The sequence below is a fragment of the Equus przewalskii genome, chromosome 21 (genome assembly GCF_037783145.1).
Source record: "Equus przewalskii isolate Varuska chromosome 21, EquPr2, whole genome shotgun sequence".
Taxonomy (NCBI): domain Eukaryota; kingdom Metazoa; phylum Chordata; class Mammalia; order Perissodactyla; family Equidae; genus Equus; species Equus przewalskii.
This window is the reverse complement of record NC_091851.1, coordinates 21833785-21975752: the sequence shown is the minus strand read 5'-3', so window position 1 is coordinate 21975752 and position 141968 is coordinate 21833785. Positions and strand designations below refer to the sequence as shown.

Sequence of the window (141968 nt, the reverse complement as noted above, 5' to 3'; positions counted from 1 at the left end):
CCTTCCTGACATTTATAGGGCGCTCTTCCCAACAACAGCAGGAGACACAGGCCGTGGGCCTTGTTGGCTCCTGGAGACCTGAGGGGCACCGCGGGATTAAATAGACACAGAGCCGTCGCTGCCTCCGGGTGCCCTCTGTGTCCTTCAAAGCGGTGGCAGCTCAGCAGTCTGACAGCTCCCCGCCCCTCAGAGGGAAGCTGTGTGTTCCCTCTCCGCTCTGAGGTGGGGAGCCCTGGGGTGGGGAGGGCAGCTGGGGGGTGGGGTCAACTTCTGCTCCACCCTTTTTATCCCAGAGCCTGAGCACCCAACCCCACACACCGCAGATGCTGCCCCTCTCCCCTGCCGAGTCTGGCATGCCCTCCCTCAATCCTGCTGACCCGGGGACGAGGTTATCTCTCAAGTCCACCTCCCCCCTCACCTGGGCCAAAGAAGGGGTGATCTGCAGCTACCTCCTGGTGTCTGGGGGCGCTGTGCCAGGGCAGGGAGCTGGCATGCCCCAGGGTGAGAAAGAGGAACAAGGGGATATTCACACAGGTGGGGCGGGTGTTGGTGGGAGGTGGAGGGAGAGGGGCCAGCTGTGAGGAGTCCAAGAGGCGGACGGTCAATGACATTCGTGCCCCAGGCTTTTCACCCCAAATCTTATGTCGAGAGTGGGCTGAGAGTGAGGCAGTCTGCCAGGGTTCAAGTCACTGTGTGAGCCGGGGCAACTGCTGAACCTCTCTGAGTCTCAGTTTCTTTCTCTAAAATAGGAACAATAAGGATACCAATCTCTTGAGATGGTTTGATGGCCTAATGAGCTTAGCACAGTGCCGGGCACACAGACGCCCCGGTGAATGCCAGCTGTTGTTACGAAAGAGGAGAAACCTGAGGCTCAGAACTAGTAGGCAATGCGCGGGTTCTAATTATGGGTGACAGACATGGTCCCGCCCTCCAGGAAATTGCAGTCTAGTGGAAAGGACAGTCCTGTAGACAGACAATGGCCGCATAGTGGAATAAGTACTATAAGTGAAGGAAATGTCATATCACAGAGGCCAGACGCCGGGAGACTCAGAGAGCAACACACAGAGCTCGTGTCTGCGCCGGGCTCTGTCCCAGCACTTCACACGAGCCAACTCTTCCGGAAGGTGCTTACCGTGATCTCCACTTCACAGAAAAGGACACAAAGCACAGTGTGCTTGAGCATCCTGCCCAAGGTTGCACAGGTGAGATCTGAACCCAAACACTCCAGGTCCAGAAAGCACCGTAAGTCTGGCATCATAGCTGCAGAAATGGCCAATCCCCACAGAGTCTACCGGCTCAGCACCCTGCTGAGGGTGGGGTGGTATTCATAACCCCGCACAGGGCCACACGGACAAGCATGGGCATGTCCACCCCGATAAACACCAGTTCCTGCCCATGACGAGTGCTCAAGAAGTCCTCTGGAAAACCACCCCAAGAAGGGTGTGCATTCCTGGAAAAAAATAATCAGCTCGAACGACCTCATAGACATGTGCTCCCATATGTAAATGCATGGAGCCAGACTCAAGCTCTTGAGTGAGCATGTTACATACGTGGGTGCGCACACCAACAGGTATGTAAATTATGATGATATGTCTGTAGATATACCGACACACTCAGGGCGTATTTGCACTTACTCTGCTATTGATTTTTTTAGCAGTCACATCTATGGAGCATCTAGTATGCGTAAGTAAGTAAAGATAAGGCTCAGAGAAGTGAAGTGGCTCGCCCAAGGTCACACAGCTAGTAAACAGCTGGGATTCAAACCTTGGTCCGGTTGTAGGAAGCGGAGTCGATCTCTACTGCTGTGCTGTTGTGTTCAGGAGTGAATAGATGTGCACAGCTGGATCCCCACATTGACCTTCCCTGTGACCTTGGACACAGCACATCCTGTTCCACATCCTCACGTGTCTGTTCACAGGTGTGCTCCGTGGGTGTGTGTGGTGACAGGACCAGTGACTCTGGCCCCGCTCTGAGTCTCAGCCTGGGCTGACGTCACCAAGGGCTGTAAGCTTCCTGTCCCAGCCTCGCCAAGCCCCAGAGCACATGAGTCAAAGCCAAGTCCCGGGCACCAGGCCATCAGTGATGGCCTTCCTTCCTGCCAGTGATGGAAGAATTCTTAGAATTTCATAAGCATCTGGCCCGGGACGTGTGGTCAAGGCTGGGAGAAGGAGGAAGGAAGACAGGATGTCCACCGGGGTGTGGACCGGGCAGGGTCCTCGGACTGGATTTGGCAGGGGAAGAGCTGCCAGGACTTGGCATCTGATGGGCACTCAGCAGCTGCAGGCTGGGGGCGGGGCAGGGAGCAGGACTGTGACATTGCCTGATCCTGGAGGCCTTGAGTGAGTAAGTGAAGGAAGGAAGGGGTAATAAACTAATGATGGAGAGAGGAAGGGAGTGAATTTGTCTTCTCCACCGATCTTGAGGGCCTGCTCTGGGCTGGGCACTGTGGACGCTACGTGGATGGGGGGACGCAGCCCTGCCGTTGCAAAGCTGCGAGCTTGAATGACAGCAGCCAGGCTGGGGAACCGGGAGGACCCTTCACCTGCAGAATCACTCAGGCAGAGTGAGCCGTCATCAGTGTGTCTGGGAGAGCAAGAGTGTGCAAGAGAGGGGTGTGTGTGCCCATGTGCATGAGCACCCACACAGTCCAGTGTCTGCCAACGCGCGTGTCCCGTGAGCACAGGCACAGCCTCCTTCTCCCCTCTCCCAGGCCAGCACCTGCCCCTGTCCTGCCCTACGCCAAAGCTGCTCCTTCCAATTGCAGGACGAAGCCCTCCTCAGTCTGGACCTTGGACCCCAGGGGTAAAGACCTCTCAGCAGAGAGACCCCCACCGTGGCCCTCAGCATCGACTTCTCCGCCAGGACCCCAGAGCTGTGGGGAACACACGTGACCCCAAAGCTACCTCCCCGGTGCCCGTGTGCGTGGGGTGTGCCCAGGCAGGTGCCCCGCATTCCAGGCACCGGCAGGGCCCCAGGGAGGTCCAGATAGATGTGCGAATGACACCTTGGCCACTGAATCCCACTCAGGCCAGGTGCGGGGCTAAGTGCTTTGGAGACACACTGCCCAGCTGGGAGACCTTGGGCGTGTCCACCTTTCTGAGCCTCAATTTCTAATCTGAAAAGCGAGGTGCTAATACCCACTTCCAGTCTTGCCGCGAGGGTAGCTTGGTGTGTCGTGATCCCCGTGCCTCGTGATTCTGTCCCACAGGCCTGTCTTCCAGCTGTTCTGTCTGCTCTTCAACAGCATCCACTGGCTCGCGTATCCCTGTCTCTCCCACGACACTTCATCACACAGGCCTTAAATAAATACTGACTAGAAGAATTGCTGAGCCAAGTTGTTTATTCCTCATAAATAATCATGATGTGACTTATGTAAGAACAATAACCAGCAGTTTCAAGCTTTTATTGTGTCTTAGGCGTTGTGGGGAGCACCTCACATTCCTTCACTCAGCCATTGTTCACTGAACACCTGTAGACGCCAGGCTCTGTGCCAACAGGAGGATGCAATATCCCTGCCCTCAGGGCTCGGACCTTCTAGTGGGGCAGGAGGACCGACAATAGGCAATTTAACAAATAAATGAGATCATTTCAAGTGATCATTGACAAGTGAACAAAATAAGACAGAGTTATGGATTAGAGACAGGCTGCAGGGCCTGGGGTGGGGCACAAGGCCTTCCGAGTGGGCAGGGAGGGCTTCTCAGAGAAGGTGATATTTCACCTGAGACCTGGAGGAAGAAGAGGAGCCTGGAAAGATGTGGGGAAAGTTCCAGGCAGGTGGAACAGCAAGGGCAAAGGCCCTGCGGCGGGAAGAATTTGGTTTGTTCAAGGACTAGCAAAAAGGGAAAGTGGCTGGAGCAGAGGGAGCAAGGTGCGAGTGGGGGGAGGTGACTCAGCCAGGCTGGCAGGGATCGGCTCTGTGACTGTCATTCCAACTTCATAGACTGGAGAACTGATGCTCACAGACGGTGAGGAACTAGCCCAACATCACTCCACTGGCCAGAGGCAAGGCAGGGGTTCAAGCCCAGGTCTGTCCTGGCCCCAGAAGCAGGCAGTTTTTCCTTTACTCTGGCCTGCCACAGAGACACACAGCCATGCAATACACACCAATATATGCACATTGGCACACACACACACACACACACCCTCTCTGCACGCTGACCCACAATGAGCGGGTGTGGGCTGGACTGTCACTAAATGCTAGACCAGCTGAGATGGTTTAAGACTCTAACCTTTTCCCTGGTGTCTTGTGGAGCCAACTAGGGGGGACGGATGTCACTTTAGCCCAGCCTTCCCGAAACTCTGGGCCAAGGAAAGGCTAAATGGCAAGAAGAAGGAAATGGGGGCGGGAACTCTGGGGTGGCCTGTCAGGGTGCAGAGATGCAGGGAGATGATAGAGACGTGACAGCCCACACATCTGGAAGTGACACCTCTGGATGTGACAGCACATCTAGGAAGAGAGGAAGAGCCAAGAAGACAGGACACGGAGGGAGTCGAGATGGTTCTCAAAAGCACAGCCCCTGCCGGGCCAACTGGCTGCTGGCCTCCTCACACCTCCGCTGGGTCACCTCCCAAGATGGGATGCTCACATGGAGGCAGCCTGTGCCGTGCGGACCTTGAGAAGCGCCTCTGCCTCAGCTGCTTTGTGGCTGTACAATGTGAAAAGATTCATCTGGCGGAACGAAAGACACCTATGAAAGCTGCAGGAAGACACGCTCATCCTTCTGGATCCCATTGGCAGAGATCAAAACTTCAACACCACCCCGTGCTGTGGAGGTTGTGGGAAACAGGCGCTCACCAGTTCTGCCAGCAGGAGTGGATGGCAGCATCTCGATGGAGGACCATCCAGAAATTTCCATTAAAAGTGCAAATGCACAAACTTTCGACCTAGCAATTTGGCTTCTAGGAAATTGTCTTGGAGTTTCTCTCCGCTCCCTCATGTCCAAAGACTGTAGCATTGTTTGTTACAGCAAAAGACTGGAAATAATGAAATGTTCATTGACAAGGGATGGTTTCCATAAACCGGTACATCCCTACGATGGAATACTGCAAAAAAAAAAAAAAAAAAAAAAAAATCAGGAAGATCTTTCTGAGCTGGTTGGAATAATCCCCAAGACAAATTGTTGAATAAGGAAGAAAGAAAGCAATGTGAAGGACTGTGTGTTTGCTCCCATCTGTGTGAAAATGGGAAAACAAATAGTCATAATTTAGGTCTCAAAGGAAACACAAGAAAATTGGTTGCCATATTCCCACACACTCCCTGCCCCCAGCTAAATTCTGCCCCCTGGACAGAACAGCCTGGAATGGAAAAGACCTGTCTGCCTCGCGTGGGAGTTGGTCCCTGCGGGAGCTCCGGACAGCCTTCTTGGCTAATGGATGAGGATGAGGAACGGATGGTTCCTCTATGGGCAGACGCGTGGTGAATGGTGGTGGGACAGGTAGATGGTAGACGGTAGTTGAATAGACGCATGGATGGATGGAAGATGGATGGATCTTTAAGACGACAGTCTTCCCTTGATCCCACAGCCCTCCCCACAGCTACCACCCGTTTTTTGTGCTCCCCTTTGCAGCAAAGGTCTTTGAAAAAATTGTCTATACTCACTGTCTCTAATTCCTCTTCTTTCTTAAATCCATTCCAATGATACCTGCCCACCCAACTCAATCCCCACTGAAACTGCTCTTGTCAAGGTCACCAAGTTGCTAAATCCAATACTTAATTCTCAGTCTTCATCTTCTTGACTGATCAACAGCTTTTGACACAGTTGACTACACTCTGCTCCCTGATATACCTTCTCACGTCACTTGGCGTCCAGGGTCACGCCTTCACTTTTCCTCGCCCATCCCATTGAAATGGTCCAACACTTGGTTCCTGGTGCTCTCCTCCAGCCTCATGCCCACGACTCCGGATCTGTATCTTCAGCCCAGGCCTCTCCCCTGAACTCGAGAACATACATCCAACTGCCTACCTGCTGTCTCCTCCAGGAAGTCTGAAAGACATCTCAAACCCGCCACAACTGAAGCTGGACCTCTGGGCTGCCTCAAGACAGCTCGCCCATCTCACTTGATGGCCGCTCCCTACTTGTAGTGGTTCAGGCCAAGAAACCTTGGCAGCATCCTTGACACCTCCCCTTCCCTCACAGTCCACATCTGCAACATCAGCAATCCTATGGGTTCTGCCTTCAAAATACCCAGAATCCAATCAGATCTCCCCACCTGCACAGCCATTGCCCTGCTCTGAGCCACTGGCATTTCTCAACAGAATTATTGCAACATCTGCTCTCTTCTCCCCAGAGTCCTTTCAAAGGCCTATGAAGTTCCAGAAGGTCTGAATCCCCATTACCTCTCTGACCTCATCTCTGCTCCCCGCTCTCACTTGCTCCACTCCAGCCACACTGACCTCCTATGTTGGTACACCAGTCAAGCATCCCCTTGGCCTTGCATAAGCCAGTCCCTCTGCCTGAACAATTTGCCCTCCAGAGAGTCTCATGGCATCCACTGGACACCCTTACCCACAGCCTGCCCCCACCTCCCCTTGTTGTCTTTACCAGCTCTTCTATGTTTCCACTCTTTTCCTCCAGCACCCTCTAACATACCCTATAATTTAAGCACTTATTATGCTAATTATTTCTTGCATATTTTCTTTCTGCTGGGATGTAAGCACTGTTTTTGTCTGTTATTTTCATTGCAGTATCCCCAGCCTTTAGAATAGTGCCTGGCAAGTAGGAAGTACTCAATAAATACTTACTGAATGAGTGTATAAATGCTTTGCTGCTGGAAAGATGTATAGGTGGGTGGGTGGGTGGGTGGATGGATGGATGGATAGATGGACGAATGATGGTTGAATGGAGGGTAGACGGAAGAACAGAGAGAAGGTAGGAGAAAGTTGAATGGATAGATGGTGGGGAATGGACTACGGGTGAATGGTAAATGGATGGACAAGGGGTGAATAAATAGGTGGGGAGATTTAATCCATTCAGCTACTATTTAGTGAGCATTTGTCTTGTGCCCAGCACTATTCCAGGTGCTGGAGACACACTGGGAGCCAAACTGGCAGGTGCTTACAGTGTAGGGAGGGAGACACACACTAAATAATTAAAAAAAAAAAATGCATTCATAATTCTAAATTATAGTATGTGCTATGAAGGAAAAGAATAGGCTGCTCTGAGAGAGAATAATACGGCTGAGTGATGGGAACGGGCCATGAGTGGGCTGATGGAGGTGGGTAGGACTCGGGCTGGGCCACTGTGCCTTAACGGTCCGGCCCAGCCGCTTGCAGCATCCGTGTCCAGACCCGGGGCCTCTCCACCCCAACCCTCAGCTCTGACCTCAGCGACCCTGTCCTGCTCTCCCTGCACTGACTCAGCACCTGCCCCAGCCCAGCCCCAAGGGACCTGCTGGCTCTACCTCCCTCCCCGCATCCTGCTGAGTCACAGTCTTATGCTAGTCAGGAGGCAGAGCCATGGGGTCACCCGGTCAACCCAGCCCCTGGGTCATCCTCGACCTGGGAGAAGCTAAGAGGACCAGAAGGGAGGCCATCTGGTGCCAAGCTCTTGATGCCTGTGCCTGAGCACTGCTCTCTTGGTTCTCGAGAGAGTGCCTCTGACCAGGCCTGGGGCTAGAGCTGGCTTTATCTGAGGCCTGGGGTGAGGGGTAATAGATTAGAGCTAAGTCTGTCTGCAGGGCTATAACTCAGTCAGGAGCAGGAGCTGGAATTCAAGTCAGGGGTCAGGACAGGAAAAGGTGGGTGCCAGTCTGTGACCAAGTCAGCACTCAGTTTGGGGCCAGGGTCAGGACTGAGCCCTGGCTAGGGGTAGTGATCAGGGCTCAGACGATGTCCAAGGCTTCAGGTCAGAGTTCAGTCAGAGTCCAAAGTCAGGGAATAGGGCTCAGTCTACGACCAGAGTCAAGGATCGGGACTCAGTCAGGGTCAGGGAGGGACTAAGTGGGTGGCTGGGCTCTGGACTCCTTGAGGAGCACCTTCCAGCCTGAAGTTCCACCGTCCAGGCAGAGGAGCAGCATCCGCCCCAAACCCTCCCCTCCATCCTCTCACCCTCCCCAAGTCATTCCCGCGGGGCCAGGCCTGGCTGAGTGTCCCCTACAAGGCCTAAGGTTTTCACTCTGGCACCCCAGGGGGCCGGGGGGTGGTGGGGGTAGGGGCCAGGGCAAGGCTCTGTGCTTGACCCAGGAGGGCCCCTTGCGCAAGGCTTTCTGATGCAACTGGCTGCTAGCTGAACACCTCGGCACCTCCCCACCCTGCACCCTGCAAGCTGTTCTCAGAAAGGGAAGGGCTGGACAGTGCCCTGGATTGAACACACATAATCCCCTTCCTTCCCTGGCCCTGGTGGCTTCAGGGCCTCAGGGAGCAGGCAGGAAGGAAGGCAGGCAGGGCCGGGCTCAGATGACTCAGCAGCTCAGCTGCAACTCCAGTTGGAGGGGGCGGATCCGGGCTCCCTCCGCCTCCCAGCTGGAAGGTAAGGGACGGAGTCAGGATCCCGGGAAGTTCTGGGAGCCCTATCCGACACATACAAAGCAGCAATTATGTGGTTGAGCCCAGAGAGGGACTCGAGAGCCCAAGGTGACCCGACTGTCAGAGGCAAGGTCACAACTGAAACCCAGCGGTCCTCCTGCCATCTCTAGCTCCTTCCACCTCAGGTTGGGGTGAGGACCCCTCCCCCTTGAGGAGGGCGTAGGACTTCCCCAGAACTTTCACCCAAAATGGGCTTTGGAACCACACAGACCTGGGTTCAAACCCCAGACTTGCTGTGTGACCCTGCGTGGGCTACTTCTGCCGTCTGACACCTGGTTTTCTCACCTGTGAAAAGAGCGTAAATTCATCGTCAGCCCACAGGGTTGTGGTCAGGATTACATGAGAAAGAAGATGGACAGCCCAGGTTGCCACATGGGGCACGCTCAGAAGATGTGTCCCCACCTCTCCCTTCACCCTTAGCTCTCAAGAGGAGAGTGTTGGGGGGTAGGGAACAGGGGAGGTAGGGGTCGGGGTAGAGGCGGCAGCCTGGGCTCCGTGGATGTACTGGCCACTTGTCACCGAGTGCTTACTATTGCCAGGAACTCTTGTAAGCGCCTTACCTGTATTAACTCATTTAACGCTCCATTTAATCCAAATAACAGTTCCCAATAACAACAAGCAGTTTGATAACCCCATCAGGAGGATACCACTATCAATTCTACTTCATAGATAAGGGCCCTGGCTCTCGGGGCAGCTACTGACTTGCCCAGTGTCATACAATTAGGACAGGCCAAGGAGGTCCTGTAAGGCAGTGGACAAAGACCACCTGGACTTCGAGCCAGTTAGACAGGCTCCTAATCCTACTGCTCGCCTCACTCCTTAGCCAGTGATGTCGCCTCTCTGAGCCCCAGTTTCCTCATCTGTCTCCAGGGACGAGAACAGCAACTTCGTGGGAGGGGTGAGGATGGAGCGGGATGATGTGAGGAAGCACCCACAAGGGCCACGCTGGATCCACGGGCCCGAGAATCACATTCTTCGTGAAGAAAACCCAGGCCCGCAGGGCCGACCTGGTTCACCCAGCAGGGCCGTGGCTGCCCCTGGGCCACCTCTGGGCTGATGCTGTGCCCAGGCACAGGGCTTCCTGCCTTTCCTGCATGAGCCAGATTCAGATGCTGAGGGAGTTCTGCAAAGCCCCTGGGAATCGCTGGTGAACGGGGGGTGCCTGGTGTCCTGATGAGGGCTCCCCAAGAGGAGCCTAGGCCTGCAACTCCTGAATCGCCCACTGCCTTTCCCAAATTGCTTGGCCCAAATCCATTTACGCATCTGTATTATTAGTTTCTCAGTGTTTTTCTCTCAATCAGCTCATTTTAAAAAACTTAGGTAAATAAAATTAAAATGGAAAATTTAGATACTGACCTCAAATGGGAAACCACTATCATTTCCCATAAGGAGGAAGTCACCATAAAATGAAATACAAGGAAAGCCAAATAAGATTCTTTGAGCCTAATAAAATCCTGTTTCTTGCTGAAGGCTCTGAGTTGCTCTTTATTCCTGAACAAGTAAGCCGTTAAAGGTGGAGAGGCTGTAAAATGACACTTCCTCCCCTCGGGACTGGAGGAGCTGGAAGAAAATCAGAAGGAGATACGGGTGTCACCGTATGATTCAAAGTTTAATAGAGCCTTGAGATGCTCCAACCCCCTGGCATCCTCCCTCTGCTGGACATGTCATCTCAGAAAACACTGACTCGTCCAACTCTCTCTTCCTACTGTACAGAGAAGAAACTAAGGCCCCAGGAGGGGAAGTGACTTGCCCACCATCTCACAGTGTCAGTGGATTCAGCCAGACCTGGATCTAACCAGAACTCTTTCCAAGGTGTCGTTCTACCTTCGTGGGGAGAATTTACGAAGTCGAAGGTTCTAAGGACACCAGTGGTGGAATTTCAGGCGTTAGGCAGGCACCGGCGAGGGGCTGGAAAGGAAGGAGGCAGGCGTGGCCGCTCACATGGCAGTCCACGGACTCCCACCGCCTCTCCTCCCGTGGAGCTCAGCCCTCCGAGTTCCTCCTCTCAGTGCTGAGGGTCAGCAGAGCTACAGCAAATAGAAACACAGCCTGCTGGGCTCAGGCAGCCTGGTAGAGGGGCTTTCTCAGCCTGGACAGAAGGGAATTCATGAAAGCCAGACTCTCGACCCAGGAAAGTGCACATTTTTGCATTTAGTTTGGAGGAGTTGGTCACCATTTATTTATTTTCTCTCCCTTTAACAAGTGCTTATGTATGCCAGGCTCTTCCCAAATATTAAGTCATTTAATCCTCATGACAAACCAACGAAGGGGGGTGCTATTATCATTCCCATTTTACAGATGAGGAAACTGAGGCACGGAGAGTTTAAGTAAGTTACCCAAAATCTTGCTACTCAGAAATGGTAAGATTTGAATCCACGAAATGTGGTTTAACTGTAACAAGAGGCTGCCTCCATGCATTTAATCCTTAGGACTACAACGCAAAGAGGGTATAATCAATCCCATTCTATAGATGTGGAAACTGAGGCTCAAGGCTCTGTGGCACTTATGTTGTAGACCCCTCAGACTCTCCGCTTCCTTGCTCTGCTCCCTAGACCGTGTGCCAGGAATTCTCACTCTAGGGCTGTGCTACTCGATATGGTAGCCATTTGCTACCTGTGGCTCCTGAGCATTTAAAATGCGGCTGGTTGTGACCGAGGAACTGAACTTTCCATTTTATTGAATTTTAATTGTAAAACAGGTAGCATATTTTTTCCATTAAACCCAACGGAATTGTTTTGGTAAGACAAGAGTTCACTTTAACCACTGACAATTTAGCTTCCACGCTGATTTTGTCCAAATCAAGTGTAAAACACACGTGAGATTTTGAAGACATTAGTATGAAAAAAAATTTAGATTATCTCGTTTATAATTTTTTATCTGTTGAAATGATAATATACTAGATACATTGGACTAAATAGAATATATTGTTAAAATTAACTTCACCTGTTCCTTTTTGTTTTTTAAAGATTGTCCCTGAGCTAACATCTATTGCCAGTCTCTTCTGTTTTTCTTCTTCTCAAAGTGCCCTGCCTCCCCCTGCTACATAGTTGTAAATTCTAGTTGTAGGTCCTTCTGGTTGTGCTGTGTGAGACACCGCCTCAGCATGGTCTGACATTCGGTGCCATGTCGGCGCCCGGGATCCGAACCGGTGAAACCCTGGGCCTCTGAAGGGGAGCACATGGACTTAACCACTCGGCCACGGGACTGGGCTGGCACCCTCACCTATTTCTTTTTATTCTCCTTTAATGCATGACTGGAAAATTTAAACCACATATGCGGCTTACCTTATGTTCTATTGGAAAGTGTTGGTCTAGAGAATTGGGATTTGACACCCCTATTTGTAACAAGGCTCCCAAACCTGGAGTCTAAGCCTAGGATGCGGTTCCAGTGATGATCCCCACAAGTCTAGGGGGAGGCCACCAGCTTGCAAAAATTGTGAACTGTCCCTGAACAACGTGAGCACTAGAGGTAGCTGCCCCAGGTTTGAATCTCAAATCTGCCTCTTACAACAAGCTGGGTAAGCCCCTCCTCTTGACTTATCTGTAGAATGAAGGTGACAGTGCCCATCTCATGGTTCCTTAAGTGCCTCAGGGCCTTTGCACTTCCTTTTTCTCTGTCTCCCCTCATATCTTTGCACTCCTTCTCTTCCTTAGGATCTTGGTTTAAACATCCCCTTTCCCATTTATTCAAGAAAATACATGACACTTAGGGGCTGGCCCGGTGGCGCAGTGGTTAAGTTCGCATGTTCCGCTTCTCAGCGGCCCCGGGTTCGCTGGTTCAGATCCCGGGTGTGGACATGGCACTGCTTGGCATACCATGCTGTGGTAGGCGTCCCATGTATAAAAGTAGAGGAAGATGGGCACGATGTTAGCTCAGGGCCAGGCTTCCTCAGCAAAAAAGAGGAGGACTGGCAGTAGTTAGTTCCGGGCTAATCTTCCTCAAAAAAAAAAAAAAAAAGGAAAAGAAAATACATGATGCTTACAATCTATTTTAAATGATCTCGGTTATTGATTTTATTTTCTTGATAACGATGTGTCTACCCACTGATTTATAAGACCCCCAAGGGCAGGGATGGGTCTGACTTGTCACTGCAGAGTCCCCAGCATTTAGAACAGGGCCTGGCACAGCATGAAACAAAGTTAGGAACGTGGGAGCAAACCCAGGCAGTGCTGGCTTCACAGAGGTGCACAGAAGACAACCCTACGCCTGGGCTGCGCGGCCTCCCGGTGTGGAAGGTGAGTTCATTCATCCCTCCTGGCAGGAGGGTCACCGGGTTAGATGAGATCCCAGAAGCCCCTGGGGTGCCCTGAGGGCTCTGAGATGCAGGCGAGCTGGTGTCTGGCGCCCTGGAGCCAGGGGAACAAAACCCCACCCGCCTCCCTCCAACCTCTGCCTGGAGGAGTTATTTTTTGACAGCGGTGAATTCAGACATCAAGATCTAAAAGGAATTTCCAAGAAAGGTGCTGGACCCCTGGGGCTGCACAGGGATGTTCCACCAGACAGCAAGTGGCACCAGGGCCTCCGAGGCCTGGGCTGTGAGTCCTGTGACAGGCACCTTCTCCTCTCTGAGCCTCCCTTGTCTCCGCTCTGTTTACTGAGCACCTATGATGCGCTACACAGTTTTAAGCGTTTTACATGTATTGACTTATTAATCCAAGCAACAACGTATGAAGTGAGGACTATCATAAGCCCATTTTGCGGAGGAGGAAACTGAGACAGGGTTTTAAGTAGCTTTTCCGAGGTAGCTCAGTGGGTCAGGGCAGAGGTGGGGTGCACTCTTAGGCAGGCTGGTTGCAGGATGCTTGCTCTTCACCACCAGGCTGCACGGCCTCTGTCAAATGAGTGCTGTGAAGCCCACGGGACCTCCAGCCTCCCCAGGGCGCAGCGCTGGTTCTTTTGAGCCCACAGCCGGCTCCTAAGCCTGTGTTCTTTGCAAAACCCCAGGGCTGCTTTCGCATAGCGGGGCCCCTGAGTAGAATGGGGGGAGATGGAGCTTCCTGCCCGCCCTGCGTTCTTCTAAAGGTTTAATAAAGCCACGGTGGGTGGGAAAGTGCTTGACAAACGGGGAAGCACCTGCGAAACTGTCCCGGTTTGCTCTCTCCCCTCAGCATCCTCCTGAGGAGGATGTTCTTCCCATTTCACAGATGGGGAAACTGAGGCTCAGGAAAGCAAAATGCTTTTTCCGAGGTGATAGGAAGGGTCAGAAGCTGGCGTCTGCGCTCAAACTTCGGGCGCGGGGCGGGAGGGGCGGGGGTGGAGACCAGACACCCCTAGAGGGCGCGAAAGGCTAGGGGTGGCGGGCGGCGCGCGGAGCGAGCGAGCGGGCGGGGCCGGGCCGGGGCGCGCTCGGCGGTGACCCCGAGGGGTGGGGCGCGGCGGCTGGTGCAATCTCGGGCCCGAGGGCGTCAGGAGGCGGCTGATTAGCTCAGGTTTACATCACCCGGGCCGGGGCCGGAGCCGGGCGCCCGGCGTCCCCGCGACACTCGCAGCGGAAGCGCCGGCGGCTCCGCACGCGTCCGGCTGCCGCGCAGGGGCTGAGCTCCACCGGATCCCGAGCTCCGGCGCGGCGGACCGGCCCCCGGCCGCCTGGGGGGACCCCGGCGACTCCGAGCTTGGGCGGCGGCAGGACCCCCGCGCACGCGGGAGCGAGGTACCCGGCGGGGGACCGGAGAGAGGACGGAGAGCGGGCGCAGGGGAGCCGGGAGCCGCGGGGCGGCTGCGGGTTGGTGCGTGGGAGACACACACACACACACCTTTTAACAAATCCCGCCGTCCAAGGGCCGACCTGGGCTGAGTGTTCCCATTGGGTCTCAGGTGACACGGCCCTGCAGGGCTTGGAGTCGCCCGAGGGTGGCCGACTCGGGCTGGGGCGAGAGTGCGCCCCCTCGGAGAGTGGCATTTGTGTCCCCGGGGCAGAGGGGGCCGGAGACTGAAGTGTCCGGGTGTCGCCCCGATACGGGTGTGCGATTGTCTGTTTTGTGTGAGTGTGAGGAGGAGGAGTTGTGTGGTTTGGTGCGGGAGGTCTGTGTGCGGGGGGCCTGGTTGGGAGCACTGGGCGACTGCGTGTAGGATCTGTGTCACTGTGGGGGGTGTGTCTGTAGGGATCTGCGGGGGTCCGCGTGAGCCTGTGGGGTCCGAGTGGGGATGGGTTTCGGGGGTCTGTGTCTCCGTGGACCAAGCGAGCTGTGGGAAGGGCTGGACACCTGGTGGCAGGTGTTGGCTGTGCGGGGACACGGTCGGGGCAGGGCTGGGGTGCCCGGGGTGGGGGCTGGGACGGGTGCACGGCAAGTGGGAGCCAGGATGCAGCGCGCCGGATGCGCGACGCCGGCGCGGTGCAGCTCCGGTTTTGCGGGTTGGACGGGGCGCGCGTGCATTCTGTTCCTGCTGACAGTGTGTACCGTACCTGCAGACTCCGGTGCAGGGGGCGAGGGCCCAGGTCCGCCCCTTCTCCCAGCCTGGGGCCCAGCCTCCTGCCCTTTGCCTCACCCCCTCCCAGGCCCCCCTCCCAGCACCCCTCGGTTTCCGCTGAACCTTCTTTCCATGACACGACACCGACACCGCTGCTTCAGCTCGCACCAGAGGAGCCAGGCTGCCGGGGGCGGGGCGAGGCCGCCAACTGCCTTCCGCGGGGTGGGGGGGGGGGGGGCGTGTCAGACTGTGCGTGTGGCCTCGTTGGTATCAGTCGTGCAGTCGTGAGTGTGATGGAGGGCTGTGTGGTGTGTGCCTGGGCGCTTGCCCTGGAGGGTGAAGTGTATGTCGCTTAATGTGTGTGTCCCTCTCTGCCCGGGATGCTTGGACAAAGTGAGTTTTTGGGGGGGCGTGTGTACACCTGTCTGCCCTGGGTTGTGTGTGTGTTTGGTATGACTCGCTCTCATTCCGTGCTGGGGGGTGTCAGGAAGCAGCAAGAGGTAGATGTTAGGGGCCACCTCCAGCCTGCAGCAGAGATTCCAGTCCTGCAGTGTGGCCTTGCTCATCTCCAGACTCAGTTACCCCATCTGTCCCATGGAGCTTATCCCAGACCAAGCAGGCTCTGCGGCATGGATGGGGCCAAGCAGCCTGAGTGCTGATGTGGGTCCCCCCACCCCCAGAGCCTCTCCAGGGAGTCCCGTGCTACTCAGGGCACAGAGTAGCCACACAGCCAGGGATCATCCTGTGTGACTCTCAGAACAGCCCTGGAGGTGAGGGGCGTCATCCTAGCCTCGCCCCTGGGGAGATTTCTGAGCCTCTCAAGGGTAGCACTTAAGCATCTTCAGCCATGAATGACAATAATAACAGTAACGGACCGCGGTAGTGACCATTTGCTGACGCCTGCCCTGCACCAGGGCCACTCGAATTTATTAGTGTTTTCATTTCATCATCACCAAAATCCTATGGGCTTTGCATCCTGCTCCCACTTTACAGATGAGGGAACTGAGGCTCAGGAAGGTTGAAGAACTTGCCCAGGGCTCCCCAGCCAGGATGGTTCCAGCCAGGATCAGAACCCAGGAGTATCTGACTACAGCTACGCCCACTACATTCTTACCATCAAGGCACATGGGCTTGCCCTCGGGTGGGGGCTCCCTCCTCCCAGGGCAGCCGGGGCAGCTGGGAGCAGCGTGACTGGAGAGGCGGTCCTTGGTGTGCGAAGCGACTCTGAGTGGGTTTCCCTGTTGATCCTGCCTGGGACTGTGGGAAGGTCTCTACCTGGGCGGAAGTCCATCTCCCTCGAACCCCGTCACCTGAGCACCTTGTCCCCCATCTGGAGCCTGAATGGGCAGATGGGTGCTGGAGAGAATTTTTCTACGCTGACTGCCGCTGCCCTCTCCTCCACCCACCACACACGCAGTGATACAGCTGCACCGGGGGTCCCTCCTCCACAGTTGAGTGAAGGAACTTGGGGGCCAGTGACCGACCCCCTGCTCCCCGGGAGAAACTGAGCCGCCTGTGGGACTGACTTCACCGTGGACTCTGATTCAGGTAGCTCCTGGGCCATCCGGCAGTAGTAGATAAAGAAGACATACCCTCTGTCTGTTTTGAAATACTCAAACAATAAATGAAGGCAGAATCCTCATTTTAAAATACTGAAATTGAAAATTCCCTTGCCTCCCTACCAGATCCCTTCCTGCCCTCGCAGCCTCCAGGAAGCCAGGAGCTCCTGTGGCCAGTGTCGTCTGGATCCTTCCAGACCTTTTCCTGTGCATTTACACACCTACATATACACCAATATGGAGATACCTCATTTTATAAGCTGGTGGGGTTTTGTTTTTTGAGGAAGATTGGCCCTGAGCTAACATCCGTGCCCAACTTCCTCTATGTTTTATATGTGAGATGCCGCCACAGCACGGCTTGACAAGCGGTTCATAGGTTTGCACCCGGGATCCAGGCCGGCGAAGCTGGGGCCACCAAGGCAGAACATGCGAACTTAACTGAACTTAACCGCTGCGCCACCAGACTGGCCCCGATGGTGGGGGTTTTACATAAATGAGATCATCTTGGGTGTGTTGTTCAGCAGCCTGATTTGTTCCCTTGATAATATATCCATTCCAGAGCGTTCATTCATATGTACATTCAGGGCTTACCTCATTCATTCATCATCCCTCATTACCCTTCCCTTCCTCCTTGCCTCCCTCCCCCTCATAGCTAATAGCTGCCTACACTACAACACTCAACAGACTGAGTGCAAAGTCTCTCTTCCTCCCTCTCACAACCACCAAGCCCCTCTCTCCACTGTACCTTTTTTTTCTGTTTTCACGTAACGGTTCACTCTGGAGATCTTTCCAACTAGCACATAAAGAGTTTCCTCAGTCTTTTGAATGGCTGCAATTGTTTCACGTGTGGATGAAGAATAATTTATTCAACCAGTTCCCTAAGGACGGATGTTAAGTTCTTTCTGTCACATGGGCTGCAGGAATAATTTTGTACTTGCATCATTACATCAGCATGTAGAGAGCATCCTGGCCCTTTTTCAGAGCTGTATAGTATTCCACTGTGTGGCCATACCATGATGTTTAACCAGCTTTCTACTTCTGGACATTTGTGGGTATTTCCTGCCTTTTGCTATTAGATACAGGGTTCTTATGATGAACAACCTTTCACGTATTTAATTTTTTGGCAAGCATTTTAGTTGGAGGATAAATTTCCAGAAGTGGGACATGCAGTCAAGGCTATGTGCGTTTGTTAGTTTAACACACACTGCAAATCACCCTCTGTAACGGCTGGCCAATGTACCCTCCCGCCAGCAGGGGAAGAGAGGACCACCAAACAGCCTCACTTAGTGCCTTTCTCTCCTTCTTTCTAGATGCAAGCTACCCCTCTGGCTGCTCCTGCGGGTGCCCCCTCCAGGAAGAAGCGGTTGGAGTTGGACGATGACCTAGACACCGAGGGTCCCACCCGGAAACAAGCTCAAAGTGGGCCCCAGCCCAGGCTGCCCCCCTGTCCACTGGCCCTGAGCCCACCCCCTGCTCCAGTCCGTGCCCCTGTGGGGACCACTGCCTCCCGGCTTGGGCCCTATGTCCTCTTGGAGCCTGAGGAGGATGGCCGGGCCTACCGGGCCCTGCACTGCCCCACAGGAACCGAGTACACCTGCAAGGTACCTGCCCTCGGGGCCACTCTCCCCTAGTGTCACAGGGGGCCTGGGAGGGGTCTTGGCTCCAGAGGATTGCCAGGGGCAATATAATATAATATATGAGATATAATATAAGGGGTCTTATATTAATTTATTCTTGTGTTTATTGGGGAAGCAGCCCGTGAGCCCCCAGCTCTCGGTCAAGCTCTGGGCTGGGCTGAGACCAGAGAGGTAAAGCACACAGTCCCAGCCCTGGAGTAACTCAGAGCATAGGCCCCACAGTGTGGTAACTGTTGCAGGGGTGGAGCTTAGGGGCCCTGAGAGCACAGTGGCTTCTCCTCTGTTGTATTTGGGGGGCGAGGGGCGGGGGGAGTCAGACAAAGCTGAGTAGGAGTTAGCGGGAGAAGCGGGAGAAGCGAGGTCCGGGCAGCGCCCAGAGGAGAGAGCATGGCGCTCAGAGATGGAGAGGCCTTCCCTCTGGCCAGAGTGGAGAGGGTGTGCAGACGGGCAGGAGAGGAGGCTGGCAGCCGCCGGCGTGAGCGCGTTAGGAAGAAGCTCCCACGGGGCTGTGGGGAACCTTGGAAGACATGTGCACAAGGGAAGGGTGAGATGTGGTGGAGTCAGGTGTCCTGGGCCCCGCAGATCATTGGGCCTACCCTGTGGCCTTTTTACGGATGAGAAGACTGAGGTCAAGAGGGAAGAAGGGCCGTGCAGGAAGCCTGGCTCCCAGGGCAAGGTTCAGGGTTCTTTGTAGAAATCAGGAGATGGGAAGGGTCAAGGTCCCCTGAGCGTCCAGCCACACAGGACACTGGCAGGTCGCAGCCCAAAAGCACAGAGATGAGAGATGAGAAAGGATGATAGGTGTTAACTGTGCGCCAGGTACTGCGTTGATTGCTTAGTGTGCATAATCTTTTCTAATCATCACACAATCTATGAGGCGGTTACTATTATTGGGCCTGATTTATAGATAGAGGACACTGAGGCTCTGAAAGCTGAGGTTACTTGCCACATCACAGAGCCAGGAGGTGTCAGAGCTGAGATTGGGCCCGGGCGGACTGAGCCCAGAGCCGTGCACCTCTTGCTGGAACAAGGGCAGGGGTGAGAAGATAGGGGAGACCCAGGTGCACAAGCGCAGGGGCAGGACGGGGGCTGGGTCCCCTTGGATGCACAGAGAGGCAGGAGGACTTAAGCCTCCGACTGGGGGCAGCAGCTGCTTTCTCAGCTCCTGCTGAGGGGGGGCAGGGGGACAGATGTGGGCATATGGTCCAGCCACCAGCCTTACCTGGGCTCTGGGCTGCCTGAGGCAGGTCCCCAGGGCTTGACCCCAAGTGCTCTCAAGAACCCCTGGCCTCTGGGTCCCCTTCCTGCAGCCTCACAGGTTCTTTCCTGTTCCCACTGGGGAGGGAAGTCCACGCTGAGAGGAATGACAAAGCATGCTTTCACGTGGCCCCAGTTACTCCGCAGCATTTCAGGGAGTCTGCTGGGATGTGCTGGTCCCCACACCAGCGTGAACCGCAAGGGTGACCTGCCAATTCCACATCGCCCAGGGTTTTCTGGTCAGTGTGTAGAGAGAGCAACATCGTGTCTTTGTAGATTATCGCCTTATTCATTAATTCCACCAGCCTTCAGAGAGCACCTGCGTGTGCCATGCCCCGCGCCGTGGTTCAGAAATAGATAAACTTCTGCTCTCATCAAGCTGACGTTCTAGTGGGGGACACGGACAATAAACAAGTGAAGAAGTAAAACATAGCAGGTGATCATAAAGCGGCTGTGCAGAACGAGCTAGAAGCTGGGAGAGAAGGGAAGGGGTTAGGGGTTCAGGCGATTTTAGCTGGGGAGGTCCGGGACCTCTCTGAGGAGGTGACGCTGGAGCAGTGACTCGCATGAATTGAGGGAGCCAGCCCTGTGGCTATCCAGGCAGCAGGAACAGCCAGCGCAAATGCACAGAGGCAGGGATGTGCTTGACCTAACTTTTAAAAAAGTCTCTGTTTTTGAATTATTTCCTCCATGCCACCGCAACTGTTTTTTTTTTTTAAGACATATGCTGACATTTTTTCCCCCATGGATTAAATGTGTCTATGCTTTGTTTATTTTTGTTTTCTTTGTGGCATAGCCAAAATAACATGCAAAAGGTTTAGAGTCAGACTAACCGAAGTGGGTATACGAGCCCTGCCGCTGTGTGGCTTGCAACAAGTCGCTTTCCTTCTCTGAGCATCCTCTCAGGGCTATGGCGAGGTGTCTGTCTAATGACCATAAAGCCTCTAGCACATTTCTCCAGACACCCCTCTAACCACTGCCCCTCTTCCCACCCGACCCAATTCCAGCCATACTGGTATTTGGCTGGGTTTCTAGAGCAGCTCAAGCTCTTTCTTGCCTCAGGGCCTTTGCACTGCCTGTGCCCCCCACCTGAAGGCTTATCCCATGAGGAGCATCTCTGATTCATTCAGCTCACTTCCTCAGAGTCCCTTCTGGACACACTTTCTGAAATAGGTGCCCCCTTCCAAAATATTCTCTATTCTAGCATCTTTCTAAAGGGTTGGTGTGACTTTCTAAGGCCAGCCCCAGGCTCCACGCGGTCCCCACCTCTGCTCACCGCTGTGCTCCACCCACAGGTGTACCCGGTTTGCGATGCCCTGGCGGTGCTGGAGCCCTACTCACGGCTGCCCCGCCACGGGCACGTGGCCCGGCCCACCGAGGTCTTGGCGGGCACGCGCCACCTCTACGCCTTTTTTCCACGGCCCCACGGGGACATGCACAGCCTGGTGCGCCGCCGCCGCCGCCTCCCGGAGCCCGAGGCCGCCGCGCTCTTCCGCCAGATGGCGGCCACCGTGGCGCACTGCCACCAGCACGGTCTAGTCCTGAGAGATCTCCAGCTGCGTCGCTTTGTCTTCACCGACCGTGAGAGGTAAGTGTGGCCACAGAGACCTCACCCACAGGCACACCGGAGAGTGGGCCATCATGGGGAAACTGAGGTTCGGGAAGGCGGAGGACCTCATGCAAGTTCTGGGAAAAGGTTGACACTCTCCTATTGGAGCTCCTTGCGGATGGAGGCTTGCCTATGGGGATGAAGAGCAGGGCTACACTGGGCGACATGGCCTGGATCCCTACAAATAGGAGCCGGGCACTTTGTCCCCATGTGGCAGGGGAGGAAACTGAGGCCCAGGGAGGTCAAGTAATGCCCAAGACCCCACAGCTAAACAAAGAGTAGAGCTGGGATTTGACCCCAGATGTGACTCCAGAGCCAAGTCCTAATGCGCTCTGGGAGGCAGGAGGCCGGGGTGGGCTCACTCCTGCTTCCGGGTGCCCGGTGTCTCTGGACCTCAGCTTCCCCATTGGTAGGGGAGAGGGCTGGATTGTCACAATGTCTCCAGGATTTCAAGGTCACAGACAGCAGCCAAAACAGGCCCTGAAGTTCACCGCATTGGAACTTTTTCTGTGAAACTGAGAATCAGTGATTTTTGGAACCCGGGGACAGACAGAGACCCTGCGTCCTGTCCCCTCCCTAGACTCCTGGGATATGCACGATGTGTCGGGGACGCCCCCAGCCACCAGGTCCACATGAACACCCAGCAGGAGCATCGATTTCATTTCAGGACTTTTGAGGACGGGGAGGAAGGCGACCCCATTGCACTTTTTAAAACTTTTTATTTTGAAATACTTTCAGACTTTCAGGAAAGTTGCAAAAATAGTCCAAAGAATTCCTGTATCTCTTTCACCCAGTTTCCCCAAATGTTAACATCCCACATCACCATGGTACAACCATCCACGCTCAGCAGTTAACCTTGATCTAGTACTGCTAATTAAACCCCAGACTGATTCAGCGTTCACTAGTCTCCCACCAAGGTCCTTCTTCTGGCCAGGATCCCATCCGGCCCCCCGCATCCGACGTCCTGTCTCCGGTCCCAGACAGTTCCTCTGTCTCCCCTCGTCTTCCTTGACCTCGATACTTTTGAAGAGGGCCAGTTGCTTAGTTTGTAGAATGCCCTCTACTGGGTGTTGCCTGATATTTTTCTCACGGTTAGACTGAGGTTGTACATTTTTGGCAACAACACCCCAGAAATGAGAGGCCCTGTTGGTACATCACAGCAGGAGACCCCTGATGTTGACACCTGTTGCTGTGATGTCAACCTGGATGGATGGTGTGGCTGCCAACGTTCTCCACTGTAAGCTTTCTAATTTACCCTTTGTAATTAACAAGTACCTGGGGTAATACCTTGTAATTAACAAGTCCCTCGAGCTACTTTGAAGTTACGCATATAAATCCTCTGGTTATCCTCAGACTTTCGCCCACTGATTTTAGCAGCCATCCATCTTGCCTGGAGCCGTTATTGCTCTCACGTTTGCCTAAGGGTGATTTTCTATCTACTTCTCTTTCCTTCTACATTTTATACCAAAATGAACATGCCTTTAGGAAGAAGTAGAATGTAAAGTTTATAATGATTTTTAAGCTAATCACAACTTCAAATCATTTTGAGCTTAGGGTGAGGACGAAACCCCAGGCCTCCCCGAGGTGAGAGAACGCTTCCTTCTCTTTTCAAGGCAATAGTTTGAGAAACACTGTGGGTAGAAGGACAGTGGGGTCAGACGGACCTGGGTTCAGATCTTGGCTCTACTTGTTACCTACTCTTTGGCCTTGAACAACTGCTTCACCTGCCTGAGCCTTGACTTCTCCATCTGTAAAATGGGCCGAGAATGCTGACACCTGTCCCCAGACACACACGCCTTTGCTGCGATTCACAGGATCGGTCAGTGTTTGGGAAATGCCAGTAGGCACCCAGGAAGTAGGAATAAGATGAATAGCAGTGGGAAGAGGATGTTTCTTATCAAAGTACCCTGGAGGGCTCCAGGGAGTTGTTTATAGCAGAAGCTGCAAATGGGCTACACACCCTTTTTGTTTTGCTCCACATACATGTTCATTTGTTGTTTTTTTTTTTTTTTTTGAGGAAGATTTGCTCTGAGCTGACTACTGCCAATCCTCCCCTTTTTGCTGAGGAAGACTGGCCCTGAGCTAACATCCATGCCCATCTTCCTCTACTTTATATGTGGGACGCCTGCCACAGCACGGCTTGACAAGCGGTGCCATGTCTGCACCCGGGATCTGAACCAGTGAACCCCGGGCTGCAGAGAAGTGGAACGTGCGCACTTAACTGCTGCGCCACTGGGCCGGTCCCAAGTTCATTTGTTTTTAATTGAAATTGGTTGCCAACATTTCCAACACTGGGACTTTTTCATTAAAATATGATTTCTGGCTTCTCTTGGGAAAAAATGGGACCATGGAGCCAGCTCGGGGACCAGGTGAGGGGCTCACAGGGCTGGCTCTGAGCAGGTGAGAGCCAGGGTTCCTGTCCCGTCCCCGCGCCCTGTGGCTGTAGCATGGCTACATGGCTGTAGCCTTCCCCCAGGTTGTGGGAGGGTGGGATGACATGTGTCAGGTAGCGGACCTCACTCGGGTCAGGTACACAGTGGACGGACGCTCCACGAAGGCTGACGGGAATGTTGTCAGTGGTGCCTTGTCAGGCAGGGTTTGTGCTGCGATGTTTGGCACAGTCTCCACTTCCTACTTCTCTTGTTTTATTACCTGCCTGCAGTGTAAGTTCTCATCTGCTTTAAGAGAGGCTTCATGCCCTCAGCGCCCTCGGCCCTCTCCTTGAGGGACTGCTGGGAAATGTGTTCCTCCCAGAGGCCAAGTTCAAATTCAGTGCCTCTGTGACCTTGAGAAATCACTTACCCTCTCTGAGCCTGGGCTTCCTCATCTGTAAAACAGGATCAATCGCCCAGCCTCACAGGACTGGCTCATGTTTGCCCAGTGCGAGCAGGCCCTTGGGAAGTGGGTGCCATTCAGAGGTACAGTGTGGGGTGGTGGCAGGGGTGGTCCTCCTGGAGCTGACCCCTCTGTCTCTCTCCCACCACAGGACGAAGCTGGTGCTGGAGAACCTGGAGGACGCCTGTGTGCTGAGCGGGCCAGACGACTCCTTGTGCGACAAGCACGCGTGCCCGGCTTATGTGGGACCGGAGATCCTCAGCTCGCGGCCATCCTACTCGGGCAAGGCGGCAGATGTCTGGAGCCTGGGTGTGGTGCTCTTCACCATGCTGGCCGGCCACTACCCCTTCCAGGACTCAGAGCCCATCCTGCTCTTTGGCAAGATCCGCCGCGGGGTCTTTGTCCTGCCTGCGGGCCTCTCAGCCCCGGCCTGCTGCCTGATCCGCTGCCTCCTTCGACGGGAGCCAGCTGAGCGGCTCACAGCTGCGGGCATCCTGCTGCACCCCTGGCTGCGGGAGAACCCGACGCCCTCGGTCCCATCCGGATCCCACCTCTGGAGGACTGACCAGGTGGTCCCCAGTGGACCGGGGCTGGAGGAGGGAGAAAGGGAAGCGGGTCTGTATGGTTAGTGCTACCCGACGAGACTCTGAGCTGCACACAGTGGCTTGAGTGTGGGGCGTCTCCAAGCTCTCTCCTGCCGCTTTGAACTGAGCCAAACCTTAAGTGCCTTCTAGGAGGGAGAAAGGAGGAGGCATGTGCAGAGTGTGCACACGCGCTTGTGCATTCAGCAAGTCCTTCTTGGGAGCTCGCTGAGGGCCAGGCCCTGTTTTGGGGGCTGGGAACACAGCTGTGAATACAAGAGACGAAACTCCTGCTCACAGAGCTGACAGCACTTTTCCATGCCCACAGGGCAGTGTCCACCCTGGGCACACTTAGTGCAGGTGTCCACATCCACTCGTGCTGGCGCCCAGGCACCTCTGTCATGGGACGGTCCCTTTTGCAAACAAACCAGCTGCCTTTGTATCTTGCACCTTTCAGAGAAAGGGAAGCATCTCTGTGCCAAAGGCTCCAGGCCTCTCCCCTGCCACTTAGGGCTCCAGAGCCCAGGTCGTGCTGGGAGTGGTGCCCCCAGCAGCTCTGTCCGCTTGGCCAAAGGATTCTCCATCCAGGCCTTAGCCAAGGATTTGAGCTGGAAGATCAAGAGTGTAAACTGAGGCTGTTGCTCACCTAACTCTAGGAATGGTCTGGAATGAGGAGCCAGACCTATCTACTTCTGTGAGCCCTGACCTGAGCACCAGAGTTGGGCAACAGGATTAGGCAGTGTGCACCCTGGCCTCCCGGAAAGTCCCAAGCCCTGTTCTGGGGATCCTTGGGGTGCAGGACCCCACATCGTTACTACGGGTTTTTGATGCCATGAGTCTATATTTCTACCTTGTGTCTAATAAAGGAGTTGTGAAATACTTTTATTCCTCCTGGACAGTTCTGTCCTCTCCTCCCCATCTCTTAGCAGTTTTCCTGCCTCCGAGACCAGCCCCAGTGCAAGGCAGGAGGCCTGTGTGCCAGCCTCAGCTGAGTGGTCGTGAGAACAGAAGCCCCAGCAGCTCCTCCCACACTCTCGCTGCTCCTTCTGGAAGCAGTGGTGTCTCAGGGTACTTTTTGGCTGCAAGTGACTGAAACTCCAAGTCAAAGTGGCTTGAAAAAGAAAGAAATGTATTGCACACAAAGCAAGAAGTCAGCAGGTGGGGTGGGTTCCAGGGCTCACCGATTCAGCTCTCAGAGCTGTTAGCAAGGACCCAGGCTCCCTGCGCTCATCCTGTCTCTCTGCTCTGTTGTCCCAGGTGACTGCTGGTGCAATGGCCACAGCAGTCCCCGGTGTCACATTAGAGAGATCGAGGACCAGAGGAAGAAGGAGGGTGGCGTTGTGCTGCTCAAGAACTCGGGACTCTGGAGTCAGGCTGCCTGGAATTGGATCCTGGCTCCAGCACTCGCTAGATGTTTGACGTTCAGCAAGTTTCTTAACCACTCCATGCCTCAGATTCTTCCTCTGTAAAATGAGGGATAATAGTACCTAACTCGTGAGAATTCAATGAGTTATTTTATGTAAAGCACTTAGAATAAATGCCTGGCATCAGAAGCCCTCAGTAAGAGTTAGTTATTGTTCTGGTCCCCATAGCTCTTTCTTGGGATGAGGAAAGCTTTCCTGGAAGCACTCCTAACTTCCTATTGGCCAGAACTGGGTCACGTGCCCTTTCTTGCCCAATCGCCACTGAGGGAAATGCAGTGGCTAATTAATCATGCCCATCCTCCAGCTGTAGGTGGGGGCAGCCTCCCTGAGGCTCATGTCACCTGTGTCAGGAGAGGGGAGTGACACTTGAACAAAATCAGATTCAGAGAGGGAGGAGAGAGTGGGAGAAAGCACGAGGAGGAGAACTGAGATGCTCCGGTCAGTGGCCTGCCAACTGCAGACATGTGAGAGAGGCCATCCCAGATCATCCAGGCACCAGGCGACCCTCCAGCTGACGGCAAATGCAGAGGTCAGTCAGGCTGGCCCAGACCAGAAGAACTGCCCCACTGACCCACAGAAGGATGAGCTCAATAAAATGATTGTTGTTTTAAGGCGCTAAGTTTTGGGTGTTTTGTTATGCAGCAAACGCTAACTGACATAGACAGGAACAAGTCAGCCTCATCGCTATGCACCCAGCATTGCCTGAAACAGGGCCCAGCTGTGTGTAGGGTCACATGGGGCAGCCCCCAACCTTTCTCCTTCCTCCTTCCAGCTTCCAACAGACCCTGCCCCAGCTCCCTCACAAGCTAGGTCCTTCCCGGCACCTGTAGACCAAGGGAAGCAAACTCATAGAAGATAGGGGCTGCCAAGCGGCATGAACTGTGCCCACCCTGGACCTACATTACACAGAGACTCACTTACTCCTCACAGCAACCCTGTGAGGTAGACGCTCTTGTCGTCTTACAGACAAGAGCAATGAAGTTCGGGGAGAGGAGAAGACTCGCCCAAGACCACCAACAGAGAAAATGACTCACCTGGTTTTGCCTTGAAGCAGGAACTCTTGACAAGCCACTTGGATGCAGCCACGTGAAAACTGCCACGTAAAAATGCAAAATCCACTCTCGCCCAGCCGTGTAGGTAGCCACACACCTGACTGCAACTGGTGGGGACTTTCCTGTTCTATTTATGTTCATTCAGTGGTCATTGTAGGGAAGTTTCACAATGTCAAGTGTAATACGTACATATTACCAGAGGGAGGGACCGTTAGAGATTTAATTGGGGATTTTCTCTGCAACTGGGAGCTAAACACAAAAGCTCGCATCGTGGCTGGCCCGATGACTCCTTCACTTAGCAATTGGACAACTATACTGAATGCCGACTGTAGGCCAGGCACCGTGCGAGAGGGACACAGATGCGGTCCCTGCCCCCAAGGACTCAGTCTAACAGAGGAGACAGGTTAAACAGATAACCACACAAATTAAGACGTTACTTACACCTTGTGGCAAAGGTGGGCATCACCAAATATGTCACGTGCTCCCCCATGTGCCCTGGCCTCCCTTACAGTCACATGACTAGCTCCAAGCAATGGTGTGTGCATAGAAGTGACAAATACGGCAGTCACTTCCAGGCTGAAGCAATTGAGAGTGGGTGGGCCTCCATCCCTGTCTCTCCCTTCCACGACCACCTTGAGGCCAGGCCTTCCCTCAGCTACAAGACAGAGGAGGGCCACCAGCCCCACACTGGATTTTCCTAAGCAAGAAATGCAGCTTCGTGTGCTAAGTCTGCAGTTTGGAGTTAATCTGTCGGACAGGTAGTGTTAATTACCATGACAAAGGGAAATTTGCCAGGAAAATTCTCTCTCCTAGTAACTAGGCTGGATCAGCCTTGGCCACAGTACAAACCCCAGCGCTCAGCAGTTCACGATTCACTGGTCAGCAGTTCAGGCTGAGCTCAGCCGGGTCCCTCGGGCGGTTGCAGGCAGTGGCTGCCTGGGAGGGGCTGCTGCAGCCCCGCTTCCAGTAGGCAGGCCCTCGGACCCCCGGCTGCCATGGCTCAGCTCTGCTCTGCTCCATGTGGCCTCAGCTTCCAACAGGCTCAGCGCCAACTCCGCGGGGTGGTCTTGGCGTTTCAAAAAGCAACAAGAGAGGACAGATCCCAACGTGCAAGCTGTGTTTGGACCACATCAGCAAACGTCCCTTCAACCAAAGCGTGTCACTAAGCCAGATTCAGGGGGTGGAGAAATAAATGCTCCCTCTTGATGGGAGGAGCTGAAAATAATTTGTGGCCTTTTTTTCTTCAATAGACGACATGAGATACACTTGATCTAATAAGTTGACCAGTGTGTCCCTAAAACCCACCCTGCAGGTCAGGCTGTGCGCTACCCCCCTCACCCCCGCAAATGGCTTGGTGTCTGGGGCCTCAGCCTGTTCCCCTCCTCTCCGTGTGGCTAAGCCCTGCCCATCACTTGAGGCTGGACCTGGAGCCTCTTCTGACCCTTGTCAGAGCAGGGGCTCTCAGCTGCGTTTGCTCATCCCTGCATCAGTCCCCTGCATCAGTCCCCTGGGGTGTGCGTTTAAGACGCAGATCCCCGGCCTCTTCCCACACCTAGTGAGTCACAACGTTCTGCACCTTAACGAGCTCCCTGGATGCTGCTGCTGAGCATCCGACTTGGAGAACCTCTGTATTTGGAGAAATCCTGACTCCTTGGGGCCTCAGAGCTCATTTCAGCTCTTCTCTGGGCCTGTTCAACCCCAGCTCAGGTGTAAATGGGTATAACTTCTACCTGCCTGGGGTGCTAGGATGGGCTCACAGGTGTGAGAGGGCTTTATCCGAGGTCAGAATCTGCGCCACCACGACATTTGTACCAGCTTCCTGGGGAAAGACATGCAGCCCCCCTCCTTCATCACCCTCTCTCCCCTTACCCGGCTTTGTGGTTCTTTACAGCACGCAGCACCGCCTGGCAGGACGTTCTGGATCTGTTTGTGTATGTGAGTTTCCTAAGGCCAGGGACTATGTTTTGTTTACAACTGTCTCCCCAGCTCCCAGAACAGTGCCTAGTACACAGAGGTCCCCAATATTTGTTGAATGACTGAATGACAGTGGTTGCTATGCAGATCCTACAGGTCGAGGGCAGAGCCGGGACACTCATTAAGGTTAATGTTTACTGAGCACAGACTACGTGCCAGGCACGGCTCTAAGAGCTTCACACGCATTATCTCATTTGACACATGATAGCCAGCCTCTAAGATGGCCCTCGATGATCCTCAGCGCCTGGTATCCATGCCCTGGCGTAGTTCCCTCCCACTCTGAGCTGTGCCGACCAGTGTCACTAATTAGGATATCATGAAAATGATGCAGTATGACCTTTAAGGCTAAGTCAAAATATATTATAGTTCCTGCCTTGCTCTCCTGGATTACGTGCTTTGGGGAATGCCAGCTGCCATGTCACTAGGACGCTCAAGCAGCCCTCTGGAGAGGTACAGGGGGCGAGGAGATGGGCATCCCGCAACAAACCACCACCAGCCAGGTATACGAGTAGGGTTTCATGAAAGTCTATCCTCCAGCCCCAGTCAAGCCTTCAGATGACTGACGTCCCAGGCAACATCTTAACCGCAGCTCATGAGAGACCTTGAGCCAGAGCCACCTAAGACACTGTTCCTGAATTCCTAACCCACAGAAACTCTGTGAGATCTAGATGTTGATTATTGTTTAAGCTGCTAAGTTTTGGGGCAATCTGTTACGTATCAATAACCAATAGCTGGTAGAGATGCTCACAACAGTCCTATGAGGGAGGGACCATCATGATCACCATTGTACAGAGGGGGAAACTGAGGCCCAGAGAGGGGGAATCTCTTGTCCAGGGTCACACAGAGAGCAAACGGTGGGACTGAACACAGGTTTGAATGACTACAGAGTCTACCCACTGGGATGAAGGATGTCCAAAGTGAATGACAGCTCTGCCCTCGAAGGGCCAAGGCTAAGATTAGAACACTTGGAAGAATATATCTGCCCCAAGTACAGACTTGTGCGGGTGACCTCAGGGCTGAAGGGAACACGACCATCGTGAACCGGCAGGGTCAGCAGGAGAAAGCAAGGCAACAGGAGTGAGAACCAGCAGAAAGAGACACCCAGAGTTCAGATAGTGATATCATCCAACACAGATTATGAAACAGAAATGTTTACTGTGCTTAAATAAATAAATACCAACCTGAAACTATGGCCGAAGTATAGGAAATTATATCACGTGACAAAACTGATTTGGACACTCAGTAGAACTTCTAAAATGAAAAATATCATAACTAAAATAAAAGATTCAAAAGATTTAGATTAGATGCGGCTAAAGAGGGAATTAGTGAGAGAGAGGTCCAACATCAATCACAGATCCAAGAGACTCCATACATTTTCAGACATAGACACATCCTGGTAAAAACGCAAAAGACAGAGACAATGAAAAAAATCTTAAAAAGCACTCAGAGGAAAAAAATCAGAGAGATTACTTTCGAAAGAACAGTGGTGTAACATGGATGAACTTCAAAAACATTATGCTAAGTGAAAGAAGCCAGTCACAAAGGACCACATATTGAAATAATATAAAATGTCCAGAACAGGAAAATCTGTCGAGACTGAAAGTAGATTAGCGCTGGGGTCACGGAGGGTGGGAGATGGGGAGTGTCTGCTAACAGGTCCAGCGTTTCTTTAGGGGTGATAAAAATGTTCCAGAATTAGATTGTGGTCATGGCTGCTCAACTCTGCAAGTGTCCTAAAAACCATTAAACTGCACACTTTAAGTGGGAGGATCTTACGGTATACAAATTTTCTCTCAGTAAAGCTGCTGAAAGGGAGAACAGGAGTTTGACTGACAGACAATGTCTTGACTGCAAGCATGGAAGCTGGAAGGCAAGGAACGCCATCTTCAAAGGGCCGAAATGCCGGCTGGAATTCTATACCCAGCAAAAATGGATATCAACAATGAGGCCTCAATAAAGCCTTTTCAAACAAAAACCGAGAAAGTTTGTCACCAGAAGTCTCTCCCCGTGGGGAGTTCTAAAATAGCCGTTCTTAAACTTGGCTTCTCATTACAAACACCAGAAAGCGTTAAAAACTCCTGACACCTGGTCCCACCCCCAGAGACGCTCGATCAATTGGTCTGAGAGTGGCTCGGGCACCAGGAGTTTTAAAAAACCCCCAGGTGATTCAAATGTACAGGCCAGGCTGAGAACCTCTGTCTTAAGGGATGCCTTTCAGGCTAAAAGCAAGTGAGGGCAGATGAAAATCTGAGATTTCTTCACTCATTTAACACACAATCCTTGACCACCTGCTATGGGTTAGGAACTGCTGTCGACACCAGAACACAGTGGTGAGCAAAACAGACAAGTCCCTGCCTCTGGAAGAGGGAAACAGACAAACAACAAACACAAAAACAAGATAAGTAAGTAAAATGTGCTGTTGGATAATAATATATGCTTTGGAGAAAACATGAAGTCAGGGGGCCAACTGGTGGCGCAGCTCCACGACCCGCTTCGGCAGCCGGGGTTCACCAGCCAGAATCCCGGGTGTGAAGCTATGCACCGCTTGTCCAGCCATGCTGTGGCAGGCGTCCCACATAAAGTAGAGGGAGATGGGCACAGACGTTAGCTCAGGGCCAGTCTTCCTCAGCAAAAGGAGGAGGATAGGCAGCAGATGTTAGCTCAGGGCTAATCTTCCTCAAAAAAAAAAAAAAAAAAAACCAAAAAAACATGAAGTCAGGAAGTTGGATACGAAATGCTGGATAGATGTGTGTGCGTGAAATTCCAGATCGGATGGCCAGGGAAGATTTTTGAGTAAAGACCAAAATAAAGGGAGAGAGCAAGCCATGAAGATATTTGATGACAAGTGTAAAGGCCCCAAAGCAGGAGTTTGTTTGCCTTGTTCCAGGACCCAGGAGGCCTGCGGGGCTTGAGGGGAGCCAGCTAAGGAGAGAGTAGTCAGAGAGGCAGATGAGGCAGTCGGCAGGCCTTGGGGAGGACCTCGGCTTTGAATGCGATGGGAGCTTTTGGGGGTGTTTTGAGTGGGGGAGTAACATGGTTTGATTTACGGTCTAACAGGACCCTGCGGCAGCTGGGTGGAAAGTGGACTCTAGGGGCCAAAAGGAGAAGCAAGGAGCCCAATGCGGAGGCTGTGCAGGACACCAGAGCAGAAATGGAGGAGGAGCGGGATGCGGCGTGGAGGAGACGAGAGGGGACAGATGCTGGATCTGTTCTGCAGGGGGTGCCTACAGGACCTGCTCATCTCCAGGATGAGGGCGGGAGAAAAATGAAGGCAGGGGGAGCCTGGCGGAGGCGAAGAGCTTCCAGCCTGTGCCGGGCAGGGGGACAGTGACGCCGAGGGGTAGCGCCGGCTGGCTAAGGGCGGTTCCTGAGCCCGCCAGGCCTGGATGCAAACCCAGATTGCTTGGCCTCGGGTAGCACAGAAACACAGCCTCCGTTTCCTCTTCTGCGAAGAGCCGGCCCGCCCACCCGCGTGGCGGCGGCCCAAGCCCCGCCCCGCCCCCGCCCCCGCCCCTCCCCCTGCGCCGCGCTGCAGCCGCGGCCCGGCGGGTGAGTGCGGCCCGGAGGGGGTCACTCCCGGGGGTCACCCGGGACCCCGGGCCCGGAGGCGGGGCGGGGGCGGCAGGGACTGCCTGGGGTCTGCCGCCTCCGGGCGGGGGTCTGGACCCCGCGACATCCTCCGCCCCACTTCCGGGGCCGCCACTTTCACTTTCTCTTCCGCCGGCGCCGCTCTCCTGCCCGCCCCCCGACGGCCGGGCCCAGCGAGCGGGGAGCTGAGCTGGGATCCCCGGCGCCGGGGCGCCCCGGGCTCTCCACCTCCCGGCCAGGCCTGTCCTGTTCCCTCTGTGGCGCGTTGCGGGCTTGCTCGGTCCCGCTGCCCTCGCACCTCCCACGCGGCGTCCCGGCCCGTGCCCCAGCCCAGGCCCGATCCCCGGTCCCCGGGTGGTGGGATGCTGCCCGACTGCCGCCGGGGACGCCGAGGTGCAGGGAGGGCTGAGTTGCTCCTGGTCGCCCGCCCTCTCCCAGGTGACCGGCGGTAGCATTTCCCCGGAGCTGCAGCCCCGCCTGGGGGGATGGGCGCAGCCGCGCCAGATGGACGAGAAGACCAAGAAAGGTGGGCACGTCCTGGTGGCGACTGGAAACTTCGGTGGGGAGGTGGGCCCGGGCAGGACCCGGCCTCCCCTGCCCAGCAGGGCCTGGGAAAGGGGCCTTTGATCTTGTCCTCCCGCTGCCCACTTGCCCCTCACTTTCCTCCCTTGGGGCCTGGTCGCTTCCACAGACATCTTGTCCTTCATTTATTTGAGACCCCTGAGGCCTTCGGTGCTGAGATGGGGTGGGGGACGCCCAGAGGAAACAGGGCAGTTGAACTTGGAGACCTCCCAGGCCGGTGGGGGTGACAGACCTCAGCTGACCTGCATACCGGGGTCATTGCCTCCCCTCTTGCCTCGCCTACGCAGCACTGCAGAACACAGGTCAGGTCATGTGCCACCCGCCGCAGACCCTCCTGTGCCCATAAGTTCTTAGATCAAAGCCGGGAGCCCTTGGCTAGCACCCAGGCCCTGGGCTTCCGGCCTCACGGTCTCGCCCCTGTTAGCCCCCCCACGCCCTCTGCCTGAGCCCCTCTGGCTTCTTTCTGTTCTCATCCAACAAGTTCTTGCCCAAGGCCTTCCCCTTGCTCTTCCCTCCGCCTGGAACACTCTTCCCCACCTGGGTCCTGACCTGTCCAGCTGCTCCTTCAGGTCTCAGCTTCAGTGTCACCTCCTTCTCCGGGCCTTCCCTGATCTCCTTATCCTGGCCGGCATGGATCACAATCTGAATTTTTTTCTCTCTTGTTAAGTTTGTTAATTATCTGTCTCCTAAATCAGCTGGGAGGTCCATGAGGAAAGGGACCCTGTTTATCTTATTCACTGCCAAATCCTAGTTTCTGGGACAGTGGCTGGCACACAGTAGGAGCTTAATAAATGCTTGTTAGATAAATGAATGGAAGTATGGAGGACCCTGGGAGTGGGAAGGGAAAATGAGCCCCAGGGGGTGTGGAATATCAGAGAAGGCCTCCCAGAGAAAGGGACTTTTAAGCTGGGTGCTGAAGGATATGTAGGAGTTCACCAGGAAGACGGAGAGGAAGCAGCATGTAAAATGGGTCACCTTGTCCCTCACCTCCTAACCCTGTGCTAACCTGCTTCCACTGTGCTGGATTTCAGCCGAGGAGATGGCCCTGAGACTCGCCCGGGCAGTTGCGGGCGGGGATGAACAGGTGGCTATGCAGTGTGCCACCTGGCTGGCAGAGGAACGGGTGCCCCTGATTGTGCAGCTGAAGCCTGAAGTCTCCCCAACACAGGACATCAGGTGAGGAGTGCATGGCTGGCCAGAGACTTAGGGCTTCCTGAACTCCAGTGGGCTGCAATGTATTCTTGCCTATAGAACAGTTATTCTTTTTTTCTTTTCTTTTTTTTTTTTTTGGTGAGGAAGATTGGCCCTGAGCTAACATCTGTTGCCACTATGCCACTGGGCTGGCCCTGGAACAGTTACTCTTAATGACAGGTTCTGGTGTCAGGAGACTTAGCTTTTAAAGCCCAGCTCTGTCACTAATTAACTGTGACATCTAGGGCACGTCACTTCACCTCTCAAGTTTCCGTTGTTTTCCTTTTAAAAATGGGGCAATAATAGCAGCTACCTATCTCCTAGGATTGTTAGGAGGTATATTAGGATGTTAGGCCTCATACAACAGAAAAAAACATGACAACAGTGGCATAAACAAGTTTGATGGCAGGCAGTCCAGATGTGGGGCTCTGCTCCCTGTAGTCCTCAGAGACTCATGCTTCCTCTGTCTTGTTATTCTGCTATTCAAGGCTTCCATTCTGAGGTTCACCTCATGGTCCAAAATGGCTGTTCCCGCTCCAGCCATCATATCCCCATTCTTGTCAGCAGGAAGGAGGAAGGGAAGAAGGGCACCCCCTCCCATACTCCCCTTAAGAGCACAGCTCAAAAAGTTGCACACACTTCTTCCACTTAATTCCTGTGGACCAGAACTTACTCTCACAGCCACACTCAGCCTGAAGGGAGGCTGCGAAATACAGCCAGGAATCCAGATAGAATTCCGGAGGATGGAGAGTGGATACTGTTAGTCCTTGCCCAGGAGAGTAAACTGGATGCTGAACACAGCCCAGTGCCCGGGTCATGTTAGTCACTCAGTGAACATGAGTATTTATCTTTTGTTCCCCTGCTTCTTTCCTGCTGCATGGTAAGACAATAGTCGTAGAGTTTCTGATTTTCAGTTATCCTGGTAGCCCCCATTTGATTTTTTTTACCAGCTTTATGGAGATATAATTGACAGGCCATACAGTTCAACAATTTAAAGTGTAGTCTTTAATTTAACTGTAATTTAAAGTGTAGCCTTTGGTACAGTCAGAGCTGTGCAGCCGTCACCACAGTCAAATTTAGATCATTTTCATCACCCCATAAAGAAAGCCTGAACCCGTTAGCAGTCACGTCTCATGTCCCTACCTTTCCCCAACCCCCCACCTTAGGCAGCAACTAATTTACTTTCTGTCTCTAGGGATTTGCCTAATCTGGGAATTTCATGCGAATGGAATCATACAATAGGTGGCCTTTTGTGTCTGGCTTCTTCCACTGAGCATCATGTTTTCTAGATTCATCCATGTTGCAGCCTGTATCAGAACTTCTTTCCTTTTTATTGCCAAATAATCCATTGTATGGATATACACATTTTCTTTTTTCTTTCTCTTTTTTTTTTTTTTTTGAGGAAGATTAGCCCTGAGCTAATAGCTGCTGCCAATCCTCCTCTTTTTTGCCGAGGAAGACTGGCCCTGAGCTAACATCCGTGTCCATCTTCCTCCACTTTATAAGTGGGACACCTGCCACAGCATGGCTTGATGAGTGGTGTCTTGGTCCACACCCAGGATCCGAACTGGTGAACACCGGGCCACCAAAGCAAAACATGCGAACTTAACCACTATGCCACCAGGCCAGCCCATGTTTTCTTTATCTTTTAGTCAGCTGATGGACATTTGGGTTGTTTGTCCTTTTTGGTTAATATGAATAATGCTGTTATGAACATTTGTGTCTGAGTTTTTGTACGGACATGTCTTTTTTTCCAGTTTTATTGAGATATAATTAACATATAACGTTGTATTAGTTTCGAGAGTACAACAGAATGATTTGATGTGTGTATGCATTTTGAAATGATTACCACAGTAAGTTTAGTTGACATCTCTTGCCTCACATGGTTACAGATTTTTCCTTGGGATAAGAACTTTTGAGATCTGCTCTTTTAGCAACTTTCAGATATACAGTACAGCATTGTTAACTGTGTCACCGTGCTGTACGTCGCATCCCCAGAACTTATTTCTCTTATAACTGGAAGTTTGTACCTGTTGACCACCTTCACCCATTTTCCCCACTCCCTTGCTCCCCACTTCTGGCAACCACCAATCTGTTCTGTTTCTCTGGATTTGGCTTTTTTAGATTCCACATACAAGTGGGATCATACGGTATTTGTCTTTGTCTGTCTGACTTCTTTCACTCAGCATAACACCCTCCAGGCCCATCTGTGTTGTTGCAAATGGCAGGATTTCCTTCTTTTTTGTGGTTGAATAATATTCCATTATAGATTTCATTTCTCATTCTGTGGGTTGTCTTTTTACTTTATTGATGGTGTCATTTGAAGCACAAAAGTGTTTAATTTTGATGAAGTCCAGTTGATCTGTATTTTCTTTTGTTGCCTGTGCTTTTGGTGTCATATCTAAGAAACCACTGCTTCATCCAAGGTCATGAAGATTTATCCCTGCGTTTTCTTCTAAGAGTTCTGTAGCTTTAGCTCTTACATTCAGGTCTTTGGTCCATTTTGAGTTATTTTTTGTATATGGTGTGAGGTAGGGGTCCAGCTTCATTCTTTTGCATGTTGGTATCTAGTTGTCAGCACCATTTGTTGAAAAGGCTATTCTTTCCCCGTTTAATCATCTTGGGACCTTTGTTGAAAATTAATTGACCATAAATAGGAAGTTTATTTCTGGACTCTAATTTCTACCCCATTTATGTATAAGTCTGTCCTGATGCTGGTACCACACAATTTTGATTACTGTAGCTTTGTAGTAAGTTTTGAAATCAGGAAATGTGAGTCCTGCAGCTTTCTTTTTTAAGATTGTTTTGCCTCTTCTGGGTCCCTTGAAGCTCTGGTTGAATTTTAGTATCAGCTGGTCAATTTCTACAAAAAAAAGTCATTTGGGATTTTGATAGGGATTGTGTTGAACCTGTAGATCGATTGGCCATTTGATTTTAAATAAAATACTTACATATCCACTTCTTGATATATTGACTTGAGACAGTACCTGTGCTGTCTCTTTGTTGTGAAAAATGAGGAATTTAAGGTACTCATCTCCCACCTCTCTTCTTCCTGACTTCCTGGTTTTAACTGAGGTGTTAGAGGAGAAGCTGTCCAGGTTGACTCCACTTGATCCCCAGAATTAAATAGCGCTGTAGTTTCTGCTGTGTGTAAAACATACAGCAGACAGCTTGTTTATAGCAGCTGTATTTGTTAATGTCATAACATAATTTAATGAGCTGTTAGATCAATCGATGAAACAGGAGTTCGAAAAGAGAATGTTTCTATGAAAACTAAGTTGATTGCTTTAGAAAGACAAATAGAAACGAGTCACCAAAAAGAATTATCACTTTAGGGTGAGACGGTTCTAAAAATATGGTAAAAATCCAGAAGGGTTCTGTACTCAGATGCTTTGCGAGTGTCTGAGTCCTTGCTCCACCCTAAAGAAGAGATTCTGGAAATCATAGACCGTGTATTATGGATATGACTCATACAAAAAAAAATACGGAAACTCCGGTCGCAGATTCACACTCAAAGAAAAGCCATTGGCCCTCCACCTAGAGCTCAGCCAGTGAGTGTGCACTTGTGACTTCTCAGTTAAATTTAAGCGTCCCAGGTTCGCAGCTGTTTTCGCAGTTCTCTGCTTGCGTGAGTTTCCTGATTAACTGAACACCGCTGATCCTGCTGACATTGGATACGTGGGCTCCAGCTGTATTTTCTTGTTGTTAAGGTTAGAGCTTTTAGGTTTCATTTTCTAACTATAATTAAGGCTTCTATTTTTGCCTCTAGGTCGATTCTAAAAACATAAACCCACTAAAATAGCATTTCTAGTATTTTGATCGTGGAAATGCTCTTCGCCGCAGAATCGGTGTGGGGAGTCACTGGTGTTCCCCAACCCCTGTGGCTGGGAGGAGGATGTTTTGAAGGTTGTGATCTAGTCCTTGGTTTAATTTCTTTTTGGTTTTCTTCCATCCTCCTGCCTCAGACTCAGCTAGTCTTGTTTCTTGTCTTTCAAAAACTTTTCCTAAGGAAAAATAGATGGTGGATTTGTACGAGAGTCTTCACGTGTCTAAACATTTCTGTATTTTGTCCTCTCGCTTCATTGATAGTTGGCTGGGCGTTGAAAATCATTATTCTGAGGAATCGTGAAGGTATTTTCCAGAGTATCTTAAAGCAAATCTCAGATATTATTTCATTCATAAATACTTTGACATGATTTCTAAAAAATATGGACTTAAAATAACCTCCATACCATTATCACACCTAAAACATTAACATTAATTCTTTAATATCCCCTAATATTGTTTATATTCAGAGTTCCCTAATTATCTTGTTAATGCTTTTTTTTTTTTAAGATTGGCACCTGAGCTGAGGTCTGTTGCCAATCTTTTGGGGGTTTTTTTCCTCTTTTTCCCCAAAGCCCCCCAGTACATAGCTGTGTATTCTAGTTGTGGGTCCTTCTGGCTCTGCTATGTGGCACGCTGCCTCAGCATGGCTTGATGAGTGGTGCTAGGTCTGTGCCCAGAATCTGAACCAGCAAAACCCTAGGTCCCTGAAACGGAGTGCATGAACTTAACCTCTCGGCCATGGGGCCGGCTCCTCGTTAATGCTTTTGATAGTTGGTTTGTTCCAATCAGGAGCCAAATGAGGTCTACACATAGCTTTTCTTAATGTTGTCTAAGTCTCCTTTATTCTCCTTCTCTATTTTTTTTTTTTTTGGTGAGAAAGATTAGCCCTGAGCTAATGTCCATTGCCAATCTTCCTCTTTTTGCTTGAGGAAGATTGGCCTTGAGGCAACATCTGTTGCAAATCTTCTTCTTTTTGCTTGAGGAAGATTGTCCCTAAGCTAACATCTGTGCCAGTCTTCATCTATTTTGTATGTGGGACGCCACCACAGCATGGCTTGATGAGCAGTGTGTAGGTCTGCACCCAGGATCTGAGTCCCAGGCCACTGAAGCAGAGTACACAAACTTAACCACTATGCCACCAGCTGGCCCCTCTCCTCTCTTTTTATGTCCTTAATTTTTTTAAGAAACCTGGTCTTTCACCTCCAGAATTTTCCCACCTTCTGGATTTCTTAATTGCCTCCTCATGGTGTCATTTACTCTCTCTCACTTTCCTCGTGAACTAAAGGTTAGGTTAGTCAGTAGTCACTTTTAAATGTCCAGGAGCTGTTCCTCATTTTCTGGTTGCTTCTCGCTGGTCTTGCCTACTGGATGCAGTGTTTTCCCAGATCTCTCTGACGGTGCCGAGTAGACTTCACTGTTACTGATCTGCACCCCACTTTATCTCTGTTTCCTCTGGGATCACTTGTGTTTTTTCATCTTTGCCCTTCCTTTTCATTGTTTGGTCTTCCGAAAACATTTGAGGATCCTTGAGAAGGTTGGTGTTGAAATCCACTTTCTCTGGAATCACACCGTTCAGATTGCACTCCTGCCTCTAACGATTAGTGCTTATTTGGCAGAGTCATGGGACTGTCTGTGCCTCATGTTTGTATCTGTAAAATGAGGATGATAACAGTACCTGCCTCGTGGGTTTGTTGAGAGGATTGGGTGAGTTAATACGTGTTAGGTGCTTCGAAGGGCCCTGGCGTAGAGTAAGTAGTAACTGCCGGTGGTTTGGCTAGGGAGCAAGGGAGAGGAGGATAGAAGAGGCTGGCGGGGAGGGGCCGGATCAGGAGGCCCTTGTATGCCTCAGTGAGTGTGCATTTTATGCTCAGAGCAGGGTGGAGCCGCTGGAGGGGCTTAAGCAGTGGCTCCTGATCAAGGAGGAAGCCCAGGGGTGTGGGAATCCAGGAGAGGCCCCAAACCCAGTTGGGGGGTCGTGTGTGTGCACACACGTGCAGGTGCGTGCACAGGTGTGCAAAGATGTCCCTGCCTATAGCTGGTGGCTGAGGTCGGACCTGCGGCCAGAGCCCTTGCCCCACCCCCGCTCCTCTCCGCAGGCTGTGGGTGAGCGTGGAGGATGCTCAGATGCACGTGGACACCATCTGGCTCACGGTGCGCGCTGACATGACCGTGGCTTCCCTCAAGGACATGGTGAGTAAAAGGGCTAGAGGGAGACCCGGGGGCGGGCGCTTCTCATTTGCTCCGCCTCTGTCTACCCTGGTGTCCCTTTGTCCCTTCCCGCTCTCCGTCTCTTGGGGACCCCTCAGGTCTTCCTGGACTACGGCTTCCCGCCCACCCTGCAGCAGTGGGTGATTGGGCAGCGGCTGGCCCGGGACCAGGAGACCCTGCACTCCCATGGGGTGCGGCGGAGCGGGGACAGCGCCTACCTCTACCTGCTGTCGGCCCGCAACACCTCGCTCAACCCGCAGGAGCTGCAGCGCGAGCGGCAATTGCGCATGCTGGAGGGTGAGGCTCTGCTCCTGGGCCGCGCGGCCTGGACTCCGGGGCGGGGGGGCGGTGGGGGGCGGTGTGTGTGTGCAGAGCCCTGGACTCCGGGGCGGGGGCGGGGGCGGGGGGGAGAGTGTGTGTGTGTGTGTGCAGAGCCCTGGACTCCGGGGCGGGGGGGGGGGGGGGGAGAGTGTGTGTGTGTGTGTGCAGAGCCCTGGACTCCGGGGCGGGGGCGGGGGGGCGGGGAGTGTGTGTGTGTGTGTGTGTGTGCAGAGCCCAGGGGCTCTGGGTCGGGGACTTGCTGCGGGGGGCGGGGGGGGGGGGGGCCCTCATCCCTAGTGAAGAAGACAGGTCCAAGGACACCCCAGGAGGGAGCCCCTTCAGGAACCATTCTGAGTCCAGTCTTGGCTCTCAGGAAAGTCCCTTCCGGTCTCTGCTCCTGTTTTCTAAGTCTGTAAACCAGATACGATGATAATAATAGCTAGCGTTTATTCTAAATTTTTTACTTCTTAAATTTTGAAATTTCAGACCTACAGAAAAGTTGCAAAATTGTACAAAGAATTGTACAACAAATTCCCATGTACCTTTCACATGGAGCCCCCAAATATTACCATTTACTTTGGCTCTATCATTCTCTCTCTAAAATTATTTATGAAAGTTATTTGTATATGCATAAATACTTTTTTTTCTGAGCTGTTTTGAGAGTAAGTTGCAGGCATAGTGTCCTCCCCTAAATAATTGTGTGTATTTCCTTTAAAAAACAAAGGTCATGTTGTACTTTACCACATACAACTATCAAATTTAGGAAATGAACGCTGATACAGCGCTATTTTCTAATCCGTAGATGGACTTCACTTTGACCAGCTGTCTCACTCGTGTCCTTAGGGCACAAGGCATGGCGTCTGCCGCCTCCCTCAGTCTCTGTCAGTGTCTGTCTTCCTCTCCCCTTGACTCTCCCTGTGCTGAAGCTTGAAGAGTCCAGGCCACTTTGGTTTTTTGTCCCATGTGTCCTCATGCATGGATTCAGATTCAGTATTTTGGCAGAACGCTTCAGAAGTCTCTTTGTCCCTCCGGGTGCATCACTTCAGGAGCACAGGTGTCGGTTTTTAGGCAGGATCTTTAAGCCGGACGACACAGGGGCCTTCACGGTGGAGGAGGGACTCCGACCCTGTGCGAGGTCTGGGCCCCCTGGCAGACCCGAGGTGCAGACTCCTCCAGGGAGGCGGGAGAGGGTAGGAGGAGGGGTCAGTGCAGGGTCCAGGGTTCCTGGCTCGCTTAGGGTGTGGATGAAATGGGCTGCGCGGATCTGCCACCCCCTGAACCCTCCTCCCCAGATCTGGGCTTCAAGGACCTCACGCTGCAGCCGCGGGGCCCCCTGGAGCTGGCCCCCCCGAAGCCCGGGGCGCCGCAGGAGCCAGGGCCAGGGCAGCCGGCCGCCGCGCCCGAGCCCCCGCCGGTAAGCTGCCGCCGCGCGCTCCCCGCCCCCGCTGCCCCGCGCGCGCGCGCTCACGGCCGCTCTGCCCCCAGGTGGGCTGGCAGTGCCCCGGCTGCACCTTCATCAACAAGCCCACGCGGCCCGGCTGCGAGATGTGCTGCCGCGCGCGGCCCGAGGCCTACCAGGTGCCCGCCTCGTACCAGCCCGACGAGGAGGAGCGCGCGCGCCTGGCCGGCGAGGAGGAGGCGCTGCGCCAGTACCAGCAGGTGGGCGCGGAAGTCCCCGGCCAGACACCTGCACACTGGACGGGGGAGGCGTAGGCCAGGAAGGGAGGCACCTCCGCATTGCCGCTCCTCTCCCGTTGCTGCCTTGCCCCTCATGACCACACCACTGGCGGTGACTTTGTACTTGACTGTGACCCGCTCTGTCCTGGAGGTCATCCTGTCGCTGAGACCCTGCTCCCTGGCTGTGACCATATGTCCTGCCCCCACGTGGGCTGTGGCTCCGCCCCTAGCTTTGACATACACAGCAAAATTTTGCACACAAGTGTTCTGGCTGTGACTCCAACACCCAAGCTGTGGTCCTGACCACATCCCCATCTGCCACCCCTCATCTGCCTGTGACCTGGCTCCTGCTCCACTCAGCCATGACCTCACCCTGGACCCTACTACTCCTGACCCCCATCCCTCTGCACCTGTGGCCCACCCTGACTTCCTATGACCCTGGACCTGGCCCCCCCCACTCCCCCGCTCCCTGGGGGGTTAACCCTGTCCTCTGCCCCGCCCCATCCCATAGCCCCACCCCCTATCAATGACTCACACACTAGTTACACAGATACCTGACCCCGAGTGTTCCCCCATTCTGATCAGATGCCCTCCATGCCACACCTGTATTCCCCTGGGACCCAGTGCTGTCCTTGCCCCACCCAGACCATGACCTCACTCCTGGTCTCATCTACAGTCTTGGCCGGGACCCTGTCCTCTGTACCCTAGCTTTATAACCCCCCACCCCCCATACCCCTGACCTCCTGTGTGACCTTGGCCTGCCTCCACCCATGCCCCCTGGCCCCCGGGATAACCCTGCTACCCCAGTCTCCTGGATCAGACCCTGGCCCTCTGACTTTCCCTGCCGCCGTCGCTCCCTCGCCTGGCTGGACCCCCGTTGCAGGCCCCACTCGGCCCTGCCTGGCCCGCCCCCTGCCCCTGGCTTCCGGCCTGGCTCCCTGGCCACCCCACCCCGACCCGGGATCCTGAGTCCCCCAGCTTCACCCGCCCCCTTCCTGGTCTGACCCGCCCCGCGGCCCCGCCCCGTGTGCCCAGCGGAAGCAGCAGCAGCAGGAGGGGAACTACCTGCAGCACGTGCAGCTGGATCAGCGGAGCCTGGTGCTGAACACCGAGCCCACCGAGTGCCCCGTGTGCTACTCGGTGCTGGCGCCCGGCGAGGCCGTGGTGCTGCGGGAGTGTCTGCACACCTTCTGCAGGTGCGGCCCCCGCCCCCGCGGCGTGGCTCTAGGGCTCTACCACCAGGTCAGAGGGCTGGAAGGGGGTGGGCCTGTGCTCTTCCATCTTAGTGGACGCCCGAGGAACTTGCGAGGTAGGCGCTCTGTCCCGGTTTTGCAGAGGAGGAATGAGAGGCACATAGAGGCCAGCACCTTGCTCAAGACCACACAGCTCAGGCGTTCTGGCTGTAGAGGCTACGCCCTTCACCGCAACTGGCCCAGGCCGTCGCCCTGGCAGCCTATGCCACCCCGGCCTGCGCCTCGGCGGGGCGGTCTTCCCTCTCTGAGGCTCCTCTGCTGGCCCGTTGGCCCCTGGGCTGTGGAGAGCAGGGCCTCCTCCACAGCAGCAGCGGCAGCCGTGGGGTCTGTGCTGGGCCTGGGGTTCCAGAAGTGGACAAAAGGGCTCAGTGCCTGCTTTCTGCAGCTTACAGCCAGTGGGGAGGCAGAGTAATCAAGTACTCACTGATCTAATTGTAAATTGTGTCAAATGCTAATACCAGTGGCTTTAAGGCAACAGGGGCCCTGGTCCCAGAGGGGTCAGGGAAGCCTGTAGGTGGGTGGCAGTTGAGCAGAGACCAGAGGGTCTGGTGTGGGTGTGTGCCTGGCCTGTTTGTGGCAGCAGAGGGTCAGGGTGACCAGAGCAGAGGGTGGACAGAGAGGGGTTAGGGAGGGCGAGGCACCGGGGCTCTTGGGAGCTGCACTGAGGGGTCGGGTTTGCATTTCGTGGGACAGGCAGGGATGGGAGGCTGCTGGGGAGGATGCGGCCACTGTGTGGAGAGTACGCTCTAGGGGCGAGGAATGAGGAGGCCCCTGCAGTCCTCCAGGCGAGGGGTGTCAGAGACCCGGACCCGAGCAGTGGGGCGGCAGTGGGGTGGACAGAAGTGGAGGCCATGGTGATGGGTTGGCAGGAGGGACAGGGAGGAGGGAGGTATTGAGGAGAAGCCCACCTGGGGTCAGACGTCGCCATGGGAGGGGTGGAGTCCTGGGGGATGGGGCCCAGATGATGCTAACTTCCACCCACCCCCTCCCCCAGGGAGTGTCTGCAGGGCACCATCCTCAACAGCCAGGAGGCTGAGGTCGCCTGCCCCTTCATTGACAACACCTACTCGTGCTCGGGCAAGCTGCTGGAGAGGGAGATCCGGGCGGTAAGGGCCGGGGGCAGGCACACCCTGAGCTGGCCGTGGGGACTGGCTCAGAGAGCCCGTCTCAGACAGGAGACACTAGAGAGCTCTCCCTCCTTATGTGGAATGCTTGGGCCCAAGCAGGAACAGAGCGGGAACTGGAGGAAGCAGCTAGTAAAGAAACCACCTCTACGAAGGGAAGACAGCAGAGGGGTTAAGAGTAGGAGAACTCTGGGCCCAGATGGCCTGGGTGACCTCAAGCCAGAGACTCAGGCTCTCTGTGCCTTGGTTTCTCTTCTTGGTCAGTTAGGGTTGAAGTTAGAGTTGGTTTCTATTTCCAGGGTCGTGAAGATGACAGTAGAGGATCTGTGTAAAGAACTTAGAGTAGTGCCCGACACACGGTAAGCCCTTGTGTCAGTTAGCTTTTGCTGTGTAACAGGTCACTCCAGACTTAGTAGCTTGAAACAGTCACTATTTATTTAGCTCATGAATCTGCCAGTCAGTCCTTTGAGTCGTTTGAGCTGAGCTGAGCCGGATGATTGTTCTGGTCCACACTGGGCCTGGCTGATCTCGTCTGGGCTTCGCTGGTGGCTCAGCCATCGTGGACTCGTTTATCTGCCACAGCTGGGGTGATTGGGCCTCTCTCCACTTTGGTCTCTCGTCCACCAGCAGGCTGGCCAGGGCCTGCGCACGTGGTGGGGGTCTCAAGGGTCCAGAGCAGCCAGAGGGGAGCCCCAGCGCAAGAGTGCTTTCCCATCTCGTGCTTTTCTCACTTGCTGTTGTCCCATTGGCCAAAGCGGGTCATATGCTCAAGCCCAGAGTCCGTGTGGGGAGGGGACCACCCAAGGGTGTGGCATCAGGGAGACATGAATAAATCCAGCAGTCTGTCACAGTGCTGTGACGTCTGCATGTGTGCGTTTGCTGTTGTTACTATTATTAATGTTGTTGTTATCAAGTCTCTCCCTGGCTGCTGTTGATCTTGAGCAAGTCCTCTTCCTTCTCTGGGCCTCTGTTTCCCCACCTGTAAAGTGGACTGCCGGGCCTGATTCATGGTGTTTAAACTGCTGGGGAATGGCCTTCCCAGAATTGGGCATCGGGCAGACCGCCCCAGGCCCGTACACAGAGCCCTGGTCCTCCCCGTCCCTCCTGCCTCTCTCCCGTGACCGGCTTCTCCTGAGAACGCCCCTGACTTCACTGAGTGTTTCCTGGAGCCCAGAGGGTTCTGCCTTAGGGGAGACAGAAGAGGCGGACGGGCCTGGACCCCGTCACCCCCACCCCTGCACCGAGAGCAGCCTGCATTTACCTGTTGTCTGAGGGGCATCTGAGAAGGGGGGCTCCGGGTGGTCGCCAACGCCTCCTTGCTCAGGCCTGGAGAGGCCCCAAGACAAGGATCATTCCTTATGGCCCGGCACCCACAGCCATTGCCCAGAGGTTTTCCCTGTGGGGTCCACCCGTGCCAAGGGGCATTGTGGTGGGGCCAGAGTTCATGCCAAGGGGCTGCAGGCCCATGCTTTCCTAGAGGCCCTGGGAGTTGACCTGAGCTCAGAGTGACCTCAGAACGGTCAAGTGTAGCAGAGGAAAGGGCAGGGAGCAGCAGAGTAATGCACTGGAGGTTGTTTTTACCAGAGCAGAAATCAAAGAGAAAAATCACCCATCACCCCCATCCCAGCAAATCCCCAATTGCACTTTCCCGTTTCCTTTGGTGTCTCTGGGCGGATGTGATTTTTTTCTGTTTTAAATCAGCCCTATTAAGGTGTACTTTGCACACGGTAAAGTGCACCCATTGTACGTGTGCAGTTGGATGAGTTTGGACAAATGTAACTAATGTAACTGCCACCTAATCAAGATACAGAACAGAGGCATGATTCCTCCCTCATTGTAACCAGCATAGATGTAATAACTTTTGCTATTTTGCTACAAAATCTTTCTAAAGATTATTATAAATCTCTATGTCATAAATCCTATTCATCCCTCTTATTAATCCGGTTTCTCAGTTTGCAAAGAACGCTTCAAGGAACATCTCTTCCTTCTTATATATTATTTTCTTAGGATAAACTTGTAGAAGTGGAGTAAGTCCCAAAGAGTCAGAAAGGTTTGGGACGGGTGAAACAGTGTTGCCACACCGCTAACGCAGAGTGCACCGTGCCAGGGTACTAGTTCAACCACATCCGCGCCAGCATTGCTGGTTATTGTGTTTGTCCCTTTTTTCTTTCTTTTTTTTATCATGGGAAGGTACACCTAACACCTTACCATTTTTAAGCATACGCTTCTGTGGCATTAAGCACATTCACATTGTTGTGCAGCCGTCACCATCATCCATCTCCAGAACTTTTATCCAGTTTTGAGTGAAGCTTTTAAACACTGAGGGTGACGTGAAGAAAAGCGCATAGGGTTGGACTTGATGGGTTGGGGCTTCCTGGAGGGTGTTTGGTGGCGGGAGGGCCACATAGCAGGTGTTCCGAACCCTGAGCACCAGGGTGCGGTCTGTTGGCAGCTGCTGAGCCCTGAGGATTACCAGCGATTTCTGGACCTGGGCGTCTCCATCGCTGAGAACCGCAGTGCCTTCAGCTACCACTGCAAGACCCCCGACTGCAAGGGCTGGTGCTTCTTTGAGGATGATGTCAACGAGTTTGAGTGCCCCGTGTGCAAGCAAGTCAACTGCCTGCTCTGCAAGGTGGGGAGGGGACCCACACTGTCTAGTGCCCCTAGTCCTGCCAGGAGCTCACTGCCGTGCAGCTGTGATGCTGGCTTGGTTAGAGCTGCATGTCAGTGACAGGGCCTGGCCTGGGCCCTAAACTGAGCCTCAGCCTGGGACCAAGCCCTGACCCTAGACTGAGCCCCAACCCTGAGTCCCAGACCTGGCACCAGATGGAACCTCAGCCTCGACTGAGCCCTGACCCACTACTAGTACTAACCCTGGCCTCCGACTGAGCCCTGATCCCAGTCACAGACCAGCCCCAACCCTGGCCCCAGACGGAGTCTCCAGCCCTGTCCTGAACTGAGCCCTGCCCTCATCATCTCAGTGGTTGACCACTAAAGAGACTGGTCGCAGCCTGAGCAGCTCAGTCTGCAGCATTGGGCCCACACCCGCGACACAAGCTAGCCAGGGACGAGGGGCTGCAGCCTAGAGGGGAGACTGTAGGGTTTTCTCTGCCCATCGGGACTTAAAATAATTACATATGTGTTGTTATTATCATATGTGGCGATCCTGGCTTCACCCCCTGGTCTCGGTGTCTTCTTCTGTAAGATGGGTGTGTGGTTTACAAAGCAAGGCCCTGTCCGTGACGTTTAGAGGCCTTAAGTGCTTGTGTGGATGCCTGCTCTGCCCCCCAGCTCTCAGCTTTTTAACGCCCTGGGGAACCCCTCACCTCGCGGCCCTCACCCCACTGCAGGCCATCCATAAGGATATGAACTGCAAGGAGTACCAGGATGACCTGGCCCTGCGGGCTCAGGATGATGTGGCTGCCCGGCAGACAACAGAGATGCTAAGGGTGAGGCTGGGTCAGAGCCGAGGTCCTGGGGATTTGAGTTCTGGGAGCTGTTGGGGCAGGGGCTTCTCGGAAAGGACTGTTGTTCATACAGTCCTGGAGGCTCTGACCTCCTGGTTGTCATCCCATCCAGAGATGGGATTTAGGATGAGTGGTCAGATGGGAGCAGCAGGAAGAGCGTCTGGGTGGACAGAGGAAGCAGCAGAAAGAGAGGAGACGAGGCTGGACACAGCCCGGCCTGGGCGGGGCAGCGGAGGAGAATGACTCCACAGCTCCAGAGGGGAGACAGTTTCCCTCCGCGGTGGGGAGGGGGGCCCAGGAGCGGGGCTGGCCACGCAGCTGCCCCAGCCTGGCCCCAAGGTCAGCCCCTGCTCTGCTCCAGTTGATGCTGCAGCAGGGCGAGGCCATGCACTGCCCACAGTGCCAGATCGTGGTGCAGAAGAAGGATGGCTGCGACTGGATCCGCTGCACGGTCTGCCACACCGAGATCTGCTGGGTCACCAAGGGCCCACGCTGGGGCCCCCGGGTGAGTCTTCCGGGAGTCATATGGGGGCTCCCTCGTGGGCCTTGCCTGAGAGAGGGATTGGAGAGCTGTAGCCCCTGGGGCAAACCCAACCTGCCTGTATTGGTACAGCTTGTGAGGGAAGAATGGTGTTACATTTTAAATGGTTGGGAAGGATCAAAAGAAGATGATTTCATGACGTGAAAATTATACGGAATCCAAATTTCGGTGTCCATAAGTAAAGCCTTATGGGAGCGCAGCCAGGCTCACTCAGTTCCATATGGTCCAGGGCTGCTTTTGCGCTACAAAGGCAGAGCCCTGTGGCCCACAAAGCCTGCAAGGTCTGGCTCTTTACAGAAGCAGGTGGCCACTCCGACCCTAGAGAACAGCGATTAAGGGTTCAGTCTGAAGCCAGAGCTGGAGTGGCTGGGTGATGAGGCGGTCACTCCCTTCTCTGAGCCTCGGTTCCTTCATCTGTAAAATGGAGATGACAGCAGGGCCTATCTCAGGCTTGCCGTCAGAATCAAATGAAAAAACGCAAGAGAAGCGCCTAGTAGGGTGCTTGTCACATGTGAGCCCTCCGTGTGTGGCAGCTGTCATCTTTCGGGGTGTGTTCCTGGAATTAGGGTCTCCTTGTTAAAACGGATGGAGGCAGAGAGAGCTGCCCTTTTTTCTGCTGCCAGTGTGCTGACCTCCCAGGATATGCAAAGACCCATCAGATCCTTTCCTTGCCCAGGGTCCAGGGGTGGGCAGACTGAGACCACGTAATGGGGCTGCTGTGGGAGCCCAGAAAGGCCCTAATGGCTGCCTGTCAGGTCACTGAGGCTGAGAAGGCCATTCTCAGCAGGGGGACCTGTGTGAGCAAAGCCCACAGTGGCAGTGTGCAGAGGGAGTAGCGCAGGGGGGCATGGTCTTCACTGCCCTGACCTCCTCTTCTCTCCCCCATCCTCTAGGGCCCAGGAGACACCAGTGGGGGCTGCCGCTGCCGGGTGAATGGGGTCCCTTGCCATCCCAGCTGTCAGAACTGCCACTGAGCTGAGGATGGCCCGGTCCCCACGCTGATCCAGCACCACATTCGCAAGCTGCTGTGGGACAGGGCAGGTGCTTTGGCTCTGATTTACGGCCTGGGAGATGCTTCTGTGTTTGGTGGAGACGGGCCCTGGAGAGGCCAAGGCCCCTGATATGCGTGGACAGGTGTTTGCTGTGGCTGTGGCGGGGCCCCACCTGAGCTGGCTGTTGTCCGGGGCTGCGTCTGCCCCAGTGCATTTGCCCTTCCCCTGGGGCTTGCTGGCTAGACCCCGCATCTTTTCTCTCTGGCACCCACTTCTGCCCGAGCCAGCCTTAAGCACAGCCCTGGCCAGAGACCTTCCTGAATGGAGCCTCGGAGAGCCCCGCGAGTCCACACTCTGCCCGTCCATCGCTGCCGCCTGCTGACCGCTGCGCTCACAGCCTCCCACTTCCTGTCGGCTTCCTGGGGGTGACTTTCCTTTGCCTTTGCTGTTGGAGGCCTGGGGTCTCTGAGAATTGCTGCTAATCGTGTTCAGAGCCAGGAGACCCGGCCGTTTCTAAAGCACAGTCCGTCAGGTGCGGCTTCCGCGTCCCCCTTTGCCGCCAGTGTAAGCTGATTAAAATGTTTTTCCAGGAAGGGCTGAGTGTGATGACCTGAGAGGGAGTGACAGGGCCATGGGCTGGGACTCTGCACACAGGCAGGATCCCACGCTCTCCAGGAATTGCAGCAGGAAGTTGATGTATTGCCTGCTGCCACTGGTGGAACGAGGGTGTGACTGAGCACCAGGATCCTTGCACCAGACTTGGCACCCCTGCGCCCAGTTTGAGGGGCGGGATGCTCTTGGATTAACATTGACCCGAACAGGTGGAGTCTGCAGTGTGTCACAAAGTAGGGTCTGTAGATCAGGGTGGGCTTCAGGGGGAGGGAGGGGCCAAGGCCACAGCTATAGGCTGGCGGCTCCCTTCTGGCTTCTCAGTGGCCATCCTGGTGGAGGAAGAGGCATTTCAGGAACAGGTGAAGCTGCCACAGGTGAGGGGTGAGGCTGTCCATCCTAATTTCAACACCTCAGGCAAGACGGCACAGTATCGGTCCAGCAGTATTTGTTAGTCCCTGCTCTGTGCTGGTCAGAGGTTAATAAAACACGGTTCTGGGTGTTTATCCTGTAAGTTTTTACTGCATTGTCTGACCCACCCCCGTTCCCCTGTTGAGATGTGGTATTTGATGGCCAACACGTCTGAGCCCCGATGTGGATCATCATTACGACAGGTGAAGGGAGTGTCTGCTGTTCAAGGGCCCGGGCTTCAGGCTCCAGAAGTTGGGGCCTCTGGTTTTGCAGGGGAAGGACTTGTTCTAGCCCCTGGAAAGGCACTGCCACCCTGCCCTTGGATACCAAGACTCAAGAGAGTTGAGCCCAGACACTGAGAGCAGAGCTATGAGAGAACACAAGTGCCTTTCTGCTCTGCCAGCATTGGCTCATGGCAGCTGTCACAGCTGATGCAGGGCACGCTCGGCAGCCTCCCTGAAGGGGCCAGGCAGAACCAGACTGGAGGAAACAGAACAAGCCGAGGAGAGCTGGGCTGAGGAGAGTGTGATGGCACCCAGATCTGGCCAGAAGGCTTGCTTTGACCAGCTCCTCCCGCCTCCCTGTCCTGCCAGGGCCCATCTTCGTGTCCCTCAGGAGCCTGGGCACAGGAGGAAAGCAGAGACCATTCTCTTGGTGCAGAAGGTGTAAACTGGTAAGCCACAGGCTGTAACCAGTTCACCCAAAACTGTTTTAGAAATTTGAATTTGTTGCCAGTACTTTTAAATTGACAGACACTAGATTAAAATTAAGATGCCCAGCTTCTCTTGAAAAAGTCGAGGTTGGGTGATCCTGGGTCCTTGTTTCCACGTGGTAGGAATGGTTGAGTCACGTGATTGATGCTGGGTCTTCACAAGGGTTTAGGCTCTCTAGTCATCACAGTCCTTGTCACCCTCAGTACTCACACTGAGGCCTTTCCAGTGCCCTTGCACCGTTCTTTTCCTGATGAGTATTAAGAGGTATTAATGAAGTTTTTTTTTTTAAAAGATTGGCCCTGAGCTAACATCTGTTGCCAATCTTTCTTTTCTTCTCCTTCTCCCCAAAGCCCCCCAGTACATAGTTGTATATTCTAGTCATAGGTCCTTCTTGCTCTTCTGTGTGGGATCCTGCCTAAGCATGGCTTGATGAGTGGTGCTATGTCCACGCCCAAGATCCAAACCTGCGAAACCCTGGGCCGCCAAAGCAGAGTGTGTGAACTTAGCCACTCGGCCACGGGGCCAGCCCCTAATGAGGTATTTCTTTACCCATGGCTGTATCAAAAGAGAGGACAAGGCAGGCCAAGGGGGCTGCGTCGGCTGCATCTTTCGCTGGGCCCACTCCTCTCCGCCAGCCTGGGCAGAGTCTGAGTCTGCAGCAGCCAAGGAGAAGGTCAGGAGCACAAATGAAGGCGGGACTGTCCTGTGTGCCGACCTCTAGCACCACAGTGAATGCACCAGCCGGCAGGGGAGGATCTAAGAGGGCAGGCTCACAAGTGCTCCCTATTGCAGAGTTGAGGGGAGGGGCCTCACCACCTAAGGGTCACCGCATGGCACGCCCCAGACCTTGAGAGCCCGGCACCAGCTCTTCAGGACAGACTTGAAACTCAACCGCATGGGCTTTGGACTCAAACCACCCACCTGAGGAAGCAGCAGGAAGTCCCAAATGTACTTTGGTGACACAGTCTTGCTCCCCCGGAGCAGGGGAAGGCGAGCGGAAGCCCACTGCTCAGATAGAGAGCAGCTGTGGCTGGTGTGGGCTGGAGGTGGAGGACGGGTCCCAGAGCCCGGCCAGAGATGACACTGTCTTCCTGTAGTGTCTGGGCTGCCGTGAAAGCCACTCACTGAAAAAGCAGGAAGCTGGAGGCAAGCCCACACCCTGCCAGCTCACAAAGGCTGCTGGGCCAGTTCCACCCATACGTCAGCCTGGAGAAAAGACTCCTAGCAAGTAGAGGGCCTTTGTGAGGACAGGGAAAAAAGGCGGTGGGAGCCCGCAGCGAAAACACAGAGGGGACAGCAGGGCAGAGGAAAGAAGCGAAAGCCAGGCCTCATCATCTCTGGGTTGGATTTGGCGGAAGCGTCTGGCCTATTCTTCCTTTCAGTCACCGCTAATCCCGGGATGAGCATGGGGGGCCCAAGTGCGGGGCATTTTCACAAACGTCACTTCATTAAACCATCCACATGGGATGGGACTGTCCCTATTTTACTGATGTTGACAGTGAGTCTCAAAGACGTTGAGACTTGCACACAGCCAGGAATAACACACTTGCCATCATGCCACCAAGGATTCTCCCTCCAAACCCAGTCTTGGTCACGGCCCATCCTCCCTGGCAAATCACCTAGAGAGAGAGTCCCAATTCCCTCCCACAGTGCTCAAAGCTGTCCCTGGTTGGAACCCGAGTGCCCTTCCACTGACCTTGGACACTCAATCTCTCTACAAAACACCCACACTTTTTACTCAGCCGTTATTTTTACACTGTTCTTCCCTCAGCCTTCCCTGTTGTGTGGCACTTTCTGACAGCATTTCTACAACTCCAGCTGAGTGTCCAACAAGTCTGTTCAATTATGACGCTAGCTACCTGGAGTCGGCACTGGATCCTACAAGTGGAAGGCTCAGTCTCAGACTGCCCGCTTGCACGTCCAGCCACAATTAGGGTACCCAGGGACCCACCCCTCTGCCTGACCAGCTAGAAATTCGGGGGTTTCCACAACTCCACTCAGGCTCAATAATTTGCTAGAAGGGCTCATATAACTCAGGAAAACACTTTACTTACGTTTACTGATTTATTATTATAAAGGCTATACCACAGGAGCAGCCAAATGGCAGAGCTGAGCAGGGCAGGGGACGGGGCGTGCAGAGCTCCCAAAGTGAGTCATCCTCCCAGCACCTGCTCTGTTCACCAACCCAGAAGCGCTCCATCTCTGAATCAAGTTCCTGCAGAGCTCCGTTCTCCAGCCTCTCCACCCGGGTGGGGTTCAAAGTTCCCTTGCTCGAATCACTTGGTCCATCTGGTGACCAGTCCCATCCTGAGGCTCTCTCGGGGCCCCTCATTAGCATAAACTCAGGTGGGAGCAAAAGGGAATCATGAACAACAAAAGGCACTCCTATCACTCAGGAAATTCCAAGGGTTTTAGGAGAACTTGGGACACAAACCAAATATTTCTTATCACACACACCCTTCCTTCAATTTTCCAGTTATCAAAATTCTGCTCTTTATGTTCAACCATCAACTTCTATGACAAATTGTTCCTTGAATGCAACTCTCTGGTGTGAGCTCCCCGAGGCAGGGCAGTGTCCTGGTTGGCCCTGTGTACTCCATGAGTCAGATCAAAGGGTGGCATGGGCAGCTGGCCTATGGTGTGGGACAGGGTCAAGGAGCAGGTGGGTGATGCCAGCTCAGCCTTGGCCCCTCTGACATCTCCCCTCTGGGCCAGGGAAACATGAATAAACATCCCCAACAACATGGATTCTTGCCTCCGTGATTGGCACACCCTCAGGGTGGAGGCACTTGGCACTGCTCTGGGCTCCCACGACCCAACAGCTGGGCATGTTGAGAGGATGTTGGAAGAGCTTACTTAGCAAGAACAGCTCTCAACAGCTCCTTTGTGGATGGAAATTACACGTGGAAGCAAACTTGCTTTCACATCAGGCTCTGGTTGGGTTCCAAAACTGAACATCAGCCTTTAGAGCTGAAGGCACCCCCAGAACAGTGTGTAGAAATAGTCAAGATCACCCCAATCTAATGTCCCACACCACTCATGCTGCTGAACTGTGACCTGTGGCCCTGGGCAGCAGCTGGACTGTGTAGGTCATACTTGCAGGTGAAATAGAAGCAGGACTGCAGGTATTGCCCAAGCTCGCCAGCAAGTCGAGGCCAACCAGGAGTCCACCGACCACGGCACAGTCCCAGGCAGAGGGGGGAGGCACGGGAGCATCGAGGCCAGATGCCTGAGACCAGAGTCCACTCCCAACGAGAAGTGCATAAGGATGGAATGCCAGAAGAGGTTAGTAACCACAATAGGCTATTTATTTCATACAGGGTTCTGTACAAAATATTTACACATACTCTTTACAGAATAGTAAACCATCTAAAGGTAAAAAGATAATGCTTGCTTCTCATTGGCAGGGAGAATCCTGATGTCAGCAAAACTGTAAAACAAATGAACTTTCTCCTTCCTAGGCCACAACAGAAGCAAATGCTACTTGCTCCCTGGGATCCCAAAAGCTGTGGCTCTGGGACCCTGACAACGTGCACCTGCTTGCCCCTCCCCATCAGTTCCTTGAGTGTTTACAGACAGGCCCGAGTGCTTGCAGCAGGAGGGGCCGATTCTGCCCCACTGTACAGATGACCAGAGGACAAACTTGCTGTGGGACACGACTGGGAATATCTGTCACAGCATCCCCTCTGGGTCCTGGAAGAACTGCCTCTGTCTTGATGAATCCACCACTTTCTAGGTTACTCCACCCACATCACACTCACCCCAGGTGGGACTCCCCATATGGAGAATCACACATCATTTTGAGCTTTTTTTGGTTTTAAAGTGCTTAGTGTAACTCAGTGTAGTCTCCTGTGCTAACTGCTCCGGGCTTGCTGGCTGCCTGCGAGCTCAATGCCCTCCACTCTGCACACAGCGCGCCTGTGGGGAGGACCTGGATGTCTGGGTATGGTGGGGGGTAGAGTGCTTCTGGCATGTTCACTTTAAGAAAACACCTGCCAAGAGAGAACGGTGCCCGAGAGAGACCTGGAAAAGCAAAGTACATGGCTGCTTCATACTATACACCCTAATTCTTTAAAGCAGCAAAAGGCACTTTTTTTTCAAGCCAGAGTTAATTTAAAACAAACCCGGCCTTGCTTACAGGAAAAGCAGCCCCAGAAGGAGTGGCTGAGCCGCCTTGGCCCCGAGGCCTGCAGAGCCCTCAGGAAGCAGGGGGCTGTCCCAGGCTCCTCCCACTCTCTCCAGGCTGCAGTCTGTTCCTTTCTGGTGCTGACAAGTTTCCAATGACGTTTCCAACCAGGAAGGAGAGACCAGCAATTGAGGAGATAAACCAAACCAAAAAAGCGAAGCCAGGGTAGTGAGTGGGGGCCTGTTTGGGAGTGGAAGGAGGATGTAAGGACAACAGGAAGAAGGGAAGCTGGACAAGTGGGCACCGTGGAAGTGTGGGGTTGTTTACGAAGAGCAACTCTGGCTAAGTGAAATGTTAAATAATGGAGTGGAAAGGGAACTTCAGGGTCTTAGAACCTCATCCTTCTGATGAGAACTATTTTTTTTCCATGAAGGAACTATTATTTTTAAAGTGAGGTTACTTTACCTGTTGGGCGTATGTAATTCTAAAAATAGTAATAAAAGTGTCTTTTATAAGCAACGTTGTGTGGCTTGTGGAAGGGAACAGGGAACAGAAAAAGGGCAGGCAAAACCAGTCTTTGGGCCCTAAAACTTAACGTTCCTTCCCATCTGACTGGAAATGCCCCAGTGACTTCTAGGCTGAAAATAGGTAGGATCTACCTAGTAACCTAGTTCACATCTGTCTCTCTGCCTTCTGACCAACTAAGGGAGCTGCTCCTAAGAGGGGCAATCCTGTTCCTGGGCTTGCGGCCTTTGCCCCCGCGACTTCACGCCAAGGTCCCACTTCTTTAGCAGCAGCTCCCTCCTTCTTTGTCTGGATGCAGCAGACAGAACAGGAGGAGGCGCGAGGAGGGCATTCAGTGGTCCAGCTTACTTAGTACTCGGTAGCCAAGAGGTTCCCCAGTAACCAGGCCCAGTGGGTCCCAAAAGCAGCTGGGAGCTAAAGAAATCCATTTCCTCCAACACAAGAGGAGGCAGCGGAGAGCCCACTCAGGAGCCCACTGTGAGGGAGGGGAGAGTTCTGTGCCCAGGCACCCAGGTGCCCGGTGTCAGGCAGGCTCTGCTACTGGCCTCTGAAGCAAAGGCAAACCATAGACGGGGCAGGGGGGGATGGCAGGAATAGAAAACCCTTGACAGAAACCCTTTTAATAAAGGAAATTCCACCCTCCCAACCCTTCCACGGAAGGTGAGACCTTAAAGTAACATAGGAGGAAGGGTCCTCTCTGGCATTCACGGAAACAGCTGCAGTTGAAACTTTGGGGCCCACTCCAAGGCACTTTTCACCACAGCCAGAGCGGCCGCTCCAAGTGCCACCGTCAGCCCCATCACTGCCAGTTTCACAAAGCGGTTGGTCCTTGGTTTGGTCAGGACATCTTTTGTTCGATCCTCAGGCCGTAGAAGTCCCCGAAACCGCTGCCGCAGCACCATATCAGGCCTCTGCTGGGCTGACACCAGCTCAAAGTCTTTGAAGGTAGAGGCTGCCGTTCTGCAGAGGGGAAGGAGACAGAGAGGAGATGGTATGAAAGAAGGAGAGAAAAATAGACAAACTAGATGAAATGGGCTGCGGGCAGAGCCATCCATCGCTCAGAAAACTCTTCTTGATAACGACGCATCAAGTCTCCAGTGGGGATTCCACTGGCATAAGCTTAGGTCTCTGGAAACATCTCCCCAGCCCTGTCCCCACCGGACACAACCTTCCATCACTTCTGCTCACTAGCTAAGACCCCTGCTCGACGAGTGCCTTGGCCTCACTCACTTCTCGGCTTGCTGATGGGCAGCTGCCTTCCGAGCAAGTTCAGACGGGGGAAACTGAACAAAGAGGTCTCCAGCTCTGCTGATCAGTGTCTCATAGGGCAGGTCCTGAGGGATCTGGGACAACAGGTGGTGGACCGAGGCCATGTCACAGTCACAGTCCAGGACTTCCTGCTCTCGATACAACACGATCTGTGGGGAGCAAGGCCTTGCATCAGAGACCAGAACATACAGGGCCTTGGCCACTTGCACTTCATTCTCCTTACAGATAAATTTAAACTGGGAACAGACAGAGTTCACCCTAAATGTCTGGCAAACTCCTGTATCCATGGAGGAAGTAATATTGTACATATCTGAGTGCTTTTCCTACTGGGCTGGCCTTCCTCTTAGTGGCAAACTTCCAGCCCGTCATGTGAAAGGCTGACCAATTGAATGGAGGAGATTCTTTCAGGAAGAAAAGGGGAAGGATCACTGGAGATTCCTGGAGCTCCAGCACAGAAGAAACAGCTCAAAACAGCGGAAAGAACAGTCTTGCCTCCTTTACAGAGTAACGAAGATCGCCTGTGAAGCCCCACCTCCGCCCCAGGTGAATCGGGCCCTTCTAATAACTGGACCCCCACCCCCAGAAATTTCTTTTTTTTTTTGTAATCTCAATTTTGTATTGTAATACCACACCTTTTCTTTTCTTAAACCCGGAGTTGGCAGTTTGTGCTAGTTCCAGGAGATGTCAATAGGAACACATAATTCACAATGCACGTGAGAATTGTAAATGTTCAGAAGACTCACAAAGTAAACAAATCTGTTTAACTTTGTTTAACCAGCATGTCCCAAACTTATTTTCATACGAAATATTTTTCCCCCACAACTCTCTCATTAACAGTGCAGAGAACAGTGTCCAGGGACATCAGCCTGGGAAATGCCATGTTTTGCATCTTTCCACAATCACCAGGTTTGCCTTTAGGGAAAATGATCTGGCTGGAACGAACGATGGTGAGCCTAGTCGCTGGCTCCTGGCCTGTACCTACCACAGCTGCAAAGTAAATGGGCATCAGCGGGTGGCAGGCCAGGAAGAAGTCGTACAACCGCACAACATGCCTGAAGTCAGACAGGACGTGCCCAAACCAGGTGATGAGCCAGCTGAGAGCAAAGATGGTCCCCACCTCGGCACTAGGAGCAAGGAAATCCAGATGTTAGGTTCCCTGCCGAGTCATCCCTTCCTTCTCTCTGGGCCTTCTCTGTCATCAGTGCTGTGAGAAGGAAGCACTTGGGAAATATGCTTTCTGGAAAATTCAGTCACCTAGGAATTCAGCATCTTCTTAGAAAATACCAAGTCCTTAAAATGTACCCACCATTGTGACAGTAATACCACGCTAGGGCCTTGGTTGCCTCATCTCACTGGATGCTCTCCTAACGACCAACAAATGTCAATTACAGGAACAAGAAGAAGCTGTTTCCACAGAACTAGCCCACGATTTTCCTTCTGAGAAAGTCACACCTCTTTTGGGTGCACAGGCACACATTCTCAGGCTTGAAAACATAGCCACATTAAATTTTCAGTGAACGTGAGATGACTGAAACACCTTAAGACATAGCCATTATTTTTTAAAAAAGAGACAGAGAGAGAGAAGCATCAGCCAAGGACACATTTCCAGCTAAAGAGAAGAGAAAAAAAAAAATTATATGAAAGAAATATTTCTTCTTCTTGGTACTTGGTGAATAAAACAACCCACAGATGGCCCTGTCTTTCTCGCCTCTGGATCCTACACAACTTTGTAACTCTCTTGTGGCAAGAACCTTGAAGTCTACCTTGGGACACTTACCTTGTCCACCTCTCCCCACTAAATGTAAACTCCTTAAGAGCATGGGCTGTGACATCTCTTATATCCCCAAAGACCACAGCACCCAAAAAGTGCTCCAAGGCTGTGTACAGAACTGCATTATCCAGATCGCTGGTAACTGGAAAGGACAACTCGGAAGAACTTAACACTAATCAACATAAGACGATGACGCAACTGAGCTAGACCTGTGAGGAAGAAACGAAGGCCAGGAGAAGGCTCAAGGGAGGTGTGAGTGTGTGCACGCAGACACATATGTACCTCTGCATGAAGTCATGGAGTTCTGGATTCACCTGGTCAATGATGGGCATCAGATAGTTTAATATATGCTTGGTGTTGTCCATTGTTGGATCCATGAAATCCCTAGAGGGAGAGAATTCAATGAGCTTGGTCAGACCGAACACTTAGATCAGGGGTAGGGGGGTGGAATGGGGCTCAAACCACTGAACGCACTGACTGGAAAACGGGCTCAGGAGTTATCCCCAGGGGGCTTGAGGAGTGTTACCCAGCCTCTTACGTTCCTCTGCACTGGTACCTGACGTGGTGAGTAGACAATTTTTCTACCAGGGATGTTGCCAGCCTCTTGCCTACCACCAGCAGAAACGTGACCACGATGTCATGGTAGCCCTGGTAGTAGTGCAGCTGAGGGTTGCGCTCCAAGACGAGGAGGATGATGTCAATCAGTTCTTCCTGGAGCCCTTCTCTCTGTCCTTCCGGCATGCCTGTCGGGGGCGGGGGGCAGGGAGAGATGCACTTGAACACGGCAAGCAGCCTAGTAACAAGGAGGTGACAGCAACACATTTTCAGAGAAAGTGTTTAATAAAAGAAAATAAATCACGAACACTTTGGTAACATTTATCAAGATCCGCACATCATTGACACCACCTAACACATTGGAAAGAGCCACAGACTAGCAACCTTACAGTGGGGGGACCCAGGAGACACCGTCTTAACGAAGTCACTACAGTTCACGTTGCCAGCAGTGTGACCATTTGACAGCATGTGCCGCCTGATGAGATGCACTGAGAGCACCTACTAAGAGTGCATAAACCTGAATCTAAAAGCGAGGAAATACCAGACAAACCCAACTCGAGGGAAACTTTATAAAATAACCGGCCTGTCATAAAATGCAAAGGAACTACTCCAGATTAAGGGAAGAAAAGAGAGAGGATGACTGATTGGTAAATGCATGAATTTCTATTTCCTTTTCCTATAAAGGACTTTACTGGGATAAATGGTGAAATCTGAATAAAATCTGTAGATCAGATAACAGTATTTTTCAAAGTTGTTACTGACTTTGATAAGTGTATTGTGATCACGTAACAGTCTTGTTTTGGGGAAATATACCTTGAAACATTTAGGGCTAAAGGGGCATCATGTCTATAATTTATTCTTAAGTAGTTCAGAAACAAATTTGTGTGTATGAAGAAGAACAAAGAGAAAGCAATAATAAAGCAAATACAGTAAAATGTTAACATATAAGGAAATCTGGGTAAAGGTATCTGAGGAATTCTTTATCCTATTTTTGAAACTTTTCTGTAGGTATGAAATTATATAAAAACAAAAAATTTAAGAGTTGCCTGTTTCCCTCTAAATCAAACTAAGTGTCACAGGAATGACTGATCTCCTGGATCGAAAGATGTGGCCTGTCTTGGGAGCTCCTTCCGAGTATGCACTAGTGCCGGCAGTGGTCCGTGCAGCTCCGCAGCTCACCCGGCTTTTAGTACAAAGATGCCAAACCTCAGCCTTGAGCTGCTTTAAAGATTTTCTTGTTCCTTTTTTTCCCAAAGCCCCCCGGTACACAGTTGTATATTTTTAGTTGTGGGTCCTTCTAGTTGTGGCATGTGGGACGGCACCTCAACGTGGCCCGATGAGCAGTACCACGTCCGCACCCAGGATCAAAACAGGCGAAACCCTGGGCCGCCAAAGCGGAGCGCGTGAACTTAACCACTCGGCCACGGGGCCGGCTCCTGAGCTGCTTTAGAAGAACGGCACACAGGACAGCTTTCCTATACCATTAGCTTTTCCAGTTAAAAACAGATATTTTGAGCAATAACAGCCAACGTAAGGGCCCAGACTTAACTGATCAGAGGGTTTAAAATGAAAGTAAAGCTCCTTTCTCATCCATATCTACCCCACCCCTTCTCAAAAAGGCATATTCTAAAAGATAAAACAGAAAATGGTGTAAACCAAGTACTACGGATAGGCAAAGTCATCAAAGTAGTGAGAGAAAAAAATTAAACCCTGCTTGGATTCTCAGTAGAAGAGTGGTCAGCTAAGCCCAGAGGAACATGAATGGAGAAAGAATATGAAACCCATGGAAAGTTCAACCCACAGAAAGAATGTCACAGACTGCTGTTACATAAGTGGAAGAGGAATAAGGGGTCCAGAAGGAAAACAGGCTCCCTAGGGGAAAATGGGAGGCATCTGTCCTGTGCAGTTTCATTCAAACCAGCAGGACAGAGAAAAGGAACCTGACCATGGACATATGTTTTTATCAAAACCAAGATGGCAGGCAACCGGCTACACAGGAATCACAAGAGCCTCTCCTGAGAGCAGGGATGTAGGCAAGGGTGAAAGAAGGCCCTTTAACAGACAAAATCCAAGCCGGAGCACGGGCACTGAGAAGGGGAGCAGTGGGTTTGGAAGCTCTTGTTCCCTTTAACACTTCTCCTCTCCACATGGACCTAAAGGTGGAGCTGTCAAAGGATGAGAGATAGATCATAAACATGAGGTTTGCTGCCCAGTTTCCTTCACTGTGGAAACGGAGACAACGGTCTTTCTTCTCATTCTTCCTGGAATGGGGAGGCAATTTTAGGAACAGGCCTTTTAAACATGCAGGGAATGGCCTTCCTTGCAATCCCAGGGACCTGATATATGTAAATGTAAGATATCACTATTTCTAAGTCTAATCAGAGGAGGATATTAATAGTTTTTGTGGGGCTATCCCAGTGGTGTAGTGGTTAAGTTCGTGCACTCCGCTTCAGCAGCAGAGTTCACCAGTTCAGATCCTGGGCATGGACCTACGCACCACTTATCAAGCCATGCTGTGGCAGGCGGCCCACATATGAAGTGGAGGAAGATGGGCATGGATGTGAGCTCAGGGCCAGTCTTCCTCAGCAAAAAGAGGAGGATTGGCAGCAGATGTTAGCTCAGGGCTAATCTTTCTCAAAAAAAAAAAAAAAATAGAGGAAGATTGGCACGGATGTTAGCTCAGGGCTAATCTTCATCAACAACAAAAAAATAGCTCTTGTTAGTGCCCACTTCCAAACCAATCTGCTTTTTTTTTTTTAAAGCTTTTATTTTTCCTTTTTCTCCCCAAAGCCCCTCAGTACATAGTTGTGTATTTTTTAGTTGTGGGTCCTTCCAGTTGTGGCATGTGGGATGCTGCCTCAGCATAGTTTGATGAGCAGGATGTGAACTGGTGAAACCCTGGGCCGCCAAAGCGGAGCACGAGAACTTAGCCACTCGGCCACGGGACCAGCCCCTCCAATCTGCTCTTTAAGGCCAGACTGATGGGACTAGCAAGCCCGATGAAGTCTCTTCTGCAGCTCTGAAAGGATGGAAAACTCTACTCGCATTCATCACGTCTAGGCCAAGAGAGACTAGTTCTGGCTCAGGCTTTCGCAGTGAGGGTCTGAACACAACCAAGTCAATAAAAGAATGACTCAGCAGACCAGGAATACAAAGGGTCCCTGAGGAGGCCGGGTCCTGCACGTTAGGTCACTGGGGTGGAAACTCCCTGGGACTGGCAAGCACCAATACAAGAAAGTAAGTGCAAGTGGGACAGAAACCCCCAGGTGGCAAGACTGCCAGAGCTCCTCACCAGGAGGGAAGCGCCGTAAGGACCGCCTGACGTCCAGCAGCACCTGTTGGTAGTCCTTGCTCATCTGTCGTAGGTTCTGCTCTGTCAGAGGAAAAGAAACATGTTATTGTAGGAACGTCTGGGAAACCAGGTTAGGAACAAAACATTCTGGTATGACACCAAAGGCATGGAGGACGTACTTCAGCTTTGTCCCGAAGACGACATGACTCATGACTCAACATTTGGAGAGGAATCCCCGATTTAGTTCCAAACATGCTGTTTGATGCAAATCATGATGGCCGTAAGAGGAGGGACACAGACTGCTCAGGGGCAACAGTGAGGTGGAAGTGCAGAGGAGCAGTCTGGAGGCCGGGGCCTGCCGTAGGCTGCCACTGCTCCCCACTGGGCAACTGCTCTGAATTTCAAGGCCACATCTGTAACATGGGACAGTCCCTTCCATATCGACCTCTCAGGTTACTGTTAAGATCAAGTAAGATCATGAGTGTAGAAACCAGAGGCCACTGAAAATACTCTAACATCTGTAAAGTCTAGGGAGCACTGAGCTGTTCAAAAAGGGTACTGAGAAAAATTAATATAAAGAAAAACCTAACTTCTCTTGATGCTGAAATTCTAAAACTAAGATTGCAAATAGGAGATAGTACTTGTGTTCAGTGGATAAGCCCAATACAGTATGAAAGGAGGCAGTCTCTAGCTGTTATATATATATAACAAGTGCATATTTCCTTCACAACCAGAATCAAAGGAAAGCTACCAGAGGAGCCTACGCAACACTCCCCCACATGCAGACTTCATCTTATAAAGATATGAGAAATCTGGAATCTGATAGAAGAGTATCATCTCAGGATTTAGAATGTGAATATGGCAATGGCTTGCGACCGGCCTCATGGTCTAGTGGTTAAGTTTGGCGGGCTCCACTTCGGCAGCCTGGGTTCAGCTCCTGGGTGCAGACCTACACCACCAGTTGGCCACAATGCTGTGGTGGCGACCCACAAAGAAAACAGAAGAAGACTGGCACAGATGGTAGCTCAGGGCGAATCTTCCTCAGTGACTAGCAACAGATGTTAGCTCAAGGTGAATCTTCCTCAGCAAAAAGAGGAAGACTAGCAACAGATACTAGCTTAGGGTGACTCTTCCTCAGCAAAATAATAATAATAATAATAATAATAATAATAATAATAAGGCAATGCTTTTTCCTTCCAACAAAAAGCTGACTGCTGGGCCAGCCCTGGTGACCTAGTGGTTAAAGCTCAGTATGCTCCACTTCGGCAGCCTGGGTTTAGTTCCCTGGCATGGACCTACACCACTCACCTCTCGGGGCCATGCTGTGATGGCAGTTCACATACAAAAAACAGGAAGACTGGCAGCAGACATTAGCTCAGGGCAAATCTTCCACAGCGAAAAAAAAAAAAAAGCTGACTGCTCTGAGGCAGTCAGTTTCAAAGATAATAACAAGCGGCAACTTAACATGTATTCAGCTACACCATGACACTGTGAAGTTTTTATCAGAAAAGGCTGTTTTAATCATCTCCAGTACCCGGCCCACAAGAGGAGCACAACTATAATATCTAGCCAAATAATAAATAATAGCCAAATGAATGAGAGAATCCCCAGCACCTGGACTTCGCCATACAAAGCAGGAAAGTAAGAAATGTTTGTTGTGGGGCTGGCCTGATGGCTGAGTGGTTAAGTTCGCGCACTCTGCTTCAGCGGCCCAGGGTTCACTGGTTCAGATCCTGGGTGCAGACCTACGTATTGCTCATCAAGCCATGCTGTGGTAGCATCTCACGTAGAAGAACTAGAGGGACCTACAACCAGGATATACAACCATGTACTGGGGCTTTGGGGAGAAAAAACAAAAAAGAGTGCATTAAAAAAAAAAAAGTTTGGTGAGTGAATGAATGACAAAGTGCATTCACTGTTCTGCAGTACTTTCTTTTGTATTTTGCACTGTATTCCAAGAAACTCCCTTTACTATATGGTCCTTGCAAACTAGTTACGTAACAGCTTTTCATAGAATTACAGAGAATTTTAGAATTTAAAAGGATCTTAGTATTTCCCAATAAAACGTTTTTTTTTTTTTTTAAGGACCTTAAAGGTATCATCTCTCCCCACAGCCTAATGTCTCTCAAAATGCAGTCCATTTTCATGAGAATTAGGTGGCGAGCTTACTAAAATACAAACTCCTACAACGCACCTCTAAGTGAATACAGACCAGAATATGCATTTTTAATAAACTCCCCAACCTACTCAATAAAAGCTAACTACTTACCTAATAAAAGCTCATTTTATTTTTGAATAAAATTCTCCTTATCAGTTTGGCCTTATTTTCAGAGGGGGCCCAAGCATACCCTAAAATGCTGTAGACTGCCTCATCTACTCTTGGGGTAAAGTGGGCATATAAACCTCAGGTCCCAGAATCCTTGTGTCCGTGCCTGCTAGACGAGCCCCCGAACAGCACTGCCCCTCCCCCTTACCTGGCACAGGAGGCGGCTCACTGCTGTTGACATTGAGGAGCTTGGGCCACACTTTACGCCTGATCTCATCAGTCAGGAGCCCTCCTTCACTGATAGCCAGGCGTCTAAGGGCGGCCACATCAGTGGGATCACTGTTCAGAGCCTGGTGTATCTCTGCCACTTTTTTTTTCCTTTTGGCATCAAAGTCTGCAAAATAAATGGGAAAAAGGCATTAGGCACATATTCGGCATGTGTACATTTTCTATTCAGGGCCCAATCTCATTTGGTTTGAGGTACAAGCAGGTATTTGTTTTTGTTTTTGTTTTGCTGAGGGAGATTGGCCCTGAGCTAACATCTATTGCCAATCTTCCTCTTTTTGCTTGAGGAAGACTCACCCTGAGCTAACATCTGTGCCAACCTTCCTCTATTTTGTATGTGGGACACTGCCACAGCACGGCTGCTGATGAGTGGTATAGGTCCATGTCTTGGAACTGAACCTGGGCTGCCTAAGTGGAGTGTGCTGAACTTAGCCACTAGGCCACAGGGCCGGCACCTAGGCAGGTATTTTTAAAGTCAACCTACAGATATTTAATTACCACATGATGTGCAAAATACCAAGGAGATATACTGTGTAGGTAACGACCAAGGAATTACAATTATAATAAATGCTCAGTAAATTCAGGCATATCTAAGTTACTGTTAATGTTTTCCTCATAGAATGCTTGTTCTTTCTTAATATGAAACCTCACAAAGCATACAGATCTCTTAATACAATATTTTTTTTCCTGTTGTTTATAGAGGAAAAATGTCTATGTAAGTCACCAAAATTCAACACTTTTTTTTTTTTTAAGATTGGCACCTGAGCTAACAACTGTTGCCAATCTTTTCTTTTTTCTTTCTGCTTTTTCTCCCCAAATCCCCCCAGTACATAGTTGTATATTTTAGTTGTGGGTCCTTCTAGTTGTGGCATGTGGGATGCCGCCCCAGCGTGGCCCGATGAGTGGTGCCATGTCCGCACCCAGGATCCGAACCAGTGAAATCCTGGGCCACCACAGTGGAGCATGCAAACTTAACCACTCGGCCACGGGGCCAGCCCCCTCAACACATTTTTTAACAAAACCACACATGGAAAAAGTCTCCAGTTACATGTTAACACAACTGGTGAAACATCAGAGTCACATAGAGACATTTTCAAAAGCAGAATGTCACAGGGCATACCTGGGTCTCCAGTGTGGCTGGTGGTAAGAGAGGCACGACACTGCACACAAAGTAACTCTTCCTTAACATCCACATGAATTCCTCGTGTTCAGGTAGGAATGTTTGAAGCATCTTACATGTTATATGGTAATTTGATATTTATACACAAGCATTTTACTGTGTTTAAATTACTTTTTAGGAAACTGGTTGAGTTTGTGGTTGATGTGTATCATATTATAATTTTTCTATTTATAATAATGGGGTAACACATTCTCAGAGCTTTCTTGAAGAATGTCTAATTTTAGGAATGGCAAACACAAGAAAAGTTTAAAAAGACCTCACCGAAGAGATGTCACAAAGCAGTGCACTCTAACTTCCAAACAAAGGTATGTGCAGACTCCAGGAGCTCAGAGACTGCTGTGGGTCGGGTTGATCTGAGAAGGCATCACTCAAAAGTGCAATTTGAAAAGCAAGGGGAGGATTTCAAGAGACTGGGAGGAGGCAGAGAGAACAGAAGAAAGGCCTGGAGACAGGAAACACACGGCCTTTTCATTTACTAGTACACACACTCATTAAAAACACTCATGTAGCACATACTAGGTGCAAGGCCCTGGGCTAACGTAAAGTGGAAGCTAACACTGGAAGCTGGTCAGGCTTTAGGAGGGACTAACACTGGAAGGCAGATTAGGTTTTTGAGGGACACTAAGGAGCTTTCCTCAGTAATTTTCTATTCTGAGACAAAAGTCTACAAATTGTTTCCATGACAAAGCTGCATAGTATTAACACAAATGAAAACTGGTACTAATGGTCCTGGTTACCTACCTCAGAGAGCTGCGACATATAAATCATATAAACAGAGGCACCAACTGGTTGGGAGTCACATGCAAGTGGAGGTGCAGACAGGAAAATAGCACAGGTGACTTTTCACCCAGGTAAACCTGTTTTCCTGGCTAGACGTTATTTCCCTGGTAATCTAGTAGGGTGACCATCTGTTCCAGTTTGTCTGAGACATTCCTGGTTTACGCCTATAATCTTGGCATAATTGTTCAGAGGAAACTCCTCCTGCTATCCGCGCTCTCAAAAATGTCCCAGTTTGGATGCTACATTGGATGGTAACTCTACCTAGAAATCATGAAAAATCAAGTCCCAATTCCCTCTGGCAGCACAGCACCCAACTAGCCACATGTTTGTTTACAAGGTGCTTCAAGCTCTTGGCTTGGGTGTGTCCTTCCAGCCGTCCATCCACCTGTCCATTAGTCTATCCATCAATTATCAGTCCACCATTTAATGAGCATCTACTTGTATTAAGCACTATACTGGGGACAGAAAGATGAACATGACTCCCTGCCAGCCTTAAGAGGCTTACAGTAGGGAGAGACACAAACAATTATTATATATAATGGAATCACGAACAATTATGAAAATCCAGAGGAACGAATGACTACTTCTGAGGCAATCAGGAAAGGCTTCACTAAGAATATATTCTTTTTTTTTCTTTGCAGGGAAAGATTTGCCTTGAGCTAACACCTGTTGCCAATCTTCCTTTTTTCTTTTTTTTCCCCCCAGCCCCAAAGCCCCAGTACATGGCTGTAAATCCTAGTTGTAAGTCAGTCCTTCCTGTTCTTCTATGGGAGCTGCCACCACAGCATGGCTACTGACAGAGGACTGGTGTGGCTCCGTGACCGGGAAGCAAACCCAGGTCGCCAAAGTGGTGCATGCCAAACTTTAACCACTAGGCCATCAGGGCTGGCTCAAGAATATATTCTAGTAGCTTCTTAAAGAAAACTTTGCACATCAAAGAGTGTATTGAAGGGAGAGCATCCCAGGTGGAGGAAAGAGTATCTGGAAAAGACAGAAAAGAAACATCGTGTCCAGAAATAGGAGAAATTCTGCAAGGCTGAACTGTTGGGTCAAGGGGAGAGAAGAGAGGCAGAAAGGGCTGCAGTAAACGTGGCTCACAGAAGAGTCTGGGCCTGATTTACCCTGTTAAGGAGTCTGGGTTTTATCCTGGACCCAAGGGGAAGACAGGGGGGCAGTTTACTTTGGGTGAAGGGCCTTCCTTTGGAAGAGAAGACTGTATGTCTTCAAAAAGGGATCACAGACTCGCAGGAAACAGAGAAGACTTTTTATGTAACAATACAGGTTGAGACAAAATAGCAGCAGGAATTAAGTTAATTTCCAACAAATTAAAAAATCCACCAGATATTTCATTTATTTATTTATTTTTACTTAGAGTGCCCTTGTACTTTCTACACATCACAAATTAAGACACTCAAATGGGACTACTGAATACCAGGTGAGGCAAGCTGACACTGAGAAATCTTGTTAACCTATTTGCTAAGAATGTGGAAAATTTTCCTCAATTTGTTTAGACATATATCTACCTTGCCCCTCTTTCCAAGTAAGTTATTCAGCAATCTGGGGGAAAGGAAAACCACTGGGGAAAATAACACTGTTTGCAATCAGCTGCATTTCCATGAGGTATTGGCAAATAATCTGCAAGAATTTTAACTAATTCTGAACCTAAACCACAGCTCCAATACTTTTTATCTCTCTTAACACTCTGTTTCGATTCTATTTTTAATCCTGCATTTCAAAATTGACTACTATCTTCTCATTTTTGGTGCTCTGTGGTAACTCAATAAACATGTGCAGAATAGAATAATTAATTTAGCTTAGCTATTGTTCCTTTGGAAAAATTTGGCTTTTGGTAAATGACACTATTTCCCCCATAGCCTTAAGAAGATGCTCACTGCACAACTCTAAATAGGCCCGTAGACGCTTTGGCCTCTTTCTAAAGCTGCTGGTACTTCTCAGGGTAGGACGGTGCTCAGCTCTGGGTCTCAGCTGCTGCCCGTTAAGGCCCCACCATTACCTTCCTCAGTCCCACATCAGAGGGACTAACGTTAGCAGCAGGTGAGAAAGGCTTCCCATGTACACCACTCCCAACACATCAAGTTTTGGGGTTTTTTTGAGGAAGATTAGTCCTGAGCTAATATCTGCTGCCGATCCTCCTCTTTTTGCTGAGGAAGACTGGCCCTGAGCTAACATCCATGCCCATCTTCCTCTACTTTGTACGTAGGACGCCTGCCACAACATGGCTTGCCAAGTGGTGCCATGTCTGCACCTGGGATCCGAACCGGTGAACCCTGGGCCGCCGAAGTGGAACTTGCGCACTTAACCGCTGCCCCACCGGGCCGGGCCCCCAACACATCAATATTTATTGCACCTAATACACATGCTCTCACTGTGACATAAAAAAGGAGGAGAAAACAGAAAACTCCAGTAGCTGGAGATGTATAAATTACAGAGTGATAAGTTACAGTGCTAGAGTACAGAATGAGGGAGAAGGGGTTAGCAGTCTCAACTGAACAACTAATTTACACATACCCTCTTCACCTCAGAAAGAGAAAAATCAGAGTTACTCTTGGGATGGTCAGGAAAAGATTAAAGTGAATGTCTACTGCCTATTTTAAGATAAATTTTATATATGGACTTTGGGGTAGGGCGCACATTTCTGGACTTGAGAATGCTGTATTTGGGCTTGGGATAAAAGCTCACATTTCATTTGAAGGTAGCATATATGTAATCCAAATCCCCCTGAAACGCTTTCTTCTCCAGCTTTTTTTTGCCCCACTTATAAGAGAGATGTATTATATATTCCAAAGCTGATAGCTTTCAAATTCCTTTATAGGAGAGGTCTTGGCTATCACAACCACAACAGAATGAAATGACTACCCTACAGCTGGCTGCAAAATATAAGACACTGCTATAGATAAATCCCTGATGCCTGAAAAGTAATTCATTCAACAAAGGAAAAAGCAATGGTCTGGGCACTACGTGGCCTACTCTCCATTAAAGCAATCACTTTAACAAAGGCACTGAAGTGTAGCTCTGAACAGTTCAGATAAAGACGGCTGAGGGGGTCACTGTCTCAAACCTCTCCCAACTCTGTCTATAGAACCCAGGTAAAGATTTCTGCTTCCCCAGAGCAAAAGGTATCTCCAAAAGCATCTGGCTTGGGGAACATACTATACAGGGAAAGGACAGTGGCTAAGGAGGAGCACTGCTATGCTGCTTCTCAAAGTTTTTCCATATCAGCAAAATATGTATTAGTGACTCACATGAGGTGGATGACCCACATACTTAAAAATGGAATCCTATGTGAGAGTGCAAAACTCCAAACTGATTATTTGGTCTAAGCTTGCATATCAAGAAAGCTTTTGGGGCTGGCCCTGTGGCCGAGTGATTAAGTTTGCGTGTTTCGCTTCAGGGAGCCCAGGGTTTCACTGGGTTGGATCCTGGGCACGGACCTAGCACTGCTCATCAAGCCATGCTGAGGCGGTGTCCCACATAGAAGAGCCAGAAAGACCTACAACTAGAATATACAACTATGTACTGGTGGGCTTTGGGGAAAAGAAGAAGAAAAAAAAAAAGACTGGCAAATGTTAGCTCAAGGCCAATCTTAAAAAAAAAAAGAAAGCTTTATAATCTTTAAATAGAGTTAATCTCAAACCAAGCAATGCTGAGCCTTACTCAAAACAATGGAAGAGTCAGTCAGAGAGAGAGCGAGATCCCCTCAGATAGACAGACACCTCCCTACCCCACCTCTTGAACTGATGTTGACACTGGAAATTAACTTAAAAATTTATGTTTGGTATCTTTTTGAATACTATGTCTACTCAGGCAAGGGAAGCAACAGAAAAAATAAACAAATGGGACTTCATCAGACTAAAAAGCTTCTGCACGGCAAAGGAAACCATGAACAAAATGAAAAGACAACCCACCAACTGGGAGAAAATATTTGCAAATCATACATCCAACAAGGAGTTAATTTCCAAAATATATAAGGAACTCACATAACTCAACAACAAAAAAATGAACAACCCAATCAAAAAATGGGCAGAGGATATGAACAGACATTTTTCCAAAAAAGATGTACAGATGGCCAACAGGCACATGAAAAGATGTTCAACATCGCTAATCACCAGGGAAATGCAAATCAAAACTACAATGAGATATCACCTTACACCTGTTAGAATGGCTATATCACCAAGACAAGAAAAAAATAAACGTTGGAGAGTATGTGGAGAAAAGGGGACCCTCATACACTGCGTGGGAATGCAAACTGGTGCAGCCACTACGGAAAACACTATGGAGCTTTCTCAAAAAATTAAATACAGAAATACCATACGATCCATCTGTCCCATTACTGGGTATTTATCCAAAGAACATTAAATCAGCAATTCAAAGAGATTTATGCACCCCTATGTTCACTGCACTATTCACAATAGCCAAAATGTGGAAGCAACCCAAGTGCCCATCAATGGATGAAGAAATACAGATGTGGTGTACATATATATAGACACACACACACAAAAGACTACTACTCAGCCACAAAAAAGGACAAAATTGTGCCATTTGAGACAACATGGATGGACCTTGAGGGTATTATGCTAAGCAAAAGAAGCCAGAGAAAAAGAAACACTGTACAATTTCACTGACATGTGGAAGATAAACTAACACATGGACAAAGAGAACAGATTAGTGGCTACCAGAGGGGAAGGGGGTGGGAGGGACAGGCGAAAGGGGTAAAGGGGGACATACATACGGTGACGAATACAAATCAGACTATTGGTGAACACGATGCAGTCTAAACAGAAACCGATATATAATAATGTACACCTGAAATTCACACAATGTTATAAGCCAACATAACTTCAATAAAATAATTTAAAATATATATATATGCTTAAAGTTCATATCTGTACCAAAGAAAGACAGTGGAAGAGGAAACCTTACCTTATTCTGAGTAAGGTTCCTATTAAAAACAAAATAAAACAACGCAGACTTCGTTTCTGGAGGTACTAATTAGTCTCACCAAAGATTACTCAAATTAGCAGAGATTCATTAACCCCCTGAAACATGGAGACAAGCATGTATTAAGATAGACTGCTTTACCCCAACACGGAGAACAATATTCTAGAGAGTAAACCAATCTGATCACAAACTCTACACAGGGGAGTTTCTAGCGTTAGTAACTTTGCCAATTCTCCAAGATGATTAAAAACAAAAAGGGAAAACAGAAAAGCTCTCATCTCTAAATTCCTCCCATTCGTCCGGAGAAGCAAAATCAAGGAAACTGGCCTCCCAACCTGGGCACAGCTGCACTACAACAGGTCACAAGGTCCATAGCATTTGGGGCACTGACTACTAAGTCATGAGGACAGATGTCACACCAACACCAGCAAAAGGCTACAAGGCCAAAGGGCCCAGAGCAGTAATAGGAGAAGCGAGCTCCATTTCCACTCAGGACCAGAATAGGAGAAAAAGGGGATAACAGGAATAAGCCGAGAGAAACAAGATGTGGATACCAACCAAAGTACGTGGGTTGAATATGTGGTTGGTTCTACTGTGGGCACCACTCATCAGAGGATGCAAAAGTGGGAAAGCTACCTTAGTCTTCCCCAGGGGGAAAAACATTATTTTACTTGGTACAGAGTAAACATCAATAATTTTAACTGTCCTGTATTAAACGTATGTCAAACGTATTTGAAAACATAGTGACAACGAAACCACGATTTCATAGAAATTACCGCTTAGCACAAAACAGTATAAAAAATAGAATGGCTTTGTACACCATTAAATCACATTAAAAGAGGCGGCACAGGACAGAGAAAGTAGATGACAGTGGCGGCCAGGAGCTGCGGAGACTGGGGAACGGAGAGCGGGGGGCTCGCTTTTTGGAATTAGAAATGTGCTGGAATTAGACAGTGGCGAGGGTGGCACAACTTCGTGAGCGGACTAAGAACCGCTGAACTGTACCCTTCAAAGGGGTGCGTCCTGCGGCAACGGAAAGAAGTCGGTGGTCCACGCCCGCCGCAAAAACGCGGACGGCGAGCGATGAATGAAGTTTGGGAAGCCCGCCGCGCCGCTGGGGAGGAGGCGCCCGGAGCCTGCGGACGTGGCCGGACAGCCGGGCGGGCGGGCGGCTCGGCCTCGGTCGTCAGGGAGAGCCACGGCTTCCCCCGGACTCGACGAGGCCGGACGCGGCCCCGCCCTGCCCTTCCCACTGGGGACAGGACTGCGCCCCGGGGACCCCGCGGCGCCCCGATTCCAGGCTCTCCCGCTGCCGACGCGACCCGGCCCTCCAACCCTTTCCTCTCCCGCCGTCCCGACCCCGGCCGCCCCGCGCGCGGTCGCCCAGGTCCCCCTGCCCGGGGCCCTCTCGGGCGCTCCGGCCCGCTCCTGCGACAGCTGTCCCTGCCCCTCGGGCCGCCGCTGCCCCTCAGGCCGTCGTCCCCGCAGGCCTCTCCTCGGCACCCCGGCCGGCTTCCGTACCTGTCTTCCCTGCGCCGCCGTCCCAGCGGCTGGAGGTGTGGCCGTCGCCCTGCGCACTCCGGAGGGCCATGCCCCGGGGGCCCGGGCCCGAGCCCGGGCCCGAGCCCCGGCTGGCGGCGGGGCAGACACAAGACGCGGCTACAGCCGCGGGACCCAGCGCCCGCTGGCCCCGGCAGGCTCGGCTCGGTCAGCCCGCGGCGCGCAGGCGCGCAGGCGGCCCCGCGCGGCCCCGCCCACACGCCGGCACGTGACCGTCCGCTACGCGGGGGGCGGGGGGTGGGCAGGCGGTCGCCGGGGCACGCGCGCAGGCGCCCTGAACAGTGAGAGGCCGCGCGCAGGGAGCGCGGCAGGAGGGTTAGCTCTTTCTGAAGGCTGGAGCGCGGCGCTTTTGACCATATGTGCTCAGGCAGGACCAGATTTTGTCGTTTTTGCTTTTCTTATCTGTAAAGTGATAGTGATGATAATAAAAATACTGAACTCACAGAGTTATTGGGAAAGTGCTTAGAACACTACAAAGCATATAGTAACTACTCCACAATTATGAGCTATTTTGGCGTACCAAGGATTTGACATCTTGTCTCGCCTTCCCACCTGTACTTCTCTCATCATACTTGGTGACTTCAGGGTTTAGGAGAACCATCGCATAAGGCTGAGCAGGTTGTGCACTGCCCAACGCCAGGAGGAGCCATTCACATAGACGATTACTTGAGCAGTGCCTCCTTTGAGTTATACAAAACTGGACCCATCCAAAATGAGCATGTGTTGTCAGGTTTTTGACCTCCTTCTCATCTCTAATGACAGTTCTTTCTCTCCAAACGGCCACCCATTCCCTGGGTCACATCCATATTGTGGCCAGAAACTGCTCCACCTCCCAAACCTCCAATGTTAGGCCCCCATTCTCTGTTCCCATGACTCTGTTGCTGGGTGACGCCTACCATAACAGTTCCTTATTCTCCCGAGAGGTCCAGCCCATGGGACGCGTTACTACTGGCCCCTCTTGGTTTCATTCTATCCAATCCACGTTCCCTGATCCACCATTACATTCTAAGTCCTTTCCAAAAGGTCCTCTGGGTAGCTTTCATGAGCAGAAAAGATTACTCTCCAGTTAATTTTTAAAACTAATATTCAATTTATTAAAATTAGAAATCCCCAAACCTAGCTCTTCCTTAATTTCAACTGACAAATTTTAAAATTCCATTCATGGGACCGGCCCTCAGGCCGAGTGGTTAAGTCTGCGCGCTGGGCTTCTGAGGCCCAGGGTTTCGCTGGGTCGGATCCTGGGCGCGGACATGGCACTGCTCATCAAGCCACGCTGAGGCAGCGTCCCACATGTCACAACTAGAAGGACCCACAACTAAAAAAATATGCAACTATGTACGGGGGGGAGGGCTTTGGGGAGAAAAAGGAAAAATAAAATCTTAAAAAAAATTCCATTCATTACTCTAGTAAATTTTAACAATCACTGCTTTTGTCCTATTAACTTAGTTAATTAAATTCCTTTGAACATTTGAAACTGCATTTATAAGCTTAGTGATTCACTTTCTTTTTTTAAGTATCAAATCTGGCGTGTGTATGTGCGTGTGAGGAAGATTGGCCCTGAGCTAACATCTGTTGCCAATCTTCCTCTTGTTTTGCTTGAGGAATATTGTTGCTCAGCTAACATCCATGCAGATCTTCCTCTGTTTTATGTGGGATGCTGCCACAGCGTGGCTTGATGAGCAGTGCTAGGTTCGCACCCAGGATCGGAACCTGTGAACCCCAGGCCCACAAGTGGAGGGCGTGAACTTAACCGCTTTGCCACTGGGCCACTCCGTAAGTGTCGCAATGTTTTAACAAAGCCTTTTGAGTTCTTACGTGTTTCTTGTAAATGAAATAAATTAAATTTATAAATACATTGAGTCATGAGTTCTTTTAGATCTGTCAATACAAATGGAGTAAGATTTCAACTTAAAATCACAAGTTTAAATCTATTATTCAATATACATTTGTAATTAGTACAAGAATGTGTTAGAATTCTCAAAATTACTTGAAATATTGTAAGAAATACTGTAAGAATTTAAAGTATCACATTTATATAGATCCCTTAATGCAAAAATATTAACACTGGGAGTTTAAAACATTTCTAGTCTTTATTCTAAACCGCAGTTGAGGTTAAAGACGCTTATTGCCCTGAAGAAGGAATTAAGTCATCCCAATTTGGGAGTAACATCCTCAAGCAATTTAGGGTATTTATTCCCTTCTCAGTTACTGTGCTGGCCAGTGAGCCAGCTGGACTTGCCTGTGGTAGTGATGGGACAGTGACCTGCTCCCCTCCCCACTATCACAACTCTAGGGCTAAATAGTGCATGGTCATTGTGAGGCCTGGGCCAGCTGTCATCTGTAAAACAAGGAAGTGTCTGGCTCTCAGGGAAAAGGGAGAGTGAGTCAAGCTACTGTCAAGCGCTCAGCAAGATGAACAAGGAGTCCCCTGGAGAAAACCAGTTCTGTCTCAGCCTGGTACCTCCATCTTCTGGCCAGCACATTGCCTAATTGCAACTAAATGAGCTCTCAATGACAACATGACCAGGAATGCCAGTCATTTTGCCTCATAACTCCGTAAGTCTACTCTCTTTGAAAGGAGCTCTAGGTGGTAGATGATAATTTTAAAAGTCTTCCTGGGCCAACAGCAACCAGCCTATGATTTGAGCATTTGTCATGGGCATGGTCATGCATTGCCCTGTGGCCAGGGCTTGGAGCCTGTAGGTGAGCCACGGCATGCTGGGCTGGCCTGCCATGGGGCCCAGGACACTAGGAAGCATGCATATCTTGGAAGATCCCAAATCACAAACATGGAGATTACGGAACCCATTTGTTTGCTCAACAAATATTCATGGTCCTTACCCACACCAGGCCTGTGCTGGGACCCAATATAACGAAGCTTTATTCTCTGCTCTCCAGGACAGCTCAGGTTGGTAGGGGAGATGGACTCTTCAACTTACAAGAGGTGACAAGTTCTAGGAAAGGTGAAAGAAGCATAGAAGGTATAGAAGCCCAAAGAGGGGCACCAACCACACACAGGGGCAGGAGAGAGTGATGAAGGAACGTTTCCTGCGGTAGTGATTTCTAAGCTTATATAGAGGGATGGGTAGCCGTAGGTCAGGTGATATAGGCAAGGGCATTCTAGGCTGAGAAAATAGCACAGGTGCTGCCATGAAGCTAAGAGAAAGCCAATCATAGTCTAGAAACTGGAAGTGGTTTAGTGTTCTTACAGCACAGCATGAAAGAGAAAGTGGACTTGGACACTAGTGAAGGCAGAGAAGTGTGCGGGGGCAGGCCAGGCAGCACCTCTTAAACCATTCTCAAGAGTTTGGACTGGATGGAGTCAAGAGTGGGACTAAAGAATTTTAGCACTGAATGTGGTCTTTGCTGTCATCTAGATTAATCCTCATTTCCAATATAAGAATCACCTCCACTTAAACATACAACAGTGTTTATGGAGCAACAAACCTGTGCCAGGCTGGGAACTGGGACATAAAGTGACAAATGTTCACTTGCTCAGCTTCTAATGGGGAAGAGAGACAAGCTACCAGGCAATTGTAAAGCCAAGTGTCAGACAGGGGACAACCTAGAATTGTGGGAGAACATGGAAAAATCGCAGAAACCAAGAGGTTCATGATTGAATGTAGAGCCCAGGGGCATCAGTTAGGGCTCTGCGGTAGGTGTGGGCGGGACTTGTGAACGTGATGGGATTTCACTCTTGTGATTAGGTGATGTTATATGACAAAGAGGAAGGGATGCTGCAGATGTAATGAAGGTCCCAAATCAGTCGACTTTGAAGTAGTCAAAAGGGAGATTGGCCTAGGTGGACCTCATCAGGCAGGTCCTTTAAAACAAGGTGCAGGCCTTCCATGAAGGAGAAATTCAAAGTGGCAGAGAGATTTTCCTGTTGGCCTTTAAGAAGGGAACTTACATGCTGTGGAGAGGGCCACAGGGCAGGGAACGGTGGGCAGCCTCTAAGAGCTGAGGGCCTCAGTCCTACACCATAGGGAACCGAATTGGGCCAACAGTATGCTTGGAGGACCCCGAGTCTCAGTGGAGATCACAGCCTTGGCTGAGAACTTGGCGAGACCCTGAACAAAGGACCCAGCTAACCCACACTTGGATGCCTCAACTGCAGAAAGTGAGATAGTAAGTTTGTGGCTTTTTGTTACAGAGCAAGTGACTAACAATCTCACCCAAAAAAAGCTCAGACAGAAGGATTTATTGGTCACATAACTGAAAAGCCCTTGCCCTCCTGCATCCTCTCCAGCTCTCAGCTGCGCACCTCTTCATGCTGACTGCACTCTCCCACGGGCCTTGGGGTCATGACATGACTGTGGCAGCTCCAGGTCTCACACACTTTCTTCATCTGACCCTGAGAAATACAGCCGAGTCATCCTTGTCCCAGCATTTCCAAGGAAAGACTTGGCGCATCTCACTGGCTCTGACTCTGTCACCTGCCTAGGCCTGAGCCAGTCACTGTGGCCACCGTGTGCTGAGTGGTTAGTCCTGAGTCCCATGCTCTGCCACTGAGACAAGGGTCCAAAACCTTGGGGCTGAGAGTGGGGAAGAGGTGGAAAAGAGTAATTTCAGTGATTGCCCTAGGATTTACAATACGCATCTTTAATTAACCAGTTTGCCTTCAAATAACATCCTGCTTCATGTATAGTATAAAGACCTTACGACAGCGGGCTCCCGGTTCCTCCCTTCCGTTCTTCATGCTCTTGTCACACACTTTACTTTCTTCTTGCAGAAGTCCCTTCTTCTGTTCCACTTCTCCTCCCACACCCCTCATCCCCACCCCACACATGCAGATAACCACTTAACTACATTCTCTCACTATAGTTTGCATTTTCTAGAATTTTATATGAATGCAATCATAAATATGTAGTCTTTTGTGTCTGGTTTTGACTCGGTATATTTTAAGATTATTTTAATAAGATTTTAAGATTAATCCATGTTGTTGATTGTATCAAGTTTATTCCTTTTTATTGCTCAATACTACATCATATCGATATACCACAATTCATTTATCCATATTTTTTATTTTTACATATACTATAAATATACAATTCATTGCTAATATGTTTGCTTTAGTTAAGGGTTAGCAAAGGATGGCCCATCTGCAAGCCAAAACCAGGCCACCACCTGATTTTGTATGGCTCAGGAGCTAAAAATGGCTTTTACAACTTTAAATGATTGCGGAAAAAACAGTAGAATAATTTGTGGCATGTAAAAATCATATGAAATTCAAATCCTAGAGTCCATAAACTTTTATTGAAACACAGCTGTGTTTATTCATCTACCTCCTGTTTAACCGTGCCTTCACGCTACAAAAGTTGAGTGGTTGCAATAGAGATCATATGACCTGCAAAACCTAAAATATTTGCTCCTTTACAGAAAGTCTGCTGACCTCCTACTTTAGATGTCAGTTGTTTTTTTAAGGCAACTAAAAAATAGACTTTTTACTTTCAGTGCTCTCTTTTTCTTTTTGAGGAAGATTAGCCCTGAGCTAACTGCTGCCAATCCTCCTCTTTTTGCTGAGGAAGATGGGCCCTGCCCTGAGCTAACATCTGTGCCCATCTTCCTCTCAGTGCTCTTAATGTCGTTGTGTAGATCCAAGTTTCTGTCTGATGTATTCCTTCTGCCTGAAGAACCTCCTTTAACATTTCCTGCAGAGTCCATCTTCTAGAAGCCAATGTATTCCCTCAATATTTCTGAGAAAGGCTTTATTTCTCCTTCAACATTTTCACTAGGTAGAGGATTCTGGGTTGACAGGTTTTTGTTTTGTTTTTCCTTTTCAGCACTGAAATCACTCCATTGTCTCCTAGCTTGCATGTTTCCTGGCAAATTTTGCATGGTTTCTGAGAATTCTTAGCTTCCCCTGTATATAATGTGTCATTTTTTTCTCTGGGCTGCCCTTAAGATTTTCTCTGTCTTTTGTTTTAGCATTTTGAATATATGCCTAGTTGTGTGTATAAATTTATTCTGCTTGGTGTTCTTTGAGCTTCTTGGATCCGTCTTTTAGTTCTGGAATATTCTCAACCTTTATTTCTTCAAATGTTTCTTTTGCCCTGTTCTCTCTCTTCTCATGGGCATCTAACCACATGTTAGAACACATGATATCATCCCACAACTACTGGATACTGTTTTTTGTTTTTCCCTTCACTCTTTTCCCCCTTCAAGTTTCAGTGTGGGTCCTTTCTGTTGATCTGTCATCAAGTCCACTCCTTCTTTCCTAGGCTGTGTTGAGTCTACTGGTGAGCCCATGGAAGGTATTCTTCACCTCTGTTACTTTCTCATTTTTAGCACTTCCATTAGATTCTCTTATGGTTTCCATCGTTTTGCTGCTATTACACATCTGACCTTGTATGTTGTTCACTTTTTCTGTTAGAGCCTCTACTGTATCATAGTTTTTTTAAAATTTCCTATCAGATAGCCCCAACATCTATGTCATATCTGAGTCTGGTTTTCAAGACTGCTCTGTCTCTTGGGAGTGTGTTGTTCTCTTTTTGGTATGCCTTGTTAAGTTTTGGTGAAAATTGGACATCTTGTGTAGGACAGCAGAGGCCAAGGTAAAGGGTTTTTACACACGGAAATGACCACACCTTTCATCTTTTTTTTTCTTTTGAGGAAGACTGGCCCTGAGCTAACATCCATGCCCATCTTCCTCCACTTTATATGTGGGACACCTGCCTCAACATGGCTTGACAAGTGGTGTGTAGGTCTGCACCTGGGATCCAAACTGGTGAATCCCAGGCCGCCAAAGTGGAATGTGTGAACTTAATCGCTGCGCCACCGGGCTGGCCCTCACGGGCACACTTTCTCTTCTGTGAGGCCTTTAGTGTGGGGGTTTGAGCTAAGCTAGGTTAAGAGTCAGGCTGGGCTTGAGGTTTACTGTTGTTATGGTTACCACCATTGCAAGACAAGTTTTGAATTCCTCTAATGATACCTTGGACTTAGGGTGCAGGCTGGTTTGCCAGAGGGCCCCCCCCCCCCACACAAAGTCTGCTCTGCCCTCAGCTTTAGGTCTTCCCTTCGTGCTGTGCCACAGACAGTCTTTCCATGCCCTTGTCCCTCTCCTAGCAGTATCGTTACTTCTTACTCATTGCTTGTTAGCTTAACTTGGTAGGTGGGGGAGGAGGGCGTTGTCTGTTCTTCTGATTAAGTCTCAGTCTGTCAGGCGCTGTCCCCCTGGGTCTTGGGGGTACGGCCTCCTTAGTGCTTCAGTTCCAGCTGTAGTTCTGGGGGAGTATGTATTCCTGCCCCTGCCCAAGGGTAGTCTTTTTCTTCTGCCCCTATTTTATTCCCGGAGGTGCAAGGGGATTTCACCAGTGCCATCAGGGTGACAGTGTTTGCTGCCTTCCCCTCCGCGGATTACGACTTTTGTTCAGTAGGGGAGACAGGGAAGAAGGGTCTGGTGGAGCATGGTGATCCTTCCACAGCAGCTGCTATTCCCTTTCTACAGATCGTTACCATGACACATTTCATTGAAACTTTCTCCAATCTTTTGTGGGCTCCCAGGTGAAAAACCCTGAAGAGAGTGAAGACTCCTACAATTTGTGGCCCGCTCTCTCACCAGTGCCCACTCTTCTTACTAAAGTGTCCACTTGTGTTTCTGTCAGGTAACCAGTGCTCATCTCTTATCTCTGCCATCTTGTGCCTGTCTCTCTTTAGATTTGGGGCCGTTTGATTGCCCTGTGACCTCAGCTCTCCATAAGACTTCTCCTCATACGCCCATCTCTAAACCAGTGACAATTACCCGAGTCACATTGGGACAGGGTGGACATCCCCCATCCCCCAAATTGGGGCTCTGTCAACAAAGAGGAAAGGGAGGAATGGCTGATGGGACAGAACCAATACTGTCTGCAATCAGGAGTCTTTGAAAAACTTTTAAGCAAGGGACTGAGATGAGAAAATTTACGTTTTTCAAAGACTTCTCTGGCTGCAAGGTATAGGATGAAATCAGTAATCAAAAGAGGGATGGCTAAGAAGGCATTCAGATCAGTTATCTGCTGTGATAACTGAGGCAAGAGGATGGTGGTCTGGATGAGGGATTTGGTAGTTGGATTGGTGGGAACTGGATGCATTCAAGATAAAAATCCATTTATTAAAATTTAGTTTACTTTAAAAAAAACAGAATAATACATAGTTTTAAAAGTAAACAGTGCTATTATGTTAACAATAACAATAAAAAGAGTAGCCTTACCTTTCCAATTTCCCACTCCCAGAACTAACTATGGTAGTTTTACTATTTACCTTCCTATTTGAAAATAACATGCACACAGTACTAACTGTTGATTTTTCCATCTTAGGCACTTTTCACTTTCCATTATAAAAGATGAGCGTTTAGTGCTCTTAAACTACTCATCCCTGTTACTGCACGTCCATACTTCCCATCACTCACCCTTTCACTGCAATTATACTGTAATCTTGGTTAGATCAATAGTGTTTCTATTATGACTATATAAATGCTATTCACAACCGAGCCAGCAGTATATTTAATTTTCCTTCTTTTCACAACTTCTCTTCCCTCTAGAGTTTACAGTTACTTCTTTGGTTTGTTTTAGTTTGCTTAGTTTTTGTTTTACACTTTTAAACATTTGAACTCTAACATACTGAGGAATGCTCCAAACACTAATGTACAGTTTAGCAAACTCTAGAGCAAACACACGTAACCATCACCCAGATAAACAGAACATTATAACATTCTACATTATGTATATATATGTATGTATATAAAGTAGTAACATTATACATACATACACTGCGCCACATAATTCTGCATAGCTCTCTCAACACAGGAGGGTGCACATTCACTGCTCCATTGATGTTGGGCTTGGCTATGTGACTTGCTTTGGCCAAGGGGATGATAGTACATGTGACACAAGCAGAAGCTTGAAAAGTGCTTGTGTGATTTCATTTGGCCTTTTATGCTCCTCCATGAGAAAAGCATGCCCCGCATACCTGTTGCAGCTTTAGCATGGGATCCAGAAGGAACCACGTGGAACAAACCCAAGTCTAATCAGCATAGGAACCCAGCCCAGCGAAACCTCAACCAGAAGAATTGCTTGGCTGAACCCAGTTTAGATCAGTCAAACTAAAGTTGACTTAGAGATTTGTGTGTTTTTTTGTGTGTGACTTAGATGTTTTTGTTGAAAGGACAAGAGAGCAAAGGCAAGAGAGAGCAAAAGTTGATCTGTACTGACCGGCTAGAAAGCTGGTCAGGGATTCCTGGCAGCACAGCTTTGCAAAGGCAGTCCAGGCAGCACTGAAGAACTGAGCCAGGAGTCATGGGTTCTGCTCCCAGTGTGGGCCCTGGGAGCTCAAACTTGCTAAGGCTGGTCTCTCCCTAGCCAGCTCTGGCATCCCCTCCTCTGGGAAGCCTTCTCTGACCAGCCTCCCTTCCCCAAGAGTTCAGGACTCCTTTCTTGCTATGAGTTTTTCTGTGACATTTATCTTAATCTCACCTCCCAGAGGCAACTACAGCTAATATTTTGTTTTCTTCCAATTTTTTTCCCCAGAGGCAGCCTTTTCAAGTGCCAGGGGATTGTTTCAGTTTTCATCTTGAAGGGCCCTGAGATATCTCCTATTTCCCCTGGGGCATTCAAACCCTATCCCCTAGCCTCTGAGGCCCATCGATGTCCAAGCATGGTGTCATGGGGGCCACTGTGACTTCTATACTTACTTACCTTCAGGATGAATTCTGTCTTCCTTTCTGCCACCTGGGAATCTCCATTTCTTTCTTTGAAATTGGCTATTTATTTGAAAGTAAATTGTGTTAAAATCAGCATTCTCACATATTTGGAGCAGGAGATGGGTACTTACCTGAGTTAGCTCAAGCTATCATGTTGCCTGGCAACCTGCTTTTTTTTCCTGGGAAACGTTTTTTTTTAATAGTTCAAATTATCCCATATACACAATTTTGTTTTCCACTTTTCTGTTTGACAGTAACACATATCCCTGTAGCCTTGTGTCTCATCTCTCAATGCCCAGTGTTTAGCAAAGGGGCAGGCTGTTTGTTGAAGGGCATCTAACATAAATAAATGAACTCTGGAAAGACCAGTCAAGAAGGTGAGTGTGTAAGGAACCCCGGGCTGAGGGGAGGGAGCTGAGTGGCTGAGTGGGGACCAGCATGAGGTAAACATTAGGGTGTGGAGAGCTATGGGTATTCAGGCTTCTGCGTAGGAAGCTCCCTGTGGAGTTCCTGGAACTGTCTGACACACAGACACAAGGCCCTCCCTATCTAGATAAGTGTACAAATGTTTATCTATAGCTGAGACTGAGCCACAGGGTGGGCTAAGGGACCCACTTACCAAGCCGCTGCTGCTGCTTTTCCTTTTTCTCCTTAGAGGAGCCAAAAACGCTCTGTCAGAGCAGCTGACGCAAGAACGAAGCTGAGTGAGAAACACCCAGTCCCCTGAGGAACTTCTCTAAGAAACGGACTGCCATCCTATAAACTCCCATCTGGAGGGACCTGGGGAAGAGTTTCTCACATTGAAGCCACTAAAAATCCCTGGTGGTTATGCCACAGGGAGGCCAATCCAGTTTGTAATTTGCTACAAGGGAAAATTATTTGGCTTTCAGTAGAGAAATTACAAATTCAGAGGCGACAGAGTGCTAGAATCTCAGAGGGGAAGCCTGAGAGGGGTCAGAACAGGGCAACGCTGGCCTTCATGCACACTGACTTGCATCTGTTGAATACCTGTCATATTTAACACATGTATTTTTTCTTCTACAACAAAACTTTACTGCCATCTACTGTAAAACTGTAGGAAAAATACACAAATTGATGGCATCCCTATAGAGGTGGCATCTTTTTTCTGCACATAATCTGTACAACTTAATTCAGAGTGTAAACCAGCATTTAGTCCAACTCTACCACATGCCAGATACTGTGCTGAGCACTTTCCATACATTTATCACATCCAATCTGAACCACCACCCTAAGAAATAGGTATTTATACCCCATTTTACAGATGTAGAAAATATTAGGACCTCTGAGGAAGGAAGGAAGAGAAGAAAATATGATTAGGAAAGGGCAAAAGGGGCTTCATCTGTATCGATAATACAGACTTAACTTGGACGGTTCATGGGTGTATTAGAGCTTCCTGATAACTTGGTATATGTCTAAAATGTTTTACAAGAATAATTTAAATCACTGTGAAGATTCAGAGAGGTTAAGTAACTGATCCAACACTGCACAGCCAGACAGAACTCTGATTAGAACCACATTTGCAGTTCTACTAGGTTGCTTCTCTGATTAAATTTACAGAGAATCACAGTAAGGTTATAAAATCTACAAACTACTTGTCTACATTAAGATTGACCCCAGAACCAGATTATCTTATGACACTCTCTATATTATCTGTTCTATTTGGAGAAAAGTCTGAATTTCATATTTTATACATGTGGTAGAAAGCAGGGATATTCCAGCATCTAATTCTATTAAATTGGTCAAGATCATTGCTTAGCCTTCAGTCACTTAGGATTTCACCAAGGGCTCATTAAATAAATATTTTCTTGTCATGTTAATTCAGTCTGGCCTGTGGCTTATAGTTAGAGCAACAAACCTAAGGGCAAGGTTCTTCTGGTCTTGAAATGCTCTTTAGGCAAGAATACTTCCATTAACTTATGTGTGTGGGGGGGTGGTGGAGGAAGTGGCAGTGGAGGATGGGATTACCATTTACTGAGCAACTATTATGAGCCTCGCATGGTGCTAAGCGCTTTCCTTGTGGTACTCCATTCAATCCTCTTGAATCCTGAGGGATATTGGCCCACTTTTTACAAAAGGTTTTTATGAGGATGCATAGATTAGTAAGACAAGGTCATCAGGGAGTTTACATGCAGGTAGGGAGACAATTTAACAAAACAATAATCAAAGTTCAGGTGTTATGAGGAAAAGGGCAAGGGGCTAGTGATGGCAGTGATGGGAGCAGGGAGAGGTGACTTTAGACAGAGTGGGGCACCAGCCTGACCCACTTTTTGAGGAGGGAACCAAGGATTACTCTACTTCAAAGCCTTTTGATTAACTTTTTCCTCATGCAGAGACCGACCCTGGGAAAATAGCCTCTTCAGCATGCATGTCACAGATGGCCAGCCACAGCCCTGAAGCTGAGGCACAAGCGAGGAGGAAATCACCAGCAGGGAAGTAGGCAAGGACTGCCGATTAAATAACTACTCAAACCCAATTCTTCTCTCGGAAGAGAATCTGCTGGTGGGAATCTGTAGGCAGTGGTGACAAAACGATTTTTCAAGAGTTGCTCAAATGGTCAGTTCCATTTATAAAACCAAACTTGACAACAGGTGAAGCAAGAAGAAATTTAAAGACTGAAAGGAAATCAAAACCCCCAAATCTGTCAACCAATCTCCAATCTGCTCTATTTTAGGACTACAATAATTAGCCATATCCTGAAGATCCAATTTTACAAAATACATACCTGTCTCTAATAGGCCTACCCTAACAATTTAATCTTCCTACCTATCTCATGTATAAAATGGGAATAAATGTTAGAAATCAAAGTTCACATAAGTCAGGCATTTTAGATACAAGATATTACACAATGGTTCCTTTTATCTAAACCGCACTTCTCAATTGTAACATTAATAATACGTGGATACCATAAAATAGTATGCAGTGAACATTTAAAGGAAACCTGAAATAGGGGAAAGCAGCATTTCCTCTGGTTCCATTTTTAAAAATTGTGGTTGAGCAAGAAAGAATAAGTGGCAATTCAAGTGTATTCAAGTGGCAATTCCAGAGTGGCAGCTCTTGTAGAATTTACTCATTTGGCATTGATAAGCAAGTAAACCGTTTCACCTTTTACCACCCTTTTCATAGTTTCTAATTAAGCTGCCAAATATGTTCCCATAAGCTCACCAGCACACCTCATTCCAGGCCCCAAGACTTTTGCAAGTTGCCTCCAAGGCTGACCTTCCACAGGGCTTACTGCCATTCACTCAATACTGGTCTTTTCTGCCAATGAACAAGCTATCTCCATGGGCCTTTTCATTTAAGCACCGCTGAAACTTTCTAAAATCAGCGTCAGAGCTGAACAGGAACTCAGAAGACACCTCACCCAGTCTTCCCCTGACCAGAGATCATACTGTGAATTACTTGCAAAGTCAGGACCAAGGACCAATCCTCCATACTCGGGTGGGGGGGGGGGGGGCAGGGGAATTAGGTTTATCAAGGGCATAACAGGTGTCCAGATACCTGACATTTACTCTCATTCAATCCCAAGGAAGCAGTGCCCCATTTTATGGATGATGAAACCGATTCAGAAGTTAAGTAACTTGCCAAGAAGCTAAGTACATGACAAGGGCAGGAATGAAACCAATCCTGTTTAGCAACAACATCATGCTCTCTTCACTGTTACTTCGAGGTCAAAAACTCCCAGACTTCAGTGCTTCTCGACCAATCTTAATCCATCCCACTTCACATCTCCACAACCCAATATGAAATTCAAAGCACGTAAGAACTAAGCCATCTGTCACACACGGTGTCGGTTGGAGAAGCATACTGCTCAGGCTGCAGGGACATTTCATTTGTTTAAATGTTTTTATTTAAAAAAAAATTAAAGACCTTCATGGCACAACTTCTTCCCAGCACAGTTATGTTTTAGTTATACCAATTACAATACAATTACAACCAATAAATCGGGGCGGGGGGAGGGGCACTTCTGACTTCAAACTTAAAAAAAGGAGGGCCACTTCAAACAAAGTTAAAAAAATACTTAAAAAACCTTTCAAAGTAATTGCCAACACACTGTCTTATACTGGCATTCCATTTCCGGCCATCTAATCAATGCAGATACAGGTAGTGCTGAGAAAGTGTCCCAATACAAGGTGTACAGATGAGGTAATTTACAACAACGCAGAAGTTGTTACTCTGTAAACCCTGCCCCCCACCCACCCAACTGGGTCTTTTTTTTTTTTTCCCATGCTTCTGCAGTGACTCCTTAAGTAGCATTTTAAAAACTTCTGTTTATTTTAAAAGGCTCTTGGGTGGCATTTCAGAGTCCTCTGCATTCACCTTCGGTTTCTAGCAAGGTCTGATGCGTATGAGGAGGTCCAGCTGTGTGCAGCCCCCAACATCAGCCTCAGCTACACCTAGATTCTCTGAGCTACAAGGGTGGGATGCGAAGTCCTGATTTACAACCCTCCTCCCCACCTCAAAGGAAAGAATTCATTAGTCATAAGTGTCCTGGTCAATCACAATCCAGTGCAAACGTAATCACAAATTGCATCTCTGGCACATCCGGTGCTTTTAGCTTCTGCACAAATTCAACATGGTAACCCTCACAGCATTCTAGGGCATAAAAGGGTCAAGAACAATAAATATCCACTGTAAGTGGCCACAAGGAAGAAAATCACCCTGCCACACAGTCAGAATGTTTTCCCTACTGTTGAGAAGCATTATAAAAGGAGGCTTTAGCTTCCTCTGGAGTTTACCATTATATTCACTAAAGCCGCCACCTTGATAAAGTTACTAAAGCCAAGATGGGTTACAAAGTTAGGTAAGTTCATTAAATTCAACTCCTCAAACAATTATGTTTATCTATGACGCCCAGGTGAGAAAGGCCTGTGAATCTATAAAGGTAGGAGAATGGGGAACTAAGACTTTAGGCCTTAAAATATGTTGGAAGAATTTCTCCTAGTCCCCACAAGCAGCTACTGTAATGAATAACAGGAAAAAATACAGAGCTGATGGTTTTGCTATTGTGCTTAAAAAACTAGGCTTCCTCAGTGAAGCACCTGATAAACTTAGGTGGTTGGATTACAGTGGAAAATCCACTTTACACACACACAAACACACAAAAACTGGCGACTTTTTCCATCCCCAATCCCTGCACTGCTGAGACACAAAATGAGTTTTATGGCAAAGGATCCTTAATCCCCAGAGATGCTTTGGCTTGTGGTGCTTTTTTAAGGCCTCTCTGCCCTGCCCAGTACCATGGGTCAAACAAGGGGTGTACAAAAATGGCGGCCTTGGGAAGCCTCCACGGTACAGGGCTGCAGGCCCCTCGGATGTGAACGTGAGACACCCACCCAGCGAGACCTTTACACAGGGAACTTAAATCTAACCTTGATAAATAAAACCAAACGTTTATTTACACCAAAGAATTCCAACACTGGATCTTTCACATATGAAGAACAAAGTATTATATATATACACACAGCAAGGGGTGGCAGGGCTGTAACAAGAGAGTTTAGTTTTCCCACAATTACAGGTCTACCATTTCAGTTTCACTGGAGATAGTGGCTCTGCTCCTACCTCTCAGATACATTTACAAGACTGAAGGGCAGGTCTTCTCACTGGATGGCATGAGAGGGAAGGGGAAGGCAGGAGGAAAAGAAGGTAGAAAGCTTAAAATGAAACTCAGTGTGGCCACATCTCCCATTAGCTCTTAAAGACTTGCTAACATGAAACCTATATATAGACAGTATTTTCTTTTGTGAAAAGCAATAAGTTATGCCCAGTAACTAACTGAATTCAAAATGGCCAAGTCAAAGAAAACTGAAAAAGACTTTGCCTTCCCTCTCCTACCAGCTATAGAACGTGTCAGGAAACGAAAAGGGAGAGAATCAAGGAGAAGAGCTCGGGAGGGAAGGAATTAACATTGTAAACTAAACTGAAACTAAAATTCTAAGTGAGCTGGATTTAGGGTTAGGTCAACAAGACATGATTCATACTGAACATGAGTTTTCAGGACCTGTCTGCACTTTGGGTAGATTTTTTAGCATCTCAATGTAACTAGGACATGTTTCCACTAGATTTACCAGGATAAGCCCACTGAAGCACTTTGGGAGTAAAGTGGTATCAGTGACCAGCAGTATGCTCCTCTTAGAGGTTGGGTACCCCCTTCCTCCTTCCTTCCCTCCTCCCTTGAAGAAGCTATATTTTTGTAATCTCTGGAGAAGAGCATGAGATACAAACCCCCCAAAGTGTGGGATGGTGGGGGAGAAACGGTGGGCATGGGAATAAATCTCCACCCGAATGCAGCAGCCGGGATTGAGGCTGGTTTCTTTGTTCTTTAGTGATGAGGAACTGAATTTGGAAGGGGAGAAAAAAATTTGTCCATGAAATATTCCACCTGCAGGTAATTCTTCAGGGAGTCCCCTGAGTTATGAAAAGTTCGAGTTAAAAAAAAAGAAAGAAAAAAAAGAAAAAAAGAAAATCAGCCTATTATAATTTTTTTTTTTTATGACTGAACTACTATAAATCCACAAGCAACGGTTCAGACACGGTGCTTCTGAAGTATTTCACCCCTCCCCGCCAGGCGCAAGCTGCATCAAGGAGAGAGTGGACTCCCCCACCTCTGCTCAGGCATCAGGAGACAGAAGGGGCCATTACTGCTGAGCGCCAGCGGCAGCTGGAACAGGCATCCCAAGGGGGTTGGCAGCAGCAATCACTGGTGAGCCTGCCAGAGGTCCGAGGGGTGAAGGGGTTGGCACTGAAGAAATCCCTGAAAGAAAACAGCCGACAGTGAGCCAGAGACACCAACTGTGGAAATTTTAGTCACTAGTTTTTGATAGCACCCATCTCAAAAGTGACACAATAATAATTCTCTTCTTATTAAAGGCCTTCCTTAGCCAGATCTTTACAAATTAAGTCTAATTTCAAATTAAATCCTCACACATTAAAATAGTAAATTTAAAAGACAGGTAAAGAAATCTAAGCTTGGATAATTTAAGCCGTTTGTCCAAGGCACACTGCTAATAAGCAGCAACTATGCTTGGATTTCAACCCAGGCCTGTCCAGGGCTGCACTGTCCAACCAGACTTTCTGCTCCATAACCTGGGCCAACTTGGTGGCCACTAGCCACACGTGGCTACTGAGAATTTAAAATGGGGCTACTGCAACTAAGGAACTGATTTTAAAAGTGTACTTGATTTTAATTAACTTAAATAGCCCCATGTGGCAGTCACCGCCACACTGAACGGCAGGGCTGGTGCCGAGTTCACGCACTCTTCTCACACCACGCCACCCGCTTGGTTGGCAGCTTTCAAAATTACTAAGTCATTTGCAGTGGGAAAAGGAACATTTTTCACCTCTAAGCTAAAGTAAGTGTTTTAGAATTTATTTCCATTTAGTTTCTTCCACTCATCTGATGACCAGAGTTACTTGTTAGATTGCCCTCAGCCAGCCAGTTCCTTAATTTTCAAAATGTTATATATATATTTTGAACAGGTAATATGTTTACATGCCTCAAAATACAAAAGGTTCAAAAGAGTACTGAAAAAGCTCCCTTGCCCTGTTGCTTGGCCAACTTATGACACCATTTTCGGGGTGTATGCTTCCAGAAATATTTTATGCATATACATGAACATAATTTTATAAGAATATTCATATAAGAATCATATATAAGAATGTGATTATGTATTCTTGCCCACTCCTGGTCTTGGACATGGTTTTGCATCTTGCTTTTTTCATTTCATATTGTGGAGCTAGAAAACAACATGAAACACTCATTCTTTTCTCTGGCTATGTAGCATTCCCATAATGGGTGTCCCATAATTCATTTAACCAGTTCCCTACTGAGAGCTGTTTTCAATGTTTTGCTCTTACAAATAAGACTACAATGGGTAACCTTGGATATACATCATTTTGCACATAGGCAAGATACTCAAGAGGATAAATTCTAAAAAGCAGCTAGTTCTTTAAAAAAGAATTGGGACACCAGCAATTCTCAGAGGGCGTCTGAGTAAATGCCCTCACTACCACCAGTGCACTCACGTGGATGTTGCATACCTATCTAACTCTTAGGGGATGTGCCTATGGTTTCTTTAGAATAATTGTGTAACTCTGTAAAAAAAACTCGCTCTAAATCATGATGACTCAACAATTATGAAAAATAATCTCATATAACCCTTTACAATCTACTAGGCACACTGTAGTTGCTCTGGAAAAAATCAGAGAACCACTGTTCTACACATATATACCTATGTACAAATCCCACCTCTACTCCCCCCACCCAATTTCTTAATCTTGTCTCTGAGGATCACGCAACTACTGTCACTCTAATCTGTGAGAGGAAAGGATCTCTTTTTAGTCTTCACGGCTTGTTGGGACTTTCAAGTACCTGAGAAAAATTTTCAGGATTCTGGCCTAGAAGAAACTGTTGATACACTACTCAAGGCAGTGTCACTAAAGTATACCAGGTGTCAAAAACATCCTGAAAGCTGGTGGGGAGAGCCACACGGGCCAATGTGTTACTAAGGCAATCGTTACAGAGATGAGGAGGTCCACAAGAAATCCCCACAAAGAGGGAGCAAAACTAATGATAATAATTGAGGTCAACCACCCCCCTGTTCCCCGCACTTAAAGGTAATTTACCAGTGAACTGACCTGACATCATATTGGCGCTGCTGACAGGCGTACTGCCCCCTGGCATGCTAGAGGAGCCCATTCGAGCCTGGTCCTTCACAACAGAGTCTAGAAAAGCGACAATAAGGGTAGGTTCTGTTATACTTGAAGGATTAACTAACTGTCTAGGGCCTTAAAGCAGTCATTCTCACTCTTTGCACTTTATTTATAGTCCCTATTATTCCTAGAAGAACGTAAGGTGAAAACTGCCTTCACCATGAATTAGACAAGTTATATAAAATAGAATTATCTTTCCTGTAAGACTGGTAAAGGCCAACTCTTAAACTAAATGGTAGGAAGACGAGGTAATTATCCATAGTAGAGCTAATTTAAAACAAAACTGATTCCGTCAGGGTTTAAAGAGACAATACAATCTAACTGGCCTAGGCAGTAATATATTATCAGAGTGAATTGGTTTTACTGCAGTCCACAGCTCACCTGGTTAAGCATGGTGCCAAACAAGCCACAGCAATAGGTTTGTGCAAGTTAGTGCTATGATCACAGACTTCACTCTCCATCTCAATCGGCCTGTCAGTCTGTGATGGCTTCAAGACAAAACCATCCCACCACGCCCCAAGGAACAATCCAATGTGGCAGCTAACATTACAGTGAGGATGTAGTGGGTCTAAGCGGCATTTTCACCCAGGATAGCACAGTTTGCTAAACTTTCAAACCCAGGTCAAGGTGTTCATAAAATTAAGATTTTCAAGCCTCCTTGACTCTCTCCAATGAATGATTACCAGAGACAGGACAGATATAGGGCTGCTTATTCTAATCCAACCGCTTCAGACTAGCCACTGGGGAGTATCACCCACACAGGAAGAAAAGCAGTTTACTTAGGAATGATCATGTGTCAGGTATTCTGTTAGATCAAAACCTTCCCAACAATTCTGCAAGACAGTTGCCATCACTGTCCCCATATGAGGAAGCTGAGGCTCACTGTCAGTGAAGGCAACCTGGGATTTCAGCTGTTCTGTAGGACTCTGGGCCCAGAGCTTTCCTCAGAGTATATAGTCTCCCTGCCTTGTACAGTCTGCTAGGTGGGTCATGCAGGCTCTGTGGACTGGACAGAAGGACTCACAGAAATAGGGGTGCTCCATGGCCTCTCTTGCGGTGAGCCGTGACTGATGGTCATATCGCAGCAGCTTGTCAAGGAAATCCAAGGCCTCAGGGCTGACAAGGTGCTGGTTTTCACTGTGGACAAAGCGTTCCCATCGCTTACGGGAGTGCCTGCAGAGCCAAAAGGGGGAATGAAAAATGGAATGAGGAACAGAGAAGCCCAACATTTCACTCCTACATTATTCCTGAGTGGCTAGCAGCCCAGCCAATAGCAAAGAGAGATCAAAACTCAAGAGATTACTCCTATGCCACTCTGCCACTGGGGAGACAACAATGGAAATAGCAGTGTTGCAGAAAAATCTGGGTCCTCACAATTTTATGAAACGTAATTCAGGTTAGTTTATAGGACTGAATGCTCCTGTGCAGCAAGGAGGGTCAGGTGGCTGGGCCAACCGCACCTCTCTCCTATGCCCACATACATTCCTGGCATCTCTGCCACTTGGCCAGCAACAGCCTTTGCATCACGAATGGCTACCTCCTCTTGTTAAGTGGTGAATGAATTAGTATCATGTCTAGTCACTATTTTCAGAGTCCGTTGTCAGCACATCAGTACTGAAGCATGTGTTTTCTATTACTATTTCTTTCTCTTAGAGAGGGTTTGTCATTTGGAGAAGTAAGTTTAATCAAGAGATTCTGATTTCTGACAACCGTAATCCTTCTACCAGAATCTATATTTCACAAGAATTCTCTGACCCTAATCTCCACACTCTGATTCCTATAAGTGAATCTGGAAAAACAGCCATTCAATCCAATGCTTTTATCACATGCCCACCCATGCAGCATCCGGCAGCACTGGAGTACCGACACCTCAGCAGTGTTGGCAAAGAGAACGTAACTATTTTGAGGATTCAAAGTGTTAAGCTTACACCCAAAGTGCTTAAGGCACAGATGCATAGATTCTGCTTTATGACTTACCTGCCCAAGATATCATTGAAACGAGGATCTAATTCAATGTTGTATTTGTCAATATAGTCATATAAATCTTCTGTCCCCAGAACCTTGGCTATCCTCACCAACTAGGATTAAAGAAAGATAAAAGCGCACACCACAAGCATATTACAGGGCTGCATTAAAAGAAAGCGATCACCATGGCTATGGGTGTGAATGTTACACTTCGATTTAATTCAGATTTCTGTGCAGGGCAGGAGTGGATTTCCACATAAAATTCACTAAATTATTGCTCAGTGTGAAGGTATCAAAAAGAAAATGCAATTGCTTTGTAACCTGGTTCCTTCCCCTTGAAATGTCACCCTGGTGAAGTCTTATTTTTGTCCCCCCTCACAACCCAGCTGAAGACGTCACATCTTTTGGAAAGCTTCCCTAGTACACTCAGACCACTCACTCCCACAACTGCTGTTTGCACCCTGTCTACATTTCTACCCTGACATTTATGCCTGTGACCTCTGTCATGTTTGGTTCCTGAACTAGATGATTATGAACTATTTGAGAAGAGGGACTATTCTTTTTTTCTGTATTCTTCAATCCTGCGTGGCAGGTGATACAGAGTTGCTGGTTTTAATCGAATTCAGGTGGTATTCTTAGACTCATATTAAAAATGTTCATTGTGGGGCTGGCCCTGTGGCCGAGTGGTTAAGTTTGCACACTCTGCTGCGGCGGCCCAGTGTTTCACGGGTTTGAATCCTGGGCTTGGACATGGCACCGCTCATCAAGCCATGCTGAGGTGGCATCCCACATGCCACAACTAGAAGGACCCACAACTAAGAACATACAACTATGTACCAGGGGGCTTTGGGGAGAAAAAGGAAAAAATAAAATCTTAAAAAGAAAGGGAAAAAAAGGTCATCGTGCTCAAACAAGGCAACAGTACCTTCCACAAGGCCCTAGAATCATTCCAGGTTCTCTTGAATGAAATGGCCCCTTGATCTTCAAGGGGAAGTGGAGCTAGTATAAAAAAAACACCATCTATATTTCTAGTGACATACATCAACTTTAATCCATATAGAGACAAATGGATCATAGAAATACCACATATAAACCAAGAGGTTGGAGAAAACATTCCTAACTCCAATGAAAGCTCACATTAGAAGAGTCTAAGGTAATGTCCTATTTCCTAAACTATTCTTCTTTGAATTGTATATGATGTATTATAAAACATTTTACAGGTATATTTCACAATAAAACAAGCAATGCAAATTAAAAGGACTAGAGGCAAAACTCTGATTTCAAAAGGCTAAACTGGTAGCTCCCAAAACACCAATCTGAGGATCAATGTCAGGTTGGCTGAACAAGGCATGAATTGAACATTATTCTAGGGCCGACTCTCAGAGATTCTGAATAAACAGCTCTCAGGTGGGGGCTGGGCATCTGCATTTTAACAAGATCTACTGCAGTTTCTAACAGGCAGAATCTCGCCATCACTAGGTTAGACCATCAAGTTCCCTAAGGGGAACAACATATATCACCTGATCGTAATTGTCATGTCCGTGGAAAAATGGCTCCTTCCGGAAGATCATACTTGCCAGCATACATCCCAAGCTCCACATATCCAAACTATAATCGTACATCTACATTAAAGTAAAGAAAACATCATTGTTATCATACATGAAATGATAAGAATAAACATCTCGTCATTTCAAAATAAATAACTGCTCTTTATTATTGGGGGGGGGGATCATCCATTGACTCAAAGTCCAAATACCAATAACATCTTCATGTACTTCTTTTCAGTCTTTTTTTCTATGCATTTCCCCCCCAGTTTTAAAACAATCTGTACATATTTTGAATTACTTTTTTCACTTATGTAAGAACACTCCAAATTGTTAACCTAGAGAAACCTAACACGTAGTGTTATTTTATTGCATAAATATTTCAGAATTTAATCTTTAATCTCCCCTATAATAGGACAGTGTTTCATTTTTCACCATTATAAATGTTGTAAAAATATTTTTATGCATAAAATGTTTTTTGAGTGCAGGGTTATAACCCTCAAGATCCCAGAAGAAGAATTTCTAGGACAGAGTTTGACCTCTTAAAGGTGTATCTGATAATAACACCTGGGAGGACTGGACATGAAAGGCACTCGCAGGGATTTTGTTTCTTTGAGGAGAAAAAGGCCTTTTATCTCTTTTGTTAAGGGGAAGGTCTTTATACCTAAAATACAATCTCAGAAAATCATGAGAGAACACTTTTTAGTTTACTCTTAAGGTTGGCCAAACCTAGCTTACAAATTCTCAAACCAGCTCTGGAATTTCTGACCAGGAAAAGTATCTTTAGTGTGCCTTCTCCTCAGTTAGGGTCAAATGCAGATCTGTTCATATTCCACCGACACTATGACAATAGCAACAACTGAAGTCATGGCAGATGAACTGAGGTGATTCATATTTTACGTTCACATAAGAGGGACAGACATGGATGTGCAAAAATGGCCTATTCAAAAGCACGAAATGACATTTTTCTTAAATTATGTGCAAAACAAACACAGGACCAAAATTTTTTCCGCCCTTCTCTTCTCACCTGATAGTCTACAAGTAGCTCAGGACCTTTGAAGTATCGGGAAGCAACTCGAACATTATATTCTTGGCCAGGATGATAAAACTCAGCCAAACCCCAGTCTATTAGCCGTAGCTGAAAGAAAAAAAAAAGGAGAATCAATCATGAGCAATTTTATCTTTCAAGCTCCCCCTCACTGCCATTGGAGTACTCTTTTAAAAACACCAGCCATATCATTCTTTACCGAATCCCCTTCACTGAGTACCTACTGCATTTAGGATGAAAATCAAATCTCTCAGCTTCACATACAGGGTTCTCAAGATCTAGTTCCTGTCTCCACTGAGACTTACACTTCCAGAAAGACACAACTCACTTTGTGCTTCTCCGAATTTCTTAAACTGCTCACCCGACAAGAATGTCTCCACTATCCAACCTAGACTCCTACTGACGAACATCTCTGCATCTTTTGAGATATCTAAGTTAGCCGCTTCTAACTATCCAAGCAGAACCAGTGCCTTTAGCTCCTAACCCTCAGATCTCTTTCTTTAATAGAACTTACAACTCTTCACTGTATGTTTGTTTTCCATCTTTCTTTTTCAATATGGACTTGGAAGCTCCTCGAGGGTAGAGACTGTTTTATTTACTTTTGTAATTTTTAGATTCAACGTAATGCCCAGTACACAGAAGAAAAATAAAAATATTTGCTGAGCAAACAAAATAAAAGAAAGGCCAACAAAATAGCTCTTACCAAAATGTATCCCCAAAGTGGAAAAAGTACTAGCAAGGACAAGAGGCAACCTCATTTGCCCATTGTGCACAGCATGACCATAATCTGAAGTGGGAGCAGCAGGGCCTGGGCAATGCCCGCCTGCTCTGACACTGCCTCTGTAAGTTCACTGTTAATGAGGGACAGTGTCTTCACTGTTTTAGTAGACAAAGTGAAATATAATAAAAGGTATGAAAGAAAGTGTAATTTTTTTATACACACTTGCTCATCAACCCCTTAACATTTGTGCTCCAGAGCTGATCCTGAGCTTCCTTTTTTATCAAGTATTCCCAGATGACCATTTCTTGTCTTGTGGCTTCACATACAGCATCTTAGCCTTTCCCACCTATACTCTCCAGCCCATGCCTCCTACCAGCCGTCTCTCTGTGATCACCTAACAGACATCTCAAAACTAAACCTACTTCCCGAATAGCCTTCTTCTTCTCCTCAGTTAAAGGTAATTCCATTCATCTTGTCATTTAGGCCCCCAATTTTCACCCTGGATTCTTGTTTCCTTTACACCCCACATCTAATCTGTCAACAAATACTGTTGGCTCTACCATCTTCTGACCATTACCATCACCTCCACTGCCACTGCCCTGGGCCATGCCACCACCCTCTCTTGTCTGATTTACTACACCAGCCCCTTCTCCTAACTGGTCTCCCTGCTTTCACTTAAAAAAATTTTTAAAGATTGGCACCTGAGCTAACATCTGTTGCCAATCTTTGTTTTTTGTTTCTTCTTCTCCCCAAAGCCCCCCAGTTAAGTAGTTGTATATTCTAGTTGTAGGTCCTTCTGGTTGTGCTATGTGGGATGCCACCTCAGTGTGGTTTGATGAGCAGTGCCACGTCCACGACTAGGATCCGAATCGGCGAAACCCTGGGCCGCGGAAGTGGAGTGCTCGAACTTAACCACTCGGCCACGGGGTCGCCCCCGCCCCTCACTTTCTAATGCCCTGGCAACCCCTCTGTTAACTCTATGAATTTTTCATTTTGAGAATGTTACATAAATGGAATCATCTGTAACTTTTTGAGACTGCTTTTTTCCACTCAGCATGAAATCCATCCAAGTTGTTGCATTATCAGTAGTTCTTTTTATTTTCTTTCTTTTCCTTTCAGTAATACTACTACATGGTATAGATATACCACAGTTTGATTAACCATTCATGCACTGAAGGACATTAGGTTTTTTCCAATTTTGAACTACTATAAATAAAGCTGCACTCACGTATAGGTTTTTGTGTGGACCTAAGTTTTTGTTTCCCTGGGATGAATGCTACTGTTGGATCATTTGACAAGCACATGTTTAGTTTTTTAATAGTTTGGAACTTTCCAAAATGGCTGTGCTACTTTACATTCCCACCAGCAACATATGAGAGACTGAGTTTCTCTGCATCCTTGCCGGCATTTGGTATGATCACTATTTTTTATTTTAGCTGTTCTAGTAGGTATGTAGTGAACTTTTAAAAATGTGATTGAGAACACACCAACCCTCTGCTCATACCCCGCAAAAGCTCTGCAAATTCAGAGAAAAGGTCTGGCAATCTTTAAGGTTCTACCCGATCTGGTTCTCTTTATCTCTTTGACCTCACCCCCCTCCCCCCTTTCATTCCATCCCTGCTCTATCCTTGCTGCTGTTACAACATGCCAGGCACACTCTTGCCTCAGGGCCTCTGCATCTGCAAGTTCCTCTATCGGGGACATACTTCTTCCCAAGACTGCATGGCTGGTTCCCTTCAAGAATTCTGTAAAATGTCATCTTCTCAATGAAACCTTCCCTTCACCAGCTTGTTTAAAACTGCAACACTTTCCACCATTCCCTACTCCTGATTTATTTTTCTTCCATAATACTTTTACTTTTCTATCCCACCAGCCTCCCCCAAATGCAAGCTCCTTATGGACAAGAATTTTTTGTCTGTTTGTCTCATGCATATATCCCCAGCCTCTTACATACAATTCCTCTTATAATTCCTATTACAAAGTGTGTCTCTAAAAAAATATTAGTTGAATAAACAAATCACCTACATTCCCAAAGCCTACAACAGAGAGCCATCACTGCCTACAAAAGGTGGGCTTGGTCACCTTAAAAAACTGTTATAAAGCATGTGGTAATGCAGCTCTCACTGAAAGCACTTGTAGAGTTCAGGGACCCCATGACACCTGCTAATAAGAAGCACCATTTTCTGAATATTTCGACCATTTCACAACTGTGCACACCTAATTGTCACAATAATCTGTGGCATGCAGGACAAATATTATTATACCTGTTGTACAGGTAAGAAAAAGTAGGCAAATGAGAAGAAAGAAGTTTCCCAAGAAACTGGTTATTTAATAAATAAGACTAGAAGCCAGGTTCCCTGCCCAAAATTAATGTTTTGCCTACTGCACTAATCTGTTTCCTCCTTGATAGTATTCTTAAGAATATGAATGAATAATGGTTTAATCTCTCTGATTTGTTGGTTAATTCATTCACCAAGTATTTATCAAGTTCCTCATAGGTACCAGGCACTGCGACAGATCCTAGGGATAAAATGTTGAAGATGGGCTGTTGACTCTATCACGTTGATAAGACTTATCAGTCTATCACTTTACCTTTCTGTGCTCATGATCAATCATGACATTATGGGGCTTCACATCTCTGTGCATAATTCCCATGCTGTGACAATAATCCAGGGCCTATGGGAGGAACAGGTAAGAAAGGAAAGAGTTAGCTTACATAAGAGTGATTTTTAAAGTCCTTTACTTTTTCCATAGTTTTCCTTCTAGCTGCACAACACCTCTGGGAGTCAGGGTTAGGACAATTACTCCCACAGGTATTCTTCAGAGACTCGTTCAAGATCCCACAACAAGCAAACTCAGGTCTCTGACCTTCAAGTTCTGTTGTTGCACAGCTGTTTCAACAACCTTTCTGTTCAAAAAGACCCAAAGTGTACACTAAATGCATCACTTCCAATTTGTCCCTCTTACCCAAAGCCTGGATTATTTTCACAAACAGATCCCCCTCAAAAGAAAAAATTGGTCTGTACTATAAACCTCTTATTCAAAGAACAACAATTCTTCAGCAGCTAAGAGTCTACAAAAGAGGCTGGCAAACCAGGAGCCGCAGATCAAATATGGCCTACTGCCTGTTTCTGTGAATAAAGTCTTAGAACACAACCATGCCTATTTGTTTGCATACTGTCTGTGGCTGCTTTCTTGCTACAATAACAGAGTTCAGTAGTGTGAGTAAGACCCTATGGCCCACAAAGCCTAAAATTTTACTCTTTGGCGCCTGTAAAGAAGTTTGCCAGCTCCTTATTTATCACAGCAAATCCAATTTGAAAAGTGTGTCTAATCTCAAACTAAGGGGAACTGAGTGGTATAACCTTTGGGGTTATTAATCCAGCCCTTTAAGTCAGCTGATGTCATTGGCCAAGTTCTTGTCCTTCCTGAAGGGCAACTTGGGTTTCCAGGGCTAGGCAACCACGTCCTTAACTTTGTGAAGTCCTGCTCGCCACAAGACCGCATGAGCCAATGGAAAGATCAAATATCTCTGCTGGCATAGTCTCTTCAGTGTACTTCTAAGGTTCAAATGCAGGCTTTGTCAACCCTCATTTAGTAAGAAACTTCAGCCAACTCACAGCAATTTTCTCATCTATAAAACTGATCTTGTGACTACTAGGAGCAAGATATTTGGCGATCCCACTTTAGAAATCAAAGTCCACTCTAAATCAGCAATTTCTAAGCAAATCATTAGGACAAGGACCCTTTGAGGGCTGAGTTAAAGTTTACCGTTTTACTTGTTGAATTTTAAGTGAAATAAAGTACACCAGAGGCCAGCACATCATGAGTTATTTTTACAAGTTTTGAAAATTTAATTGTAACTTTTGTAGGAGCAAGGTGGAGATTACAAATATTTATCAAGGAGTCCCAGCTCTCTTCTAAAATACCCTTTCCGAAGCATTCTAAATTATATTCCTATTAGACCCTATTCCGTAACCCTCACATTAGAATAAGTGTTCTGATGCTATTAACTTATTAAAAACACATGAAGAGGCTGATTCTTTCAACATACTTTACAAAGTTAATTCACTAGTTTTTCTACAGTCAACTGGACTATTTAAGAAAAAGGGAAGATCAATCTACAGATATTTAGTACCCAATATTCCCTTACCTTTAGAATCTCATACATGTAAAATCGAATATCATAGTCTGTTAACGTCTGGTACAATTGCTGTTAAAGACAAATGTAACATTTGAGTCATGAAATAATGCTGATAGGAAGGCAATTTCTCATTCTCATTTGCAGTAATTCAAACCAAGACATGGCTTATTTGCCCTTGTTCCAAGATCTGTCTGTTCACCAGTGTCTACTTCTCCAGTAGATTCACTTTAAAGAGATACTTTGAGTCTTTAACATATTATATATGCAAATGTGAAGATTATTTAAACTCATATTGCTGAAGCTATAATCCACTATTGGAAACATAGCAATTTATATATGCAACATGCACTGATCAACATTTGCAATTTAGTTTGCTTTTCATTTATCTCCAGACCATCTCATAAAAGGCATTTTGGTAAATACACAGCCTCCTTAGCAGGGAACTAACTCATCTCTGGCTCACATAGTTCTAAGTGTTGCAGATCACGAGTAGGTATGCAGACGACTTGCTGCCAAATCTGCTGAGCCAATTTAAAGGAATTATTCCTGTCCCAGTTTGAAAGCAAACTCTGAACAACTGTTAGGTATCCTTTCCAGTTTCCAAAAAGCTGTAGACTTTTGTTTTACATGTACACATCATCAAATGGTTAGTGACGTCCTCTGGCAAAGTTTTCCTTAAAGTTATCATTCTCATACTAAAAGAGTTCTTCCTTGTTTTCCTCCTCTCAGCAAAGAATTCACCTACATTTATTGATACCTAACATTCTTAATATTGGACTGATGCAAAGGCAAGTCAAATACCTTTACAACCTGTAACCCAAGAGAGTGCCCAGTCTTCTGCTGTACTGGAATCAGGAAATGTTTGAAATAAGAAGGCCACTGGACAGGCTGGAAGTCAGAGATATCTGCTGCAGACGTTTGTGTTACAGCAGAATTTACAGCACCTTTCCCCACCCATCCCTTTTCAAGATCCAGAGCCCAGAATTTCTGAGGAATCCTAAGGCATAAGCAGTACTTGCTTTTACATACATAATAACATTCCTTCGTGAACACTGCCATTTTAAAGCGAAATGTCTTAAGGTCAGATCCTGACTGAACATGTGTTGCTGCTGCCTTCATTAGGTTTGAGATCAGTGGAAACTGTCAAATGAACAGTAAAGGTGGTGAGAAGTAAATGTATTGGTCATGAAAAAGAGTACTAAACAAATAAGATAATAAAATACCAAGATGTGGAAAGTGGGCACTGCTTGTACAGATTTTCTATCTTAAAACTTAGACTGCAAGGATAAAAAGCTCTTTTTAAGCAAGCCAGAAGGAAGACAGTTAACATCCCTAAAAGGCTTTCTATGTGGTCTAAAAAACCCAACAGCTTGAATTGGTTGGTTATATATTATACCTTGAAGTCTGTGTTGTTTACGTGTTCAAAAACCAAGGCGGGGGTTCGTGACTAGGGGAAAGAAAAAGAAAACACACATTAGCAACAGCCCTGGCAGCTTTAATGGGCACAATGTTTGTGGATGCTACGTGGTGAATTTGGCAGTCCTCGCCTCAGTTGTAGGAAACCCTCTATTGCTACAAGCCCTCCCCACTCTGATCACCACCACACTTAGGTCATTTCTGGGATGGATTTCAAACAGAAGACATGGAGCTGAAGTCTCACCAGGCTCTAGGCAGCCCGACAATGCGCCCATCGCCCATCGGCATCGGACCTGAGTTTGCAAAATGGATTAACACATTTCAGTTTCCAGTGCTATCAGTCTCTTAGCCTAGAAGAATAAGAAATAGTCTGTGGGTGGAGGTCTCTTTGAAAGAAAGACCCAAGCTAGTTAATTGGTATAACTGATTAAGCACTTTTAAAGCAGGACTTAGGGGAACAGAAAGAGGACAGTTGTGCTCCAGGTCAAACACCACCTCAGCCCTGGTGGGCCTTGCTAGTGCCTAATATACTCACCACAGGATCTTTTACAATGTCTGCCAGTGTGATGATGTTGGGACCGCCTCGCAAATTCTCCAAAATCTTTATTTCACGCTTGATTTTCTTCTTCTTTACTGGCTGAAAAGGTAAAAGATCATCAGTGAAATAAATTATTTCAGAGTACTTCAACAGGTAATATAATACATAAATGGCTTACTTATGAGCTCCTTGAAGAAAGGAAAAGTGTCAAGACTCATCTCTGAATCCCCTTCTCCTAGCCCTATGCCAGGCACTCTGCAGGTAGTTGGTAAATACTGAAGGAAAAAAAGATTTCCACTCCAAAGACCAGACTTCTGCAGAACTAGCATTTAAATCCAATCATCAGCTTTTACTCAGTTTTTTAAAACTATGCAAACTGGGAATATAAATGTTTAGTAACATTAAGGCATATCTTATAAAATCGTTTTATCAAGTAGGATGAAACATGAGCTCTTTCTAATCCTTCCTCTAAGTCCATAAACACTCTACAGAGGTGAAGGAAATCAGGACCAACAGCAAGGGTGGCCAAACCATCTTTGTGCAGCATAACCTTGTGGGTTAAAAGAGGACCTTGGAGACAGACTGCCTAACGGGAATCCTACCTTCATTACCTGCTAACTGTGTGCCTATGGGCAAGTTACATACCTCTCCAAGCCTTTCGTTATGGGTAGAACAATCAACAAGAGTACCTATCTTGTAAGAGTGTTGGTTGTATGAGCCATAAGATATCTGCAAAGATCTCAGTATATGGGTGGGACGTAACACCTAGTATCTGTCTAACGTTATGACCAATATTTCTATAAATGAACTCCTCCCTCTGTTCTAAAAAAGACCACTCTGCCGAGCAGATCTTCCCTATTCCTTTGTCTTCACCTATCAATTTCACATCTGTTTCGGTATAGAAATTCTTTTCGTTTTTCTTAGGAGGGCTTTGGTCCAAATGTTCCTCCTCTACAAAGCCTTCCTTCTAAATAGTCTAAAACAATGCTGGTCCAAAAGAAATATAATGAAAGCCACATGTGTGTATTTTAAATGTTCTAGTACTCACACTAAAAAGTAAAAAACAAAAAACAAAACAAAACCAGACAAAATTAAGTTTAATAATATATTTAACAAAACATCCAAAATCTTGTCACGTCAACATGTAAATCAATATAGAAAATTAGACCATGAGCAATTTTATATTCTTTTTTGAGTAGTAAGCCTTTGAAATCTAGTTATTTTATCCTTACTGCGTATCTTAACCTGGACAACCACATTTCAAATGCTCAATAAGCCATATGCAGCCCATGTCTGCCGAACTGAACCACGCAGGTCTTTCCTAGGGTGTTGGTCACCTCGGACTACTGACCCATGGCACACAATTCTTAGAAATTGTTTTAAGTATGTATATCATCTCTTCATTAACAAGATTGGTAGTTACTAAACTTTGATGATCAACAATCACCTATAATTTTTAATATACAGATTCCCAGGACTCACCTAGACCTGCGGCATCAGAATCTTGAGAATGGAGCCAGAGATCTATTTTTAGATACTTCCCAGGTTGATGGTCCAGGTCTAGAAACTACCAAACAATACTGTACCCTGTCTTAAGTCCTAGAACATGGTACAGCAGAAAGCAAGCAGATCTTGGAAAAAGACCATCCTGGCTTTGTAGCTGTGCAGCTTTGGGAAAAGCACTTACATGTTTCTGAACTTTATTTTTATTCCCTGCTGAAAAGGGACTATAATTGTGTGATGTACATACCACAGTTAGAAGAGGACCCAAGGCAAAGCAGACACTCAATAAATGGAAGCTGTTTTTAGTAACCGTGGCTTCCACATAGTCCACATTTAATTCAATCCACAACTGCTTAGCCTTGCTTCTATTAGAACTCAGTACACTGGCTGGGAAACAAGCTGATCACAAGTCTTCTCTTTTTGCTTCAACTATCAGATCTTTCTAATCTGCTAGAGTATTTGGGAAATCTTTCCACCCTCCAGGGACTAACTCCTCGATATATCTCCTGTTTTCTACTAAATCACGATTTCCCAACTGCTGGTCAATGGCAAAAAGCTACTGGTTTACAAAACTTTTATTCTACAAAATCCTTAAAATCTATCAACTTACAAAGCTGGTTCTTGATAGACCAGGCAGGTGATTTAAACCCTAAATTAATGTGATCAATGCAACTTTTATCTTAATAAATGAGGAGAGATTAAAAATTCTAAATATAGTTTACGAATGAATTTTATACTTGTATCAACCATCTATATAGTAAAATATACAATTAGTACAGTAAGGAAGACTGAGCCGGAAAAAATCTTTCAAACCACCCTTCACTCAAAACCACCAATGGCTCCCAATGACCTAGAGATAAAAATCATGTACCTTTTAAGACTGGAAGGAAATACAGAGATTATCTTTTCCAGGCCATCATCAATTTACTCTCCCTTTCTAAGTTTACTTCCCATGTGTGGTCACACACATCTTCCACAGAAACTTTTCTCTCACTTGTTTCTCTCTCTTCCTCATTTCTTACCTTGCACATTCCAGATTTCTCTCTCTTCCTCATTTCTTACCTTGCACATTCCAGATTTCTCTCTCTTCCTCATTTCTTACCTTGCACATTCCAGATTTCTCTCTCTTCCTCATTTCTTACCTTGCACATTCCAGATGACGTTTCCCTTCCCCACTCCTACCCACACCTATCCAAATCCTCCTTCCATTCAGGGCCTGAAAATAGCTCCAGGGAGCTTTTCCTAACCACCACCCTCTTCTCAACAATAAAAGACCAACCATTTGTGCCTTTCTCTCTCTCTGTCTCTTTTTTTAAAGATTGGCCCTGAGCTAACATCTGTTGCCAATCTTCTTTTTTTCTTCTTCCCACAAAAGCCCCCCAGTACATAGTCGTATATTCTAGTTGCAGGTCCCCATAGCAGGTTCTGCTATGTGGGACGCCGCCTCAGCATGGCTTGATGAGCAGTGCTAGCTCCACGCCCAGGATCCGAATGAGTGAAACCCTGGGCCGCCAAAGCAGAGTACACAAGCTCAGCCACTCGGCCACGGGGATGGCCCTCATTTGTGCCTTTCTTATGACTCTAAATAACATATCACCTCATTCAATCATATACCTTCCCATATGAACATCATCCTACAATTACATAGAACTTCAGTCTCCAAGGTATATTTCTATATACAATTTTGTATTTGATCCTCATAACTCTGACAAAGATAGGTAAAGCAAGATTATCTCATTTCCACAGATGAACAAACAAGTCTTAGTTTAAAAGGACTATGGCTAATTACTTTGAGAGTCTGGATCAGAATCCAAATATTCTGATTTCCAGTTTAGTTCTCTTTCTGTATGTGATAAGACAGAGACAAATACTTAAACTCTCTGGTTCCCAAAAGGTGTGCCAGGAACCACAGCAAATTCACAGGGGTTCTGTGGGATTTTTTAACTTCTGAGAAACACCAATCAGTAGTTGATACCTGCCCGACACTGAGTGCGCTATGAGCCCAATGTAGTTCAGTTTCAATGCTAGACTGCACTACACTCCTTTTGATGGTCTATTTTTGTGAAGCTGGGGTTTTAGCAGTTGCTGTGATAAAAAGCAAGTACTGTGCAAAAATCATTGTGGAAAGGGAAACGAGGCTGCTGGTGTCCAAACTAATCCCAACATTTGAGAAGTTGTGCAGAGACTAATGGGTGTACATATCCCAATAGTAATTAATTATGGTTATATAAGAATAATTTTTTCTTTCAATTTGTGTGTGTAACTTTTCATATGGCTACCAAGTTAGAACAAGTATTTTTTTTAGTTATTTGGACTTAACTTACTTAATATACAGAACCTCTAGGTATTTCTTCTGGCTTAAGGGTACCATGAAAAATTTACTGAGACAATATGTGCGCTATAAATTTAGAAAGTCTGGGAACCTTTGCTTCTCAGTGTCAAATATGGAAAAGTTCCTGTGGAAAGAAATTGTATGCTAAGTTCCTGGTATATGACAGTGCACAGTATACTTGCAACTAAATTACAAGTTGCCTACTGGTAGCCTATTGGCCAAATCTAGCCTGTACAGTGTTTTAAAACACTCTTAACCCAACATTTAAAAATCAGGGGAATTCACATACAAATACAAATTTCTAGTTTCTTTTTGCAAAAGAGTATCAAGCAACACTGGACTTGCACTACTGCAGGGCAATGATCAGCTGGAGCTGGAGCACGTGCTGCAGGGCCAGCACTCACATCCTTTCATCATGGGCACTGACATCAGACTAGCTGCACTGATGCCATCTGCCTGCCCTGTAAAGGTCTGCATTTGTGACGACTCATCCTTACACAGTAAAGGTAACAATTCATTGAAAACAAAAGCAGAGAGTATTACTAAAAATACAGGAAACTGGCATTGCACAAGATCTAGGAGCAGAGGAGACTCCCCTCCTCTGCCACAATCTAGCTGTATGACTTGAGTTAAATCACTTCTCTTGCTTCGGTTCCCTGATCCGTCAAATGAATAAAACCTCTTCTACTGATTTTAGAGGACACAACAAAATCAAGGCATTAAAGCACTCCAATGACCATTTCAAATGCTACTTAAAAAAGGCATCACTATTACTTAAAAAACAAAACAACCATCTAAATTCCAAATAATTCTGAAATTATCATCTCTCTTCTTGCACTCACCTTGAGAATTTTAACAACAACTTTTTCATTATTTGTGATGTTGATGGCTTCAAATACTTCACTGTATTTACCCCGGCCTAATTTTCGAACCAGCTGGTAGTCATCTTGATTTCTGTGAACAAACAAGTCAAAGTCACAATGATTTAAAACGTTCAAATTATTAAGCACCAATGCAACTTACAAAACTCTATAAACAGCAGGAGTAAAAGAAATAAGAGGTATTTCAAATAATTCCTGAATTGGTTTCTTTGTATTTTTTTAATTAGGCCAATTAAAAATGTGTGTTCCAAATCCTAGAATCAGAAAAATTTAAGCCTTTCAATTATTCTTTCAAATCCCAGATGGTTTACATCTCTATTGGCACACCACACATAGCTAGCGTGTATTAGGGTTTGTTATCTACGTTTGTCTCCAACAACAGTTTCCCCTTGGAGAGTAATTTTTATATATTCCTGTGCCCTAGTGCCCGACCCAGTGTTGGCACCTAGTAGGAAGTGAAAACATGTTGTAAGACTATGTCAATTCAGCCACACTTTGGGAGCAGCCAATTTTTAATGGGCCTCTTTGCAGGCAAGTGGTTTTCAAGAACATATGCTTGCCTCCAAAGCAAGCTCTGAGGACAGTCCATGCAATGGAGTTGGCAAACCATGCTACAGATCATGAACCATAGTTTGGGGGCCTTTCCTCTACTTTTATCCATATTCTATGACCGATAAGCAACATCAGAGGTAAAAAAGAGTAAGTGATAGGCCAACATTTTTTCCCTGCCTCTGCTTACAACTTAAGAGGACTTTGCTCTAAATAATGACAAACAAAACATGGTCTTTTAAAATAAGGCCTAAACTCTATCTATTCCTGCTGGAGACAGAGAGAATCCAGTATGTTACAAATCATTCATTTTCCTTAAGCAGCTAAAAAGAACGTGAATGAACAGAGAAAGGCAATGGACAATGTAATAATCACAGCAGGTCAGGGGAGGGAAGCTCTTAGTTCTGGGTGAATTCTCCTCCTGTGGGAGGGCATAGAGAGCAAACGTGAGCAAGCACATGGCACCATGCCAAAAACTTGAAAGGGCTGGTTAGTGCCATTTAAGCAGAACTAAATGCAAAGCATTCAACTTGAAGAGACTGGCTGAAATTTCTGTAGTAAAACACAGGTATTCCTAGAATCCAAAGCCTGTGATATAAGAGGGGAACTGTTACATTATCAATAATGTAACACTTATTGGTGTTATACCACTGGTTCTTGCTGATACCTTTGAAGAACACTTTGCCCCCTTGTGCAGAAGCAATGTACTTACTGTTACGAATCATGGCACAATCAGGATTATAGCACATGGGAGCTGTAGCTTTATGAGTTTTCAAATTGCTTTCTTCTGCATTTGAATGCCAAAATGCTTTTATCATGAAGGTATGACCTGATCAATTAAATACGTACCATGTTGGGACAAGAAATGCAAACGTCCAAACGAGACCATACAAAGAATGAGGATGGCAAACAAAGCCGCTCAAGCGGACTGCAACTGGTCAAGATGGAATTCGGGGTGAATTCCATGTTATACACAGCTGGTCTCAGGATAAGGGCAAGTATTTAAGGGTTTAATTTGGCTTCTCATCAGAAAGAGGACACCTTTCTGGAGAACTGTTTCATCCTTCAGTATCATCATGGGACAACATTCTCTGACCTCAAAAATACTTATGTAAGAGTTTGGTGTTTTCAAAGTCTCTCAAGTATTAATTCTCACCTGCCTGCAAAGCCTTCAGCTGAGGCAATCGGATAGGTAACTCTTTTGTTACCAGCTTTGTATCCAGAATATATAAATCAGAGAAAAGAACAAGAAGAGATTGAAATAATTTTTAAATGGTAAGCACTTCAAAACTGTTAATTTGCCAGAGCGATACCTTGCTGCTTCTTTACTGCAGGAAAAAAAACACAAAATCAGGCTTTGATTTGAGGTTTAGAAATGCAGCTGGGGAGGTTTCATGACATAAATTACTCAACAAATCTCCAAGAATCAGCCCTTTGGGTGAGGGTAGTGAAGCAAACAGAAACAATTACCCCCATTCCACCACATGTGACTCGTAATCCCAGTACTCTCGGGGTCTGTGCGTATTAACATCTGTGTAAACTCTGGCCCTGCTTGGCACGGGTCCCGACATGTCAGACAGGTTGGCGGACAAAGCTGGACTGGATGTTTGGAGATCTGGCAGTCACCGTGTTCACAGGCAGCTGGGGTAAAACCTTGTTTCAGACCTGCTTTCTTCAAACTGCAGAAATAAAATGCACAAAGGTCAAGGAATTCTTTTTTAAAAGTATACAAGAAAAAAAATCACCTTACAATAATGGCCTTAAATATACCTCTGGCTTTCCTACCTATTAACCAAGGAACATATCCCAACTGTGTCAATCACAGTGCTTCCTGTAACGTGGAAAAAACCAAAACCCAAAAAACCCAAGATACATAATTAAACCGCTACTAGTCCTAATTCTGTTCTGCAAAGTAACCTGTTATCTCCTCATGGAAAGTCTGGACACTCTTTATAAGATAGCCTGGAAGGGAAAAATGGCATTGCACATATTTGCATCAGCATCATCACTATTTATAAATGCTACAAGCATTGGCAAGAACAGTACTTTCAGCAGCTTTCTACAGCTCCAGCAGGGATGCTAAAAGGCTCTAGAATGGTGGCAAAGCCGAGAGTACAAACCATCAGTCTGACTCTAATATTTGATGAAACCAGGAAGGGAATAAAGACTTGCTCTCATACATTAAAGTTCAATGTCATTTAATATTAATCCAAATCATTTGGGGAATCTTATGTAATAATCAGTAGACCCCTGATCAGCATTTGAAAGACACACAATTTCATTAAATTTGAATACAGAAAATTAGTAATTTCCTCTTGATTTATTTAATACAGGAACAAGCTTGATAACTGGTAGAAGACAGTACTATATATTGGCTGAACTAATGCAAAATTTGACACTGAGGGAAAATTGGTGAAATTTTAGAAATATGCTTTCTACCCAACAGGTAAACTAAGTCTCCTTTATGATGTCTTCCCTGACCATTCCCAATCTGTTTATCTCAGTTCTCTGAGACTCCCAGAGTATTTGTTCATTTCCTTTACTGTGCATTTAATTACAAATGTATTTAGTCTTCAGATGTCACAATCTGAGGACACATCACCTATGCAGTTTTCCGGTCCAGACTGTGTAACCTCACTCTAATTCCAAGGAAACACTGAACAAACCAAAAACGAAGAAGCTTCTGTTAAAAAAGGAAGGGGGAGGCAATATACTGTGCTCTTCAAAAATGTCAATATTATAAAAGACAAAGAAAGGCTAAAGAGACACGATTACTAAGTACAATGTCCTACCCCAGATTGTATCCTGTACTGGGGCGGGGATGCTGTAAAAAACAATACTATCAGATCAACTGACAAACCTGGAATTTAGATGGTAGACTGGGTGTATGCAAGAGCACACTCACACGTGATAAAGCAAATAGGGTAAAATATTATACTAAGTAAATCTAGGTAAAGGGGATACAAATGTTCTTTAACATTTGTATTTTTTGTTGACACATGTATTTTTTAAAAACATGGTAAAATTTACCAATTTAACTATGTTTAAGTGTACAGTTCAGTGGCATTAAGTACATTCACATTCTTGTGCAACCGTCATCACACCACCCATCACCATCCCAAAGTGAAACTCTGCACCCATTAAACATCAACTCCCTCCTCCCTCCACTTGCTTATAATCACTACTCTATTTCCTTTGTCTCTGAGTTTGACTACTCTCGGTACTTCATAAAACTAGAATCATAGAATATTTGCCCTTTTACATTTGCCTTATTTCACTTAGTAAGTCTTCAAGGTTCATCCATGTTGTAGCATACCAGAACTTCCTTCCTTTTTAAGGCTGAATAATTCCATTGTACGTATGTACCACATTTTGTCCCTTCACTCGTCAATAGACACTTGGGTTATTTCCACCTTTAGGCTATTGTAAATAACGCTGCTATGAACAGTGGTGGACAAAGTTCTTGCTTTCAATTCTTTCAGATATACTCCTCGAAATGGAAGTGCTGGATCATATGGTAACTCTGCGTTTAATTTTTTGAGGAACCATCATACTCTTTTTCCACAGTGGCTGCATCATTTTATATTCCCACCAGCAATGTGCGAAGGTTCTCAACTTCTCTACATCCTTACCAGCATTTATTTTATTTTCTTTAATAGTAGCCATCCTAATGGGTGTAAAGTAGTCCCATTGTGGTTTTCATCTGCATTTCCCTAACGATTAGTGACGTTGACTATTTTTTCATGTGCTTATTGACCTTTTATGTATCTTCTCTGGAGAGAGGACTATTCAAGTCCTCTGTTTTTTCCTTTTTTTTTCTTTGAGGAAGATTAGCCCTGAGCTAACATCTGCCACCAATCGTCCACTTTTTTGCTGAGGAAGACTGGCCCTGAGTTAACATTCATGCCCATCTTCCTCTACTTTATATGTGGGACGCCTGCCACAGCACGGCTTGACAATCGGTGCATAGGTCTGCACCCGGGATCCAAACCAGCAAACCTTGATCTGCCAAAGCAGAACGTGCGAACTTAACTGCTGCACCACCAGGCGGGACCTCTGTCTATTTTTTAATTGGGTATTTTCTGGTTGTTCCACGGCAGGAGTTCTTTATATATTCTAGATATTAATCCCTTATCACATACACGATTTGCAAACACTTTCTCCCATTCTGTGGCTTGCCTTTTTCTTTGATGCACAAAACTTAAATTTTGATGAACTCCAACTTATCTATTTGTCTTTTGTTGTCTGTGCTTTTGTCATCATACTGTACTACTTTTAATTTTTGTCTCACATAAATCTGAAATAACTTTCAAATAAAAAATTTAAAACAATGAGTATAAGATAACTGAGACTCAGAAAGAGGAAAATTTACCCACAATCACATAGCTGCTTAATATCAGAGCAAGACCCAGAAATTAAATTTCTGATTCTTGTGACAGTGATCTCTTTTGCTATGTAATCATAAACTAGTTAGATAAAAACAGCTAACATCTATAAGCATTCACTATGTGCCAAATACGCACATTCATGATGTGCTTTTCTGCGAATTATTTCACTTAATCCTCACCACACAAGGAAGTGCTGAGGAAGTTACCATTGTTCCCATTTTACAGATGAGGAAACAGAAGTAAAGAAAGGTTAATTAACTTGCCAAAGGACACACAGCTAAAAGGAGCTGACATTCAACCTGACCATAAAATAGGGACAACTGTATTTACCTCATAGCCTCGTGGCAAGGATTCAATGAGTTAATAAATGTAAAGTGTTTAGCACTGTGCCTATTTGAGAGCTCTAAGAGACCTGTTCATGTTGCATGTTTTTCCATGTTGTACTTAAGCTGGAGCTCAGCTACCACACCCAATGAAGCCAAGACAGAAGAGAGGTCTCCTTGTGCCCACAGTTTCCATGTCTTAAGGCTTTCAGAGAGAGAGCAAGAGAGACTTGGGATGGGGGTTAATGCTGTACTCAAGAAGTGGGACAGTCACAGCCAGTGATGCTCCCCCAACAAAAGAGGAGACTAAAAGATTCATATGTCTACTTATGAATTCTCCCATCCACAAAACTCCTATAGCTTGACTCTGTTCAACTCTGTTCACGTGGTCCCATGAGTATACAACTTAAGTACCCAGAAAACAACAAAATTGTTTAAAATACTTATTAAACAGTAAATCAAAACTGTCTTTAAAATTATTTCTAAACATTTACTTCTTTCGTTTCCTAAAACACTCTGGGTGATATTAACCTAATTTACCACTACCTAATACTGATTAAGTGTAGAAACACACACCCCCAAAAGAAGCAAAAAAAAAAAAGGAAGAAAGTAGACATTTTTATTGTAACTTTTCTTCTTCCCAAAGAAACAAGGTCTTTTGTGCTGTATGATTACTGACTTGTTACATGACTATTAGGCCTGCACTGACAACAGCAAAAGACACTACGAAGACAGGTAAAGAGAGTGTGTGTGTGTGTGTACGTGTGTGTGCATACGTGTGCACAAATGCAAACAGCCAAAACAGTATAGATAAAAGCAAGAAATCTACAGAATTATTGTCCCCAGGAATTTGTAACTTTTAATGATACTAAACTTTTAAATTCTTAGCTTCCCCTCTGAGACAAACAGTATCTTTCTCTTCAGTCTTATGTTCCTTTATAGGCATTTCATTCTTTTGGTTGATATTTCATACCTATAAGACACCCTTTACTGGTGGATCTCAAAGCCCTTCCCCTACGAACTTAAGAAGTTTGTAAAATCAACATAAATCTAGTAACTGGGACTAGATCAATAGGGTGATGAAACAAGCAGTGGGGTCCTGGGTTCAGATCCCTAATTGGCTACAGGACCTCTACTAGGCTTCTTCCAGCTTTGATTCATGACTTATAACGTCTGCCTAACTGCACTTGCAGACTGAAGGGAAAATCAAGTAAGACGATCTTCCAGAAAGGGCTCAGAAACAGCAAACACACGTAAATTATTATTAAATGATATTATGCCATAGCTCCTTAGTGAAAAGGAGTAAGCGGAAACCTATCTTTAAAAGACAAAAATTATAGAAGCTGTGGTTAACTCTCAGCCTCTGAGGGCCAAATCATGGGTGGACATAATATTGCAAAATCAGACCTCATTTCCCTCTGGAAACCATCTGACTCACATGGAAAATATTCCCCAACTCCCATTTACTAGCCCATGTGTCTATCACACTCTCGTCACCCAGTCTTCCTCTGCTCTTTTAAGGCCTTGGCATTTTCTGTGAAGAGCAGAGCAAGACTATTCACTAACGAAACTCTTGAGATTCTCAAGTACTTGTTTGACTGACCCTTGCAGCCTTGTAGCTCATCAGCTGGGACCTAATTTATGAACTGGTGGATTTGATTCTCCACTGGGAGGACAACTAGCTGTTTTGCAGTACCCCAAAGAGGTGCTTCACTTTACTGTTATGCATACCAAATAATCTGCTTAAGTAAGAGAGTCATTCACACGAATTCCAAATGGTTGGCCTTCATTAATTACATGGAGAGATTAAAACGGGGTTCTTGAACTGTAGCTCAGCAACTTCAGATAAATAAAATAGGGTAAAAAGGGATGAGGGAGGAGGATGGGATGGGGACAAAAAGGGGATGTGAAAAGACAGGAAACAGAAGTTAATCGAAGGAAAGCATTATTTTACTCAGAAATAGTATTTCATTTGCACCTCTGTAAATGTGTATGTATATTCATATGCAGCCTAACAGAAGGACATACATGAACAGTTTAAATTTCTAAATTATTGGTTTGGTTCTTTCATATCGTCTTTCCTTTGATCATCCCTTAAATATATAAGCATCTACTATGAAAAAGTACTATGCTAGGCTGGGAATATAACGAGCAAGGTAGAACAAGGGTGAGAGAAATACGGCTTTAAGATTTTATCTGCAGACTAAGGATACTGGAAATTTACTGAAGAGTTTTAAGCAGAAAACTGACCCATGTGTACATTCTGAAGAAGTTTACTCCAGGTGGGTGTGGGACAAGCAGAGAGATTCAGGGAGATGGAGGGCTGTTAACAGTAGCCTATGTGAGAGAGATGAAAGCTTGACCTACGGGGGTAGCAATGGAGATAAGTGGACTAATTGGAGGAACAAAACTTACGGTGTAAAATTAATAGTTCTGGGTGGAATGAATAATGGGGTAATGAGCGGATGGTGATTTTTAAATTTCTGGCTACATAGATTGTTGATGCCATTCACGGAGAGGGAAAAAATTCTGCAAGAGAACTCACAAGTCAGGTTTTGGACTTAAGGTTAAAATGGCTTTGGGATCTTAAAAAAGATACTGTATAGGGGCTGGCCCCGTGGCCGAGTGGTTAAGTTCGCGTGCTCTGCTGCAGGCGGCCCAGTGTTTCGTTGGTTCGAATCCTGGGCGTGGACATGGCACTGCTCATCAAACCACGCTGAGGCAGCGTCCCACATGCCACAACTAGAAGGACCCACAATGAAGAATATACAACTATGTACTGGGGGGCTTTGGGGAGAAAAAGGAAAAAAATAAAATCTTTAAAAAAAATAAAAATAAAAAAATAAAAAAAAAAAGATACTGTATAGGCAATTAGATATTACAAGTCTGAAGCTAAAAGAGTTTCTCAGCTTTAAATATCTAACCCTCCCAACAATTCTTAGGCAGGCATTTCTTTCCCCAACCTACTAATAAGAAAGCAGCCTAAGTAAATTCAGCTTGACCAAGAATATCCAGGAGAGATGGAGTTGGGATTCAAAGCCAAATTGGCTAGCCTCCAAGGTTCAAGTCTTTTTCATTTCTACAGAACTTCCCACTTTCAACCTCATATACAGTAGTCTTTAAACCTTAATTTCCCTATTAGGCCCTTAGTGCCCCAAAGTCAAGATCCACGTCTTATTTATCTTTTTACTTTACAGTACCCAGCTCAAGGCTTTGCATTTTGTAAGACGTCCAGTAAGTACTATTTGTTCATCAAACCAAGATTGGTTTATTTTTAAAAATTGAAAGGTAGGGTGCCCCTCAACACTTCACGTTATCTGGTACACACCTAGAACTGGAAGACCAACTCAAGGGCTCCTGAGTAACGCCCCTTCCCTCTCTCTTCCTGCTAATGTTACAGCTTCTTCTATTAAATAACAGTTCTACAATTAAGACTTGTCCCCCCAGCATACACACACAACTCAGATAAAGGGAATACTAGAGAAACTTTATTTTAGCAATTTTTATAGCAGCTTACTAGGAAGTCGGGAAAAGTACCTGTGTCCTAGATATCCTGAAGGTCAATTCTCCTATCCACTGTTCATAATACAAGTAAGATACACTTTAAGAAAACCTGACTTACAGAAAAAGCATTACCTTTCCTAATAATTTCCATTTTAAATAACCTTACTTAGTCCTTCCTGTTCCCATGTAATTGCATAAAAGGAGGTGTAACTTTAGCAGCTAACAATTTCAGATCACTACTTCTATCTAAAAAGCCCTCAGACTGAAGACATGGGTAAGTTTTGTTTGCTCAGCGTTTAGCCGAACAGAAGCCAATTCACCGGCTATGAAAAATTATCATTTCAACAAAATTTTCGCTACTGAAGTCAGACCACACCTACAACCAAAGCCAATTACATGGCTCTGCTTGACCTATTCTTTAAGAAAATGTAAGGAAAGGAAAACTGCACTGAACCATGAGGCTAAAATATGCACTGACAAAATTATAAGTTTATTAACATAAACGTAATATAGCAGAACTAATTAGCTTCAGTAAAAACTCCTCTTGCCCTCCTCAGCCAGTCTCTCCCTCCAATCTCTTCTACTCCATGTGATTTCTGTTTTTCAATCTGACAATTAAAAGGAAAATTAGGGGCTTAGTAAATGGTCCAATATCAGAAAACTGTACAAGTCTGATTAGTCATTTGTGCTAATATTTTTTATAGATAAATTTTCTAGTATTAGAACTGGAACTCTAAATTTCAAAAGTTAAACTGTAATATAGTCTTATGAGTTCTTTTAACCATAATGTTTATTAGAGTCTTCATCTTAAAATGAAAACAAAAAAACCCTTCCACCCTTAGATCAAACATAGTGAATGAACAAGATATCCTAATCATCCAGACAGGACAAAGATTTCCACAGAAAAGAATGAGGAATGTGCTCATATTGCACTGACTACATGATTTAGGACTGCCTATTTAGAGGAAAGCAGTTGCATGAGGAAAACACCACCGCTTAAGTAATGCTGGATAATGAACACCTCTCCCTAGCAATAAAGCCACATAAATTGGTAAGAAACAGGATTTGTGGAAGGAATTCAGGAAGAGCATAACAATGTATATGTTCGTGCCTTGTTGCAGAAGCAAAGACAAATGCTTAGTCATACAAACTTGCCTTCTCCCCTTTCAAACGTGGCACTGCTTTGAAGGCCAAATGAACACAAAAAAGCACGAGTACTTAATACAATCTGAATTACTTGTTTCAAACGTCCATAGTTGCCCTTAATTTCCAATTCTCTTCTTCTTTCAAATTGAGAGAACGTTCATTCAGCAAGCATTTACTCAACAGTGACCATGCACTAGGAAATATGTGCCTGTTGCCAGGAAGGGATTCTTTCTCTGGGCCCTGGAGAATAAAGAGAAGGTATCTCTGCCTTCTGACAAAGAAAACAGACCATTACAATCTCAAGTGATCAGTGCTTGAAAGAATTAAGTCAGGGTTCTCTGCAGGCACTGAAGAGAATTTAAGTTGCCCACTAACCTATTATCATTCATTCAACAAATATTTATGGAGTACCTCAATGTTTGGGGAAAAGCTGTCAGGGAAAACATCTAAGCTTATTTTGAAGGGTGCACAAAAACTATTCAAATGAAAAACACTAAAACAAGAAACTGTAAAGCACAGTATTTTAAGCAAGTTAAGAATTTTAAAGATCTATAATGTTGTACACTAAAATGACCAAAGGCTGGCACATCTTGCCATCCCCTTAAGAAGCACATCAGATCAGCAATCCTTTTATATCTGATTTGGAGGATATTAACACACTCCACTCAGCTGTTACTGTGTGTGCCCCCCCCCCCCAAATAGAATTATTGGGGCCAGCCCCATGGCCAAGTGGTTAAAGTTCCACATGCTCCACTGCAGCAGCCCAGGTTCATAGGTTCGGATCCCAGGCACAGATCTACTCCACTCATCAGCCATGCTGTGGAGGCATCCCATATACAAAATAGAGGATGACTGGCACACACGTCAGCTCAGGGCTAATCTTCCTCACCAAAAAAAAAGAGAATTAATAATTCACGACCATTGCAATTCAGATCTCATTCTCTTCCTTTCTCCACTCATACAAATCACTTCTACTGCAGAGGTCACAAAACAAAATGCCTAGAAAGGACAAGTAACTACTGGGTGTAGATGATCCCAAAAATGTGACTACAGCTTCTCAGTTTTCAAAGTAAGAAACCAAGATTTTTGCAGATAATTTCCCTGTTTTCACAAACCGTGGGCTAGGTAATTTGGGTCAACTCTCCCACTGAGAACAACTAAAGAGAATGGATTAAACCCATTCACTCACATTCTCTCTCCTTCTTAAATTAAGACAGATAAGCAATTATAGCCAAAAGTAAACAGAAAATGAGAACCCAGACAAGCAAGCAAGGAAGGAAGGCCAAAGGTCTTTGTTGATCCTTCAAAAACAGAATTTTGTTCTGACAGAAACCAAAACCCAGGACCCTCACAAGGTGAGGAGTCTAACAGGAGACCTTCCCCATAAGAAGCTGAGACTTCAGAGAGTTACAACCTTCGGGAGGAGAGGGAATGGGAAGTGGAAGATCCAGGGAAGAATTATAGCCCCATGGAGGGAATCTCAGATCTGAAGCTTATTTTAAGGTGGTCCCTGGACCAGTAAACTCCAGACACGTGAGCAGGTTCTCTGGAGAAAGCACCTTGCTATGGGCCTCAAGTGATTCCCACAAACAATTTTTCAAATACAACACTCAGCTTGCAATCAAAGACCCTAGGCATTAAAGGAAAAGACTCTAAAGAGTAAGGATTGGCAGAAAAAGAACAGACAACAGAAAAGACCCACTGAGACTTCCGATCTTATCAGACTCAAACTAAGGAACAACTATGTTGACTATGCTTATAGAAATAAGACATAAACTTCAGAATATCTACAGGAATTAGAATACTTTAAAAATAACTGCAGTTTTCAAAAAGTTAAAGAACAAAACAGAACTTTTAGAAATAAAAAATAATTCAAATGAATCCATTTAACAGTAGAGTCAACAAAGCTGAAGAGAAAACTACAGAATTGGAAAATAGGCTAGAAATTATCTACAAAATTGTAGCAGAAAAGTCAAAACTGGAAAACTAAGAGAGGAATAATACCATGAAATGCTTTGAAATACTTTAAATTGATACTAGACGGAGAAAAAAGGACAAGGCAAAGGCAACATTTAAAGAAGTAACAGAATTTCCCAGAAGCAATCAGATACAACCACATTCCAGAAGCCAACAAATTCTAAACAAGATCAACAAAAAGCAATCCACACTAAACATAAAACAATAAAATGGCAGAAAAACCAAAGACAAAGAAAAATCTGAAAAGCAAGCAGAGAAGACAGACTACATTCAAAGAAGCAACATTAGAATACGTGATTTTCCAAAAGCAACAATGAAGCCAATAAAGTTTAATACCAGGGGAAAAAAACCTGTTAAATTAAAATTCTATATCCAGGAAGTATCTCTAAAGAAAAGAAGATAAAGAACAATGATCTCATTTGGAAGCTTTCCGTTAAAAGAGAAAATAAAGAGCAAAAAAGGGGAAATTTATGGACAAGTTCAAACATTGACTATCGATCATCAGACTTTGATAAGTTATGGCCTCAAGTGATCATATCTATGATGGTATCTATCTACTTATAGAACAAAAATATCATGTATTTCCAAACTAGAAAGAGGGGGAAAAAACAGAATGATAAAAAGAATCCAGAGGCCAGCCCCGTGGCCAAGTGGTTAAGTTCGTGTGCTCCACTTTGGCAGCCCAGGGTTTTGCTGGTTCAGATCCTGGGCGTGGACTTAGCACCACTCATCAAGCCATGCTGGGGCAGCATCCCACACGGCACAACCAGAAGGACCTACAACTGGAATATACAACTATGTACTGGGGGACTTTGGGAAGAAGAACGAAAAAAAAAGACTGGCAACAGATGTTAGCTCAGGGCCAATCTTTAAAAGAAAAGCAAAAAGAATCCAAAAGAATGGTAAGAAAATAGAAGAAAGAAATGCCAGAACATAAGAAATAGAGAGAGAAAAGTTAAACTGAAATATGACTAATTATATTAAATATATATGAAATAAATTATTCAGGTAAAAGACAAAGACTGTCAGACTGGATTAAAAAAGAAATCCAAATGAACTAGTATAATCAAAACAGTTTTGAAAAAGAAAAATAAGGCTAGAGGAATCACACGAATTTTAAGTTATTTATTACAAAGCTACAGGTATTAAAACAGTGTAGTATTGGCAAAGGGATAAACACAGATCAATGGAACAGAATGGAGAGTATGGACACAGACTCACACAAATATGGCCCATTGATTTTTGACAAAGGTACAAAGGCAGTTCAACGGAGAAAGGATAATCTTTTCTGTAAATGGTTCTTGAACACTTGGACATCCATATGCAAAATAATGATCTTCAATCTAAACCTCACATCTTACATAAAAAATAACTCATAATGGATGGTGGATCTAAATGTAAAATGTAAAATTATCAAACTTTTAGAAGAACATCTTGTGACCTAGGGCTAGGCAGAGTTCTTAGACATGACACCAAAAATATACTTCATAAAAGTAAAAATTGATAAATTGGATTTCATCAACATCAAAATATTTCTGTTCTGTGAAAGACACTGTTAAGAGAATGATAAAACAAGCCACAGATAAGGAGAATATATTTTCAAATCACACAGCTGATAAAGGATTTGTATATATAATATATAAAGAACCTGACAATAAGAAAACCCAATTAATAAAATAACTGGCAACAGATCTGGACACTCCCGAAAAGAAGATATATGCATATGAAAAGATGCACAATATGGTTAAACATCAGAGAAAGTCAAATTAAAATCAAAATGAGATATGCTGCAGGGGCTAGCCTGGTGGCATAGCAGTTAGGTTCATGTGCTCTGCTTTGGCGGCCCAGGGTTTGCTAGTTTGGATCCCAGGTGCAGACCTACACATTGCTCATCAAGCCAAGCTGTGGTGGCGTCCCACATAAAAAATGGAGGAAGATGGGCATGGATGTTAGCTCAGGGCTAATCTTCCTCAAAACGAAAAAAAAAAAGATGGGCCAGCCCCGTGGCCGAGTGGTTAAGTTCACGCGCTCCACTGCAGGCAGCCCAGTGTTTCGTTGGTTTGAATCCTGGGCACGGACATGGTACTGGTCATCAAGCCACGCTGAGGCGGCGTCCCACATGCCACAACTAGAAGGACCCACAACTAAGAATATACAACTAAGTACTGGGGGGGCTTTGGGGAGAAAAAGGCAAAAAATAAAATCTTTAAAAAAAAAAAAGAGATACGCTACAGATCTACTGAAATGGCTGAAATTAAAAAACAAAAAAAATCAACAATGCCAAAAGCTGATGAGGATGCAGAGTAGGAGAAGCTAATTCCTTCCTGATGGGAATGCAACATGGTGGCGTGATATCAGAAGACAGTTTGGCCAGTTTCTTATACAGTTAAACATGCACTCACTTACCATATAACCCAGCATTCCCAGTCCTAGGTATTTACTCAAGTGAACTGGAAACCTATGTTTGCTCAAAAACCTGTATGTGAATGTTGATAACAGCTTTATTCATAATTGTGAAAAAATACAAACAACCAAGACGTCCAACAGGTGAATGGAAAACCAAATGGTGTTAAAATCACACAATGGAAAACAAACTTAGTTTGTGTGATATCATGGATGACTCTCACATATATTTTAAGTGAAGAAGCCAGATCCAAAGAGCTAATATTTTATGCTTCTTTTTATATGACATTCTGGAAAAGGCAAAACCATAAAGACAGAGAACAGATGACTGACTGCCCCATGGCAACAAAACTGTTCTGTGTTGACAGTGCAGAGGTGGATTTATTACTCTAAGCATTGTCAAAACCCACAGAACTGTACACCAACAAAGAGTGGACATTACTGGAGGCAAATTCCTATCTCTGTCCACTGAGAGCGTCTAGAAGCAGTGTCAATGAATAGCAATAAGAATAACTAGTGCCCAAATCTTGGTTTCTCAATACCTTTCTTCAGAAAAAGGAACGAGGGCTCTTTGGAGAAATGGCTGATTCTCGGATAGGGGCAGGAAAAATACAAGATAGCCTGGGAAGTCTTGTAGTCAAAGGGATATGGGAACCAACCTGAAAGAGCTCCAACTGTCAAAGCTTGAACAATAAAATAATGACAGTATTAGACTGCAACCCCAAAGAGTAAAATAAATATCCAGGAGTTCATCCTAAATAAATGATTAAATAATTAAAAAAATCTTCCTTGAATAAGAATTCCAACTCATACATGTAGAAAGAAATAGAAAACCACCATCACATCGGCACAGTAACTGCTGCAGGCAAGATCCACTGACAGATGCTAAAATTGGTGAGCAAAACTTTTAGGAGAAACAGGATATCTGCATCACCTCTAATTATCTCCTCCAGGATATTCATTAATTATGGTGGTTTTAACATATGTCCACGAATTATTTAATATGCCTCCCTCAAGAAGGTCGAGCTTAACATTCCTCCCCTTGGAGGTGGGGTGGACTTCGGAATGCCTTTCTAATGAATAAGAATGGAAGGGAGAAATAGCAACTCTCCAGTGGAGAAACCTGCCGCACTTCCTAAACATCACCAGAGAGAAGTTACACTGACATCATATACCTTGGATATGGTGTGATGAGAAGGGCACTTCACCTCTGTGGTATTCTTCTCAAAACTCCATAACCACAATCAAATAATCATGAGACAACATCAGTGAATCCTAAATTGAAAGACATTCTACAAATCTCACGAATGTTCTCCAAAAGTGTCAAAGTTTTAAAAACCAAGGAAAAAATGAGAAACTGTCAGAGACTGGAGGAGACTAAGAAGACACGACAACTATATGTAATGTGGCACCCTGGACTGGGTCCTGGAAGGGAAAAAGGACATACTGGCAAAATCCAAATAGAGTCCATAGTTTAGTTAATAGTATTATATCAATGTTAATTTCACGGTTATGAGAAAGGTTAACATTAGGGGAAGCTAGGTGGGTAAAGGATATAGGAGTCTACCTTCACAACTCTTCCGTAAATCCCAAATTATTTCAAAATTGAAAGTTAAATACTGACAATACTAGGAGCTAGAGAGGATGTGGAACAACCGAAACTCTCATACACTGGTGGTGGGAATGCAAAATGGTAAAGCTGTTCTGGAAAAATGGTTTGGCAGTTTCTATATAGTTAAAATTACATTTCTCACATGATCTAGCAATCCCACTCAGAGGTATTTACCCCAGAGAAAAAAAACCTTGTGTTGATATAAGTCTATACACTTACATTTAGAGCAGCTCTATTCATAATCACCAAAGAACAGAAACTAAATGGATAAACAAACTGTGCTCCTTCCACACAATGGAATACCACTGAGCAATAAAAAGAACTAGCCATCAATACAGACAACTTCGATAATCTTGAAAACAATATGCCAAGTAAAAGAAGCCAGTCTCAAAATATTATATATTGTTTGATTCCATTTATATAATATTCTTTAAAGGATAAAACTATAGGGGCCGGCCCCGTGGCCGAGTGGTTAAGTTTGCACGCTCTGCTGCGGCGGCCCAGGGTTTCACTGGTTCAGATCCTGGGCGTGGACATGGCACGGCTCATCAGGCCACGTTCAGGTGGCATCCCACATGCCACAACTAGAGGTACTCACAACTAGAATATACAACTATGTACTGGGGGGATTTGGGAGGGAGAAAGCAGGAAAAAAAAAAAAGGATAAAACTATAGTAACTCAGAAGAGAATAGTGATTGCCAGAGAACAGGGGTGGGAGGTTGGGTTTAACTATCAAGGGTAACATCAGGGAGATGATATAATTGTTCTGTGTCCTGGTTGTGATGGTAGTTACCTGAATCTATGTGTTTGTTAAAATTCATAGAAATGTATACACAAAAAGTAATCAATTTTACTGTGTATTAAAAAATATAAAATTAAAAAAAAATCCTATCATATGCTCTATCCTAAAACACAGGATAACTAAACGTCAGATAACATGAATAACTTTATGCCAGTAAATCTCAAACTCCTAGATGGAAAAAAAACTTACCAAAACTGACGCAAGAAGAAATGAAAACCCTGAGTTCCATAACCAGTTCAATCACTATGGTAACTAGGTATCAGTTCACAATCTCTGTTCTGTTCTAATATCTTTCTCCTGCACAGCTTAACATTTCTAAAACACTTTTAACAAATTAAAAAATATTTAAATGTTAAGCAAATGAGTATTGAATGTGCTTTTCCCCCTTCCCCTCTTGTGCCTTTACAGTTCATGCCCTCCAATACAGTCATGAGTCGCTTAACAATGGGGATATGTTTTGAGAAATGCATCGGTAGTGGTTTCGCCATTGTGCAACCTCCTAGAGAGTACTGACACAAACCTAGATGGTATAGCTTATTGCACACTGGGCTCTATGCTATAGCTTATTGCCCCCAGGCTACAAACCTGTACAGCATGTTGCTGTACTGAATACTGCAGACAACTGTAACACAATGGTAAGTATTTGTGTATCTAAACACATCTAAACACAGAAAAGCTACAGTAAAAACACAGTATAAAAGATAAAAAAGAGGGCACTGATGAATGGAGCTTCCAGGACAAGTTGCTCTGGGTGAGTCAGTGAGTGAATGTGAAAGCCCAGGACATTACTGGACACTAGTGTAGACTTTTATAGACACTGTACACTCAGGCTACACTAAACTTATTAAAAAAATTTTTTCTTTCTTCAGTAGTAAATTAACCTTAGATTACTATAACTTTTTTTACTTTATAAACTTAACTTTTTGACTCTTGTAATAACACTTAGCTTAAAACACACATTGTACAGCTGTACAAAAATTTCCTTTCTTTATATTCTTATTCTATGAGCTTTTTTCTATTTTTAAAATTTTCATTTTTTTTTAACTTTTTAAACTTTATTGTTAAAAACTAAGACACAAACACACACACACATTAGCCTAGGTCTCCACAGGGTCAGGATCATCAATATCATTGTCTTCCACCTTCACATCTTGTCCCACTGGAAGGTCTTCAAGGGAATAACATGCATGGAGCTGTCATCTCCTATGACAACACTGCCTTCTTCTGGAACACCCCCCGAAGGACCTGAAGGTTTGTTACACCAGCATCACCACAAACACGTGAGTAACACGTTGTGCTATGAGGTTAGGGGAGCGATGACATCACCAGGTGACAGGAATTTTCCAGCTCCATTATAATTTTATGGGACCACCATCATATATGTGTCGACCAAACTGCTACATGGCGCATGACTGCACTACTTGCTAGGGGAAATCCTGTTCACCCTTCAAGAATCAGCAAGTTCTATATCCTCGATGAAGCCTTTCCACACCTCTCCAAAATGAGTCAAGTAGTTCCTCTACGGGGCCAAAGCCCCCATATACTCATTACATTAACATATAGAATAAGTTCTATTTATACACTTCTTTATCCTCCTTAGATTATGACTTCAAGGACCTAGACTAAGATTTATTTCTCTTGGTATATGCCCTATATTTATCACAGTGCCTACATGGTAACATGTTTCCCAAATATTTGATGAATTGAATATTAAGACAGTGATAGATAATATTTTGGCAAAAATTAACCTTGCGTGCATGTGGACCTGCTCCTGTTCAAAATTGAGACAAGCAGTTTGGCTGTATGATGAACTTTTGATCTGCAGCTGATTTTAAAGATGCTCTTCAGTCTTACATGTAAATGTTATCACATCCATCACTAACACCAGAGGTAAAATGGTCATACTATCACTTCCCAATGAGATGCGAAACTAGTCACTATGTGTGAGATGTTTCTTTGGAACCCTAAGCTTTTATGAGGCTGTGTGATTTACCCATGTGATGAGCACAGTGCCTGACAATCCCTGATAGAGCTATAAACAGTTTGGTACTCTACTACTGAAAGATATGAACCTTGGGTTTATAAAGTATCATGAGGTTGTAGGAAGAACAGGAACCCTGGAACGACTAAGACCAAATATGACCTTGGATCTGTCACTTAACATATCTGATTACAGTGAGGAAATTGCAGAATATAAGGATTAATACCCTCTCCTACTCCCTCCTTTACTGTCACCGAGATAGGTTACACAGGAGACAACCACGCTCCCTGCAGGTGACCAATAAACAGTAACTAATAGGGTGGGCTGTTCTAGACTTGCCAACGATAGAAAATAGCCTGGAACCGAGGGCAGCAAACGTTGGCTGGCTTTCAATTCTAAAGATATGTGAAGGCCTGTGGTGGGTCAGTCACTGCTTCTTGGGATTTACATTTATCACTTTAAACCTAACCAGCCCAAGATCTAGGTAATATCTTTCCCATTTTTACAGAAGGCAAGTCTGAGTAATTTCTATAATTTCACAGAGGGGTGTTGATTTAAAAATATTGCCTAGATTCACAGCCTATTCGTTCTGTTCTACAGCAAAAAAATATGTCCTATTTGGCTCACATAGTATTTTTTTTCCAATTTTTAAAATTGAGATAAAATCCACATAACATAAAATTCACCATTTTAAAGTATACAATTCAGTGGTTTTTAGTATATTCCAATGTGCAACCATCACAGCGATCTGATTCCAGAACACTTTCGTCACCCCCAAAAGAAACCCAATACCCATAGCAGAGCTCCTAATAACCCTCCCCCCTCAGCTGGAAACCACTGATCTGCTCTCTGTCTCTATGAATTTGCCTATCCTGGACATTTCATATAAATGGAATCATACAGTATGTGACCTTGCACGTCTTGCTTCTTTCATTTAGCAGATTTTCAAGGTTCATCCATGTTGTAGCTTTTACCACAGTAGCTCATTCCTTTTTATGACTAAATCTACTGTATGGATATACCACATTTTGTTCATCCATTCACCAGCTGCTGGACATCTGGGTTGTTTCCACTTTTCAGCAATTATGAGTAACAGTGCTATAAACATTCCTATACAAGTTTTTCACACAGTGTTTTAAAAAAGTGTATCAGCTATTAAATTGAATTATGTGTTTAAAATTTTCATAATAAATATTTTTACATGTGACTTAGTTGTCAACACTAAAAAAATTAACCTTTAGTTTCCCAAAAGCAAGGAGAAAAGACAAGCAGGTCTGTCTGTCCGGTAACAGTGACTCTGCATTCCCACACTGACACAGCCACTATGATCTGCTGGGCTGTGATTATACAACAATGGGCTTCTAAAACCCATCAGCTGGAGATGCCACAGGTACACCTGGACAACTCTATCCATTTATCTTACTGGCATGACTCCTACAGGCCATTTGAATTAGCAATCCCTGCTCTGTACTAGATAGACAAATTTATAAATAAATTTTAAACTATTTTTATGAAATGATTTCATAACTCTCATTTTTATATACATATTTAAGAGGTAACTGGGAAAAAATATGGGCAAAGAAAATGTTACACATTATCACATCCAATGGCAAGCACATTTAAGCTCTCAATTTAAGATGACTTACTCCTTGATTTAGTTTCCATTACTAGTCCAATTAGAACTTTAAAAAAACACCTTGGAGTAGTTCACAATATGCCTTTTGCCAATTAAGCTATACAGAACATGGGGGCCAGCCCCATGACGTACTGGTTAAGTTCAGTGCACTATGCTTCACCAGCCCAGGTTCGCAGGCTCGGATCCCAGGCACAGACCTATACCACTCAGCAGCCACGTTGTGGTGGTGACCCACATATAAAGTGGAGAAAGACTGGCATGGATGTTAGCTCAGGGCCAAGCTTCCTCAAGCCAAAAAAAAAGAGGAACATTGGCAACAGATGTTAGCTCAGGGCTAATCTTCCTCAGGAAAAAAAGAAATATAGAACTGACCATGGATTTACAGAAAAATTCTAATGGTCAGTTCACCTCCTCTGTACCCCAACAGCACTCTTGGCTTACCTCTCCCATCTAGCATTGTCATTGTACTTTTTACACCAGCCCTCTCTAGCTAAACAAAGCTCCAAGGACAGAGAACAGCACCTCTGTACTCTCAGGAGTCTAACACAGAAGCTGACATACAGAAGACAGTACAGAAATATTTGTTGAAAGACTGATAATGTAACAAATGATAAATCAGGCAAATGTTACAGTATTAAAAATAATGAGGGGGCCGGCCCCGTGGCCGAGTGGTTAAGTTTGCGCACTCTGCTTCGGTGGCCCAGCGTTTCGCCCGTTTGGATCCTGGGCGTAGACATGGCACTGCTCATCAGGTCATGCTGAGGCGGCGTCCCACATAGCACAACCAGAGATACTCACAACTAGAATATACAACTGTGTACCAGGGGGCTTTGGGGAGAAGAAGAAAAAAGGAAAAAAAAAAAAAAGATTGGCAACAGATGTTAGCACAGGTGCCAATCTTTAAAAAAAAATAAAATGAGGGGCTGGCCCCGTGGCCGAGTGGTTAAGTTCACGCGCTCCACTGCAGGTGGCCCAGTGTTTCGTTGGTTTGAATCCTGGGCGCAGACATGGCACTGCTCATCAAACCACGCTGAGGCAGCATCCCACATGCCACAACTAGAAGGACCCACAACGAAGAATATACAACTATGTACCGGGGAACTTTGGGGAGAAAAAGGAAAAAAATTTTAAAAACTCTTTAAAAAAATAAATAAATAAATAAAATGAAAAGAGGAAACTATTATTTGGACTATACAAAGTACAGCACTGAAAATAGAATTCATCGATGAGCTCCAAGGTCCACGAACTCCCTGAAAGTATATACAAAGTAGCATGTGCAGGTACATTTTTTGAAGAAAAGGTTTGTAGCTTTTATTAGGCACAGAGGAATCTGTATACCAGCAGAATTAAGAATAGCTGAGTTAGACAAAAGGAAATGTACATTTTTAACATTGTAAAATATCTATTTTAAAAGGTTCACTTGATAATTTACATAAATACCAAACAATTAAATTTCTCAAACTAAGTATATTCCATTCTTTCCCAAGGAAAGAGAGGAAGACAATGTATCCTAGGCTTCAATTTATGTTCCAGCATGAGACCCAAGCTTGATGAATGAATGATTTACAAAATGTCAGCTTCAGAAAAGATACAGTGGCATTCAGAATCGTTCAGGTAAGGACAATCATTTTACACAAGCGAACTTTATTTTTGCTTCATGTTACTGCTTAAAAAAATAAAAACTCAAATTTCTTCACAAGTCTCCAAATTTAAATTGTTTTGAGTCTTACTTTGTGCGTGCGTGTGAGGAAGATTGGCCCTGAGCTAACTATCTGTGCCAATCATCCTCTATTTTGTATGTGGGATGCCTGCCACAGCATGGGATCCAAACCCACGAATCCCTGGCCACCGAAGTGGAGCATTCGAACTTAACCACTGTGCCATCAGGCAGGCCCTGAGTCTTACATTTTTAAGTATATCTCTTGAATCATACGTGCAAACAAAATTACTTAAGGGTCACAGTGATACTTAAAATGGTCTTTTTCAAACTTAAAGCCAAAACTATTTTGAGACTGGTGGCCTCTCTTGAATCTTGTAACTGTTAAGATACCCAATTACTGAACTTTCTAGGTTAGAGCTTACAGCCTTTTTAAAAGTCAAAAGACAAAGAGAAAATATTTGTATGACACAGTAGGATAAATGATCAAGACTGTTCCGGACCTACGCTCACTGGCTTGGATGCCCTGTACCCTGCACAAACGGCCAGAAGGCTGGGAAGACCAGTATTTCAGCACAACTGTACTCCCTCTGATCCAGTACACTGGCTGAAAATTTCTGGTTTAAATAACTTATAGAGATCACGAGTTGAATAGTCAAAATCCATGCAGTAGGTAGAGAAAATGACTTCATAACTCTCCTTATTTTGAGAGATATGCAATAATTTTTTGCAGCTTCCAGGTAGAGTCCAGACATACAACTAATGAGCAACCATTTCTTCTGGGAGATCATCTATTTGGAGGTCACTGGCATAAAAAAAGACAACAAACACAAACTAAACCTCCTAACCCTAACTTGGAAGAATAAGCCAAAAGAAAACAGGCTAATGGTAAAAACGAATGTAAGATTAAATGAGGTTATCTTTTCTCTTCCACTTTACGATTCTCCTTTCCTGCCTCAACTTAAGGTGGTGACAGTGGCCAACAATATTTTCTCTCACCTATCAAACTGATATCAAACAAGTAGTGGTGTTTTGTTGTTTAAATCGGGGGGGAACATACAGATTAAAAAGGTTAACAATTAGCTCCTTGACAGTTCCCCTAACCCACTCTGACTCAAATCCCAAGACTCCAAGAGCACCGCGGAATTCTTTTCTTTTCTTTTTTTTTTAAGACTGGCACCTGAGCTAACATCTATTACCAATCTTCTTCTTCTTCTTCTTTTCTTCCTCTCCTCCAAACTCTCCAGTCCAAAGCTGTATATTCTAGCTGTAGGTCCTTCTGGTTGTGCTATGTGGGACACCGTCTCAGCAGGGCTTGACGAGCGGCACCAGGTCCACATCCAGGATCTGAACCAGTGAAACTGCAGGCCACTGAAGCAGAGCGTGTGAACTTAACCACTTGGCCACAGGGCTGGTCACCCAGGAATTATTTTCCTGAATAAGGAAGAAAACTACCTATTCGAAGCCAACAGCATAAGTTTGTTCTGGTTCTGTTAAAGGTCTGAATTCAGAATACAAATATTCACAATAATACCTGATAACTCATGAAGTTACTGCTTGCATAAATCCACAGGATACTTAAGACATTATAATCCTAACACATCATTGAGCTTTCTGTTTTTATTCCCATCTACAAAATTTACAACATTCTTGTTTTAAAAAGCCATACACTCAAGCATTTCCAAAAAACAAACCAGCAAGTATGGAATAACAAAAAACAGCATTTAGGCACTCTGTGAATTTCATTTCTCCATCCTTAAGCTAGAAAAGGAATCAAAGTGGCAATGTTACACGAATAACACAGCAACAGTGGGAGGTCTTCCAATAAAGGCAAGTATTACAAGAAAACCCAAGCAGTTTGATTTGAATTAACAAAATTCTACCTCAAACACTTGCCAGAAGTTAGAAGTCCAGAATTTTCTCCAATAATACAGAATTTAATAGATGAAGGTCAAAGAAGTCATCATCTGTGTACCTTTTTACCAGGCAACACAAGCAAAAGTCACAATCTGAAACTTTATTCCACTTGCCACAACCCACTGGAACCAAAGAAGAGAAAATTTCATTTGAGAACTAGAATAATTTAAAGTATACAGCATTTATGTATGTAATAACTACTGCTGTCATTTGAATGCCTCTTATAAACCAGGCATGGTATGAGACGTACACTCCTATTTTAGAAATAAGACCTGCCAAAAGTCTCAGGATTACTAAGTGGTGGAGGACAGATTTGAACCTAAGTCTATTTAGGATCCAAAGCCCAAATAGGTTATTTTCACTAATTCAACACTATTTCTCTAACTTTGCAAACTGATTCATGAACAGCCTACCATAAATACTACAATGACATGGGTTGCTTTAAATTTGGAGGCAAAGTGAAGGGTGGAGGGTGAGAGTTTCAATCATGAAGGGTCTTCATTACTCTCTTATCTAAATGGGCTGGCCACCAGGCCACAACTGTATAAACATCAGGTTTTGAAATATGGAAGAACAACTCCAAGGCAGATGGCTATCTGTATTCATTCTACACAGTAATAAATACAGAGAACACTTTAACACTTTAAGGAAAGTACTGATAAAGACAGGTTCCTGCTCTGCCTACGGAGTGTATGATTTAAGAATGCAGAACAAATAAGAAAGCAAGTTAGTGGATTACCCGAGAGAGCAGGACACAGAGAAGATCTTAATGCAGGAACAATTTCTCCTCCAAACATATCCCTAACACACAATACACAAGTAATTCCCAAACTGTGATCAAAGAACCATTGGGAATAAGACCTCCGAGCCAGGTTCACAAGTCTACAGGCAACCAAACCTTGAACTTTCCCCGAGTGTGAGATAGGAAGATTCACTTCTATGTCTAGAAGCAAGAGAACCTTAGATTCACCAAGACTAGATAACCACTCTGGCAATGTACACTGTAACCGAGGCAATCTACACTGGGCGTGGGTTCCACACTGACCCAACCCTAAGCAGCAGCAATTCAGTATCTCATCCACCCAGCAGCAGGCCACACCAGAAACAGGAAGTACAGGTCAAAAGCTTCATTAAAAAATAAGAATCCGTGGCAGCAGAAAACGAAAACAGAGTAAAGAGTAGCAGCTCTTGCAATGAAGAACACAATGTCTTCAGTGATATAGAAAGGAAAGAACTAATATTAGTGAGGTACCAGCATTTTATAAATTATCTCCCTTAATCCTCACAGTAACCCTGAGATAACATCAGCTGGTGCTTTAGTTATCTTCACAAGAACACTCTGTGGTACTACTAATCTCCATTTTACAGATGAAGAAACTGAAGGTTAATAAATAAGTTGCCAAAGGTAGCTGTTATCCCAATTTTAGAGACGACAAAATCCAGGCTTGAGAGAGGTTAACTGACCTTCCCCTAACGTGCTCTGTCTCATTCCAAACCTAGAGCTCCTTCCCACTATCCTGCTGCCTTCCCCTCCCTGTTAGCAATCTCAGTTACAGAATTCCATTAAGAATGAATGAAATTCTCAATCCCCACCCCCCACCCCAAATTTCTGTAGCTGCTTCAGAAACAATACCTAAGATACAAAGTAAACAAGAGTTTTCATAAGAAAACAGCTCAGAAAGCTACTATGTTGTGGAATGATATATGCATTATTAGGAAATGTCACTCACTTGCAAGCTTAACAGGGACAATCTAGAAATCTTAACACAGCACCTACCTGAAATGTACTAGGCACTCAGGGTCTGTTGAATGAGTAACATCTTTTAACTAGTTATAAATTCAACAGCCCAAAATGGCTATTCTGTACTTTCTGATATGACATGATTCATTTTTTTAGGGAAATAATTTATCCATTGATTTTTAACAAGGTTGCTTTCTTAAAATTTATAGGACGTTAACAAGATACGTAAATTGAGAAATGCCCATAGAGCATTAGTCATAACTTCAGAAAAATTTCAAGTGTTCACTTTTCCAAGCAGATTAAAATGTTTCAGCTAATAAAAACCTGTCAGAAAAATCCACAAGACCAGAAAGTGTAAGAAGAAAAGAAAAAAGTAGTCAATATAAAGACATTTAAGATGCTACACATATAAGATTATAAAAGATTATTCTAAGTGTACTCTGGCAATTAACCCTAAACCCTCACTTCAGATAACACAATATTTTCTATGCAAGAAAATACTATCATCTCTAATGCAAAAAAAGCTTGTTCACCATAGGAACTGTTGCTAAGGTTTCTTATATCTAAAGCTGAAAGGCACAGAATTTGTAGAAACCAGTGAAATGCCACTCATAGCACAGATACTGTGAATTCTTTCACCTTAAACTTTTTTTTTTTTTGAGGAAGATTAGCCCTGAGCTAACATCTGCTGCCAAGCCTCCTCTTTTTTGCTGAGGAAGACTGGCCCTGAGCGAACATCCGTGCCCATCTTCCTTTACTTTGTATGTGGGACGCCTGTCACAGCATGGCTTGCCAAGCGGTGCCATGTCCGCACCCAGGACCCGAAGCGGCGAACCCCAAGCCATCGAAGCAGAACGTGTGCACTTAACCACTGTGCCACCAGGCTTGCCCCCACCTTAAACTTTTAAGAAGATTCAATCCTTGATTTCTATAATGTGAAAAAAAAGTATGTCTGGTGAACAACTAGGTTCGCTGAAATCTACCCTGGAGCATATCAAATATTTAAGGAAAACTAGCAGTTGCCTATAACCCAATGTAAATATGTCATGCACTGCTTAAAAGACAGGGATACATTCTGACAAACATGCCATTGAGTGATTCTGTCATTGTGCAAACATCGCAAAGCAAACTTACACAAACCTAGATGGTATAGCCTGCTACACACCTAGGCTATATGGCACGAATCTTACGGGACCACTGTCCTATATGCCATCTATCATTGACTGAAACGCCGCAGGGCATGTGACTGTATAGTCTTTGTTACAATGACAGCCGTTCCTGTTCCTTAACAATCCTAGAGGAATTTCTTCACTTGAAAAGCTGGCTGGCCTAGATTTCTCTCTATTAAGAAACAACTAAATGATACACTACTTTTGAAATTATCCATCTTAAGAGTTGAAAGAAATTTAGGTGTATAAACACACTAATACTCTTGTGAAAAAAACTTGGCCAAGGTCACCCAACAAATTTAGATAGGCCAAGGATCAAATCCAGTTTCTCATTTTAAATCAAGAATCACAAGCATTATTATCACCTTAAAATGTTAAGCCCTTACCTCAGCCAATGCCAAATCATACTGGCTCTCAGTTTCTGAATTTGCACAAATTGTACTGTAATATTTATGCAAAAGTTGTTATAGACAATTATCATAAATGTTACAAGAGTTAACATTTTTGGGGCATTTACTGTGTTAGGTACTGCACTCAATGTGTTACATCCATTATCCCAATCAATCCCCATAATGACCTGACGAGGAAATTGAGGCAGAGAGAGAACTTGTCCAAGATGAAACCTAAAAAAGGGCAAGGCAGGAGTGCACAGGGAATATAGTTCCAAAGCCATGAATCTCCATTGCCTGGACCAGGATTCTGGGCTGAGATACTTGGTTGAACCACTTAACCTTCATGTGACCCACTTTCCTTTACTCTAAACCCAAAGGTCAAACAGATAATCTCAAAAGTCCTTCATCCCTTGAAATGCTCTAATTTTACAGTCATCTTTCTATTCAGGTAACTAACAAGAACAAAGTGTCTCATTTCCTCCTCTTCTGAAGTTCCCCATACGAAGGCTGAGAGTCCATATTTTACGAATCTAATCAACAGGCTACTGTTGAAGAACAAAAACAAACAGGTCTTCTTAAAAGCTAGAACTCCATTTGGCAATTATGATTCCCAAATCTGATTGTTAACATTAAATGACAAGAACAGGGAGAAAAGACTTTACCACTTTGGGTTGGGGTAGGAGATATGAAAGAACAGTGGTCTTTCTATATAGGTGGTTTATCAATTCATAAAAACATATCACCCATTTCCATCTCCCCTAGAAAACAGGAAATAAGACTTTAAAAGGTGTCATATAAACTCATCGCTTTATTCAGCCACTAAAAATTAATGAAGAAATTATGCCATTTATCCAAGACATTTATTATAGGCATGGAAGGATCACCAATTTATAGAAATCCTACCAAAATGGCCTAGAGCTCTAAAATCTACATTTTACCAACCTGGTCATCTAGCTCCTTCAGATTGCATCTAAGGACAGTGACAGGATATTTAAATACCAAGGAAGAATAGGTTCCACTCAACATCATTATTCTGTGAAGTCTTCTAAGACCAAATCACTTTACACAATAATCTTTGTGGCCTTTGTCCTCTAGACAATAAGCCCCCAAAGATTATTAAATAAAATCAGCAAAACTCTATTAGTCTCCTCTTGTTGCCCTAACAAATCACCACAAACATGAAACAACACAAATTTATTATCTCATAGTTTCTATAGGCCAGAAGTCAGGTGGGCTTAGCTGGGTCCTCTGCTTAGGGTCTTGCAAGAAAAATAAAGGGGCCCATAGGGGCTGTATTCCCTGCTGGAAACTCTGAGGGGAAAATCTGCTTCCAAGCTCATTCAGACTGTTGGCTGAACTTAATTCCTTGCGGCTGTAGGACTGAGGTCCCCACTTCCTTGCTGGCTGTCAGCTGAGGCTGCCCGAATTTCCTCTCACGCTTTCCATGTGCCCCCTCCAGCAACAGCAGGTTGAGCCCCTCTCATGCTTCAAATCTCTCTTACTCCTGCTCCATCTCTCTGACTCCAGCTGGAGAAAATTCTCTGCTTTCACATGATTAGATTGAACCTACCCAGAAAATCCAGGATAATGTATTTTAGGATCCCTAAACCATAATTACATCTGCAAAGTCCCCTTTGCCACAAAAAGCTAACATATTCAGATTACAGAGATTAGGGTACAGACATCTTTGGGGGGGGATCATTCTACCTCCCATATCCTACCCTCTGGCCTCCAAAGATTCCCATCTCTCCAAAATGCAAAATACATCCATCCCATCCTAAGGTCTCACTCCATTACAGCATCAACTCAAAGTCCAAAAATCTCATCTAAAGCTCAGCAACTCAAAAGTCCCAAATCATCTCATCTAAATCAGGTGTGAATGAGGCTCTGGATATAACACATCAAGTACAACTCTTGGGGCACAAGTCCTAAAACAAGTTATCTGCTCCCAACATACAACGGTGGGACAGGCACAGGGCAACATTTATGGGTATTCCAGTTCTAACAGAGAAAACGTAAAATAAAACAGATCTATCGGCCCAAAGCAGTTTCAAAATCGGGGCAAACTCCACTCCATTTCAAAACTAGGGAAAAATCCTCTGGCTTTCAGCTCCACCTCTCTGGGCTCTTGGTTCTATCCTCTGAATCACCCTTCTTTTTAATGAAAAGCAGCACATTCACACCTGAGTAGTTCCACCAGCCTGCTTCCTGCCAGGAGAACTGGAGGCGTTCGACAGCCCTCTAACTCCCTACTCTGTCTCTTTCAATCCAAGCTGGCATCGTTTTTGCGAGTATAAAATCCTCAAGAACCTAGTGGGCTTCACAGGAATTTCACAGGGGTTCACTCCATCAGTCAGACTCATATCCACAAATAAACCAGGCTGCAGCTTCAACACTTCACTTGAAATCTCCTCAGCTCAACATCCAAGTTCATCATTTACAGGTTCTCTTTTCCACATAACCACAGGACACAATTCTAAGCTTATCTGCCACTATGTAACAAAGATCATCTTTCCTCCAGTTTCCAATGCATACCTCACTTCCACCTAAGCCCTCACTAACAGAGTCATTAACATTCATATTTCTGCTAATGATCTGTTCTAGGCCTTTTCAAAACATGCTCCTCAAAATTTTTTGGGCCTCCATCCACTGCCACTTGCACATCTTTGGGGAACAGTACCACACTTATGGTACCAAAACCTATACTAGTATTCTATTGCTGCCACAACAAATTACCACAAATGCAGTGGCTTAAAACAAGAGAAATCTATTCTCCCACAGTTCTTGTAGGTCACAAGTTGGGTGGGTTTGGCTAGCCTTCTGCTTTGGGTCTCACAAGGCCAAAATCAGGTGTATTCATTCCTTGCTGGACACTCTGGGGAAGAACCCACTTCCAAGCTCATTCAGGATGTTGGCCAAATTCAGTTCCTTGTGGCTGTAGGACTGAGCTCTCCTTTCCTTGCTGTTAGCCAGTGCTGGTCTCTGCTACTAGAAGCTGCCTGTATTCCTTCTCATGCAGTCCATGTTGCCCCTTCTAGCAACGGTAAATGAAGTCCCTTTCATGATCCCAATCTCTCTGATTTCCTCTTCTGCCCCATCTCTCTAGACTCCCAGCTGGAGAAAGTTCTCTTCTTTTAAGGGCTCACATGATTAGACTGGGCTTACCCAAAAAATCCAGGATAATCTTGCTATTTTAAGATTCTTAACCCTAATTACATCTGCAAAGGCCCTCTAACCATGCAATATATTTACGGATTCTGGGGATTAGAGTGCGGACATCTGGCGGGGGGTGGGGGTCATTCTGCCTAACTACAAACCCAAACCCTTTGTACAGCTTTAAACTCAGTTCCTGAAGAAAATTTCCCCTTTCTCCATGGGTATGTGAAGTAAAGGTGTATGTTGGGAGATAGCGACACTAGTACAAAAATAAAAAAATAAGAACTCACGCTAGAAGACAGTGGCTAGGCAACAGGAGAACTAAAAATATATTGTGGAAAAGAACCTGCCACTTGTTTCATCCCCAAACAGCAAGGCAGCTCACCTATTACGCAGAAACTAACCCACTGCTCCCCCTAAAATTTGTGCTTCTCTTCTTTACTGTATTCCACACAAGAGAACATAACTAGGCATGGTTTATTTTTTTTTTAAACAGAAGTTGCCCCAGGGTGATCTAACTTTGTAATCAGTTGATAAATCAACATAAGCAAACTTCCAATCTTTTCATTCTTTCTTCAAGTCATACACCCTCCCCCAATAGCAAATGAAAGCCAAGTTTTTCAAAGTCACAGAAGGACAAACCTGCCCATGTAAAAATGCAAGTGAACTCTTCAAAATAACACGAGAGAGAACCAGTACCAGTCTTGGTCTTTCAGCCCAAGGTCCACCAAGCCAGTTAAGCCAAGTGACTTACAACAAAGCACCGCAATGACTACAAAGATAATATTCTGAAGCCCTGCCAATGGTCAGATTCCCGACCATAAATTTTACCTGGAATGAAGATACCCCAAATATACCAACTAGTCCTTTTAACAAAGTGACGAGTAAGATCTACCTGCCAGGCATTGAGGTAAGGGTTTGACACAAATTTACCCCTCACCATAGACTTCGGATATTATCATCCCCATTTTACAGACAGGAAAACTGAGGTTTAGAGTGGTTAAGTCACACAGCCAAGTAGTAGTGGCACTGATATTTGAGAGCTCAGACAGTCTGTTTCTTTGCCCCTAGCCTATACTGCCACTCCTTAGATGGCATGGGGTCTCCAACTCTCAGAAAAATCTTTCCTTCCTAGTTTTCTTTCCATTTCCCCTCCACACACCCCCTTTTCTCGGCGAAATTTAGCAGCTGAAAGGCAATCGTCTTCCCAAATTAATTTGCCCCTTCCTTTCCAGAACTCGTTCTTCCCACAATACCAAGAGCCAAGAAGCAACCTCTCCTGACCCTGACTTTGCTTCCCAAAAACAAACTACAGAAGCTCCACCCATCACCTGCCTAGGCTAGAAATGTTCCAACGCTGCAAAAAACAAACAACGACAATAACAACAACGACGAAAACAAAATAAAAGTCCTACTAACACGTACACTCTTAGCCACCCTTCCATCCTACTTACCTCTCCTCTTCCACCCAGGCTCCAACTATCCCTTAAGTCCAACTCCACTCGTTCTGCCCCACTTCACGGTCCCCTCCCCCTGTCTCCCCAGCGACCTCGCCCCGGGCTCCCTCCACCTTGCACCCCAGTCTGCAGGTGGCAAGCCCAGCCTCGCTCAGAGGGACCCTTAGAAGGCCCCCCCTCTAGCTGCTCTGCTCAGCGGGAGGCTTCACCCCACCCTACCCAGCAGGCACCACTTCCCTACACACCCTCCTCCAGCATCCCCCTGCGGCCCCACCCCTCAGGCTCCCTTCCCCCTCTGACGACCCCCTCCTCCAAGTTGCCCCCTAGTCCTCGCGCAGGTCTAGCCCTCCCCTCCGCCATAAGCTGGGCTCCCGAGAGCCAGTTCCCACCCTCGCATCAGCCTCTGCCTCCAAGCCTCGCTCCCCGCCCCGGGGGGTGGCCCCGGGCCTCCCCGATGGGCTGCAGGGGCCTCGGCTGATGTGTGTGTGGAGGGGGGGCAGGGGAAGGCGACGGGCTGCTCGGGAGTCAGCTGCACGCGCAAGAGGCGGCCGCGCCCAGCCGCCCCATCCTGGGCTCTCCCCCGCCCCCCAACGCCCTCGCCCGGCGGCTCCCACGGTACCTGCGGTGGAAGTGGCGGCGGCGGCGGCCGCTCTCCCCTCTCCTCACACAGACAATATGGCGGCGGCGGAGGAGGAGACACACGGCTCGGCCGCCAGCCGCAGGGTCCAGAGCGAGGCTGCAGCCGCCGCTGCCGGAAGCGGAAACCCCCCTCCTGCCCGGGGGCGGGGCGGGACGGCTTCCGACCCCGCCCCCAGCGGCGCTCGCTGAGGGCCGCCATGTTGGGGGGTCCTATTGTAGCCGGGAGGTTCAGTTCCGTACTGGACGCAGAATGGAGGGAGTCCTCAGTGTAAACCATAATAAAGAGCCTTGCAATAATTAGGCGCACTTTGTTTCGGTACCTGTACGAACTGACGAGAGAGAGAACATGGTCCCCCCACGAAGCGTACCATTGGTTTGACCCAAACTAAGATGGCGGCCCCTGGGTTTCCCGCACTTCACCGAACCGGCGAGTCACCAGCCCGCGAGGCGGCCCGCCTTTCCTGAAAGAGGCATGCGCGACCTGCAGAGCTGTAGAGCGAAGCATTTTGGGAGTTGGAGTCCCCTGCTCGGGCGCCTCGTTTAGGGTTGGGGTGCCAGCAGCACGTATTTTCTGCTCAAACTTCGAGTTCCGAAACAAGCGAACGAAAGCTGGATCCCGGGAGTAGTGTGGCGCCGGAGTCGAGGAAGTGACGACACTAGCCCTCTAGAGACAGACCCAATTCCTGCCTCTGACAGGAGTCCTATCCAGAGCTGACTATCCTGAATAAAGTGGTTTCCTCCCTTGGATCTGCACCCCCGCCCCGCCCCCAGCCCGGGCAACCTCCCCAAAGCAGCTACACGGCACTTTCTACCGTACAAACCTGATCATGTGCCCTCTTGGTTAAAAATCGCCAAGGCTCTCCTTTGAGCATCAAAGATCGCCCAAGCTCTTCTCGTGACATCCAAGTTCCTATGTAATTTGGACATCCCGCCCCTTTCTAGCCCCCTATTCTGTCCCACCCCTTTCAAATACCTGATGCTCTCGTCCACTAAAACTGCAGATGATTCCTGCAATTTATCTGGGTTGCCTCCTTCCCTTGGCACTGGCGGTTACTTGTTACTATTACCTCCTGGACAGGCTAACTTC

At 46.6% G+C, this 141968-nt stretch overlaps 4 protein-coding genes and 3 long non-coding RNA genes across 14 annotated transcripts; 2 read left to right on the top strand and 5 right to left on the bottom strand.

The window, feature by feature from the left end:
* Positions 1 to 13911: 13911 nt before the first annotated feature.
* Positions 13912 to 25295, top strand: TRIB3 (tribbles pseudokinase 3). Of its 3 annotated transcripts, XM_070589036.1 has the most exons (5): positions 14889 to 14960; positions 15926 to 16480; positions 17802 to 18092; positions 20681 to 20973; positions 23981 to 25295. In XM_070589036.1, exons 3-5 carry the CDS (start codon positions 17802 to 17804, stop codon positions 24456 to 24458), a joined length of 1062 nt encoding a protein of 353 aa, XP_070445137.1. In that variant the 5' UTR covers positions 14889 to 14960; positions 15926 to 16480; the 3' UTR covers positions 24459 to 25295. The 3 variants fall into 3 exon arrangements, with proteins under 3 accessions (XP_008527437.2, XP_070445135.1, XP_070445137.1); XM_008529215.2 differs by lacking the exons at positions 14889 to 14960; positions 15926 to 16480 and adding an exon at positions 13912 to 14174; XM_070589034.1 differs by having other exon boundaries at positions 14646 to 16480.
* On the bottom strand, positions 21694 to 27662 carry LOC139078199 (uncharacterized). Its single transcript, XR_011531046.1, has 2 exons — positions 26869 to 27662; positions 21694 to 24419 (listed from the first exon to the last, which is right to left on the bottom strand). It is a non-coding gene; the product is annotated as an uncharacterized lncRNA (long non-coding RNA).
* Positions 27663 to 32327: 4665 nt separating this feature from the next.
* RBCK1 (RANBP2-type and C3HC4-type zinc finger containing 1) lies at positions 32328 to 50747 on the top strand. 5 transcript variants are annotated; one of them, XM_070589030.1, is made up of 13 exons: positions 32328 to 32409; positions 32887 to 32974; positions 34062 to 34206; positions 40146 to 40239; positions 40356 to 40554; positions 41871 to 41992; positions 42064 to 42237; positions 43291 to 43451; positions 44503 to 44614; positions 47085 to 47264; positions 47983 to 48081; positions 48500 to 48604; positions 49534 to 50747. In XM_070589030.1, the coding sequence occupies exons 2-13, from the start codon at positions 32953 to 32955 to the stop codon at positions 49612 to 49614; spliced, it is 1494 nt and encodes a 497-aa protein (XP_070445131.1). In that variant the 5' UTR covers positions 32328 to 32409; positions 32887 to 32952; the 3' UTR covers positions 49615 to 50747. The 5 variants fall into 5 exon arrangements, 4 of the variants coding, with proteins under 4 accessions (XP_070445131.1, XP_070445130.1, XP_070445132.1 ...); XM_070589029.1 differs by having other exon boundaries at positions 48461 to 48604; XR_011531044.1 differs by lacking the exon at positions 32328 to 32409 and having other exon boundaries at positions 32568 to 32974; positions 48212 to 48604.
* On the bottom strand, positions 50738 to 52488 carry LOC139078198 (uncharacterized). Its single transcript, XR_011531045.1, has 2 exons — positions 52287 to 52488; positions 50738 to 51612 (listed from the first exon to the last, which is right to left on the bottom strand). It is a non-coding gene; the product is annotated as an uncharacterized lncRNA (long non-coding RNA).
* Positions 52489 to 54651: 2163 nt separating this feature from the next.
* On the bottom strand, positions 54652 to 74803 carry TBC1D20 (TBC1 domain family member 20). Its single transcript, XM_070589033.1, has 9 exons — positions 74454 to 74803; positions 73895 to 74335; positions 65378 to 65563; positions 62904 to 62984; positions 59613 to 59799; positions 59339 to 59440; positions 58268 to 58409; positions 57247 to 57434; positions 54652 to 56976 (listed from the first exon to the last, which is right to left on the bottom strand). The coding sequence occupies exons 2-9, from the start codon at positions 73962 to 73964 to the stop codon at positions 56721 to 56723; spliced, it is 1212 nt and encodes a 403-aa protein (XP_070445134.1). The 5' UTR covers positions 73965 to 74335; positions 74454 to 74803; the 3' UTR covers positions 54652 to 56720.
* Positions 74804 to 78346: 3543 nt separating this feature from the next.
* Positions 78347 to 84265, bottom strand: LOC139078197 (uncharacterized). The gene is made up of 3 exons (XR_011531042.1): positions 84229 to 84265; positions 83605 to 83669; positions 78347 to 78468 (listed from the first exon to the last, which is right to left on the bottom strand). It is a non-coding gene; the product is annotated as an uncharacterized lncRNA (long non-coding RNA).
* Positions 84266 to 87454: 3189 nt separating this feature from the next.
* Positions 87455 to 141505, bottom strand: CSNK2A1 (casein kinase 2 alpha 1). Of its 2 annotated transcripts, none has more exons than XM_008529216.2 (13): positions 140862 to 141505; positions 110451 to 110659; positions 108393 to 108504; positions 103713 to 103814; positions 103158 to 103208; positions 101771 to 101830; positions 100210 to 100293; positions 96876 to 96986; positions 95825 to 95926; positions 94317 to 94417; positions 93364 to 93512; positions 92265 to 92351; positions 87455 to 90381 (listed from the first exon to the last, which is right to left on the bottom strand). In XM_008529216.2, exons 2-13 carry the CDS (start codon positions 110549 to 110551, stop codon positions 90266 to 90268), a joined length of 1176 nt encoding a protein of 391 aa, XP_008527438.2. In that variant the 5' UTR covers positions 110552 to 110659; positions 140862 to 141505; the 3' UTR covers positions 87455 to 90265. The 2 variants fall into 2 exon arrangements, with proteins under 2 accessions (XP_008527438.2, XP_070445129.1); XM_070589028.1 differs by having other exon boundaries at positions 110137 to 110659; positions 140862 to 141001.
* Positions 141506 to 141968: the final 463 nt, after the last annotated feature.

Excerpts from the sequence above, each read along its gene's own strand:
- CSNK2A1 (XM_008529216.2), bottom strand. The coding sequence starts at position 110,551 with ATGTCGGGACCCGTGCCAAGCAGGGCCAGAGTTTACACAGATGTTAAT. Across the intron at positions 103,815-108,392 it reads TTGTTGTTAAAATTCTCAAG|CCAGTAAAGAAGAAGAAAAT; the intron begins GTGAGTGCAAGA and ends TTACCTTTTCAG. Across the intron at positions 101,831-103,157 it reads TAAACAACACAGACTTCAAG|CAATTGTACCAGACGTTAAC; the intron begins GTATAATATATA and ends TGTCTTTAACAG.
- TBC1D20 (XM_070589033.1), bottom strand. The coding sequence starts at position 73,964 with ATGGCCCTCCGGAGTGCGCAGGGCGACGGCCACACCTCCAGCCGCTGG. Across the intron at positions 59,800-62,903 it reads CTTACGGCGCTTCCCTCCTG|GCATGCCGGAAGGACAGAGA; the intron begins GTGAGGAGCTCT and ends CGCCCCCGACAG. Across the intron at positions 57,435-58,267 it reads CCATTTACTTTGCAGCTGTG|ATCGTGTTGTATCGAGAGCA; the intron begins GTAGGTACAGGC and ends TGCTCCCCACAG.
- RBCK1 (XM_070589029.1), top strand. The coding sequence starts at position 32,953 with ATGGACGAGAAGACCAAGAAAG. Across the intron at positions 43,452-44,502 it reads TGTCTGCACACCTTCTGCAG|GGAGTGTCTGCAGGGCACCA; the intron begins GTGCGGCCCCCG and ends CCCCTCCCCCAG. Across the intron at positions 48,082-48,460 it reads AGACAACAGAGATGCTAAGG|TTGATGCTGCAGCAGGGCGA; the intron begins GTGAGGCTGGGT and ends GCTCTGCTCCAG.
- TRIB3 (XM_008529215.2), top strand. The coding sequence starts at position 17,802 with ATGCAAGCTACCCCTCTGGCTGCTCCTGCGGGTGCCCCCTCCAGGAAG. Across the intron at positions 18,093-20,680 it reads GAACCGAGTACACCTGCAAG|GTGTACCCGGTTTGCGATGC; the intron begins GTACCTGCCCTC and ends CTCCACCCACAG. Across the intron at positions 20,974-23,980 it reads GTCTTCACCGACCGTGAGAG|GACGAAGCTGGTGCTGGAGA; the intron begins GTAAGTGTGGCC and ends CTCCCACCACAG.